General features: G+C 33.0%; 12 protein-coding genes, 1 long non-coding RNA gene and 1 pseudogene across 27 annotated transcripts; 11 read left to right on the top strand and 3 right to left on the bottom strand.

The window, feature by feature from the left end:
* Positions 1–682: 682 nt before the first annotated feature.
* On the bottom strand, positions 683–13,986 carry LOC118035171 (nuclear cap-binding protein subunit 1). The gene is made up of 19 exons (XM_035040686.2): positions 13,796–13,986; positions 13,626–13,685; positions 13,413–13,469; positions 12,335–12,406; positions 11,794–11,856; positions 11,323–11,499; positions 10,196–10,327; positions 9,876–9,942; positions 8,889–9,088; positions 8,125–8,195; positions 7,399–7,483; positions 6,586–6,654; positions 6,331–6,449; positions 5,342–5,480; positions 4,213–4,713; positions 2,752–3,051; positions 2,354–2,532; positions 2,133–2,244; positions 683–1,085 (listed from the first exon to the last, which is right to left on the bottom strand). The coding sequence occupies exons 1-19, from the start codon at positions 13,877–13,879 to the stop codon at positions 966–968; spliced, it is 2,607 nt and encodes an 868-aa protein (XP_034896577.1). The 5' UTR covers positions 13,880–13,986; the 3' UTR covers positions 683–965.
* Positions 13,987–22,647: 8,661 nt separating this feature from the next.
* LOC118035265 (non-specific lipid transfer protein GPI-anchored 9) lies at positions 22,648–23,143 on the top strand. The gene is made up of 2 exons (XM_035040803.1): positions 22,648–22,987; positions 23,115–23,143. Exons 1-2 carry the CDS (start codon positions 22,648–22,650, stop codon positions 23,141–23,143), a joined length of 369 nt encoding a protein of 122 aa, XP_034896694.1.
* Positions 23,144–26,295: 3,152 nt separating this feature from the next.
* LOC118035267 (non-specific lipid transfer protein GPI-anchored 20-like) lies at positions 26,296–26,778 on the top strand. Its single transcript, XM_035040804.1, has 2 exons — positions 26,296–26,632; positions 26,750–26,778. Exons 1-2 carry the CDS (start codon positions 26,296–26,298, stop codon positions 26,776–26,778), a joined length of 366 nt encoding a protein of 121 aa, XP_034896695.1.
* Positions 26,779–30,227: 3,449 nt separating this feature from the next.
* Positions 30,228–32,582, bottom strand: LOC118035172 (scarecrow-like protein 3). Its single transcript, XM_035040687.2, has one exon. The coding sequence runs from the start codon at positions 31,764–31,766 to the stop codon at positions 30,354–30,356; it is 1,413 nt and encodes a 470-aa protein (XP_034896578.1). The 5' UTR covers positions 31,767–32,582; the 3' UTR covers positions 30,228–30,353.
* Positions 32,583–49,066: 16,484 nt separating this feature from the next.
* Positions 49,067–50,110, top strand: LOC118035174 (heavy metal-associated isoprenylated plant protein 16). Its single transcript, XM_035040688.2, has 3 exons — positions 49,067–49,283; positions 49,387–49,465; positions 49,594–50,110. The coding sequence occupies exons 1-3, from the start codon at positions 49,092–49,094 to the stop codon at positions 49,851–49,853; spliced, it is 531 nt and encodes a 176-aa protein (XP_034896579.1). The 5' UTR covers positions 49,067–49,091; the 3' UTR covers positions 49,854–50,110.
* An 811-nt stretch (positions 50,111–50,921) lies between these two features.
* Positions 50,922–52,053, top strand: LOC118035175 (uncharacterized). Its single transcript, XR_004685141.2, has 2 exons — positions 50,922–51,359; positions 51,766–52,053. It is a non-coding gene; the product is annotated as an uncharacterized lncRNA (long non-coding RNA).
* A 4,186-nt stretch (positions 52,054–56,239) lies between these two features.
* On the top strand, positions 56,240–60,625 carry LOC118035177 (phytochromobilin:ferredoxin oxidoreductase, chloroplastic). Of its 3 annotated transcripts, none has more exons than XM_073411531.1 (8): positions 56,242–56,595; positions 57,570–57,686; positions 58,175–58,269; positions 58,667–58,760; positions 58,869–59,000; positions 59,182–59,286; positions 60,060–60,110; positions 60,265–60,625. In XM_073411531.1, the coding sequence occupies exons 1-8, from the start codon at positions 56,317–56,319 to the stop codon at positions 60,289–60,291; spliced, it is 900 nt and encodes a 299-aa protein (XP_073267632.1). In that variant the 5' UTR covers positions 56,242–56,316; the 3' UTR covers positions 60,292–60,625. The 3 variants fall into 3 exon arrangements, with proteins under 3 accessions (XP_034896581.1, XP_073267632.1, XP_034896580.1); XM_035040689.2 differs by having other exon boundaries at positions 56,245–56,595; positions 60,192–60,625; XM_035040690.2 differs by lacking the exons at positions 60,060–60,110; positions 60,265–60,625 and adding an exon at positions 59,371–60,047 and having other exon boundaries at positions 56,240–56,595.
* Positions 60,626–62,243: 1,618 nt separating this feature from the next.
* On the bottom strand, positions 62,244–64,296 carry LOC118035178 (signal recognition particle subunit SRP54 2-like; annotated as a pseudogene).
* A 3,846-nt stretch (positions 64,297–68,142) lies between these two features.
* LOC118035179 (protein CHROMATIN REMODELING 5-like) lies at positions 68,143–84,897 on the top strand. Of its 4 annotated transcripts, none has more exons than XM_035040692.2 (31): positions 68,143–68,465; positions 69,326–70,151; positions 70,299–70,369; positions 70,709–71,146; positions 72,181–72,405; positions 72,567–72,650; positions 73,416–73,475; positions 73,595–73,698; positions 73,935–73,986; positions 74,098–74,161; positions 74,576–74,669; positions 74,763–74,850; positions 75,036–75,170; positions 76,559–76,750; positions 76,855–76,922; positions 77,511–77,604; positions 77,701–77,825; positions 77,917–77,980; positions 78,177–78,389; positions 78,949–79,191; positions 79,328–79,438; positions 79,627–79,713; positions 79,909–80,091; positions 80,506–80,586; positions 80,729–80,974; positions 81,885–82,040; positions 82,159–82,336; positions 82,417–82,598; positions 83,312–83,665; positions 83,749–83,842; positions 83,946–84,897. In XM_035040692.2, exons 2-31 carry the CDS (start codon positions 69,443–69,445, stop codon positions 84,428–84,430), a joined length of 5,280 nt encoding a protein of 1,759 aa, XP_034896583.1. In that variant the 5' UTR covers positions 68,143–68,465; positions 69,326–69,442; the 3' UTR covers positions 84,431–84,897. The 4 variants fall into 4 exon arrangements, with proteins under 4 accessions (XP_034896583.1, XP_034896584.1, XP_034896582.1 ...); XM_035040693.2 differs by having other exon boundaries at positions 68,143–68,563; positions 70,302–70,369; XM_035040691.2 differs by having other exon boundaries at positions 68,143–68,563.
* A 1,444-nt stretch (positions 84,898–86,341) lies between these two features.
* Positions 86,342–91,322, top strand: LOC118035180 (serine--glyoxylate aminotransferase). Its single transcript, XM_035040694.2, has 6 exons — positions 86,342–86,591; positions 87,966–88,178; positions 88,406–88,690; positions 89,523–89,889; positions 90,003–90,213; positions 90,995–91,322. Exons 2-6 carry the CDS (start codon positions 87,974–87,976, stop codon positions 91,130–91,132), a joined length of 1,206 nt encoding a protein of 401 aa, XP_034896585.1. The 5' UTR covers positions 86,342–86,591; positions 87,966–87,973; the 3' UTR covers positions 91,133–91,322.
* Positions 91,194–93,374, top strand: LOC118035268 (F-box protein At4g18380-like). The gene is made up of 3 exons (XM_035040805.1): positions 91,194–91,245; positions 91,608–91,798; positions 92,238–93,374. Exons 1-3 carry the CDS (start codon positions 91,194–91,196, stop codon positions 93,372–93,374), a joined length of 1,380 nt encoding a protein of 459 aa, XP_034896696.1.
* Positions 93,375–96,882: 3,508 nt separating this feature from the next.
* LOC118035181 (exosome complex component RRP45A) lies at positions 96,883–103,171 on the top strand. 6 transcript variants are annotated; one of them, XM_035040696.2, is made up of 11 exons: positions 96,883–97,026; positions 97,246–97,405; positions 97,745–97,954; positions 98,329–98,424; positions 98,605–98,719; positions 99,913–99,993; positions 100,106–100,294; positions 100,489–100,781; positions 101,303–101,361; positions 102,036–102,285; positions 102,568–103,171. In XM_035040696.2, exons 2-10 carry the CDS (start codon positions 97,269–97,271, stop codon positions 102,248–102,250), a joined length of 1,395 nt encoding a protein of 464 aa, XP_034896587.1. In that variant the 5' UTR covers positions 96,883–97,026; positions 97,246–97,268; the 3' UTR covers positions 102,251–102,285; positions 102,568–103,171. The 6 variants fall into 6 exon arrangements, 4 of the variants coding, with proteins under 4 accessions (XP_034896587.1, XP_034896586.1, XP_073267624.1 ...); XM_035040695.2 differs by having other exon boundaries at positions 96,900–97,026; positions 97,236–97,405; XR_012170779.1 differs by adding an exon at positions 102,369–102,470 and having other exon boundaries at positions 96,927–97,405.
* A 3,823-nt stretch (positions 103,172–106,994) lies between these two features.
* LOC118035183 (probable magnesium transporter NIPA3) lies at positions 106,995–112,209 on the top strand. Of its 5 annotated transcripts, none has more exons than XR_012170650.1 (10): positions 107,004–107,272; positions 107,360–107,416; positions 107,835–107,925; positions 108,034–108,194; positions 108,275–108,402; positions 108,898–109,035; positions 110,415–110,507; positions 110,885–111,005; positions 111,131–111,414; positions 111,658–112,209. XR_012170650.1 is itself a non-coding variant. In XM_035040698.2 (9 exons), the coding sequence occupies exons 1-9, from the start codon at positions 107,143–107,145 to the stop codon at positions 111,259–111,261; spliced, it is 1,050 nt and encodes a 349-aa protein (XP_034896589.1). In that variant the 5' UTR covers positions 107,004–107,142; the 3' UTR covers positions 111,262–112,209. The 5 variants fall into 5 exon arrangements, 1 of the variants encoding a protein (XP_034896589.1); XR_004685142.2 differs by having other exon boundaries at positions 111,131–111,821; positions 111,927–112,209; XR_012170651.1 differs by lacking the exons at positions 111,131–111,414; positions 111,658–112,209 and adding an exon at positions 110,066–110,136 and having other exon boundaries at positions 106,995–107,272; positions 110,885–110,928.
* Positions 112,210–116,479: 4,270 nt separating this feature from the next.
* On the top strand, positions 116,480–118,538 carry LOC118035184 (mitochondrial fission 1 protein A). Its single transcript, XM_035040699.2, has 5 exons — positions 116,480–116,623; positions 117,426–117,564; positions 117,656–117,777; positions 118,069–118,132; positions 118,230–118,538. Exons 1-5 carry the CDS (start codon positions 116,531–116,533, stop codon positions 118,313–118,315), a joined length of 504 nt encoding a protein of 167 aa, XP_034896590.1. The 5' UTR covers positions 116,480–116,530; the 3' UTR covers positions 118,316–118,538.
* Positions 118,539–121,896: the final 3,358 nt, after the last annotated feature.

Genomic DNA, 121,896 nt, shown 5'->3' with positions numbered 1-121,896 from the left:
GCCACTATGGACACCCAACCACACGCATTGAGAGGCCAAATCTTTTCATGTGGGATCTTGTTGTGCTTCGACTATAGCATGCGTACAGGCACAACCCTCCTACTTTCCCGAATGATGTTATAATATCGTGACCTGATATCGTACATCTCAAGACCAGACAACGTGATCGATTGTTTCGCATCATTTGACAACTTATCATGCTTTCATTCATTTGCAATGCACTTCAGGTATATAAAAAAAAAGATAAAACCAAGGTTTATGCTTTCTGATACTACAACATTACATGGGACACGTTAGACAGGTCCCAAAAACTTATTGTCACGTCAACTGATGATAAAATGGTCCATGATGAATCTTTTAATGAGGAGACACCAATAACATATCTAAAAGCACAAAAACTGGCCTAAATCACGACCCGGTTAACAGCAATAAAATGCGTGCAATAATGGCGAAGAAGAGGCAGACAGAAAAGCATCAGCAAAAAGTGGGCATTTATTTGTCTACCGTTTCAGCAGAGTAACAATGACCATGCCTAAAATTAACACCTACCCGGTGATTGCTGAGCAAAAGGACAACATGAGATTATGAACTACCGATTGAACTGATTAATGATCAAAACCAAAAGCAAGACAGCTGTTACCCGGGGAGGTAGCATTTATCGTAAAAACGAGCTCAATGCAACTGTGTCAAAGCTGTACCAAAAACACCATTGAAGAAAACAAACAATATCAAAGATGTTACATGGTTAATATACAGAATACTCATAACCTAGGTTCCCAGATATGCGGCTTTGGTTAGCTTCTCCCTAATCTAACAGACTCGCAGGTGAGACCCGGGAAAAAAAAAACATAGTTAAAACAACTTAGCTTGCCCTGGATATGGAGGCTAAACTCAATTTTCTTTCAATAGCTTTAGTCATGAACACTAATCAATTTTGGATGCAGGATAAAATTTTGAGATAAATTTTAGCCAGATGACACATCATTGATTGGCCGACTTAAACCAGAATAAACTGCTTTCTTGAAAAGAGGATGCACATTTTCTGTGAATACATCTGCATCTAGCTTCTCGATGTGAGCCCATATCTGCAAACAAAGTAGTGCGTAGACATCAGAAACATAGACATCCATTGCGTTCTTTATCATCTTTAACGATACATTTAAACTGAAAAAATATGAATGACAGTTATGGCCATCATGAATTCATGATATGCACATAAAGAGCAGTGGCTAGTGCACCCAAACAATGAAATAGTATGAGATAGAGAAGTTTCATAGAAATACTTCGCTGGTATCAAACATGCTGTATGTAACATCAGTAATAGATATCAATGTTCCCAGGCTTCAATTGCCAAGAAGATCCAAATTTTCAGAAGTTAAATAGTTTATGGCAATGCTTCACAACAGGAAGTGCAGATGAAACAGAAGGGATGGAACATCAATGAATCAAGTAAAGTGTAGAGTGCAAAACAAAGATATATCTCTGTTCGACTTTTATAATGCTGTGACCACATCCAGCTATATTGCTTGTCCATATCACGTTCCCTCTGTAGGTGTGTGTGTGTGTGTTCCTTTTCATTTTATGGAGATACTGATCTGCATTTCTAAAAGAAAGTAGAGACTGCCTTGGCTACCATCTAATGATCTACCAAGTGCCAATTTCTAAAATAAGTTTAGGCAAATAAGCCCTAAGCTCCTCTGCAGACCATTTGGCAGTGCTCTATCACAGACTAATGCTGCATCAGTTGTCATGACATTCTCTTAGTAGGACTGAACAAAAGACAAATCATTCCAGTTGAGGACCCATTGCAGCGAAAAGAACAGCTTTTGATGAGCTAGATTTCTTACATCAGGGTAAACAAATTTAAATATAAAAAAGCACAGGATCTCTAAAACTAAGACCGGCATCAACGAGTTTGTCAAATTGAATACAAAATGTATGCTGCTTAGCAGCCAAAGGGGCATGGCTAAATTCTGAGTTGTTTCCCACCCATTACAGTAAAAATGTTCTGCAACAGCTGTACAAGATCAATCAAAGAGGGGAAAGAGAGAATATCTGAACATAAAACTCAGACAAATGCCAAAAAACCACGAAGTCAGAAAAAGAATAGAAGCTCATTACACCAAATTTACCTCAGAAGCATACTGCCTTGCAAAGGCCTTGACATAGCCGAGAGTTGATAAACACCATTGCTCTTTCTCTCCCACATTATAGATGTTGCTTTCCTTTCCTCCATTCGACTGACTGCCATAGTTGAGGGAAACAAAATAGCTCTTGAAATGAAAAGTAAATGCAGAGAAAAAAAAAGAAGCAAAGAAAAGAAAAGGGGAGGAGAAGAAAAAGGGCAAGTAACCTTTTGTTGGGTCTCCCGCTCTCATTATCCACTTCCATTACTGATGATTCATCGAGATCAACGGTCATTTCATCTGCTTGAATTGACTTTAATTCCCGCAATGTTCGAGCTCTAGATGGATCAGGTAGACGTTCCATCAACACATTTGAGAAGTTTTTGTACAAAGAGAGGAACAATGCCTGCACATGCAAATCATTGTTAGAAAAGAGAGCTTCCTATATTTTCTTTTTCCATACAAAAACTTTAACCAAGATTCCATTCCGAGGTGACAAGCCATGCTCAGGAAACCAAACTAGTTTGGCATAAATGAATCAGATAGTTTATGCAACATAAGAAAACTAACAAGAATTAAAAGCAGCCAAACAGAGGAAAATTACAGCTAATCTCACGCTGATTACCTCATTTTCATCAAGGGCGCGAGCAAGAAGAGCCTCCTTGGCCTCCAAAGACTCAAGCACAGACACCTCTTCTTCTTTTGCCTTTTCAGCATTTGCTTTCAAGCGCTTCAACCTTGCAGGGTTATCACCAAGAACAGGCTCACCATCCACAAGAGAGAGCTTTGACTCAGCAGCATCTAACTCTGTTTTTGCCTTTGTCGCTGCTTCTTCAGCTGATACAACACTCTTCTTAAGAGATGATATCTCGTTTCTTAGATCAGATATACGGTTATAAGTCTTGCTGATAGCATTTCTAAGAACCTGTGAATGAACAGTTGGGGATTAAAAAGGAGAAAAATCTAAAGAGATTGTTAATAAAAACACATGAAATCTTCTCAGTTCCAAAAATATTTAGCAAGAAAAAGCAAATCCAGAAGTGGGGAAAATGTTCTACTTAGAAAAGGAAAGAGCAGGGAAATGATAATGAAGCGCGGTGAAATCTTATATATGTCTGTTGAATTCCCACCATGAAACCTCAGAGATAAAAAGATCTTAAAAGGAAATGAAAGAATTACTAAAGGACTACAAGAAGCAGAGTTTTGGTCACCCTTAAGCTTATCAATGAAAACATAACAAAGCTGAATGACAAGTGTGATTCTATCATAAAAATAAAGAGTACACAAACATGTGAACACAAGCAGCGAGAGCTAGTTTTCAGTGACAAATAAAAATTGCCAATAAATAATTTTCACTTTGAATATAAGATACAGGCTTTCCCTAGGGAAACATTAACAGCCATACAGCTTCAAAAGAATACCAAGACAGTTTGCAGATTTATGAATATGCAGATGCCTTCAACTTTCAAGAGCTCTTGAAATGTTGCTTACTTGGAGAGATTTGGAGATCACTTCTCCTCCATCCTTTCCATACAAGGGAGCTTACTTGGAGAGATTATCTTTCCTTTGAAAACCATAAAAAACTTTCCCAAAATGGTTGGCAATGGAAGGGAGGACAATGAGTAAAGGTCCCCTTTTCTCTTCCCCTCCCCTCGCTTTCTCTCGACCAAATAGGTTTGAGATAAAAAGGGCTCACCTTTTTCCTTGTTTTCTACCACTCCTTTAACTTCCTCCTTCTTCCTCATACCAGAGGGTGAAACCTTACTTAAGGTATAAAGGCAAGTTCTGATACCTCCTTCATGCATTAATATTTCAAGCAGAAAGTATATCTTACAATCACTGGTATAAGTCTTTCATATTTACTTTCCATTTGCCTGAAGAATTCAGTTCTACAGTTTTCAAATTGGCACATCTAGTTTTCTAACGATTCAATGGAAGATCATCCCTTGCTAATTTTAAACTTAAAATCAATCGTCACATGGAAGATACAATGGCTCAAAGTTGGTACAGAACATAAATTATGGAGCATCCCAGCAGGGAAAAAAGCAAGAAAAAAAGAAACCAGCAAAAAGAACTGTTAACATACCTCCCATGGACGATCAGATGTATGAAATTGCTCAATGTTTGCGGGAGAAAATACCCATCTCACAATTGCCAAATTAGAAATTAGTCGATAACCCATCATTCTGTCAATTGCTATGGCAGTCATTTGAGCATTGTTCTTCCAATATGAACTAACTTCAGCTATCAGCATGACCTGCTTATCATGATCAGGACAAATTCGTGCAAATACTTGGCCATATCTCTCCAAAACAGTGATCAAATGAGTGAAACTTTTAGAACCGATATCAAGAAGGGTATGTACAACCACTTTAAGGGCGACGTCCCAAGCATGATTAGGAAATACACTTTCTTCTACCCATGAGATTATTTCTCGAGCAGTTTGCCTTCCCTTCACCTTGTTGTTGAGCTCTGCAGACAGAGCATGCTGCTCAGTTTTTTCTCTACCATCTTCGATGCTGTATATGAAGTTTGGACTACCCTTTGGTGGAAGCAACTCTTCTAAAGCAGGTGCATTCTCAATGCTCTATTCAGACAGATAATATGAAGGAAAAGTGTTAATCAACAGTAGCATCATGCCAACCAGAGGAAGAAATCTCAACCAGTAAAACTATGGGAAAGGTAACATGGGAACATGAGCGAGAGAGAGATTTAACTTTGTACCATTTATTGTAGGTTTTCCATTTCACCCACATGAAGAACATGATTTGAAGGGGAAAAATTGATGACATCTGTAATGAACCAATTTTTTTATCCAGAACATCTGTTGGCTTTTCAACAGTATGTCTGATAAGCCAAAAGAAAGTGTAACAGCATAATTGCTTTCTAAATGTTAATGTCTTACTCAGGACATAAGAAAAATGAAACCCTGTCAAAAGTTTAAGGTTAAGGGTAGGAGCACGTCATGATGTGCAAACATTGAAGAGGTGACAGCTTCTAAATGGTTGAAAATTATAGATGCTATAGTCTATACAAAAGATGCAACTGGAACATGTAATTTTAAAGTACTAAGAATTTGACAGTAAACAGTCTTGTGCTATAGTCTCAACCATGGCATGCACCTATTGTCCAAATTTTAACCTTTAGAGTGAAATACAAAGACCTTTGGGAAACTTGTGGTAAAAGAAATAACAGTCTTGAGAATAGCCTAATACCTGCTTAACTTTGTCCCAGTATGACAGACGGACTTCTCTTTCCAAGACCTCTTGAACAAACACACGCTGTGGGGCCCACTTAGGTAGGTCTAAAACAAAAGCCCACTCTTCCCATGGCCAGATGAATTGAAAGTTTGACCTGTGAAATCAGGACACCATCATAAAACACACTCAAACCGAGAAAAATCCAACTGGCATGGCAGAATTTATCTATGATGCAAGCCATTTCCAGATGCATCTAGGGGATTCAACTATATATTTAAGCAAGGGAAGATATGTAATTTCAGTGCATTTCCTGCAAAGGAGAATTTTCTAGCTATTTGGAAATATATAAAACATCTTCCAATAGAAAAGGTTTAGATTTCTTATTTAGGTTTCCCTTTCCTGGTCAAAGTAGGAGTATTTATGTTTCTTATTTAGGAGTCCAAGTCTAATTCAGATTAAGAATATTCCAAGCCAATAAATATGCTTCTAGACTTTACGTTGCAGAATTTAGGAATAAAAGTGCAGCCAGTTGGTTTGGTTTCTTGAAAGTGTGATGCTATTAATAAGGATCTTAACCCCTAAAGTGCGATGCATAAGTTTTAGCTGAAGATAATCCCTGCCATGTTTTTCTTTTACTTCATATAATATTCAAATCTGTGTTCAATTTTTATGTCCTAATTCTCTAAATCCTACCAGCTTAACCCTAATAACAATCAACTGAAACTTTCACTACATTGTCCTTGCAAGATATCCAAAACGTGATTGAAATATCAAAATCTTAGTCATGTCAAAATAGCTACAAATTACTATTTGAGACTTTCTATAACCAAGGTCTCCCTCTTAATAAGCATTAACTTATATAACGATACAATGCAAATCCAATAAAGAATCAAAAGCTGGCTTTCATTTGAAACCAATATTCCCCTTCCACCCTCCCCGCCCTCCAATAGAGAGTGCAAGAATACCTAACTCTCTTTCGCTAACTTTTCAAAGAGTAGACTTACAGATGGTGTGAAAACCAAAGGATGAGCCTTGTCTGACACTCCGTATCTAAATCAGCTATTTTCTCAAAAAGTGCACGAACTGCACCAGCTACAACTCCAGGGAAGGCTCCAGGAAGAGCCTAACAAGCATAATTCATTGTCAGAAGAATGAAGAATGAAATAAAATTTTACTTTCTAGAGAGCTTTCTCATAGAATCAACGTTGCATTCAAATGCAAAAGAAGAAAAAAGTGGAACTTAATAGCAACTGCCTTACCTTACAAAGGTCCATTATCACAAGTGTGTAATATATTGGCTTGAAAGGTGGTAATGGTAGCAAAAGTAACTGTAAGAACAATATAGAGATAGTGTTTCGTGAGAGAATTTAACAAACAAAATCGATGATAACAAACACAGAGGTTCATGTTGTATTAATTAGCCATTGGTAAAAGTAAATTTGACTGCACAACATTATAAGACCCCACAGTTAAACATCAGAACCATTGTTTCCCCTCCTTCCAAAACAGGGAATCTTTATAAAAAAAAATTAAAGCAGGAGAAGCATCCAGTGTTTCAAATTCAGAAAAGTACATCATGATAATAGCACTTCTTATATTTCATTTCAACTTATTTCCAAAGAACAGAATCTAATATGGTCAAATTAATTGGATGGCCAAGTTGGGTAGATTTAGATGTTTGTATTTTGTGGAAATTATTTTAGTTGGTTTCAAATTAGGGAAATGATATAAAGCATGCATTGGACAACGAAAAGAAGGAAAGGTAAGATTGGGAAATGAACATCTAAACTGGTGAATTCACCCTGTGGCACTCAGCTACTTTGGCATTGATGACTAAAGAGGGCTTTGAGCATCAGAAAACCAATTCTAGACTTCTGGGACTTCATATTCTTAACAATTAGCATCACCAACTAGACAGTATAGTAACCGATCTGCAAACACAGGTGCTTCACAGTTTCATTACACGCACAGGACTTGTGACAGGATCGTTGGGATTTCCATGTGACCAAAAGAAGATATAGCATAAAATTGTCAATGAACTTCATCAAAAACACAAACCAGAATTATCTTACCTGAGAGAAAATAGTCTCTGCCATGAGATAGTCGTAACGAAATGGTACAGGCAGGCCAACCATGAACGAAGCACATTCCTTTCGACTAGCTTTGCAAGAACCAAGAAAAAAAAATAACTAACACCGAACATACAAGAGATTCAAATAAAAAATCTGAGACTAGTCCAAATACAAGAGATAAGGAGTAAGGAACATGAAGATGACATCAAGCTGATCAACACCAGCTCAAATGAAAAAAATACAAAAGAGAGAGACAGGTGCCCATGTCCTGAAAAAATGGTTAAGGGAGAACCCCAGACCCAATTTTACCCCTGGAAAATGAATTAATTACTTTAAGACTTCATATAGGCACATGATGCACCAAGGATGTACGCTAGCAATCAAGGATAAGAGACCAGAAAAAAATTCTGCAGGAACAAAATTCCATATACAAACATGAAACATCCATGGCATGGTGATAGGCTAGCACATAGCTGGTTAGAGAATTTCATGCTACATATGAACTCATCTACGTAACATCAAAAATCAGATGATATCAATCTCCACAAGTTGAAAGAATTAGTCATTGGATTAGCCATATTTTATTACACCTTTTATTTTGTATAGATATTCAAATGAATCCAATAGATCCAGGAACAGCAGCCTACTCATTATAATATTAACGAAAAGTTTAAAACAGTGAGCAATAAATAATGTAGAAGGATGGGTGGATGGTATTATACAAACCATCCATTGAGGAACAAAAGTACATCCAGCAAGTACTCTTCCACAATGAAGCGATCTATGGGTTGCATATCCTGTTATTCAAATAAAGAAGGAAATGAATGTGAAAATGCAGTTTAAAAAAAAAATTACTAAAACAAGGGAAACTAAATGTAGCACAAAATGAAAAATCTAATTTCAAGTGCTTATTTTTGTTGAAATAGCATCAGTCAAACACTTTGGCATAGTACACAATGTAGCTGTGAAGCAGCAAACATATTACAAAGTAAAAAAAGAAAGAAAAAACAAGTTCCAACACTAAACAAACAGTTCACTCTCTTCAGTTACGGAGAGGAACAAAAAAGCCATCCGATTTCCAAAAGTAGATTACAATATTCAGGTTTCAATACTTGCAGTCCCATTGTCATTTTTTTATGTTATAATGGGAAACCTCAGCATACCAAACTCACATGAAATATAGGCAGGTTAAAAAAGAAACTCATACTGTTTCCTTCCACTACAATGTCCAAAGACAGGTTTGAAGGAAAAGATCATGTGCAAAGTGAGGTACCAACATAAAGAAGAGTTGTGGTGCTAGAGGGACACGTTCAATTACCATTGGAAGGTCATCTTTATAATTGAATGTCTACAAATGACCTTCTTATGTTTCAAAAGAAATCACTGAGTTATGAAAAAATCATGACAGCTATCTCCTTCCTGCTGTTTGATGTGTGCTTCTATATGCATCCTAACATGTACGAGCATCCGCAATATGAAAAGTAAGGTACCTCAATTTTACTCGCAGGAAATATATTAAGCCTGCGTATCCTTTGAGGATACTTTAACTCTGCATCATGCTTCTGTTTACCATAAAGTACCCCAGAGACTTCTGAAAGTGGCTCGGGTTGCTCAGGAGTGTTGATGGGCCCGAACTCATGAGACTTCCCAGCAACCAGCTGAGCTTCAAACGAGAGATGAGGTCTGGGTACTAGAAAGTGTAATGTGGCATAAATCAAACACGGAATCATAAGTGAGGAAGAAAAATAAGGGAAAGTATTGATACCATATGACTACAGAATTCAAAAAATTGTGTTAAATGCAAGAAAATAACAGAATAATAAAATCTCAAAATTTCACACTACATCAAGAAATAATAATCATAAATGAAATACAGCATTTAAATGTTATCAAGATTTCAAAGAGGGTAATCAGATGGGAACACTGCATACATTAATTTGTGTGAGAACATGAACCCAATAGTTACCTGTTGTGAATAAGGTTCTGTCCACAAGTAAATTTGTAATGAATAAAAAATTCTCATTTATAAGCAAAATTTGTTAGGATTGGGTAAGCTAATTTCATCCTCATGGATTTTTTCTGCAATTCTCAGGAGTTATTAAGCACTCTTTTTTCACATATTCCTCATGGCATAGCAAATGAGTAGAATGCAACCTCAACCTCCCCTCCCCTGGTTCCAATAAAAAAGAACAAGATTGTTCAATGTTTTCTAGATAAAGGTAAACACTAATATAATTTTATTAGACTAAGATTGTTCAATGTTCTCTAAATTTTTCTTCCAAGGAATTCATATTTTTCTTCCTATATTATCCTTTACAGTGTTAAATATTCAACATTATCTTGATCTGACCAACAATAACCTGAGGACAACTATATCATTACTACCACAATGAAATAGATAATACAGTTGATGATATCAAAAAAGACAAATTGCAAGAAAAGTATTGATATAGATGCAAATAATTCTGGGAGCTTACCACTGTCTACTTTCCATCCATTGCTAGATAGTACTTGAATCCGACCCCATAAATCTTCCAAGAAATCCTGAACAAAACATACAGAATGAATGTTGAGATAGAAAAGAAACAAGCACAACTCAGAAAATTAAAAAGATATTGCATTAATACATTGTGGAACATAAACTTTAATTCATAGTTTCAATAAAAACAGGATCTCTAGAAAGGAGCCAAACTTTGCCATAAATTCATTTGTTATTTCTGATTGGTTAAGATGCACCTGTTTGTACTTTTGCATATATGTGATAACAGCATAAAGTAACTACAAAAGAGAATGATACCTTCTCAACAACACCCCTCCCAGATTCATCATCATCCTCAAAAAAAGACAATCCGGTATCAGAATTATGCCTTCTAATGCTCAAATAAGCTTCTATACCAACCATGACGCTCTCAATCTCCTCAGGAACTTGCTGCACAGAGATGTGGTTGTTAGCAATGGGGAAGGAGAGGCAGGTATCACATATAATATTGAGTTCCCTTAACCCAAGACTGGATGGGTATATGCAAAATAAGGCAGGAAAAAAAAAAGATTACAACAGAGTAAAGGGAAATTCATTTTCTCTGTAACTTTAAAAGAAACAGAAATTAGATTAAGAAGAAGAAAAGAGGTACCAAAGACCTGTCAACAAGTCCCTGCTGAACAAAAAAGGTCACTTTGGTATTCTAAAGACCAAATTTTCTTAGAACTTTTATATAATACTGGCTTACATGATTCAGATTCACCAAACATAAGTCTAATTAACGATTTATCTAAGAAGCACAAGTCCGGTTAAAAACATATGAAAGTTTCATGCATTCATTACCACATGCACAAACATCTTCCACGTGATATGCTACAGTTAAATACAGCTTGATGAATCAAATGCTTACATTCAAAACTTTGCATTTTTATTTCATAGCTAACCTAACATAACATAACAGTCTGACATTCTAACTTGTGTCCATTCTGTGTAAGGATCCCAACAACCATAATACTTTTGAACACACCAAGAAGTCAGCATCTTTCAAGCAGTGCCTGATATTCATTTTGTGAAAAATATATGATGACCACGAATACAAGTACTTGGTCTGAGAACTTAATTTGACACAAATCAAATTAACAAAGATGCATGATAAAATAGAATTTATAACTTGAGCTAATTGAGTAAGGATCTCAATAACCATATTAGTTTTGAATACACCAACAAGTAAGCATCTTCCAATGAGCCCTTTATATTCATTTCAACGCAAATAAATAGTTATGGATTCAAGTACTTTTTTATGAGAACTTAAGATGATGGAATGTGAAATCTAATTGACACATGCTTGATGAAATAGACTCTATGGCATGAGAGATGCCTAAGCTAACCACCAATGATGTAACCGAGAGATGCCTAAGCTAACCACCAATGGTGAGGTGCATTACCTCAACGAGCTCTGATCCTCCCCATGGAAGACAGGATAAAATGCAGCTTACATAAAAGTCCCCACGGGCTTGCCAGGAAGGATTTCCTTTCTCTTCATCCAATGTTGTGGCAGCAGATGATAAGAGTGTTTCAAAGACAACTACCAGAGAAGAAGGTTGGAGAACTTTACTGCACATCTACAACAAAGAATACAATCATTTTGCCAAGTTTCTGATCAGAATTGAAAAGGAAAATAAAAACACAAGATGCCATGAACGCCATAACACATTTAGCTAAATCTAATTCACTGCCTAATTATTTTCTATCACCCAGTGTTACCAATAATCTGAAAGGCCAAGAAAAAATTCTCTGACTGCTTGATTTAAATGAACCCTAGCAAAACATTATGAACACTCCTGATCTTCTTTGCAAAAGCAATAACCTATAGATGTGCATTGAATGATTGAATAGGAAAAGCTAAATCAGCGTACCATAACAGTAAGAAAGCGCATCAAAATGCGAATCATGTCACAGTTTCCAAAATCTAGGGCATCCTGAAACGTTCACAGACATGGAGAGAAGAAATGTCATTTACAAGAATAGTACATCAGTGAGAACAGTGCAGGATAGAATTGAACAAGAACAAAACATGATGCAGCTAGCTTTTATAATTCCAACATAGCCTCTCGCAACATAATTGATGCATCAACAAGGTTTTGCTATAAATCCCACACTTGAGTCTCTCCTCACCTCTCACACACATGGACATAACCCATTAAATTAGTGCTAATAAGCAGTGACACCAGATAAAGGCCCTCTTCATAATTTTTTATAAAAATATCTGACAATTGAAGCTTTTATTTGAAGAAAGCACTACATGTGATGACTTTTACAGGCACAATTACCATATGCACAATGATAGGCATGTATGAACCCTAAAGAATATACAAGCATTTAGATCTCATCAGGCTACCAGGGGCATTTCAAACTGAACTGGTATAATCACAGCCTATTCGGGCCAGTTATGCTCACCTGAAAATTAGCTTGAGTTGTCTCCACCATTTGCTTCACGAAGTCCTCATTCTCCAAGTTCAATAGGCCAACCTGTGTGTGTTTGTAAGTGTGTGGGGAGGAGTGAGCGAGAGAGAACCAAGAGAATAAGCAGGTCATTCACTGTATTTGCAGTACAGCTTCATCTTAAGAAGCACGTAAATGACAGGGGTATCCAATTCAACAAAGCACAAAACCAGTCAAAATCAAAAGGAAATATGCAAAACAGAGAACGATGAGATGATTGGTATTCTATACAGGTAACATTGCAAGCTGTGCATGTTTTTTACATTTATTGGGGTGTTTAATGACCAAAGAGGCATCTCTACCACCAGGAAGAAAAAGAACTTAGCATGGGAAAAGACTCAGTAGTCTTCTTCAGTACTGATGCTCTTCTTCATCTACTTTTGGTCATTTGTAATAAGCTCATCAGTATCATGCTAAGTTTTATTCCCTCAAAGTGTATGCCCTGTTAAAGTGGGAGTTTTGTAGTCTTTTCTTATCATCTTTTTATTTTATATCATGTTAGATTAAATAGGTCAAGCCACCGGGCTTACAGGAGCCGAAATACATCCGTAAATGTTCTAACTATGAATAGACTTCATGATAGAAAAAGCATTGGAGTAATCTTTCAAAAGATCAAATGGATTTGGCAACCATGAGGTCCTCACTTTTCTATTCAAATTCCTTTCTTCAGTACTTTGTAGCTAACAAGGTCCACACCTAATTCTTCTAACTTGCTAGGTAACCCATTAAAAATCACCATGATCATCATCATGACACTTGCAGGTACATCCTTGGTTCCATTCATCTAGTCCCAGCATAAGACGAGCTAATGGAGCCCGTGTCCATAAAAGCAGACTCGAGAAACTGCGAAAGGAATATACCACGGGAAGGTGATAGACACTACTCTTAATGCATTTTTGGAAAAAAAACGAGACAACAAATAAAAAAACACAGCCCCGTTTCAAGATAATCAAGAATACATGCCACGATTTGACATACATGAAATATTCTAACATCCAAGTAAATTAAACGACAACATAATAGAGTACAATACCAAAGTTCCATATAAAGGAATCTTGTGAGGCAACTGTTCAGCACACTGGAGAAGGAACTGTCATTTGGAAAGAAAACACAGTAAATAAAACAGCATCCGCATGAAAGCAAAACAATCTTATTAATCAGCGTTTCCTTGTTCAAAATCAAACAAAAAAAAAATCAGCTAATTCGTAGTAGAATTTAAAGAAAAAAAAAAGGAATTGAACTTTACAGTTAAAATATCGTTAGAAGAGTGCTCCAACTCTCGCCGAATAACACCGAAGCAAGTTTCCTGCGAAGTTAAAAAATCATGAACAGAGAGAACGGTTTTTAAAAAAAATCTTGGAAACCTAGGGTTTTTTCAATAAATCGAAAAATTAGAATGAGTGTTTTAGTACTAACAATGTGTTCTTTGAAGTCGGAGCTGGTGCCATAGTCGGGGCAGTTGTCGCCGATTCGAAGAAGGAGACTTTTCCAGCTGCTCATTTTTTCGCTTTCTTTACCTCTCCTGAACTACAAGCTTGTTTTCTTTTCGGAGAGGAGGAAAGGAGTTTTTGAACGACAGGAGGGGATTTGCAGGGTTTAATGGTCTGGGTCGATGACCCAGCCCTAAATGAGTTTTTTGAAGTTTTTTTTTACCTTAAAATTATTTTTTAAAATATTTTTTATTTAAAAATATATTAAAATAATATTTTAATTTTACTTCAAATTTATTAAAAAAAAATCCAAATTTAAAATATTCATTTGTTCATATGAGATTTATTATGATAATTATATATATGAAAGATCTCCCGATCATATATATTTAAAGGGCGTGTTTGTTTTTAAAGTGTTTTTTGATAAGACTTTTAAAAAAAAAAATGATGTATTTTTAATTTTTTTTTAAATGTGATTTGTATTTTAAAAAACTTATATAAAAAGACTCAAACTCACCTTACCATACCTCAAAAATAAACACTTGTTCCAGACTAGAGATTTGAGATTAGTTCTAGAATTGTTCTATGACCAATAACTTATAGTTAAAAAAAATTAAAAGGAAAGGAAATTTATTGTTGAGCATAAAAAAAAAAACTATTCTTTATAATAGGAGCTTGTGATGATGAAATTACTCTTAAGTCATAAAATTTTTGAATTAGATATTAGAGGTAAGGTGGTTTTTCATCGTGCTATAATTGTTTATAACAATTTATATAGGGATAAATTCATAATTTTATTTTTTGTATATTTGTTTTCTCTCTATAGATATGAACTAAAAATACAAAGAAAATAAAGTTTAATATCAAAACTTGAATCTTTAAAACTAGAACTAGATGATAGAAAATCTAAATCAAATTAAAGATTTTTATATCAAAATCCAAACAAGACATATGTTTTTGTTCTTGGTCAAATATAATCATCGTTATTTTATTTTTTAAAAAAAATATTAAATTTTGACCACGCAAAATCAAAACCAAATTCTTCTTCAAACGTCCCTCGAGGCTCAATACACTAGAGAAAGTGCAAATTAAAGAAACACGAGCGAAAGAAACCATTAAATTGTAACATTGGAGGGTGAAACCTCAAATTAAAGTTCAATGACCAAAAAAAATTGCAATATTCATATGAATATACATTCAAATCCATGGTAATTGTGTTTGTGTGAACAGTACTCGGTGCTACTTCGAAGAGGATGAAATCTCAAATTAAAGTTTAATGGCCAAAATTAAAAAATACACAATTCACGTGAATAGTTAAATTCACGGTACCAATTGTGTTTGTGTAGATAGAGCTTGGTGTTGCAACGAATATCTCATCTATTTTATTTATTTCTATGATATAATTTAATATAATGCATTTTTTTAACTAGGATACGCTTTGATCAACCCTCGCACACCACGATCGCATTCATCTTTATACTATAATCACAAGCAAGTCATTTATATCGGAATTAAAGGATATATGAGAATTCAGCTCTTATGTTTTTATATATTTGTTTTTATGTTTTAAAAGTGTTTTTTTTGAAAAATTAAAATTTATTTTATTTTATTTTTTCCTTTACTTTAAATTAATATTTTTTTAGTGTTTTCAGATTATTTTTATGTGTTAATATCAAAAATATTTTTTTTAAAAAATAAATTTTATTTTAATATATTTTCAAATAAATATTACTTTAAAAAACAACAATTAGATTTTCAAACCCCTGATAGCTTATCACCTCTTAGACGTCGTTTTATATTGTGACTGCAGGTGAGGTTCACTCATAGCTACAAATATTATTGTTTGGCAATGCTCCTACAACAATTTTGCACTGGCGGGTCCCGCCATTAACTGTGGCACAACCACAAGTTTACAAGAAGCAGCTTGTTGCTTTTTCTTGTGATGAGAAAACCCATGAACAGTAATATGCTTGATGACGCCACAATTACAAAAATTGATCGCAATCTTAATTTTATTCCTGATTATATTTGACCTGATGTTGCCGCGCTCTTAAGAAATTTGTGAAAACCGTAGTCCTTGCCAGATGTATTTCGTACGTGATAGATTTGTAAATAGTTTAATGGAACAATAAAAAATATTTTATATAAAATATTATTTATTTCATAATGTAATAATAATAGTTAAATCTATAATATTTAAATTAAAAACCATCAATATTAATATATATATTTATATATATTTAAATTATTTTATAATCTTAATTTCAAAAGCATTATTAACCAAACACATTAAACTATTTTTTATTTAACCTCAATTTCAATCATAATTTTAATCAAACATTTATTTTTTTAAATTATTTTTTATAAAATAATTTTTTTCAAATCACAACCATAAAAATTACTATAATATCCAACACACTTGTTACATGGGATCAGCAAAGATCTGACAGGGTTCGGATCTACCTCTTCCCCTTTTCCGATAATTTTGTGGAATGCTCATAGTGAAAAAATGCTTTCAAGCAGTACACACCACGCGGTTTTATCAAACACATGTAAACGCACTTTTATAAAAATAGAAAAGAAGCGAGAGACAAGAAGCCACGGACGGTGCCGGGCCTCATTCCGGTGGCAGGGATCTTAACTGGGGTGAGCTGGTTACGGGGTGGTGATTGTGTTGGCAATATGGTAGCGGTTGTTTTTCAAATAGTTTTTCGTGTCGAAATATATGTCAATGATTTTTTTTATTTTTTAAAAATTATTTTTGATATCAGTACATCAAAACGATCTAAAAAATACAAATCACACTTAATTTTAGCAAAAAAAATTTAAAATTTAATAAAACACAGGTATAAACACAATGTCAAACGGTGTCTTAGCTGATAAAAGTGTCGCTGATCGGTGAATTGTCGTGGGCAGAATGCGCACCGCTAGGTGCTCAGCAACAGCCATACATGAAGCCATGCATTTTCTTCTGTCAAAAAATGCTGCACAAACTACTATAGTGGGCCCAATCTGGAAGACCAAGAGAGGAAGGCCCAAATGCCCTTCAAAATTCATGTTTCTACTTGATCTTTTCCTACCTGCTACTTAATTTGTCACTATCAGCACTTGATATACACATGTAACCACTCAGCTACTCATTTCCCTTTTTATCGTATGCTCTGTTAACATGCATTTTCCGGGATGACAAAGGTTTCCCAGATTGGATTTTTTTATATTTATATTTTATTGGATAAAAAATTTAAATATTTATAAATTATTCATTAGATTTTGATAATAGATGAGTATTTATTATCTATTGTTATTTATTAATTAATAAAAAATAAAATATTTGAAATATGTATAGGTATATTAAATGATGAAATTATAAATATTAATTAATAAAAATAAACATGAGCCAGTAAGAAAGTGATAGCTAAAAGACCTATCTCCTCCCAACCCTCCCTCCCCCTCTCTCTTCACACACACGAACTCAATCATGCATGCCGCAACAAGAATTCAAAATCAAACCTTGAGATATAGAGATTGCTTGCTTCTGCGTTTCAAAAGCGTTTTTAAAAAAATTAAATTTTTTTTTAATTTTTTTTATTAACTTTAAATTAATATGTTTTTAGTGTTTTCAAATCATTTTGATGTGCTGATATCAAAAATAATTTTTAAAAAATAAAAAAAATATCATTAACATGTATTTTAGCACGAAATATTATTTAAAAAACAACTGCAACCACACTGCCAAACAAGCTCTAGAAGATAGCGTCCAAGAGAAATGGCAAGCACTAAGGAAGTGTTTGGGAACGCGGTGCAAACCGCATTCCCACCAAATTTAATTTTTTTTTTGCTAAAATTTAATGCGGTTTGTATTTTTTAGATCGTTTTGATGTGCTGATGCCAAAAATAATTTTTAAAAAATGAAAAAATATTATTAACATATATTTCAGCAAGAAAAATTATTTGAAAAACAATCGTTGCCACATTATCAAACATGCTTTAAGACTCATGCACTGGCCTTGGCATGGTTGCGGGCTGTTGGAGCCCGATGTTTGGGTGACCACAAGGTCTCAGCCCAGTGTGGAGGTAGCTTAGTTGACATTGAAGCCCAGTGCTCTAAATTCGTTCATAAAACAGGGCCGAAAACACCTCCCTCTCTGGGGTGTTGTCAAGTGATCAAGACTTTGAACGTCAATTGTGTTTGCCTATTTGTGACACCACAAGTGGAAGCGATGATTAGCATGGAGAAAGTGGTCTCTGTTGCTCGAACTTGTGGAGTTACGGTCCGAGCTGGAACGCAATGTGGAAGTAAAGTCTACTATTATTTGTCAAGATGAAGAGTGTGTTTGGTATTGTGGTAGCTGTTGTGGTTGTGATTTAAAAAAAGTTGTTTTATAAAAAGTACTTTTAGTTGAGGTTGGTTTGAAAAAATAGGTGTTTGGTTAAAACTGTGGTTAAAATTGAAGTTGAAGAAAAAGCAGTTTAATGTGTTTGGTTAAAAATGCTTTTAAAATTGAGGTTATAAAATAATTTTAAAATATATATTAATATTAATGGTTTTAAATTTAAATATTGTAGAATTAATTACTCCTATTACATCATGAAATAAAAAATACTTTATAAAAAATATTTTTATTATTCCATTAAACTATTTATAATTTCATTATATACAAAATTCATCCGATAAGAACTACAGTTTTTATAATTTTTTGAGCGTAGATAAAATATTATCAGGTATAAAATTAATATTACAGTGCGATAAATTCACTTTATACTAATGTTTTTTTTCTAAATGTTAAAAAAATTAACACTGAAAAAAAAAAAGAATTTCACGTGAACAGTGCAATTTTTGCACTGTTTACATACTCCACTGTTCAGTGAACAGTGGAGTGCATGATACACTGTTCAGTGAACAGTGTATCATGGTTGGATTTCCCGAAAGCAGCATTTTCCTGCTTTTCATTTTCCTGCGTTTCTCACGCGATTTGGATGTGGGCCCATGCACAGTAAGCAACGTTTTTTGATTAACCAAACACTTGCTTCCTGCGTTTTTGAAAAAACGCAACTTCTAACGCATAGCCAAACGGGCTCTAAACAGTTTAAAAATATAGTACAATTCGCCCATTGTTTTTCTTTCGTGTTTTCCAGAGTTAAGTTTCTTGCAATGCCAATATTCCAAGGTCAAGATCGATGCTTGATTTTTTCTCTCTTTCGTTTTTCAGGTTACGTCGTTCCTCCTCTTGTTTGAGATGAAGAATATAAAGGAGATGCCATGCCTGAAATATAATAACTAAAACCCCCCTCAATAAAAGCCCAGATGTATGGCAGAAACATTTCCTATCTTTAATATTATACAGTTTCACATTAAAAACATCGAGTTTTCTGTTCCTCTTACCTGGAAGAAAGATCGCATAAATCTAGCTCACAATTAGTCTCGTTGAGTAAATTATGTGAAATTCTTTACGAGATGATTGTGGGATTTATCGCTTTATGACTGAAAGGAAATAGCTGGTTGAGTTGGCTAAAAAATTTCGCCATCGATGGTGCCTTCAACTAGGCATTACAAACAGGAGCACACCGCTTTGTACGACGGGAAGAAAATAAGGAGTTGAGATAATTTAAACAATTTATTCCTCATCGATGTTGCCTTCAATGACGCATTAGATTAAAAAAAAATGATTATCTCCCAGCAAATCCAATCAGAGTAATATATTAGATAATAGATTAATTTCTTAATTATAATATATTAATTCATTCTTTATGATAAAGATAATTGATATTTAATACTTGGTGCCTAGCAAGTTAAAGTGATTAGTGACAAGTATCTATAAAATATCTCATTTGATATATCAGAATCTTAGATGCTTAAATAAATACATGTTTTTTAAAAAATATAATAATATTTTAAAGATAGATGTTCTGAAAATATATATATATATATATATATATATATATATATATATATATAGTAAACAATAAAGATTGTGTACTTGAAATTTAAACGATTCATGAGATATTTATAACTCACAAGTTTTTTTTTTTTTTTGGAGAAAAAATGTTAAAATATAATCTTGTCCTAGTAATTTTAATGAAAAATAAATATATTCTGAACAAATATTAGTGAGAGAAAATATCTCTTATATATTATATATATATTATTGAAAAATAAATATCTCACTTATAATTATTAATATGATAGAAATATAAAAATATAATAAATTTATTAAAAGATTTTTTATACACCAAGAAAGATATAAAATTTAGTTGAATCTACGAGGGATGAGCTCTTTTCCTAGTCTTCTTCTCATTAAGCATATAAAGGTAAGCTCTTCTTCACGTTTGAGTTCATGAGTAGTTTTGCCTAGAAATTTGTTATTTGAGACTATGAATCTTAAACTTTTGAAATTTTTAAACATGTTAAATTTAAGTTTCTAAAAAATAAATTAAAGAAAGTTACTGTATGCCTTTTCTTTTTTTAACAAGGAAAAAGCTTAAAGATTATCACAAAATGGAAAGATGCCTCGCTATCCAACTCTAAATTCTAGCTATCTATTTAAGAAAAAAGCCTAGAATTTGACTAACATTATAGATTTTTTTTTTAAAAAAAAAAACTAAAGGAGGAGTTGTTTTTATTACAACTCTCCTCGTGTAACACTATTTACTCACTAAATATTTTATTTATATTTTTTTAATTTATTTTTTTTAATTTTAATTTTATTTAGATTTACTAGGAATTAAGATTTATATATTTTTTTAATTTTTTTTTAATGAGATTATCTTGAACTCATGACCTAAATCGCAAGTTAACTCAATCGACTTGATTTCTCTTTTTTTTTTTTTTCTAATTAGCTTTTTTTTTTCTTTTTAATTTTATGTTTCAATATTGGGTTGATTGTTGTAATTTGTTTTAATCTATTTTCTATGAGATTATCTCCATCTTATGAATCAAGTCACGAGTTTAGTGAATTAATCCTCGTCGACTCGAGTTATTTTTCATGTCATTTTTTTCTCAATCTCATCTTCCAACACCGAGTTAATTGATAATTGAATTTCTTGATTTATTTTAATTTGTTTTATATTAGATTATCCCGATTTTATAATCTAGGTTGCGGGTTTGACATGTTAACTTGAGTTGATCCAAATTATTTTTAATTGATTTTTTCCAGATTCATCATTCAATATTGAGTTTATTAAAAAATTAAATTTTGTAAATTGTTTTAATTTAACTTTTATAAAAATTAATATGATCTCATGACTTGATATGTAGAGTCGCAAGTTAACTTATATTAACCATGATCAATTCAAGATGCTTCTTTTTTAATGTTTATTAATAAAATTTTATTTTAAATATTTATATTAAGTTAAAATATATTTTTATTGTTGAACGAGAGTTACTCATCACTTGTTTTCCTGTTAACTTTTTACATGTGTGCTAAAATTCAACCTTATTTGCTTTCAATATTGATTATCAAAGAGACGTAATCCATTATATCATTTAACGTAATAGCATCATTAACTTGTTTAAAAATATAACTGTAATTATTTTTTTAAAATATTTTTTATTTAAAAATATTTCAAAATAATATATATTTTTTTAAAATTATTTTTAATGTTAACACATTAAAATAATCTGAAAATATTAAAAAAAAATAATTTTTAAAAAAATATTCTTAAAACATAAAAATAAATAGATTTCACAAACCGATTTCATGAAGATGGGACTCTACAAACTCTCCATTCGATGCTTCCGTTTACATCTTGAATATCGTCAAAATTTTGGCAATAGGCAGGCATTCCACCATATCGTCGGAATATAAAAAAAATGCATTTTTATCATAACTTGTTCTAAACAAGAAAAGGTGTTCATCGCCTCTAAATTAATTAATGAGATTTCATTCACAAAGACCCCATATATATATATATATATATATATATATATATATATATATATATATATAAGCACTTTATCGATAAATATCAAATATATTATATCATCTTAAAAAATTCTAAATGCCAAAATTAAAAATAATTTTATTATATATAAAATAAAAGGAATATTTAGTATTTTTAAAAACTTTATTGATAAATACCAATACATCATATTACCTTAAAAACTATATAGTACTTCTACTATATTTATAAAAAAAATATTTACTATTTTTTTAACATCTCAATACAAAAATATATGTCAGCATTAATGTGCAAATTCAACTCTATCTCTGATTAGGAAATGGACTCAACATTAATCTTGAACGGCCTTTGGCCAAGGCCAATATAGAAGATCCTTAATTATTTTCTTATATTATCTCTTGCTTCTATAAAAGAAAAATTATACTTTTTGGCAAACTTTACTAATATTTTTTGAAAAAAAAACTCCTTGGTCAAATTGTAGATTATATTTTTTATTCACTCCGAGGACAAATTGAAATTTATCTTAAGAAAATTAACATATATTCAAATGACATGTACAAGTGGTATAGTCCGTGTTGCTTAAAATACCCTATTATGGAAATAAAGATCTCAAACGACCATGTTTTGGAAAATAATCTTGGAAGATTTTATGCAAGATCCATTCTTTTTAAGAGAGAAAATTCTATCTCGTTAATTCCAGAATCCATAGTTAAATACTAAGTGGAAAACTACCCAGCTACCCCAGATTTAATTCCTTTTTTTCTTCGATTCCTGCATTAATACCTTAAACTGCAAAACAGAGGTAATTAAAGCGAGCACAGCCCCTTCATCTATATAACACCACCTTTTGGATCAGATATGTCACAACTCACAAGCAATATTCAAGATCAACCCTAGCCTCGAGCAGTCGGTGGCATATATACCTAAACTGTGAAAGAAATGGCAACCACTTCTACTCATCGTCGTCATGTATTGGCCCTGGCAATGTTGGTGATCGTCGGAATCCATATTCTGGGCAACCAAAAGGTGGCAGCGGCCTCATGCAACGAAACTCTTTCTTCTCTCGTATCCAAATGCTCCCGATTCGTTCAAATTCCAGGCCCAAGAGACCTACCCTCCGACGCCTGTTGTCAAGCGATGAAACAAGTCACAGTAGGAGAGCTTCCTTGTTTGTGCAAGTTTGTTACCCCAGCTGCGCTAAAGGTGATTAGCATGGAGAAGGCGGTCTTTGTTGCACGAACTTGTGGCGTTACTGTCCCAGCAGGAACTGTGTGTGGAAGTAAGTCTATCTGTCTATTACTGTCTAGATTTCACAGTTTTAATTAATTTTACATAATTATTTAATTTCCCCATTATTCATTGTTCTTGTATTGTCATAGATCAGTTAATAATTTTTTTTTTTGCAGGTTACACCGTTCCTCCTAATTTTGTTTGAGACAATTGATTATAAGAGAGGATAGCTCTGTGTGGTATATGAAATCGAATTAATATACAGTACACAACTGCATATATATGCGTGGCAGTGTAATCGTTTTCCATGTATATCAAAAGGGCTTGCTTTATCTGATTATTCCAAAAAGAAATAATAATAATAATAATAATTTCACATGAAAGATTGGGATTTCAAAATTCTTAGCATTCCAAACTACTAATTTTATTTTCGTTCAAATTTCTACCACCCCACATGAGTGGTAATAAGTACAGTTGCAAAGCATTAACATGCTGTTTTTAAATTGAGTGATTGTATCTAATAATTAAAATAATAGAAATCCAGATGGGATGGTTTGATTAACCATGATGTGAGCCAATGGATCGAGCACCTTTTTTTAAAAAATAAAATATCATTTAGCAAAATTACTAGTTTTGTGGACCTGTGCTACGCCGTGATCCAGATTTTTGTGTGTAAAAAATAATATTTAAACACTGCAAGTATGTTTTAAAGAAAAAGAGAAAAAGAAAAATTTGTGACTTGAGTCAAAGACCCGACTAGGACAAATAAATTAATTTTATTTAAATTAAATAATAAAAAAATTGTCAACAAAAATAAATAGACTAAAAAAAAAAGTATTCATGATTACTTGAAAAAAAAAACCTTTTTTTCAAAAATAAAATAAAATAATATAGCTCAATTTTTAGCCAATTAATATATAGAAGAACAAAATTAAATAAAATAATAACCAAACAAAAAGCAAATAGAAAAAAACATCACAAAGCCTAATTCTTATCAAACTAAATATCGAATGATAAAATTAAAAAAAATAAAAAGACCTAAAAGAAAATCAAAACTAGGTAAGATGACTAAACCTTGCAGCCCAAATTATGCTAATGGATAAACCAGTAAAAGTCAAAACAATAAAAATGAGGAAGATTAATTTCAAAAAGAACCAAATTTTAAAGTACGGAACTAAAAAGGATTAAAATTAAAAAAAACTGAGCCCATGAAAAGGTTGAGTCAACTCGGGTTAGCTTTTTAAAATTGTACTCCTGATCATCAGATCGGGATAACCCGATATATATAAAGGAAACAAAGAAAATCACAAAGTTTTTTTTTAAAAAAATAATATCGAATGATAAAATCAGAAAGGAAAATAAAAAAATATATATATCAACCTGCGTTAATTTTTTAAACTCCTAAGTCATTATACAAGAAGGACCTTATCTAAAAAACCACGAAGTCCAATTCCTAACCAATCAAATATTAAAGGATAAAATTGAAAAACAAAGTCTACTATACAAAATGATTCAAAATAAAAATAGCAACTAAAAGAATAAAGATCAAAATTAAAATAGAAATAAAATAGAAAATAACAAAAAAATGATTAAAGGGTGAAATTGAAAAGAAAAATCAATTTAACAAAAACAATGAGGACCAAATTGAAAAAAATAACATATCATAAATTAAGATTGAAGGATGAAATTGAAAATAAATTAAAATTTTACAAAAGAATCAAGAACAAAAATTAGAAAAAAAAAAAAAAACAAGGAACAAAGTTGAAATCTTAATAAATAAAAGAACAACTTTGAAATTGAAGGGCTAACATGAATTTTGAGGGGAGGAGAGAGAAAAGAAAGAAGAAAAAAAGAAAACATTGTCGGCGACAAACAATCCTAATATCGACATCATGCATTACCCCAACAAGAAGAAGATGCAGTGAAAATCCGGAATAGCTGGATGGAAGGAAATCTTTTATTGCCAGAAAATGCTGCACGAGCCGTCAAAAGACTGGGGGCATCTCCCACACGCTGACGCATATGTTGCACAAGCTAGCTATTTTTGTAATTTTTAATTATTGTTTGTATTTATTAAAATACCAAATTATCTCATCATAGCTTGACTAAAGAACCAAATCAACAAATATGAAAAGCCTCTGAATAGTGAATACTAGTTTTTTTTTTTTTTTTTGTGCTTTAGAAATATGAAAATATTAAGTTATTTTTAATTAATTTGATAATATATAAATAATGAATCTTGTGAAAAATCCACAATGCATCCAACAACTAGTTGAATAAATTTTTGTAATTTTTAATTATAGTTTGTATTTATTAAAATATTAAATTACCCCTTAACAACTAGATTATAACCAGAAAAACTAGGTTGAAAAATATGAAAAGCCTCTGAATAGTGAATATCAAATTTTTGTTTTTGTTTTTGTGCTTCAGAAATATGAAAATCCAGCCTCCCAACATCCTTCATCCGTTTATGGAAAGGTTGGTAATTATACTAAAAAAACACTACCGTTTTGGCAGAACAACTAATAATGCCAATAATGCAAGTGGTGCTAGTGATAAAATCTTAAATATCGTCAAAATTTTGGCAATAGGCAGGCATTCCACCTTAATTATTTTCTTATATTATCTCTTACTTAATTCTATAAAAGAAAAATTATACTTTTTGGCAACTTTACTAATATTAAAAAAAAAAACTCATTGGTCAAAAAGTAGATTACTTTTTTTATTCACTCCGAGTACAAATTGAAATTTATCTTAATAGAAAACACATATTCAAATAATATGAGTATAGCTGTAATTGTATTTTCAAAGTGCTTTTCACTTAGAAATATATTAAAATGATATATTTTTTTTATTTTAAAAAAATTATTTTTAATTTTAGTACATTAAAATGATATCATGAAAACACAAAAAATATTAAATTTAAAAATTTTAAAAATTTTAATTTTTTTTAAAAATATTTTTGAAATATAAAAACAAATAAGTCAATCCGTGTGGCCTAAAATACCCTATTATAGAAATAAAGATCTCAAACCACCATGTTTTTGAAAATAATCTTGGAAGATTATATGCAAGATCCAGTCTTTCTAAGAAAGAAAATTCTATCTAGTTAATTCCAAAATCCATACTTAAATATTAAGTGGAAAAATACCCAGCCACCCCAGATTTAATTCCTTTTTTTCTTCTATTCCTGCATTAATACCTTAAACTGCAAAACAGAGGTAATTAAAGCAAGCACAGCCCTTTCATCTATATAACACCATCTTTTGGATCAGATATGTCACAACTCACGAGCAATATTCAAGATCAACCCTAGCTTCGAGCAGTCAGTGGCATATATACCTAACTGTGAAAGAAATGGCAACCACCACTACTCATCGTCATGTATTGGCCCTGGCAATGTTGCTGATCGTCGGAATCCATATTCTGGGCAACCAAAAGGTGGCAGCCTCATGCCAAGAAACTCTTCCTCCTCTCATATCCAAATGCACCCAGTTCGTTCGAATTCCAGGCCCAAAAGTCCCACCATCTGACGCTTGTTGTCAAGCGGTGAAACAAGTCCCGTTAGGAGACCTTCCATGTTTGTGCAAGCTTGTTACCCCAGCTGTGGAAAAGGCGATTAGCATGGAGAAGGCCGTCTATGTTGCCCGGACCTGTGGCCTTCCTATCCCGCCAGGATTAACTGTCTGCGGAAGTAAGTCTATCAGTACTGTCTAGATTTCACAGTTTAATTAATTTTACATTATTTTTTCCCCGTTCTTCATTGTTCTTGTATTGTCATCGAGTTAATACAATTTTTTTTTTATTGCAGGTTACACCATTCCTCCTAAGTTTGTATGAGACAATTGAGTGAAAGAGAGGCTCTGTGTGGTATATGAGATTGAATAGATATATACACACACCTAGATATATGCTTGGCAGTATATATAATCGTTTTTCATGCATGTCAAAAGGGTATTCTTTGTCTGATTATTATCAAATAATAATAATAATAATAATAATAATAATAATAAATTTCCCGTGAAAGACTGTACTGAAATGTTAATATTTGTAGAGAGTGTTTGAAAATGCTTTTAAAAATATATTAAAATAATATTTTTTTATTTTTTTGAAAAATATTTTTAATATTAATATATCAAAGCGAAATGAATATATATATAAAATATTAAATAAATAAAAATATTTGTTAACAAATTTATGTTTGGACAGCAATCATAGACAGGTGCTTAGCATTCCAAACTACTAAGTTTATTTTCGCTCCAATTTCTACCACCCAACATGAGTGGTACCTTGAGTGATAAACCATAACTTGGAGCCCCAATAAATAAATAAATACAATTACAAAGCATTAAAACGCTGGTTGTATCTAATAATTAAATTAATAGAAATTTAGATGAGATGGTTTGAGAAAGCATGATGCGAGCCAATCGACCGAGCACTCCTTTTTCAAATAAAATATCATTTAGAAAGTCAAATTCACTGCCTTGTCAAGAACTCAACCTCCCATCATTCTTCAACTGTTTATGGACAGGTTGGAAATTACACTAAAAAAACATACCGATTTTGCAAAACATCTCCTCATGCCGATGATGCAGGAGGTGATAGTAATAATATATTGAATATCATCAAGATTTTGGCATTAGGCATTTCACCATATCGTTGGAATAAAAAAAATGTTTTTTATCATGACTTGTTCCTAACAACAGTGATAAATTAATGCGATTTCATTCGTAACTACACACACAGAGAGAGACTTAGCAAAATGATTTACACTCTGACACTGGTCGGATAAAAAATATCTGAGAAAAAAAAAAGATTCACTCGATGCAAACTGAGTTGAACATGGAAAAAATAGAAAGTTCGATCCTTAATAAATTAATCATTAAAGATGAAATAAAAAAAATCAACTATATAAAAAAATATGATAGAAAAAACAATAATTAAAAATAAAAATAAAATTAACTCGTTAAATTTATAAATCAAATTATAAAATCAAGATAATACTATAAAAAAAAATAAAGAAAACCATAAAGTATATTTTAAAAATAATAATTTAACATTGTGTAATGAGATAAAAAAATAAACAAAAAAAATTAAATTAATAAAAGATTTTATTAAATGATAAAATTGAAAACAAAATGAAGAAAAACCTAGATATATATATATATATATATATATATATATATATATTCTTCATACATTACACAAAACCTTAAATAATATACAAAAGGCTTGTTAAATAAATTCTAACATATATAGCACCTTATTATCACTTTATTTTGACCATTTAGATTCTGAACATCTCTAAAATACGTAAAAACAAAAACATAAAAAACAATTTTTTTTTATCATATTATTAAATTAGAACCTTGAATATGCATGCATGCATGAGATTCTTTGCTATTGTTTTGTGTTATCATTTATTATTTTAGATTAAAAGATTCATAATTATTTTTACAATCACTACTAATATTAAAAGAAGATTCATTCCAACAAAATAATTCATAAAAAAGTTTTGTTCATATTTACATTTTAACTTTTATGCACCCCACGAGTAATTAAAACCCAAAAATAATAAAAACAATTAATCAAAATTGAACAAATTATTAAATTCAAACTTCGTTGTTTTTTTTATAGAAGAATCTTAATTATTTTCTTATACTATCCCTGACTTCTTTAAAAGAAAAGATTTATAGTAGTTTTCAACAAACTTTTCTGATTTAAAAAAGGACTCCCTTGGTCAAGAAGTATATTAAAATATTTTATTTATATTTATATCTTTAATATTCATCTCACATACATATTAAATTTAATATGATACAAAAAAAGAGTGATGTTATGCAACTCATTATATAGCATGAAACTAAGAGTTTTTTTTTTTTTTATGTTCTCAAGTTTGAGTTACATTATTGTTAATATGATAGTTATTAAAAACTTATATAATTGTTAATTTAAAAACTCATAAAATTAATAAAAATAAACATAAGCTTATCTGAACATTCATATTAATAATAATAATAAAAAAAAAGTGATATTATGAAATATAAAATCTTAATTGATAGGTGGCCTTCTCTTTTGATTGGTATGAAACTGCAACACCCAAGCCAGTTTTTTTTATAATAATATTATTATTACTATAAAAACGTTTCAACTCGGTATTTATTGAAAGGATCAGGGAATGGACAATAATTTCTTTCAATACGAATTAAATAAAATTATTAATACAATTATTTTTTTTAATTTTATGAGTTTAAATCTCAGGACTAGCAATATAATTTATTAAATTTATTTAAATACATAATATAAGGGTGCACCTTTAAGATTGCTGGGGGAAAAAAATGACATGCCTCCCAATTGTATTTCTTTTTAAAATTTTCTTCTCTCTTTATATCTATTTCTTTTTTATATATATAGTAACTATTACAATGCGGGATTTCTCATGACATGCCTCCTAATTCTAAGACAACATTCATCCCCCCAGCTGACAGCTTAATATCTGCTTCATTACTCGGTTGCAGCTCTTCTTCATCGGTTCATTGCCGCCCAGTTGGAATGGTTCTTCGACACCTGTGATAACGTGCAACCAGCGCAGCAGTGACTGTCAAGAAACCAAAAGGCACGATTCCTAACCCAACAAGTGGACGCACACCTCGCCTCTGACCTCACACATGAAATGATATCGATGACTACTTGCTAGTGCCTTCCAAAGCTGTTTTAATTTCTCTGCTTTCATCGGTTCATAATCATCTGTCATCCCATCGATGTGAGGTGTATTGGTAAGAGTGCATGCCAACTTTCCATTTGACTAATCAACAAAGCAATGAATGTAAGACACCACCTGTCTTCTTTCGAGTGGACTCCCCTCCCTGTTCTTTATGTCTGTCTTTGCGAGAGGATTTCATTACTACCAGGTCTCCAGTTTTAAAGGGGGGAGGTGTTTTTTTAGTGCTCAGACACCATTAATCGAAAATTGGTGCGTGGCGTCAGTTTGCTCATACAGGAACAGTACATTTCTTGCAAGCATCGTTACTTTCATAATAAATTCAAAACAAAGACTGGAAAAATAGGGTGAAAATTGCACTCCCAATTGAAGTCATTTTTCTATCTCCCAATGCAGATATATAGATTAATCGTCAAATGTTAGTGAAGTAGGAAGAGATAGGTTACATTTTATGCCCAGGAATCATGGAAGTCTTTCGTATTTTGATAGGAAGGTTATCGAGTATACATGTTTGAGCCTTGATTTTGTGTTTTACTGATGCAAACTAGAAGGGAAAAAACAGAGAGAATATTGAGTATGGAAACAGCTTTCAAATCATTCCAGTCAGTATACATTTGCAGAAGAACAAAATTCTTCCATACAAAAGGGGGATAACAAGAAAAGCTCTCACTACCAACGGATGAACCTTGGGCTCTTACTTCCTACACCTCCAAGCTGAAACAGAAAACAGAGGCCGATCTTGCCAGCAAATTACTACACTTCCATTTTCTTCTTTCATTCTATACCCATCGCAACCATAACCTTGCAACAACCTTCTTGCCTGCAGCATACCGTAGTAGCTCAAAGACACGTTTCCAAACCCAGCCAGATCAAGCCTGTGGATCCACTTCTCGAGTTTTTCATGTCTTTCCTTCCTAGCAGCTCCCTCACAGGCTATAATGTTCTTTATTTCATCTCCGAAAAGCATCTTCTCCACCTTCAACCTTTCCATCGATGTTCTAGATACAGTAGATTCCAAACAATCAAATAATGCGGCATAAGTGTACAGTGCCTCCAGTAGCCTCTCCATAAGAGTTGATCCATTGTGGTTAGAATCCTGTTCAGTTACCACCACGAGTTTCGGTGACAAACCCCACAGGGAGTTAAGGAAGCAATCCATCTTCACTGAAGCAGTTGAGGATAGCGGTGATGACGAGGCGGAGTCAGGACTTGGGCTATATCCATTAGCCGTGTCTTTCTCGAGCAGCTCCCCTAATGTGCTTTGATTCATTTGAAGGACTCTTTGCATGTTAATTCCATTTGAATTCTTCAATGTCGATGGAGATTTCTTCCTCAATTCATCATCGGAGGCCAAAAAAGAATGCAATTGAAGAATTGAATTGATAGCTAGAGCCTCCCCAGTTTTAACACGCAATTTTTCAATATCAAGATTCTCTAATTTGCTAACAATGGGATTAAACTGAAATGGGATATCCAACTTTTCTGCTTCTTCAATTAGCTTATGAGCCATTTGATCTAATACCCCTTTCTGCGGATGAATCCCTGTGATTCTCAGATGGGGTGGTCCCTCAGGCCTCACGCTAAAGGCTTGAAGGAGCGCAATCCACTGAGCAGGTTCAGCTGCGTGAAGATCAATTACATGAACCATTTTCTCCCCTTCCATGGCTTCAATTATAGCTTGATTCGTCAGCACAAAAGCGACTTTCATGAATGGAAACATATCATAAAACAGTTTGCGAACTAAGATTTGCTCAGAAACCACAGTTATTTGAGTTGCGTTGAGGGCCTTGTCAATACCAGGCCAGGCTTTGACGATCCTACGAGCAAGCGCCTCAGCAAAGTAAGCAGCGATGCGCTGCATGGTATCCCCATCAGGAGAGGCTAGATGGGAGATTTGACTAAGGGCAATCTCTGCATTTTCAAGGCTACCAGAGGCAACGTGGTTTGCACAAGTGAGCAATAAATGGATCAAATACAAACCCCTCTCCTCGGATTTTAGCTCTCTAACCCAGGGATATGGTGATCCCATGCTAGGTGAAACTGGCATCGTGGAGAAAACTTGGAGAGGTGATGATGTTACAGAAGATGATCCATCATCTTGATACATTGACGGAGCCACTAAAATACTCAATGACAACGGCTATGGAATTAGGGAGCCAAGGAGGAATACAATTGACAGCAAAAGATGGGCTTAAGAAATTCACTTCACAAAGAAAGAAGAGCGAAATCAAGGATTCGCAAGCATGCGACACATGATTTCATGCAGAGAATCAAATTTGCATGATTACAAACTATGAGAAATGATTGTTTACCCTCGGATAGAACTTCAAAAAATGAATTCACCAATTGAACCAAGAGAATTGAAGATAGGAACAAATCCAATGGATCAATCAAACAGAGGATTTTGATGAAAGTAACTACTATCAATTTGTAGTCGGCCAAGGGAGATTGAACAAGAATACAGAAATCTCAAAAGAAAGCTAAACTGGGATTAAGAAACAAAGACCAATTAAGCTAAATTCCACAAAGAAAGAACCAGATTAAAACAGTAAAAAAAGCATAGAAAAAGAGCTACTTAAAAAACCTAGCCAAGAAAACAAAGAGCATGAAAATCCTTACTGGGTTTTGCAATTGATCAAAAACCCACATGAAAACTCCCAGGATTCCCTCCTCAAAACCTCTATATGAAATAAAAGACCTCGCTTTCTCTGTTTTTCTGTGGTTTTAATTTGTGACAAAGAGAGTCAATTGGTTCCAATTAAGAGATCACAGACTAGTACACGGCTACGTTGTCGACAATGCGTGAGGTCTGCTTTTTGTCGTTTAATGATTTGTTGTCGTTCTATCCACAGTGGAGCATGGAATATCTGAGAAGGCGAGCCTTTCTTTCTTACTTGGTAGTCGGTTACTTTCTCTCTCCCCCCCCCCCCTGTTAGGTTCTCCCTCTACAAGCTTGCCTGTCTTTCTCTCTTTCTAAAAACCTCCACTTTTATGGCTTTTTGTCTTAACGTTAGGTGGATAGGAAATCCTGGGTCACCTAAAGGACTGTAAGCCTATATAATATTCCTAAAGGTGATGAAAGTCCAAACACACCCTAACAAAGACAAACAATGCATGCTCTCGATTTTGTTTCCTAGTGGGGCAAGTGTGGTAATTGCAAGCAAGAAACAATGGATGCATCCAAAACCTGGTTTTGTTGTCTTGTTCAACGCCAATGACCATACAATTTGATACTATTATCTTTGTTGCATTAAAAGACAAAGAGACAAGGGGTTAAGGAAACATCCAAAAGTAGACTAGATACTACATTTATCTCTTCTTCTCCTCCTCCTCTTCTAGGTGGTTGGCGTTTGTGCAATCTCAAGAGCTAACCCTAACCTAACTACAATTCAAAATTTCCCGTCCCTATTTCTCACAATTATTATCATTTTGACCATTCGTTCCCCTGCCCTCCCTCAGGGTCATATCTGGTTTCATGCCATTTAAAAATCTATTTTTAAAAAATGGATTTCTTCAAACTAAAATATGTGTGCTAGAAATGGTCTAGATGCAAGGTTTGGTTGACACTAGATAAGGTATTTTAGAATTTCAATAAAATTAGATAAAAACTATATGAAAGTAACACGGCTAGAAAAATAACATGTTTGTACTAGAAATGGTCCGGATGCAAGGTTTGGTTCTTGCTATGTCAGGTATTTTAGAATTTTAATACATTTTGATAAAAGTTTTATAAAAGTAACATAGTGACAAAAATAACAGATAAATAAAATAGTTTGAACACAATTATTATTATTGAGAATAATAGTTAATTGAAAATATAGTTAAACACAACAGTTATTGTGAATAATAGTTATTTAAAAAATAATATCTTTCTGGATTTAATTAACATATATAAAAAGTCAATTTAAAATTTTATGAAGATCCAATAAATAAAAAATGAGATTCAAGATCCAATGATAAAAAAAAAAAAAGTCACATGAAACATACCAGAGCTTCATATTCGACATGTCTAACACCTTTAAAAAAATCTCAACAAGACGATTCTAACCACATTATGAAAGACAACTAAACATGATCATAATTTGTTAGGGTTTTTTATGTTAATTTAGGATTAATTACAACATCATTTAGTGTTTTTTGAAGATGTAATTAGAATTATCTCATTAAAATCTTTTTAATAATATTAAATGTGTTAAAAAAAAAAAGCCATTGTGTCTCTCCAATAACTTATTTTTTTTCTTTTCTTTTTCTTTCCCCCATCTCTCTCTCCTCACAAGTCAACTTATCTCTTTTTTTTGTTTGTTGATTGTCGGATTTTGAGTCCTATCTTTTAAGAATTGAATTTTTATGAAATTTTAGATTGGTTTAATTTGTAAAATAAACATGAGAAATATAACCAAACAATCACTATTTGAAATAACGATTGTGTATAAAAACATATTATTAAAGAAGATTGTTATTCCAAACAACGATTTTATATAAAAACAATATTCTACAATATAATTTTGTTCAAACTATATAATTTTCCAAATACCTTTGCAACTCTACCAAAACTTTTAGAAAACCACATTACTTTTCAAAAAGAATCCCACTAGATCAATGGTTTCAAGGCTCGTTATCAGCAAGAAGGTTCCACATGATCAAAGTTTGCACGCCATCTCTTGTGTGAATTATTTGGATTGAATGGAATATATCAATGCTCCATGAAAGAACAAAAGAAAACAAAAGAAATGTATGGAAAACATCTCTCTCTCTCTCTCTCTCTCTCTCTCTCTCATGCTAGAAACCCGACAACCTTGAAAATCAATTGCATTGAATTTGAGTGATTGGATTGGGACGTTATACAAAGTTTGTGACTTCCAAAACACAGCGCACTGTTTCTTCGAGCTACTGTCTCCCCCTTTTTAACGTTGCGATATCTCTCTCAATTTTATACCTCTGAGCTCAAAAGTTGGAGAAATCAAGAAAAAGGTATCATTAATATTAAAATGCTGTTAGAAAAGATCGCAATGTTGAAATGTTGCTAATCAGCCTTAATTAATTCCCATGATTAAAATATATTGCTTTCGTCTGAAAAGCCAGCAAGACATTTGGGCGGGGTGGGTGCTTGGCATAGCCTTTTCTTTTATTTTCAAGTGTTTTTTAAAATTATTTTTTTTTTTAAAAAAAATATTACATTAATATTTTTTTAGTTTTTTTATGATTAAAATATATTGATATAAAAAATAAAAACAAATATATATTTTTTAATTTTAATATATTTTAAGTGAAAAACTATTTTAAAAACACTATGCAACACCATTTTAAATATTACAAAAACTCTCGAATTTTTATAATCTAAAAATGATTGAACCTTCACAAATTAATTTAATACAGTTTTATTTAAGAGGTATTTGAGAGTGGTAGTGATTATTTTTTAAAGTGCTTTTTATTTGGAAATGCATTAAAATAATATTATTTTTTTTTTTAAAAAATTACTTTTAACATCACCACATCAAATAATCTGAAAATATAAAAATTAAATAATAAATACCTAATGTGAAACAAAACGTTTAAAACAACAAACAAACTCAATATAAAAAGAAACTTTAAAATACAAAAATAAACAAGCCAGCCTTTTATAATTAGCAGCCAGGTACCTTAATTTGATCTTTAAGGGGAAAAAAAAAGTGAGGAAGAATAAGATGGAGACCCACTGTGGTAATAAAATCCAAGTGCAGTAAGCTAGGGCACATGGATGACGACAAACTTAGGGTAAATGCAATTGTTGCCCTGAAGAACACGTTACTAGTGATTGATTTTTCCAAATGGACCGTTGTTTACATTATTAAACAATGGATAAGCCTATGCATAATGAAGCTTGCACCCCACAGTACATCGCCTGAGGGAGAGATTTAGAAGCTAGCTAGGGCTTAGTAGTTAGGAGGCGACATCATGTGCAGCACAGAACCTCTCTTCATATTCTACTTTAATCATGCCTGATCCTGACTCACAGCCAGCTTTGTTGTTGAGATCTGCAAGGAAAAGAATTATCAGAGAGACCCAATATATCAAATAATCTCCCCTTTTTAACTTTAAAGAATAAACAAGAATGGAGTCGTCTTCCACAGCTCTGATGGTCAAGGTAAGAGTGAGTGGTTGAATGGGTACAAATGAGTAAAAGGTTGAGGAGACTGGTCCAAACAGAGCTTGCTGGAGTTGTTCGCAAAGGATGAACGTTTTCTGGACATTTGTATTGCTTTCTTAGCTGTTTTTGTCTGGTGTTTGGAAGATCAATACATTTAAAATATCCCCGCATTGAGTGCCTTATACGTAATGAAGAGAAGGACCCATTAAGAAAACTCTTTTGTCTGTCTCTAGACTTTTTTTTTTTTTTTTTTTTAATTCACGTGAAGGATGTTCGAGTCAGCATACGCTTATCTCAATTAATTTTCACATATTTTAAAATTAATAACCAGATAAATCTCTAGTCACTATCAATATTTACAACTAGAATATAAAACCATAATAAAAACAAATTCATCCCAAGTTTTTATCACTAACTCACATTTGAATTATGTCTTTAGACTTTGGTAAGTCCTTATCTCCTCAAACCTACGGGAGGTGATTAACTTTCTTGTCGACCACATTTGGATTAAATCAGTAATCAAAGTAGAGATAAAAATCTTCACCACTTGACAGATTTCCCTTTTAATTTAGTTTGAAAGTAGAGAATTCCAATTTGGACTCATGTTTTAATAGTTCATGGGCTACGAGGAAGGGAAAAAAACAGAAGAAGTTGTTTGTCTGGACTAAAAAAACATTAATTTGAAGTTTTTTTAAAAAAACAACGTAAGATTATTGATAATGATGAAAACTTAGGTTAAGATGTTTTTTATTTTGAGTTTCTATCCCTTGAGATCACCTGTAAGAACATTGTAAAGGACAAAGGAGACGGAGAAGACAGATCCTCTTAAACTAGAAGCCAGTGTCTTAATCTAAGTAACGTGGATGGTAGATTGCTTATTAAAGTTCATAGAATGGGCTCTAGTCCGTTCACAGTGGGGCATTACAGTCTCCGACAACATCACAAGATGGGCATACATTTCTTGACTGGACTTTCTTTATGGGAATGCGCTCAATCCAAATCCAAAAACACTTAATCTTTAACCAATCAATCTATGATGACCATTGAAGCTCTTCCATGGTGAAGACTATTATTTTATTTGATCTCGATAACTTATGAAAGTTGAATAATATGAATATTATGAGTTAAAAAAATTTAATAAATAAATATCAAAAATCGAGTGTAAGGGCAGCTTCAAATGAAGAGGCATTTGTACTATGCTTTTTATTTCTTTACTTTCAGCATTCCAACGGCAGAGACAAAACAATAGCCAAAATGGCTTTTTAAAACTAGTTCATCCCAATCTAATTTATATAACCTAATATAAATAACCTGAGTCCCTAGTATAAATGATATTTTCACTTTTCTTTCTGATTTTTTTTTTATTTTTTGTCTTCACACTCATAGCCTCCTTTCACTCTTAATTTTTTTCTCCCCGTTTTGTTCTTCACTTTTACAAAAATTATAATTGTTTCTTTTAAAGTTTGATTTGATGAAGTGATATAAATTTTACGATTACAATCATTTTACAAATAAAATTTTAAGAATTCATATTGAAATAGTCAAAGCACAAAACTATAAATACTTTATAGTTTATTCATGCTAGTCTATCTTGTATCATATTGTAACTTAATTATTTGATAAAATGCTTAGTTGTGATCTTTATTTTGTTTTTATATGGAAATTATTATAATTTTTATGTTGTTACTAATATATACATTTTAAGGGACTTATTTAGTTCTAAACACCATATTTTTTTAAGATTATCAAAAAATAAGATAATATGTCTAACTCTCATATATCAATAATATTCACAAAAATCTTAGTCTAATTTGATATTTCTAACCCATTCAAGTCCAAACAAAATATCAAAAATTAAATCAGATAAAATAAATTAACGGTGAAAAGTCGATTCAATGTAATACAAACAACCCCAACAGAGGGCCCTGATTTGATTTCTTAGATGAATTCAGAGGGCATTTCTTACGAGACAGTACCTTAAAGAAGTCAAGAGAAACAGAACAGAACTTCAACTTATTGAATAGTCACTTTCTAACTATGGTTTCAACCAGCTTTCAACTCTGGCCACCTGATGAGAAGCACGCACATGTATCAGTGAGGAAGAGTCCTACAAGTTTCCAACTCGCAAGATTATTGGTTGCCACGTGAAGCCAGTTTTGAGAGCATGACGCCCACTCAGCATCACCTGCCAAAAATTAGACATCAATTTAATCAGAAATGACAGCCTAACTAGTAACTAGGGTCTGGAATGCATGATTAAGGTCCACCAAGGGAGATGGCGAAGGAAATGGAGCATAAAATGACATTCTATCTAGAGGAATCTGGGATTCTGGTAAGTTACAATCTTCTTAATTTCATGTGCCCGAGTCCTTGTCTCCAAGACTTTTCAGCATTCCATTTTCTTTTTCCACTTCATTGTTTTCAAAATGGTACAGGTACTGTTGCGGATACCTGCTGTTAAGAGACCATCGTAGCTAATAATCAGAGTCAGAGAATTATTTGTGAACAAAGCTCTATAAATCTTGCTACTTGATGAATTAAATGGCAGTCAAGCTGATCTAGAGCAACCCTAACAAGGTGATGGAGACCCAGAAAAGTTCTTGGTTGTTATTTTTCTTGTACTTGTTACTAAGAAATCAACGAAACACAAGGATTACCTCTATTAGGATGTTCCTTGAGCGGAGCAAGGCTACTGCAATCTTATCACCAGCAAGAGCATTGTTTTTCACAAGTGCAATGTCTAAGCTTGAGTTAAGATCAACTTCACAAAACCATGATAACAGCAAAATTATGAAAATGGATTGGAGCGCAAGATTACCTAGGTCAAGTTCATGGCCAGAAAATAAAACTTCCCAGATTTGAAAATCAGGCGTTAAGAGCAAGAGAAGGATACTAGATGCCAGTGAGTTCTTTCACTTCTGCAAGCAAGAATGGAGTTTCAGCAATGCCGGTTATATTCTTGTCCCAAAGGATCCATTTCCATTTATGTAAAACTTAAAGCCAAATATATAATAAATAGCAAAAAAAATTGAAAACAAAACACAAAGGATTAGCCAAAAAGTTCCAACCTAGCTTCTCTAAGGGCACTTTGTATATATAGCAGACTCAATTAAGCCTCCAGAAGCTGTGTGTTCTTTAGGGATTGGAACTGCAATCAGGATTCCAGATCCAAGCTTAAGTTTCAAGTTAGTTTCTGCAATTAAGAAAAAGAGGAAAACATAATCACTCACAATTCTTCTCATTCTCGTAGGGGTGGGGTTGGGGGTGGAATAAAGGTAAGATGAACACAGTCCTCTGGTGTGTCTACACGACAATGTACCTATATTATTTGTCATAAATAGAACAGAAATATTCATTAGATTCGATGAAATTACATGTTGAATTGAAGCCTTGCAGATGAGCATTAGTGCAGTGTAAAATCAACAATATTCTACCAGTTATTTTTAAGGTCACAGGCTTTTTCATGAATGAATCTTTTTTGGGTTTCTCTTGTATGCATGCTAAGATTGATCAGTCTTGCTTGGGTTCATCTTGTATACAACCTATGTCCTAGATTCTGCTCCTTGAAGATTTTGATAAATTTAGCTCTATGTAGGCTAAATGAGCCTGGAATATTTGTAGAGTGGACTCTGCTATTGTAGCTGGTAGGTGCAGCGAGCCTAACCGATATGATGGTCGATTTGGTCCAGGTTCCGGATTCTAGGAGGAGAACCGAGACACCTCACTCCACATAAACCAGTCAATGTACCTTTGTAAACACATTTTCTTTTTTCTTTTTTTTTTCTCAGGCAGAAAGTTGTCAAGTGATGCAATCCTAGAAAATGGGTATATATTGCAACGAACCAACAGATTTAACCATTGTCACATGTTGCAAATTGAAATCAGATGGAGCTTGAAAAGAGAATGCGAGCCATGAGAAAGGGTGTACCTCGTAACCACTTCTCTCCGTGAAAAATACAGGAAACTCATTGGTCTTATAAGCGGCAACACAAATGCCCTGAGTTTCCTGTATTTTAAAAACTGGTATGAACAGCTGAAGTTGAATTGCTTCTGATGATAAATGGAGTGAAAAAAGATGATATCTACCGAATATTATAGGGTTCTGGGAATATCTAATATGGATTTTACTCCAGCAGGTATCACTGCTACCGGAGTCCTGCCAAATTTGCAAGGTCGGAAGATATATCCATTGCTGCCGGGAAAACATGAGAAAAATTATATCAATTCTAGCAATCAAATACGGAAAGGTTCATGGGATTTATTACTCGTTTCATACCAGAAAAAAAGTTCACTCATATGATCAGGAATGGGTTAGCGGTGGATGAGTGTTCCTGACATCATATGATCACAAGTGATGAACAAGTCAAAAGCTTTGGGTATTCCCACTAAATGATTCTGCTATCAATGCATGGCTGACCACATCACGGGGCAGAAACATGTGAAGTCAGGCAGAAACAGTAGTAGCACCATCCCCCCTGGTAGCCACCTAAAAGAAAAGCAAAAACAAGCATGTGAAGTCAGGTGCAACACTTCACAAGCAATCAAATATTACAGTGCTTGTTTAAGGATTACACCTGTCAAACATATCAGGAGTGACAGAGCACATGCAAACAGCATCACCAAGTCATGAGACCTACCTTTGAGGCGCTATTGAAATAATTTGTAAGATCACTATTGAGCTATCTCACCCACTGGCCATTGAGGCACATGCTTTACATTCTGGTGAATAATATACCATCAGGAAAGGAGACTGGTGTCCCGTGTTATAGCTAAACGATCGGCAGAATGGGCAATGGATGTCTTATTAGTGTTCATTTGAGATGTGAAGAGTGCAGCTTGGAATTTAATACATCCTTTTCCAACAATGATTTTTTCATAAAACTACATTCCTTGGTTCAAACAAACATGATACAGAATTTTTTTTATACGAGCTTAAGGATAATGCTATTGGCTTATAATACGCATCAACACTATCTCGTTGGCTTATTTCTCTGGTGTTTTTTCTTGACCATTGCCCTCTGATATCCATTCTTTTTTGGAAAAAGTCTGGCGCTTTAGTTTTCTCAAGCTGATCATGAAATAGATAACATCAGAACTATTTCATAATTGATCTTTTGGACCCAATTCTGTCAATCTTTCCATAACACGTTGAAAGTGGCTAATTCTTATGTTCTGTATGCCCTTGTTTGCATGATTGCACCAACCTTTCTGATATCTCCTTCTCTTTCACATGTCTCTTCTTTTTATTGAATTTCTACTTGGATTCACAGGAGATAAGCTTGTTGGAGAGGTTAGCAGAATTGTAGCAGCCGAAGCTTGGCATTGGACATGGAGTTTACCAAGGGTCAAATTTATGAATTCAACTCAGTTGAGATATGTTTGTATTGAAAATTGAATAACAGTTTATCTTTACTATAAAACTACTAGTGCGCCAATGTTTTCTCATCGGAGTACCTATTGTAAAGGAAAGACTTGTTGAGAAATTGATGTCTTACTCCCCTGATTTCAATGGAACTATGGAAATTAGCTTGGCAAAAAATTCAGTCCAAATTATTTTCCCTTTTAGATGCCCAAAGAGCTTGGCATAGCATTTTTTTTATTTCTTTTTAACCATCAAAGACAGGCATCTGCACAAATCTTGTGAGCATAAAAGATTGCATCAACCTTGTTACATATGTTGATGAAAAGCTGGTGAATACTTTTTTACAACTGGGGAAATGTATAGTGTCTTTATAACGGTTATGGTCTTAGAAATAGGAATCCCTTCTGGACACAACAGAACTTTTAGAGATCTCTTCTTCCTTTCTCAAATTCGTTTCTCTGTCATTCTTTATGTGTGATGGATTTCGGTTCAAAAGTATTGAATACAAGCCTGCCTCATATTTTTCTATTTAATTTAAGGTGAGTTGTAAGATCCCCACAGATTCCGGTTTACATGTGAATTTGATCATACGAAAATTTCATTCTTAAAAAAACTTAATTCAAGAAAAGAAAAAAGTGGAAAACCTTTCCGGAAATGCTTGGCTAAAAAAATATTATTAGGACTTAATTTATATTTATCCATAGCAATGCCTAACCAAAGACGAGATTATCTACAGAATTGTAGTCTAGAGGGAAAAAAAATTAAACAATAAACTTGAAAAGGAGATGTTTTCCCCGATTTTGGAGATGTATTCTAAGTTGCTTGTCCCTTCTTTCCATCCAATTCATCATCATTGGTGCCATCTCCTACTATTTTCTTCTAGTAAAAATGGTTTTGAAAGAGAAGGTATACCTCCTCTATTGAGACTTGCTTTGTTTCTGGCAGGAGAAAGAAGATGAAGCTGCCCATGAAGGCACCCAAGGCAGCAAATAACAAGAAAATCCCATAACGAAGATGGCAGAGAGACACGAGAGAGCATTGTGCTATCAATGCTGTGAAGATCATGTTGAGACAGACCACAATACTTCGTCCAGCTGACCTTGTCTCCAATGGAAAGAGCTCGCATGGAACTAACCACCCTAGAGGACCCCAAGACCTTCCATAAGCAAAGCAAAACAAGCAAATGATAACGACTAGGAACACGCTGGTTGCTTTCGAGAGAGTTTCTCCTTGTCCGAACTCCAGGGCCAGAGTTACTGCCAAAGCCACCTGCAGATTAAACAATTGAGTTAGTATTCAAGCCCTAGAGATAAACTAAAGATTTAAACGAGCCTGAATTACCATGTAGCTGAACATTTCAATACTAGCTTCAATAAAAAAAAGTTCTTCTGCCAAATTTGTCGACCAGTCCCATTGACGAGAGCGCGCCAACAACAAGTGCCCCCCTAGTAATGATAGATGAATAAAGAGATGTTCCTGCCCCAAAACCCAAGCTTTGGAAGAAGACAGGATTACAGCTGAACCAAGAGATAACCTCCGACCTCATGGATGGATTTTTTCAGTTCCGTAATTTACAAGATTTGCTACTAGAGATGAGCCCTCTTTAGGGCTGCTCCATCTGCAAAAGCCCCCCCTGCCATCTCTTTCTCTCTACTGCTCTGTCTCCCCCTCTCTTCAAGTGTTTGCTATCAGCACATACAGGTCAAACTTCCATGAACTGTTGAGTGCTGACAACTTTTTTTATTTATTTATTTTTCATTGATATAAACACCTGATGATGTAATTAATTAAATATATCAACGAGGAGATTTTTTATACGACCTTGAAACAGATATGACAAGATTATTCCTAGATTATAGCAAAACATTAAAGATGAGATGAGTGGGAGTGAGTTGGAGGAATAAGATCTGGTCACCAAAATACGAACTTCAAACCATTTAACCGAATCTTCCCGGCTTGATGAACAGATTTTCCCTTTTAGACAAGGGATTCCTAATTGAAGAAAAAATAGCTGTAAAAGGGCTCAAATAACAGCTAGTTAAGCCTTGATCTCATACGAATGGCAGCAAGAAATAATTAAGCCCTCAGAAAGCAGGACATCAAGCCAGTGTATAAAGGCTCGCCGTTCCTTGCCTCGGGTGAATTAACACTGTAGTGCTCAAAGAAAATAGGATTTCTGAAATCAGACAAATAAACAAGAACCTGCAGTATTATAAATAGTCATTCAAGAATCTAATAAGGAGTTGAGATGCCAAAATCCGGTCGAGTCTAGTGGCTTCCTAATTAGATTTCCAAAAAGCGTAAACAGAAGAAATTGCATAACAGTTGGTTTATGTTTTGTTAGGATAATCATCTCCATGTGCATTCTATAGGAGTGTTATTTCAAGTTTAGCCGGTTAGCTCGTGTCATTTTAAATTTTTTAATGTTTTTTTATTTTTTATTATGTGATTATATATTTGACAAGTTAATTTATATTAATTTCATTTTTTTATTTGTTTTGATTTATTTTATATATAGTTATCATAGTTTTTTAATCCAGGTTACAGATTTGATAGATTAATTTAAATATCAATTTATATATTTTTTTTAATATTATTTTAAAAAACAAAATGTTTTGAATGTTTGTAAATAAATTTTATTTTTACTAGTTATTTAAATTATTTTTAAATTCATTGAGTTAACTATATCATATTGAATGAACCTTCCTTCACTGTTTTAAACTCATTTGTTTTATACACTGGTCTTCATGCTGTCTCTGATGGACTGATCTCCTTCTAGTTTATTGTTCCTGCGTGTCTGATCTTCTTCTAGGTTCGTCTTCTCCTCGTCGCCTGTTTGTCGATTCTTATGGGTTCTTGGAACATCTTTTATCCGTGGGATTATGGGTGTTTATTGATTGCTACTTTGAGGACAGTCACGACAGTGCATCCTTATCAGGATTTCTACAGTGTGCTTTTATTAGGGTTTGCTTGTTATTATCACGGTAAGTATTGTGGTTGTAATTTGAAAAAAAAAATTATAAAATGTATTTTTAATTGAGGATGGTTTGGAAAAATATATGTTTTGTTAAAATTGTGATTGAAATTAAAATCGAACAAAAAGTAGTTTAATGTATTTGGTTAAGAATGCTTTTGAAATTGAGGTTATAAAATAATTTTAAAAAATATATATTAATATTGATGGTTTTTAATTTAAATATTGTCGATCTAACTATTGTTATTACATCATGAATTAAATAATACTTTATATAAAATATTTTTTATTATTCCATTAAATTATTTACAATTCTATCACGTATGAAATACATCCGATAAAGACTGCAGTTTTAACAAAAAAGTTTAAGAATGCAACAACATCAGGTAAAATATAATCAGAAACAAAATTGGGATTGCGATCAAATTTTGCAAATGCTTCGTCATCAAGCGATCTCCATTTAATTTATATAGTGTCATTAAATAATAATTAAAAATATTTTTTATTATTTTGTTGGATCGGACCCGGTTCAATGCACTTTTAGCTTTGAACTAGACTGATCTGGGCAGAACAGTATATGCATGCTCCACTGTTCATCGAAGAAAACCCATGAACAATGGAGCATGGGTTTTCTCAGCACAATAAGCATCAACTAGCTGCTTCTTGTAAACATGTGGCATAGCCACAGTTGGTAGTGGCCCTACCAGTAAAAAATTACTTTTAAAGCATTATCAAACAACAATATTTGTAGCTGCGGGTAATCCTCACCCGCAACTATAATACCAAACGACACCTTAATCATAACTAGACCAGGTCAAGTTATAAATAATTTAATATTTTAATAAGTAAAAAAATATATTTTTAAAAAAATATTTAAAATGTATGTTTGTTGGGTGATTCTGTACGCTTCTAATAGCGCGTGCAGAATTGTACAGTATCCCAAATTAATAATATATTTATTGGAAAAACAATTTTGGTTGGCCCAAGTCTATTATGGGCTTTGAAAACATGATTTGAGCCCCAATGATAATTATGGGCCCAAACCGAGTGTCTTATAAGCTTAAGAGTGATGTCCAAAGTCGTCTACACCAAACACCTTTTGTGCTCGACAGGTGTTGAGTGTGTGTCCAACACCTCGTGGGCTCAGGCAACATATCACAAGCCTAGGTTCTAGACATGTGACAAATAACTCATGGGTCATAGTGTTATGGCCAAGCCTAATGGTTATGTATATATCCCATACAATGTGGGTCCTAGCCTCGTGTTTAAGCTAAAGAACACATTTAAATATTTTTGGGCTCGATGCATGTGCAATCCTTGTTGGCCCAAACTCTTAGGCCTAAGCTCAATCTTCATTGATGTTTATGTTATAAATATTTAATGATAAATGGTAATTATCTCTGTTTTTTAAAAATATTTTTTTAATTAATGTATTTTATATGTATTTTTTAAAATAATTTTAAAAGTTATATTTAAATTAATAATCCTCTCTTTTAATTTTTTTTAATATAGCCTCTTCTACAGAACGATTATTTTTTAATTATTCTGTATCCATTTAATATTTGGAGAGATGGCTCTAATTCTTTTATTTTCTTATGTTTTGTATAAATAAAATTTATTTGAAAAAAATTAAAATATTTATTTTCAGATTATATTTTTAAGATGTGTAACCTTGCATGATATTTTTTTTTACCTTTTTATTTTATTTAATAAAATACATGTGTCTCCAATTTTATTATCAGCTAAATAAAAAAAAATTTAATAAAGTTGTTAAACCCAACCGTGTCAAATATTTGAGTTGTGAAGTCAGATATCTTGGTCTATAACTGACTCTTAATTTTTATATTTATTTATTGTTAGAAACTTTTTATTTATATATTAACACACGTAGTTCTTAATTTATTTTATTAGATATATACATATTATTTTTTTGTTTTCTCTTTTGATTTTTTATATAAAAAACATATTGAAAAATCTTTCATATTCATTATTTTATATAAAAAAATTCAAATCACAGAGGAACATAGGTCAAATAGTTAGTAGTATAAACTAAAAGAGAATGTGTTTTTACCATGCACCACCTCACAAAATATTATTCATTTCAATAGTGTTTTTCTTTTTCTTTTCTAAGTCTATATTTATTTCTGTAATTTTATACTTCAATATTTAGTTTATACGAGATTGTAATTCATAATCTATTATGGTTTGCTTTATAAGTGGTTGGGTCGATCTTATAACCAGTATCATGAGTTTGCCAGGTTAACTTGAGTGTTTTTTGTCTTTTTTTAATTGATATTTTTTTACTTAAAACTTTCAACATTGAGTTTATTAAGAATCAAGCTTCATAATTTTATTTTAGTTTGTTTTTTATGAAGTTATTTTGGTATCATGACTTGTATTGCATGCATGGCAGGTTGACCCAGTTGACTTGGGGTTTTTTTTTTACTTTTTTTTTAATTGGTGTTTTTTTTAATTTAATCATTCAATGTGAAGTTGATTATGAATCAGGCTCCATGATTTATTTTGATTTGTTTTTATAAGGTTATTCTGATTTTATGACTTAAGTCGTTTTATTGTATCATGTTTTTTTATTGATTTTGAATTTTTAATTTTTTAACCTTTAACAATGAGTTTATTGAAAACTGGACTTTATAATTTGTTTTTAATTTGCTTTCAATAAGGTTGTTATGGTTTCATGATCTTGATCGAGAGTTTAGCAGGTTAACCCGTATTGATTGAAGTTTTTTTTTTATTTACTTTCCATTATGTGATCACATATTTGACAAGATAACTCAAATTATTTTTTTTTTACTTTATAATTTATTTTGATTTGTTTTATACATAGCTATCATGGTCTCTTAATCTATGTTGTAGATTTGATAGATTAATCTGGGTTGACCCAAATCAATTTAATATATTATTATTTTATATTATTTAAAAAAAAAATGTTTTGAATGTTTGTAAATCAAATAATATTTTTATTAGATATTCAAATTATCTTTAAACTCATTAAATTAATTATATCATATTGAATGAACCTTCCTTCACTGTTTTCATTTTTTTACTCTAGAAAAACGTAAACAATACCTTGATATTTTGTTTATATGTTAAAAGAAATATTCATTTGACCCGTAATGTATTGCATTACGATGATATAATAAAAAGACTAATAAGTCGTCTGTTCCAGAGGAGGGTTCGATATATTAAGTCAGCTGATATGTCCCTTACCCGCTCGTGTTTCTTTTCAGAAAAAGTCACTCGTACGCACAGCTTTTTATAAAATACGAAGTCCTTTATTCTTCTTCTCACACACACACACACACACACTGTGTGTGTGTGTATCACACATAACAGGCAAGAAACACGTTGATAATGATAGCCACCTAATCAATGTAACGATTGCTGCCCTCCGCTGTTCATTTTTCAAGAGTGTTTTTTTTTTCTTTATTTTTCTACATCTATATTTTTTTTTTCTGTAATTTTTTACTTCAATATTTACTTTAATAAAAATTAAATTTCATAATCCATTATGATTTGCTTTATAAGTAATTAGGTTGATCTAATAACTTGCATGTATCATGAATTTATCGGGTTAACTTGATTGATTAAAATTTTTTTTGTGTTTTTTTAATTGATATATTTTTTTACTTAAAACCTTCTCCATTAAGTTGATTAGAAATAAAATTTCATGATTTATTTTGGTTTACTCTTTATAAAGTTATTTTGGTATCATGACTCATGATATTGGTTTGATAGGTTGATCCAATTGACTCGAGTTTTTTTTACTTTTTTAATTGATATTTTTTTTAATTTCTTTACTCTAGAAAAATATTAAATTAACTTGGGTTAATCTAAATCAATCCAGTATATTATTATTTTGATATGATATATTTTTTTTAAAAAAATTTAAATTTATGAATTAAATAATATTTTTATCAATTCTTCAAATTATCTTTAAATTCATCAAATTAATTACATCATATTGAATGAACCTCCCCCACAGAAACTGGTTGATAATGATAGCCACCCTAATCAATGTAACTATTGCTGCACTCCATTTTCGAGCTCTGCCGTTGATTTTTCAGCGTTCACATTTTCCCTGGCCCCTTTTAGGGGCAATTAAAGTGTAATTAAAGTCTAATAATCGACTTGGTTTGCAGACTCTTTCCTCGGTATTGCTTGCAAGATGAACTGTGGATCCCTGTTATCCTTATCTTCAATCAACTAAAAGAATTGGACCCGAAAGCAACGCGGATTAGAACATGCCACAACTTTATTTTGAAAATATTTCGCAGGATTGTGTGTTTTACAAATTAAAAAAAAAAAAAACCAACTTGTTTTCAAGTGTGTATTTAAGATTATGATAGTGGTAGCTGTTCAAAGTGTTTTTTATTTAGAAATACATTAAAATAAATTTTTTTTTATTTTTTAAATATTATTTTTAATATCAATACATCAAAATGATTCAAAAACAAAAAAAATTTAAAATTTAAGAGAATGTGTTGTACCGCATTTTTAAATACTCCTAATTACAAACACAAATCTTGTGTAGAGATGAGAAGGGATAGTTTATTTTTGCGTTTTAAAAATATTTTTAAAAAATAATTTTTTTATTTCAAATTAGTTTTTTTAGTAATTTGAGACGTTGGTATAAAAAATAAATTTTAAAAAAAATATTATTTTAATTTATTTTTAAATAAAAAAACTTTAAAAAACTACTATCTCAGCGGTCTTTTTTAATATCCAATACAAATCTGGCCTACTTGTCTTGTTTCTTTCTTCTTTATTTTTTTTCATTTGGTGATTAAAATAGTTAGGTCTTCTAGCTAGGTCGTTGATAACTGACAAGCAGGACCCCAAACGAAATGCCGTGTGTTTACTCTGTCAACTGAAAGAAGAGCGACTCGGTATCAGAGACTCCTTGAGAACTTCCACAGAAGTCTTCCTCACGCATGCTCTAACCTAACCCATGCACTCCTATATAAACAGCAAGAAGTGCCTCCCAGATTTCCATCTTCAAACAACTAGAGCATTAATTTACTCCCTCCTCCGTTTCTTCAAAACCTGCCCAAAAGACCAAAACCATCACTTCTGGTGTCTCCTGGACTGTAAAGAGCTCCTTATTCATATCACCATCTTTCCAACAACCAAGACCATGAAGGTATGGATTTGTGATCAGAACACAAGTATATTACTAGCTTGTTCGTAAAGATATTACGTGTATTACTTTCATGTTATTGATTAATTGTGCTAAACTATTGCAGCAAAAGATAGTGATCAAGGTGACGGGGAAGGGGGCGAAGTCCCACTCCAAAGCCTTGCAGATTGCAGTTGGGCTTTCAGGTACTGAACAAAACCTTCCATGCACGCAAGTTTTAGAATCGGAATACCTAATAGAAACCATGCATCTGTGGGCAAATTCAGATGATCAAGTTGTTGACGGGTTTATATATCTTTTTGTGATTCTGTAGGTGTTGAATCTGCTGGTCTAGGAGGGGAAGATAAGAGCCAGATAGAGGTGGTAGGCGATGGAGTTGATGCAGTACAACTTACAAATTTGCTGAGAAAGAAAGTAGGCTACGCAGAGCTAGCAAGTGTAGAAGCTGTGGGAGAAAAGAAAGAAGAGCCAGCAGTGCAGCCGGTTGCTTGGTCCGTGTATGGTGGAAGCATGCCTCAGACCTATATTTATCCGATTCACCCCCATCAGGACCCTTCTTGCTCCATCATGTAGTTTACCAAACAGGCTAGCCAGAAGCAGAGAGAGAGAGAGAGAGAGAAGTGAAGACGAGTCTGTTTATTTATATATCTTGTAGAACATGTTGGGAAACTGGGATTACATATGCACTAATGCACGTACCAAGTGTAAACAAGCTTCTTTGCTTGTATCAACTTTTCATTTAACAGGAATCACAAATCTGGATGTTGGGTGAACAAAAAACATGGTGATTCAGTCGTTATTCAACACAATAATATCAACTTTTGAACCAACTCGAGCACCATATTGGCGCATCTTCTCCCTTTTTTCTTTTTGTATCAAAGGCACATCCTGTCCAGTGAACAATTAACAGTTATTAACAAAAACAAAACTCTGAACGGTATGGAAAAATACTACGTGGATACTGTAGATAAAGGGGTGTTTTAGAATATGTAAATAAATTGTTTTATTTTTTAAAAAAAATATATATTAAGATATTATTTTTATTTTAAAAAAATTATTTTAACATTAATATATCAAAATATTTTAAAAATAAAAAAAATTCATAACTTGTGAAATCACGGTTCTGAAAAGATAAACGATGCCTAAGACTCAGTTAACTGTAGAATATAGGGTACAATACAAGCATATTTGAGAGTGTGGTTGTGGTTGTTTTTTTAAAGTGTTTTTTACTTAAAATATATATCAAAATAATATTTTTTATTTTTAAAAAATTATTTTTTATATCAGCGCAGCAAAAAATAATCTAAAAATATCAAAAAATATTAATTTAAAATATAAAAATTAAAACTTTTTAAATTTTTTTAAAATACTTTAATACATAAAAACAAATAAGTTTATTTCTAGATACCTCATCTTTTCAAGGCTTTGAGATGATTCTGATTTTTGTAAGAACGTGATACAAATTGTGTTTTTTTAATTTTGTGTTTTTTATTTTTATTAAAAATTAATTTTTTTTATTATTTTAAAATGATGATATTAAAAATATTTTTTAAAATAAAATTTTAATATATTTTTTAAATAAAAATTACTTTAAACAAGAATAATTGATAACATTTCAATCAATCCAGCGTTCAGTGTGGTTCAGTCAATTTCTTGTTGGTGCGGCTTTCCATTGCTCTCATCGCGCTGTTGGCGCATCCTTTTGAGCCTTGGAGGGCTGGGTTTTTTGGGTGTTGTGTGCTCAGCTTCTTGTGCACTGGCTGTGATGGGATTCGGCGGCGGCTTGAGGTTGCAGGGCAGGCTTTGGCATGGTTGGGGGTGGGGTTATTTTATTCCGGTCGTGTCTGTTGCCTCAGAGAAAACGACCCGGGGTTATGATCATGCATTAAATGCAATGCCCACTTGGCTGGGCCCTTCGCTCTTTAACATTGGTGCTGATTATTGGGTTTGAGTGGACGTCTGCTTGATCTAGACTGTTGACTGGGGAATTCCAGTTCCAGGTCTCTTCTCTTGTTTTTTTGTGCTCACAAGCTGTTTGGTCGATGACAAGTTTGTGATTTTCAACACTCTTCTGGTTTGGTTAGTTTTTTTGCTCATTTTAGTTGGTCTTTACTTGCCCTTTTATCATTTCAGGTTCTGTTTGATTGTTTTTTTTTTTTTTTTTGTTATATCATGCTAGTGCTGTCCTAGGGCTTCCCGTGCTTTCACATCCTCTTTTTTTTTTTTTTTTTTTTGGGCTTGGGTCGCGTCGGTAGGTTCATTTGCTTCTCCTTTTTATCTTCTTTCATGCCTCCCTCTTAGGTCAGGCTCATTGGTTTTTCTGTTCATTCTATTTCTCTGTCATTGTTCCTGCTGGTGCTTCGTTTTGCCCATTTTTTGTTGCTTTCTTTTCGTTATCTTTTGTTTCCTTGTTCTTTTATGCTGGTTTCTTTGAGACCATCTTGCTGGTTTTTAAATGGATTTGATTGGATATATATATATGCAGGTTTGTGTGGTCTTCATGCTGTCTCTGACGGACTGATCTCCTTCTGGCTTGCTGTTCCTGCGTGTCTGATCTCCTTATAGGTTCGTCTTCTCCTCGTCGCCTTTGTCGGTTCTTATGAGTTCTTGGAACATCCTTTATCAATGGGATTATGGGGTGTTCATTGACTGCTGCTTTGAGTACAGTGCATTCTTATCAGGATTTTTACCGCTTGAGAAGTGTTTGGTATTATTGTAGTTATTATAGTTGTAATTTAAAAAAAATTATTTTATAAAAATTATTTTTAGTTAAGATTGGTTTTGAAAAATATATATTTGATCAAAATTTTAGTTAAAATTAAAATGATTAATTTATATGTTTATTAAGAATTTTTTGAAATAATAAAATATTTTAAAATATATATATTCTTTAATTTGTTAATTTAAATTAATTATATGAAATAAATAACACGTGAGTTTGTTTCAAGTTCTATAGGTTTTTAAATGGCGCATGCAGAAGTTGCACAATGTTCAAGAATTAATAATATTTTTCAACAATTTTAGCGTGCCACTTCTCCCACGTTTCTTATATTTCAAGTTAGTGGTTCAACAAATTATTATAAAGCAGAAAGTCAAGATTGCAATAAAATAACACATTTAAGGTTTAATATTATAATTGTTAAACTTTATGTGCCAAATTGGAAAATCTATAAATTAAATGACTAATTTTTTCTTATGTGATTTATTTTCTTAAAAAAAGTCTTGGATTTGTGAAGGCAATGAAACATTCAATACCTATATTTACACGACTTATAATGAAATCTTTAAATTTATTTTTTATTTTAATTTTCAGTTAAATGTTATTTTATTTTATTTTTATTTCAGATTTCATCTCTTTTTTATTTTTATTTTTTTTTTATACATTTTATTTTATAAGATTTATTTCAACTTTACTATTTCAACCCAACTAGAAAAAACTTGACTTCCAATTCCTAACAAATCCTGAGGGGAAAATTGAAAATAAAAATTAATTTAACAAAAAATTACAAGATAAAAAACAATAGGGGTGATCAAATTCGGCCTAGTTTGGTTTTTATAAAAAAAAATAATCAAACAAAATTTTTTTTAAAAAAAAACCGAAACCGGTTCAAACCGACTGGTTTCGTCCCGGTTTGGTTTTTTATGGAAAAAACTGGTTTGGCTTGGTTTTTTCGGTTTTGTCTCGGTTTTTGGCTTGGTTTTTTTTTTTAGTTTGGCTCGGTTTTTTTCGGTTCGTTTTTTGTTTTAGACTTATAAAACCGATACCAAACCGATCGATTTTTTAAAAATTTTAATCGATTTAATCGGGTTTTTTTCACAGTTTAATTTTTTTGAATTATTTATTTTTTGATTTCTCGGTTTTTTTACTCACCTCTAGTAAACAACATTCTAAAAGAACAAGTAACGCATATTAAACAAAAATAGAATAAGGATTATTTTAACAAAAATAGAATAAGGATTATTTTCTAATGTCAGGGGCACTGTAAATCCTTTGCTACAATTTGATCCTTCTCCCACAACCCTTCCCCTTCTGGATTATTTTCTTCTGGCTTTTTCCTCAGCCTGTGCTCTCGTCGAAAATGCAAACTGGCATTCTCAAGGTACGTATCTACAATGCAGTTCAGAGCAGCTTTTTCCGTCAACGCCTTTTTCACCCGAGGGGATCTGTTCTGCAAGTGCGAAAAAGATACTCTTTTTTGCTCCTGATACTGTATCAGTTATTCTCGAGTTACTGGCAGCGGCACTGATCTGAAATATCCACGGCGACTGTACCGGCACATTAATCCTGAAAAGGAAAAGAGCCTCCGGTGTTTAAATGTTTCCAAGGAAAGCTGCCGGCCCTCACAAAATAGATGAACAGTCCTTCAAGAGATTTACACGGATTTCTAGAACTGATACCTGAGTAGAAAGTTTTCAGGCACACCACACCAAAACAAAGCTTGCGGTGTGGATGTCAAAATCAATTCATGGCGAGGAAGATTTCAAGGATACACCTGAAACTCTGCTCCTAATTCTCCCTGGTAAGGCTGGAAAAAGGACAGATCAAGAAATTTGTTAATAATTGGGGGTGTTTAGTAACATGGTTATGATTATGTTTTAAAATGATTTTTATCCATAAATACATTAAAAAAAAAAAATTATTTTTTAACATCATTATATCAAAATAATTTAAAACACAAAAAAATATATTAATTTAAAAAAAAAATAAAAAATTAAAAATATCATTTAAAAAAAAAACTTTTAAAACGCATAAACAAACAGAGTCTTTAATAGTACAATCCCCATTATAGCTCAAAGTTATCAGATCCGAACCTGGAGATTGATCCGGTCAAGAATTCCAGGTCTTGGGTTACATGGGTTGATCCGAATCAACCTGAATCAACCCGAAAAATTTTTAAAAAAATATTTGAAATTTTAATATTTCATATGAAAAATTAAAAAACAATCAATGTGAATATAGACAATACATGTTATAAACAATGAAATTTAAAAATATTATTTTAAAAAAAAATTATCGCATGTTAAAAAAAATATTATGTTAGTATGTTATTCTTTTTAAGTTGAAGTATTTAAACCAAAAAGGTTTTTTATCCACATATTAAAAAAATATATATAACTTTTTTTCTTATGAACATAAAGTATATGTACTAAAGAATTTTAAATCTCACATTAAAAATTTATTTTTTTTTCTATAAACATAGAATATATATATACTAAATGATTTCAAATTTCATATTAAAAAAATAAAATATTCATTTAGTATTTATATAGTAAACTTTAAAAAGAATTAATATCTAACTATATATATATATATATATAAAAGATGGGTTTTTTATCGGAGAAAAAACACGTTTGCAAAATAAAATAAAAATAAAAAATAATTAGATTTTACTGGAACACTCAGATCACAATCAATTGATTTTTTACTTATCTCAATATTTTTTATTTCATTCAAACCGATTCAACCATTAAATTTTAACCCAATAAGTCTGTTCGATATAATAATTATAATTTAGCCATTGTACGGGGACTATTTCATATTTAACTTGATGCCCTGCGACCTATTGAATGATGCCTTCGAATAGCTAGCATGATTTAAAAAAAAAATTGTTAAATTAATAAATTATTTATATATAATTTTAATACATTAAAAGTAATAATAATCTAAAAACTATTTTAATATATTTTTAAATAAAAAATATTTTTTTTAATATATTTGTGTTTATAAATATTTAAAGTAGATAAATAATACTTGTTTAAATTTTTATTGTTATTGATCCAATAAGTACTTTAGCATACTATAAATATTTTGAATAAATATATTTTATTTATATTAAGTAATTTATAGCCCTTTTCACTGGAATTTATAGAAACAAAAGATGTGTTATCGCTAATTTTTTAAAGAAAAATAGGATGGGTCTTCCATGTATTTAAAAAAATGTTAACAAAAAACAAAATAAGCTTGGGTGTACGGGTTGGGCTAGAAGGCTCACGCGCCTAAACTATTTTTGTTTTAATGCTTGGGCCCAATCAACCTAGGTTATTGTTTTTTTTATTTTATATTTTTGTTTTTTCAAAAAAAATTATAAAATAAATCATTGAACCTGATTAATTTTATTATTTGATAACGACTCTTAACAAGTTAATCCATATTATTTGAGTTGCTATTTGTTTTTTTTTTTGTTTAATACCTTATTTGTCCATGATTTTTTTAAAAATATAATTTTATCATTTCATTAATAATCTATTTTTTTTTATTTAATTGAACCTAAAAGAATATAATTCCACTCTTTTGCTATCAATAATTAACCTTTGTTTATCTCAGCTCGAGGTGCATATTACCTTTTTTTTCACTTTTAAAAAATATGTTGTTTTCTTACAAAAAAAAAATATCATGTGTTTTACTATTATATTAGTAAATAAAAAATAATTTTTAAGGATAAAAATTTATAGAATCTAATAATGTACATGATTGGTATTCGTGAGTTTACTTAATTTTTTTTTATAATTAATTTTTTTTATTGATTTTGTTGTTTAATATTGAATTAATTAGTGATTGAGCTTTTTATTTAATTTTTTTTAATATTATTTTGTAAATTTCACAGGTCAGTCTATATTACCCTAAATAGATCCAAATGTTTTTTTTTCTTGATATTAAATAAAAATATTAGTTAAAATTTATATTTTTTAAAAGACACATCACTAATGTTTTTTTTTAACACTTATTTTTTCCTCACTTGTGCTTTATCACGCCAGTAGACTAGTAAATTCTATACAATCAATAAATTCAATAATCAATTTTTTTTAAAAAAAATAAAATATATTTTTGTTATTTTTAACATATATTATAAAATCATGCCTATTTATTTATAGATTTAGAGTAAAAAAAAATGACAGCAAGTAAGAGAAAGAAACATCGATTTCGATGCCTAAAAAAAGGTGCAGAATAAATAAATGGAGTAGAGTACTTGCCAAGGACAGCATGTGATGTTAGAATACAGTAAACATCAGAAACTAAGCACTTTTGTCGAAGAAAATGGTGAGCTCATGTGTGAAGAGTTTCAGTGAAAGCTTCACTTCAATGGACTGCTGTTCTTCTCTGCTAACTGCGCGCTTATCTTCTTCACTAATAAAACCTCAATTATTAACCAGCAGCTTAATCTCTGGTAGCATCATCACTAATTTCGCAAGCAAGAAGTGTAAACCTCATCGTGTCTTGAAAGTCTCTGCAGGTTCTTTTTCTTACCACAAGTTCATTCATTTTGCTCTAGACGAAACCAAACGACACGCCCTTTTGGTCCCTTCTCCTCTCCAGGTATTACTTCACTTTCTTGCTTGCTGTGTTTATGGATTCCATTGCCTGGAAGCAGAAATGGGTTGCCTTTGAATTGAGCCCTTCTCCTCAGTTTTTTTTTTTTTTTTAAATCCTCAGTTTTGGGTTTCAGAGGGTTGAAAATGAAGCTGGGTTTTGGCTTTTGAATTATATAGGAGCTTTTGGCAACTTTTTTGGTCTGTAACTTGGGAATTGAGGTGACTGATCCATGGAAATGTTTCTGTGATTTGTCATGGTTTGGGCCATTTGATCCTTCAAAGTCTATGTTAATCCTTTTTTATATGTATAATCTTCTTACCGTTCTTACGCCATACTTTTTAGTAAGATTGCGTTTTCGTCGTTTCGTTTGTGCGGTCTCCAAGGGCCTAGACACTCTTCCTTTTCTTTTCTTTTTTTGCTTTTAAACTTAATTCCTCTTTTATTTTATGCATCTGCGAATTTTGTTTAAAAAACGCGAGTTAAACTTGAGCAAGGGATGGAACGTCTTTCTTCAGCAACTTTTAGCAGAGTGGATGCTTCATATCTAAGCCAAAAGATTCCGTTTTGATTTGCTTGCATATTTTGGCTATTGTACTCGTTGTTGGTCGTTGTGCAAATATGGACTTTGATGGTTGTAAAGTTGAAAATAGTTTCTCATTCGCTCTCCAATTTGCCATCAAGGGTTATACAGCATCAGGACACCAGTACAGACTCGATTACCCTAGAGTCAAGAACCCTTTGTTATTTCAGTACTATGTTTGAGATGACTGTGCCTTCTAGCTTCTGCAGAAGGAAAAACATGTGGTTGTTCTGTTATTGATTGCTCATTGCAAACTGAATTTCAACAAAATAAAATAAAATAAATTCTTTGTGCTTCTATGAAACAGACTCTTTGGCAGCTGAAAAACAATCAATTATTTTAAATGTTATTTCATGATCACATACATGGATCACAAGAACAACTTTTTTGAGTCTAGGAAAAATATAGTTCCATGACTGCGATGGATGGAACAACAGAGCTTCAAATGCTTTCATTCCAAGCTCCCAAAATCAGACTCCTACGTAGTTTGAGCATTGAAAATGAAGCAATGCAGGTACCATTCTCTAGCAAGCTTGTTGCTTTTATGTACTTTTGCACCCTCAAGTGTTAGAGGGAAAAACTCATGAGTGCATCATGTTAATTTGAGTTCTTTGTTGCGATTATACATTTTACAGCTAAGTTACTGATTGCCATTATTTGGACTTTCTTTGTGTTCATTTGTCTGCCAGCATAAAAAGTATCTCCCGTACTTGGCATTAATTATCCTTGGCATGTGTGTTCTTATCATAGCTTAAGAAAATTATTGAGATTTTTTGGAATGCTACTCATATTTATTTAGCTTCATTCTTCACAAGGCTCATGGCAGCATGAGTGCAATATGCTCTTATCCTATTCATGTCAAATTCTTATCCTCCTATGCAAAAGGTATCCAGCACGGTTATATGCACGTTATCTAGCACCAGAAAAAGTTCTTTGGCTTGATAGAGGCGTAGAACGTTTTTGTTTCCCTCTGTAATAACTGACCTCTGAAAATTTATGCAGATTTTAGATTTTGCTGTTTTTGCAAGACCTGAATTTGATGTACCCATATTTTGTGCCAACTTTTTCTCCACTGCCACCATAAACATCATTGTGTTGTAAGCTCCCTCTTCCTTTCTCTGTGCTTTTCGAAGCCCTGTTTTATTCTTTATATGGAAAATTGTTTCTTCTTCTGTTTGGATTTTTGTTTCCCTGTTCAGCTTCCTATTTTCATTCTATTGCTTAGAATTTCTCTTGAAAATTTATTTGCGCAAATCTGATACGGAATAAGAAAAAGAAATGAAGCTCATCATTCGAGATTTAGTGCTCTCTGCTATTTCAGGGATGTTACCGCTTTCTGGTTTGATTCACATGCATGCCTTCTTTTGTTGGTTTCTTTCAACCAGGAACCATCTTTTGTCCTTTTTTTCTGGCATCGAACTTAAGATTTTATTCCTATAAGCTGGAATTGATTACTGATGTGCTAAGGTTTCTGGAACTTTTAACCCATTGTAGGGACCTCAACCCCTTGCACAATGTCATTGACCAAAGAGACTACAAGGAAAAGTACTTTAAAAGATTAATTCCTTTAGGCCTCAAGTATAGCAAGGTAACTTCAATGCCTCTCGTGGAACATTAAACACAATGGTATTTGTTATTTGTTTCTTGATCCAGTCTAAAATTAATGGTATGGTGACTGAACACAGATTTCATGCAGCTTTTTCCTTGGGGAGGAAAGCTCACGAGCGAGTCCTTGAAGTTTTTCTCGCCGATCGTGATATGGACCAAGTTTCCTCCAAGTCAGGACAGTTATGATGCTTTATATTCTGCTTTCACAGAGTACTACAAGGTTGCTTAACGGCTTTAGCTTCTGCTTTAAATTACATTTAAGCTAATATGCTAATGATGAGATATAAATTATAAACTGGAAATGGGATGATGATCCACATGGATTTAGCAGTTCATATGTCAAATAAAATGTTGAGTTCCAATTTTAGCTGCTCAATTATCATTCTCCTCTTCTCTTTTAGGCATGGCTTGAACTGATTGACCAAGCACCAGAGGAGATAGATGCATCTCATATTACATGCAATCGTGAAGCACAACTTAAGTATCTAACGTGGAGAGAAGAAAAGGTGATTGTTTAATGTCTTTTTCCCCTTTTGATCTCATCTTCATGTGGCCCATCATATCTGCCAGTCTCTTCTCATTGGCTGTAGGACTTAAAAAAGCTTAGATGCTTGGAAGTAATCATGGCATGTCTTCAATTTTCTACTTTCCTTCGTTTGAAAATGTTTCAAGTAAGTTCTGTGACTGTAATTGGAGTGCCAAACAGCTGGGCAGTGATAAGCTTTTTTAAGCCCTTGCATTTTAGCTTTAGAGATTAGAAATGGTCATTTGAATACTAAAAAATAAAAGGGTCGTAATTGAGTGAAATTGCCATCTCTAGACTAACTGTATGAGAAATTTGGTTCCTTGAAGTAAAATAAAGATAGAAAAATGCTTGTTTTCTATATTATTTTAATTAAGTTCGTCATTCTTTTGGAATAAAATGAATAAAAAAATGAAACAGATGCTTTCTGCCGCAAAAAGTTGTCCGGGCAACTAACATCTTGAAGAGGGATTTTAGCTTCAAGGCTGGATGAACTCCAATTGGTTACCCAGTTTTAGGAAAGAAAACGCCTGAAAAGTACCTAGACTTGTTAGCATTAAGGCCCTATCCAAACCCATGCTCTTTCTCGGACTCTCTGAACTGACTAGGCATATTGGTACCTTCAGATAGATGTATCATTTATGTAGTACTGTAATTCCATAATTACAGTATTTAAGCAGATGGATTCTTGGCACCGTTTCAAACTTCTCTCTTTTCTGGTCCAACATGTTTGGCTAATGCAAATTCTGGAAGCAGGATCCTGGCCATGGAATTCTTAAAAGGTTGATTGGAGAAAGGCTTGCAAAGGTATAACCACTCTCAACAAATCTTCTTACATTGTTCGCCACCAAGTACTGATGCAATTCTCACCTCACATCTAATCCGTAGGACTTGGTTAGAAACTTCCTCTTCAATGGACTTGATGAACCAGGCAGTAAAGGATTTTTGGATTACTTTCCAGAATATCGCTGCGAGGATGGTTCTATAAACAAGAAGCGCAGCATCATTGGAAAGTCTTTTGAAAATCGTCCCTGGGATGCAAGAGGAGAATTCATCGGTGGTAATGGTGTTGTACCGTCTTAACTATTATCCTTCTCTGGTTTTTCTCATCCCGTGTCTTTATGATTCACCAGTTCTCTAAATTTTTGAAATTTTGTTTCCTGAGAAAAATAGAAACCTCCCTTGGTATCATATTTTGTACTCAAGATACTGTATTTGTGTATTTACGAAGTTTGCTGTTTTGTCAGAAATTTTGCATGATGTCTGTAATCTTCCTAAGAAAAATAGAAACATCGCTTGATATCATCATATTTTGTACTCAAGGTGCTGTGTTTGTGTATTTGATCATTTCTAAGAGCAAAAATGTGCCATGTTGTTGCGACTTGTCCTCTAGTCATCCGCGAGACTATGCCGGCATGTTCAGGTGTCTCACTTTGAGCCATAAACAAGGGCCAACACTTTTGAAAACTGATTGCGCGTAGACAAGACAAGGTCAGATTTTTACTCGAACTGACTATAATGTTTGTAAAAATGCAAAATAAAAAATAAAAAATTGGGCTGGATCATTTATTTAAATGCATTTAATAAATTTAGATAATTTAATAATATGGATATTAAAAAACTGATAGTAATAAAATAAAATAAATAATGACTAATAAAAAAAGATGTTTATTAATATTATAAAAATATATCCTCTAAATATTCTTAAAAAGTATCAACAATATTATTTGATAAGATAGTGGAAATTAAATGAGAACAAGATTAATTTACAAAGAAAAAAAATTTGAAACTTAATTATTAGCAAATTAAACGATAAATTTAATTTAAAAAAAAAAAACAAAAAAATATAACTATGTTAAACTTATAATTAGTTTGTGAAGTCAGGAAAACCCTACATAAAAGAAGATGAATAAAACAATGGAGATTAACTCTCAAAGCAAACTAAACAATGAAAAGCCAAACTCAAAAAAATAAAAAACATAAAAAAAAACTCTAAGTTGACCCGGATTAACTCAACTAACTTGAGATCTAAAATAAGGATAACTGCATAGAAAAAAATAAAAAACTTGAAGACCCAATAACTTAATATTAAAAGATGAAATTAAAAAAAAATCTAGAAAAAAAAAACCCAAAGTCAATTTGGGCTAATTTTCAAAACTCATGACTTGGTTCATAAGATTAGTTACCCCATAAAAGATAAACCTGAAAAAATCACGAAGCAAAATTTTCAATTATCCAAAATTAAAAAACAAAAACAAATAGCAATTAAAAGAATAGAGATCAAATCTGATATAAAAATCAATGAAATGAAACAATGAGGGACAAAATAAAAAAATAAAATAAATCAAGAAAATAAAAAAAATAACAATCAAAATAATATGGATCAAATTGAGTATAAAAAATTAAATGAAATCAAATAACAAGGGACAAAATTGAAAATTAAAAAATTAAAAAAACGATTAAGATTAAAAAAATAAAAAATCAAAATAAAAAGAATAAGGATCAAATATGATAAATGAAAAAATTGAATGGGGATAAAATTGAAAAAAATCTAATTTTATAAATTATTTAAAATAAAATAAATAATAAAAAATCTTTAAAATAATTAAAGGGGAGGCATGATTATTTTCGGTTTGGTTTTTATAAAAAAAAATAATCAAACTGAAATTATTATTTTTTAAAAAAACTAAAACCTGTTCAAACCGATCGGTTTCAGTTCGGTTTGGTTTGTTAAGATAAAAACCAGTTTAAACCGGTTTGTCTTAATTTTTCTGGTTTGACATGGTTTTAACTCGGTTTTTTTTTATTTTTTTAATTTAACTCAATTTTTTTCTTCGGTTAGATACTCGTATCTAGCTGGGGTACAACTTCTATACTCTTGGAAGCCATATGTAACAGTACCAGCAGGTGTTAATGTACATTAACAAATAAAACGCCTCGTACTTTTGTTATGTATCAAATGCCAACAGCTTCAGTTTCTAATTCAAATGAAAAGAAAAAAAAGTTTTGCTCTACTAATAAGCTGACTACAAAGTCTTGCATAATAATTATCAACTATCTGCATGCTGAAGCATGAAAAAGCTAAAAAAAGAAGACAGAAAAACTGGGGTGAGGAATTAACAACAAATCACAAAAACTCTCCTAAGATGATTTTCTCTAAGCAAGTGCGGTGACCAAAAGTTATTCAACTGTCCATACACTAGCACACCTGCTATCACAGTCACAAGGGAGTTATGATATAAAAAGAAATTCCCTATACTCTCTTACGAAGATCCAACAAAACAGGATAGTTAGTAGAGAACCTGGCCAATGGGACCCATTTTTAGTAGATTCTGGAATTGCTCTTACATAATCCTTAAGGTAAAGCTCCCTTCTGACAGCTTTTGCAGAAGCTCGGGCTGTTGATCCATAGGAACAACCTCCTGAATTTTGTCCATGAATCCGGACCAGTCACCCTTACCTAGCTGGAAGATCATAACAATGCAAACACTATGAGAATCAAAAACATCCACATAAATTTCAGAGGTCAGAACAGCATCAAAGCAAAGGCGTCAAACTGAAAGAAAGCAGGAGAATACCTAGAAGGCGACTAACAAAAGGTTTAACATCAAAGACTTCAAACACATCCATATGCAACTTGACCGATACTGCTATCCGTAACAAATATAACAAGTTCGGGTTTCTGGAAGACACAAAACGAAAAAGGAATCAGATTTTACTGCAATAACAATCAACAATTAATAATAAAAACAACGAAGCATGAAACCAATAATAATTAAAGAATAACATACCGTTGCTTCAGAAACTTGACGGATTTCTTCAAAAAGTGCAGCTTCCTGTTTATGCTGTCCACTCGTATCAACAATTATAAGATCACGATTTTCCTTCTTAAATCTTTCCACGCCTTCCACAGCAATTTTCACAGGATCTGATTCCATATAACTGAATCAACAACAACAAGTAAATAATTGATTAATGGAAAACCCGTTATTTATTCTCCTCCGCTTAAAATCACTACCTTCCATAGAATGGAATTTTAGCTTTAGTTGCATTCTGCTTTAACTGATCAAACGCACCAGCTCTGAGCGTATCAGCGCAAACCAGCACAGGTTTCCACCCCTTTTCTCTGATGATAATAGGCATATTTTGTGCAGGTTGTCGTTTTTCCAGACCCTAAAAAATTAAGTTTTATGAGATACTTGTCCTGGATAAAGATCACCATCCAACAAACAAAAATTGAAATGCAAATTCTATGAGTAGAATTTAAAAAATTACCTTGTAAACCTACAAGCACAACAGCACTAGTTTTCCCTTTCTTCTGAGTGAAAGAGGGCTTTCCTGAACCAAAATCTTGCACAGCTGATTAAATATTGCCTAATAAAATAAAATCCAATTCAGTCAAGTTAAATTTAAAATAAAAGAAATAAATTTGTGTTTTTTTTCCAAAATAATAATGATAAATAGTTACTTGTTGGATGATTAAGTGCTTGTTGTGACCGACAACAAGACCGTTGAGATTAACGATTTTATTGATATTAATTTGTGTCAAATAACCAATTCAATCCAATAGCTTAAACTGTTAGATGAGATCTCAAGATATAATTTATATTATTCTCTAGCACACTTCCTCAAGTAAAACCCTTTGGGTTTGAAACTTGTACAGACCCACATTACCTTGTACTTGATTTTTATCAAATAAATGAGGATAATGAGATTCGAACTCGTGATTACTTGATCGTAAGACTCTAATATTATGTCAAAAAATTAATTTAATCTAATAATTTAAACTATTAAATAAAATTATAAAATATAATTTATATTATTTTTAAACAGTTTTCATATAGGGAACAAGTTTAAATGGAACATCAAATTGAAAAAGTGCGCGAGTGATCTCGTTGAAGCAATCGTTTAATGCTTTTTCGTCGATGATTGTTGCATTGCTGATTTGCTGGATTGCTCGGGATATGCTTCCTCCTGACTGTGCCAACACCATTTTGATCTTGGGGTTAGGATTTGTGTTTGGTGAATTTCAGAGAACGAAAGGGTGTGAAAAGAGTTTCTATTTTATCAAAAGACAAACTTGTACAACGGTGTCTTTACGGTTCGGAGTTAGTTAAAGTTATTTTTAAAATATTTTTTATTTATAAATATTTTAAAATAATATTTTTTGTATTTTTTAAAAAATATTTTTAATATCAATATATTAAAATAATTTTAAAACATCAAAAATATTAATTTAAAATAAAAAAATTTAAATTTTTTTCAAAATATTTTTAAAATACAAAATTAAACAAAACCATTATCTATATTCTATATCATCTACACAACAGTTTTTTAATTACAAGTGAGTGGGGGTGAAAATTGTGGAGTTTTACTATTTATTATTCGTGTTTTATCATGAATTTATTATTCATTTTTTTTTGTTATAAATCTTTTAAAAAATATATGAAAATAATAATATGTAATCATATTATTTATTATCTCATGTTTTACCATAAATAATATTATTCGTTGTCTTAGGTGTACTATAATTTTTTTTTTAAATAAAATATTAAATCCAATTGAGTTCATGTTCCAGATTCACTCTATAAACTAAAACATACGGGGTGAACTTTATGTAGACGCATTGTTCATCCCCTCACGTTTAACTATGAATGACATTGGTCATTATTTTTTTTTTAAAAAAGATTTTGCTATAAATTTAAGAGGAAATGGGTGAAATAAACACTATGCAACCGCGCTATTCATCCCTAGTATTTTACTGTGAATATTATTGTTTACTTTTTTTTTTAGATTTGCTGCAAATTTAAAGGGAAAAAATATTAAATTCAATTGAATTCATGGTCCAGGTTCATTCTATAAGTTTTACAATGTACAACATTGTTTATTTTATTTGTTTAAGAAAAATGTTTTTCTTTTTTTTGTTTCTATTTTTTAAAATTAATCATAATCTTATTTTTATTTGTATTTAAATTAATATATTTTCTATCTTTTATGTTATATAGAAAGCCTATTTAAAATAATGATTATTTTTATTTTTCTTTACTTGTTTTATCATTTGAATATGGTTAAGTTTCAATTTTTTATTTAAATATTTTTTTATAGTTAAATACATGAATATATAGGAATCGATGGATCCATATATGATAACAACTGAGGGGGGAAATGTGGAGACATAATTTATTTTGTACAGTTCCTTTTATAAAAATGAAAAGAAAATAAAAAAAAGACAAGACAAGATTGCAAAAAAAAAATATATGATAAAAAAAAAATTATTACTCTAGTCTAGATTTATGAGAGGTTGTGTAATGCAGCTGTAGGAAAAAAGCTAAAGGAAAAAGGCACACTTTTTGATATAGAAACACGTGCGGGAGAATACTTTAACCATGTACAGTGTAGCCCCTCTCTCATTTCACATTGACTCGGACGTTGATTTTTTTTAATTTTGATTGTCAGCTTTTTTATTTAGATGAATTTATCATTTTGTTGACGGATTAAAGGTCAATTGTTTTAGATTCGTAAACTGATGACAAGATTAAAGGAAAGGAGATCATGGTGAGAAAATCATAAAAACTAGGTTGCAATTTTGGGATTGGAGCAAAAGGTACTTTTTAAATGATTAACTTTCAGTGTCATATTTTAAAAATCCATCTAAAACTTTATTATTATTATTTTCAATCATATGTTTGAGATAGGAGAAAGGGGACGGAATTTTGTACAAGGAGAGAAAATCTAAGTTAACACTGATCATAATTATTAAAAATATTAATTTTAATGTTAACAATTTCAATTCAATAAAGAAAATCTTTTATTAAGTGTTATTTGTTTTTCTTATAGTGAGATGGTAGATTTGAGCTTAAAAGTTTATTTATTATTTTTAAGTTGATTTTGTATTGTTGGATTTTTTTTTATTATCATTTGAAGTCATTGATGGGTTTAGTAAAGTGTATTAGATGTTTTTATAGGTATTTTTTAAAAATTTAACAAAATTTTTTAATGTTTTTTAATAAAACATGATTCAATTCTTGCTTGGTTAACGTATAAGATTTCAAAAAAAAATATGATACTAGGAGGTATTATTTTTTTGTGTAGCACTGCTTATATTTTTTTAGTTTTATTTGATCTTTTTTCTACGCATATCTTTTTTTTTTAAAAAATAAAACATTAATTCCAATAAATAAGGTTATTAAATACATTTAAATTCATGACTTATGTTTTGATTACATCTCCATTCATATTTATTTCTTAGCTTTCTAATTTAGTATTTGGTTAAATATAATATTGTTTTTAATTGGTTTTCATGTAAAATGGTAACATTTATTTTATAATAAGTGTAATCTTGTATAATATTTTTTTTATGATTTTATTCAATTGTTTATATATATATATGTATGTATGTATGTATGTATATATTTCTATTACCATGTGACTAACTAAAAAATTGATTTTAATAAAATAAATTACCAAACACTAATGGGGTACATGGCTTGTGTTATGATATTAAGTATCTTAACTTATATTTATCTTTTTGTTTTTTAGTTTAATATTCAATTATCATTAACAAGTATTTTCTTGTATTTATTGGCATAAATAATTTTTAATTTATCGAATTAAATGAATATATAAACTTTTTTATTTACATTTATATTTTTTTATATAAGAAAGCATTAAGAAAACCTGTATATTTTATTTTTTTAAAATAATTAACCCAACCCCAAGTTGGGCATGGACGCTTTCAGACCCAAATTAAGGTTGGACGTGGACGCGTTCAGACATGAGCATTATAATTAAAAGTATCAATATAAAAAATAGTTTTATTTATGAATAGTATTTGCGTTAAAAAATATTATTATTGTTATTAAAATTTAAAATATTTGCATTAAAAATAGTATTATTTATGCTATAAATATTATTATTCTATTTATAATTAATAGTTTGAATACTAAAAATATTATAAGTTGTGGTATAAATAATACTATTTTTATTATAAGTAATAATATTATAATAACAATGGGAAGCATCACATGACACTTGGGCTGCTTGTGCGTCACTTGGCAACGGGGCTACCATAGACAGCAAGGCCTTTTGCCAAGATCTAGGCGACAGGTGGCACTCGAGTCTACCCTGCGCAAGGGCCAGGTAGCCCTAGCTCCAGGTGTCTTTACGTAGGTAACACCAGTGCTAAGTGCCCACTCCTCATGGTTTGCAATTGCTCCAAAACTTATGCTGATTATTTTCTTTTCAATCATTCCTTTAATGCTAAATGCATTCCAACAATAAGACAACCCTACCTCTTCCCCGTTGCCTTGCAACTGTTTGTGTTAAGAGCTGGTTTTGTTTTAATTCACAGTGTTTTATATCTACACAAACAATAACAGTGGGACTTGGTATTTTTATAATGTTGTTAACTTTGTTCTCACTTTTTATCCTGAATTCTTTATATTTTTAATACAAAAATTATTTTCTATAATATCAAGTTTAATAGTAACATTGATTCAATATCTACAAAATTAAATTTCTACATGTTTTTTTCAGCCTTTTGTCATCCACGTTCCGGAGGGCAAGAAAAACTCGGCAAGGGCATTTTCCTTCACTCAGCTCAAGTGCTCAACCCCCATTTTGCATTTATTTTTTCAACCCTTGAAATTGAAAGCAGCGGACACCACTCCTGAGAACCCGTCTCACGCTTACCGTTCGATCAATCGCCAGGTGGGCTCATGCCATTGGCTCCAAAATACACAAAACTAAGAGAGATTTTTTTTTTTTTATAATGTTTTTAACTATAAACACGTTTTTCCTCCAAAATAAATAAAAGCTCCAAAACCGTAATCAATTATTATTATTTTTTATTTCTGCACTCCCTCTACCAAAAAAAAAAAAAAAACACAAGAAACAAATCTCTAACTTTCTCTCTCTAGGAAAAAAAACGAACACCTTGTGGGTATCTCTCTCTCCTTTTTCTCACGGACACCAATCGACGATCAATACCAAAATCGATTCGTCGTCTTCCTTTCAATCGGGAACCGTTCTTAACCTCGGCGCATCTAAGCAACAACCGCCGGCTATACTAAAAAATCCATACCCGTTAACATTTAAACCGAAACATCCTAAACGACACCCTTTTTTTTTTGTCAAACTCATTGGTCGCCGGCGATTTGTAAGGTGCCCCGATATTAGACTGCGCACCCTCTCCTGTTTTTTTTTAAAAGTATCTTGACCTAATTAGCTAGATAAATCAGTTTGGTTCTTCATTTACTGAGGTTAGCTTCTTGTTTAATAATAGGCTGCAATTTTCGGCACGATTTTCTCTTTTCGATGTTTACTAACGTGAATTCAACGTTTCCGATTTCGAATTTAGGGTTTCTTGATCGTTTTAGGGTTTCTAAATTGGAGGTTTAAGTGTGTAGTCATTTGATTTTGCGGCTTCACTCATGGATCTATAGTTTGCTTTGTTTGACTTGTTTTCATCTTTTGTTTTGTTTGTTAGTGGGTTTAGTGATTATTTCGCTTCGGTTTCTGATTGTATTGAGCCTGCTCTGATAATTCTTTCATTTCTAGTATCATCTGAACTATTAGGAACTTGTTTCTGATTGTCTTTAGTCTTTTTCCATTGGTTTTGGTTTAAGTCAAGTGTTTTTTTTTTCGATTTTAGTTTATAGTTTTTGAATACCATCAATCGCCAGTTTAAATTGTGATCAGAATCTTCTTCAGTCCTAGTTAGTGAATGTATTGTGGAATGAACGAGGTTTTGTTATCAAGATTTGATTACTCAGATATCTGCTATCTGAAAAGAACCCGTTAATCTTCACTTCATAAAGAAATTTATTCTCTTACAATTTTGGGTTTTGTTTTTTGCTAGCTAATACAGTGAAGAGTACGGGGTTAAAAGTTGAACTCTTCTTTTTGAAGACAATTTTTTTTCTCATAGTGTGTTTTTTGCTAACACCTTTGTGAAGCGCAATTTTAGTTTTTATTATTTGTATGTTGATTTTAATTAATTATTGGTTTTCTATTGTTTCCAGGCCTTGAGGGAGATCGTAAGAGACAACAGAAAAGTTACCTGCAGCATTGAATTCACAGCAAGCATTTCAGATAGGGAAAGGCGGGAAATAATTACCTTTGAAATTCCATGTGAGAGGATGGCTTTTTGCAGGAACTATACAACTGAAGCAGTATCACAGAGTGTCCTAGAAGGAAAAGGGCAAGGTCAGGCTACAGGTAGAATGTTAGGCAATGAGGATGTAGATGTGAATTCCAGTGAAAGAGAACTGGATAGGAACATGGATGTGCAATATGAAAGCGAACCAGATGCTGCAGGTAGGTTGCAGAGTGATTTAGCTGCTGAAAATTGTGCTGGTGTGAGTAATTCAGAGTTGCAACCTTCTGGAAGGAGAAATGTGGCTGGAAAATGGGGTTCCAGTTTTTGGAAGGACTGTCAACCCATGGCTACTCCTGGGGCATCAGATTCCAGGCAGGATTCCAAGTCAGAGGATAGAAATGCAGAAGGGTCAGAAGATAATGTATCAAATGGAAGGGATGGTAGATTAGAATCAGAAGATGAAGAGGGACAAAAAGAAGTAGGTAGGGGTGGGAAAGGCCATTCTGATGTCCCTGCAGATGAGATGTTGTCTGATGAATACTATGAGCAGGACGGGGAGGATCAAAGTGACTTGATGCGTTGTAGGGGGTTTAGCCAACCCGTTGATTTGAGCTCCAGGTTGCAATCAAAGCCTGTACCAATCAAGAATAATGTGTCCAGGAGGAGGTCTAGAGGTTTGCACAATAGTGAAGGTTATGATGATGACAATAATGATGGTGATGGTGATAATGAGGAAGAAGACGAAGATGGTAATTTCTTTGTTACTGTTGCATTTTCTGTTAGGTTTCAATACCATTTTCACTAAAACAAGTTATGAGATGCTTGAATATTATTTAGTAGTTGGTAATTTCTTTTACTGTTTAATGTTGGAGCTGAAATTTTTGTGATATTGCTAGCAGAAGATGATCCTGATGATGCAGATTTTGACCCTGATTATGGCGCCTTGAGTGGTCACATGGGGGGCAAGGTTATTGTCGTTGCACTTTCATAGTTGTTATTTGAAGTATGGTTCATTGCCTTTGTATTTTGTACAGCACGTGGGTTTATCACTAGTCATGTCAGGGCAATTTTCATGATGTTTTATTTCAATCTGCTGTTCTTAAGTCCAATTTATTGTTCTTTGATTTGTATTAACCTTCCATTCTTCTATTAGTTTATTGCCTTATTTTTATAATGTGGCACTTACATTTTTGTGCATGCTGCAAGGCATGACAAGAAGAGCCTGTGGATTCAGATAATAAAGTTCATACCAATATTGCACATCTATTCTTTTTACCCTGACGAAGTGCCTTTTCACCAAAACCAGGATAAAGATGGGGAGAGTGAAGATTCAGATGAAGAAGTTAACAGTGATGATTGGGTTATCTCAGATGATGAAGATGATGATGATTCGTATTACACAAAAAAACCTAAGGGCAGGCAACAGGGTAAAGGTGGGTGTAATACAAAATCTGCCAGAGAGCACACATCATTACGTGCTTCCGGTCGACAAAAGAGAGGGAAAACATTGTTTGAAGAGGATGAGTATTCGGCAGAGGATTCTGACAGCGACAAAGATTTCAAGAACATGACTCAAAGAGGTGATCATCTCCGCAAATCTAATGCTCGGTCCACTATGTCAACAAACATTGGTGGAAGAAACAATGAGGTTCGCACTTCTAGTAGGTCAGTTCGTAAGGTGTCATATGTTGAAAGCGATGAAAGCGAAGAGACTGGTGAAGGGAAAAAGAAGAATGCCCAAAAGGTGCAGTTTATCATAATATAATTTACGATGTTACAATGCTTTGTTTTTTTTTTTACATGGATGAAAAAATCTTATGATATAGTTTTTTTGGTTAGAAATATCATCTTATAGATTAGGGCTTGCATAAATGAGTTTTTCTGCTTGTTTTGATCCATATATATACATATGTATATATGTTGTAAGTTTGCTTCTTATATTTCTTTTCATCAAGTTCTTAAAATTGAAGTTGCATGAGTTCTTGCAAGTTTTCCAGGAACTCCCTAGAAAGTGAAAGTATTTTTTTTTTAACTCAAAAAAACTTTGTTTTTACACGTGTGTTTGTTTGTTATTAGGCCTCTCTTTTTCCTGCCCTAGCCAGCAAGCTGGGTTTGCCGTGTCTGTGTGATTTTTAAGCTGGACAAACTCTTAAAATAATGTATGCTCTCTAGGGGACATTTGCACTAGGAGATTCTTGTAGAATCCATGCGTTTCTATGTTTAGCAAAATATTTTATATTTAATTGTTTTGGCCAAAATCAATGAGGTTAAATTGGTCCTAGTGCTATAGTTTGAGGATTCTAGTGCCTTGTTCAGCATTGTGGTCCAACCATGTTTTTGAAAAAAAAATTTTTTTTTTTTTTTTTCTTACCTTCAAATTTTTTTTTTTGGTGCTTTTAGATTGTTTTGATGTGCTGATGTCAAAAGTGAATTTTAAAAAATAAAAAAAAAAACATTATTTTGATGCATTTCCAAGCGAAAAACATTTTGAAAATCAACCTCTACCACAAGATAGGTCTGTCAAAAAATATTTTTTTGGGAAAGGTGAATGATGACCGGGAATCATTTGAACCAGAACTCTTGATCTTCTAGCTATAGTTTTATATGTACTTGTTTCTACTTTGGATATTTCTTCATGTTATTTTTATTGTTTTGGCAATTGTGGTTGTACTTTGGATTTGAATATTAAATTCAGTGCTTTAATGGATTCTCTCATTAGGTCAACTAGTTTTGGTATGCTATTGTTATTCTTTATTTTGTTTGCCTTCTCCAAAATAGGATGAAGTTGAAGAAGAAGATGGTGACTCCATTGAAAGGGTACTGTGGCATCAGCCAAGGGGCACAGCTGAAGATGCAATGAGGAACAATAGATCAACGGAGCCTGTTCTGTTAAGCTACCTGTTTGATTCTGTGCCTGATTGGAAAGAAATGGAGTTCTTGATAAAGTGGAAAGGCCAGTCACATATGCACTGCCAATGGAAACCATTTTCTGACTTACAAAATGTATAATTGCTATTATTTCTGTTTCTCATGCATGCAATTTAAGCTCTAATAATCAAATGCATTTTTTGGTTTAAGTTTAATTTATTCTGCTTTGAAAATTTTCCTTTCCCCCCCTTGGATCTGTTGTTTACACTTTACACTGTCTGCTGTTGTGTCACCAGCTAAGTGGATTTAAGAAGGTACTGAACTACACTAAAAAAGTGATGGAAGATGTGAGGTACAGGAGATCATTTACACGCGAGGAGGTATACCTTTTGCTTTACAAGTTAAAAAGGGTTTTGATATGATATGAAAACACTCAATAATAATTTACATCTGTTGCCTGATCTGAATGTGAGATACCTGTAATTACGAGAAATGCACATTTTTTTTTTTTATAACAATGAAATAGCTTCTGTGGCTCAGTAATTTCACATGCTGTTCTAGATCATTATTTCTAAGGATCCAGACTGAATAGGTTATACAGTTGGCATTTAGTTGCCTTGTTTCCTGAAAATCAGGTGATCATTTTGTCAAGATGGTTTAGCAAGTCCAACACTGGTGATGATATTTGAGGGGCACTTATAGCTGGAAGAAATATTTGATCCTTTTTTTATCTTTTCTTACATTATGAATAATCTGATTAGTTCTTACAGGATGACAAAATACTGAGTTCTAACCAAAATATACTGAATGGTAATTTATGTGCCTTTGTTTTTTGTCTTTCATACATTTGAATTCAGAAAGCATTTACCCTTTCCTTTAATTTTGGATCTAAGTTTTTCGAATTGGTTTGCCGTTGTTGAAGGTGCATTTTCTGTTTCTTAACTAGAAATTCTTGAATTTTTAATTTTGGGAAAACAGCATTTGCATTTTAATTCATGGAACTGTTCCTTCCATATTTTATTCCTTTATCAGAATTATTTTTCTGGTTTTACATATTTTACTTCAATACAAAAGAAACCTGCATGGCTAATTGGTTATTTGGGATGGTTTAGTTTATCCTCAAATGTTTGGTTTTTATCTATCAGATTGAGGTCAATGACGTGAGCAAGGAAATGGATTTGGATCTAATTAAGCAAAATAGTCAGGTTTGTCTTGCAGCATTGTTTTAGAAGTCTTTGACCAGTTTTTTTTTTTAATCTTACACTATTCCACAAATCTTCTTGTCACTCTCCAATTCTTGTTAGTTGCTCATATGTTTTTGTAGGTGGAGAGAATTATTGCTGATCGAATTACTAAAGATAGCTCTGGTAATGTCGTGCCGGAGTATTTTGTCAAGTGGCGAGGACTATCTTATGCTGAAGCAACCTGGTATTCTAAACTATACCAGTCTTGTGATTTTTTGGTGGTACTTCTGAAATTCTTATGTACCTTTTGTTATTGATAATCACATCCTAGACGTGGTCATATCTCCTGGCTTATGGGATTCAACAACATACATGTGAAATTAGCCTAGCCTCTAGATATCCACTGATGAAGTAGTGATGCATGCATAGGTGTTTGTGAGAGTTGCTATGCTACTTAATAGGCAATGATGTGTGGTGCAGGGAAAAGGATGTAGATATTGCTTTTGCACAAGATGCTATTGACGAGTACAAGGTCTGGCACAAATAATTTGTGTTTTTGGTCTACAATTTTCTTAGAAAATTATGGCCTTGCAATTGACATGAATGAAGCAGCACTCATTTGTAGCTACCATTTCTTTTGCAGACACGTGAGGCTGCAATTGCTGTACAGGGGAAAATGGTGGATCTACAGCGCAAGAAAGGAAAAGGTCTGTGACTTGGTGTAGCTATTGTTTTTTGGGACTGCATGTCAGATGAAAAGTTGGATAATTACGACCTGCAAAATGAGTGGCATTGTAATTTAAAAAGCTCAAGTTCTGCTCTGAAAACTGAGGATTGTTTTCGCTTTGCTGCTTTATGTTACTGTCCTACTAGCAAATTGTAGGCAGTTTTTTTTGTTCTAATAGTCAAATATCCTTTTGTTTTCTTCCAATTTCTAATTCCAATTTTTGCTAGCATAACTCTTTATTCAAATAAAAAAAAAACTTATGTGGGCAATTCTCTGTAAAAGAAAAAAACTAGCTATAGTCTTTGCTGCGCCAGAAATTCTCTGCATGATGTTTAGTGTGATATGGTGCAAATAAATTTAAATGCATGTGCGTTTTTTTTTCCTTTTCTCTTAGCAAGTTTAAGGAAACTTGATGAACAGCCTGAATGGTTGAGAGGAGGAAAGCTTCGTGATTACCAGCTTGAGGGTTTGAATTTTCTAGTTAACAGGTATGGTTATCTTTTGCTTGAAGGGAAAATTGTTGACTAACTTGAAACCTAATGTCATTGGTACATTTCCTAATTAGTCACTTGCATTCTTAGTTGGAGAAATGATACAAATGTCATTTTAGCTGATGAGATGGGTCTCGGAAAAACAGTTCAGTCAGTTTCCATGCTTGGTTTTCTTCAGGTAAAACCCTTTCTTTTCCTGAACAACCCAAGGAATTTGTTTAATTATTTTTTTAATCCTGTATATTTTTTCTAATTGTTTTATTCTTGGGACCCCTTCTAATTGCATTAAATAATTTTTTTAAAATATTTTTAAACATGCTAACTGATCATGTTATGAAACTTACATATTTTCTCACTCTGCAGAATGCTCAGCAGATCTCCGGACCATTTCTTGTTGTTGTACCCTTATCAACTTTGTCTAACTGGGCTAAAGAATTTAGAAAGTGGCTTCCTGATATGAATGTTATTGTATATGTTGGTACTCGTGCTAGTCGAGAGGTTAGTCATTTTTTCATGTCTTTGAGATAAATCTATTTATTTAATTCCTTCTTTATACCGGCATCTGGTCTTTAATTGTTTTATGCAATTCAAATTAGATTCTCGGATCTTAAAATCATAATGTTTGTCTAAGTTATAGTTATATTACTATCGATCATGTGAGATTCTGTCAATTATAACTGCAGGAAGGTGCAAATATTGCACAAAGTACTGGTTTTATTGTTGTCAGTGCCGGTAAATTAAAAACTAGAAGAATTTGACCAAAGAGTTCCAGAAGTCATCAAAGTCTTAAAACCTGAAAGTTAGTTTAATTTCTTGGCTTCTTTTCAATGTCAAGCAGCAAGTCCTTTTAGGCTCAATTCTCTAGGGAATGCTAAAAGAGATTGGAATATACTTTGATCTAGATTATATATGCTTTTTTCTTAGAGGGATGTCTTGTTCTCCAGCTCTGTACTTTACTTTTTTTTCTCTAGATACTTTCTTCTTTAAAAAACATTGCTACTTATCAAGCAGTCCATGTTATTAAAGCTCAGGCATCCAAAAAATCTTGATATGGGGAATGAGTGGGAAAGCTCAAAAGCCTTGATTTAGGGCCCGTTTGGAAATGCGGATTGGACTGCGTTTCCAAAAAAAATGTTTTTTTTGCTTAAAATTAATAGTTCTTAGTGTTTTTGGATTGTTTTGATGCATTGATATCAAAAATGATTTTTAAAAAAAATGAAAAGACATCATCTTGATGCATTTCTAGGCGAAAAACACTTTGAACCGCAATCGCTACCACAATCCCAAACAGGCCCAGCTGTGTATGCATGCCAGTAGCGATTTTCTTATCCTTGAGAAGCTTTGGAGGCAGGCCTTACCTCAGTGCAAGACAGAAAAGAGGGGGGGGGGGAGTTATTGAACTTGTCTTGGGGGGGAGTTATTGAACTTGTCTGTGAATAAAAGCGCTGTAATTAATGATGGCAGCTGTGCTTCATGATCTGGTTAATCAAACATTTTCTTTTCACGACCTAGAAAAATCATGCATCATGGTGGCATTCTCCAGCATCCATTGTAGATTAGTTTTGGTTGTTTGTGAAACACTTACATGATGAGATAGGGAGTTGGGATTCCTCTCCCTTGTTGCCTTTTGAGACAAGGTTTTTTGGGCTACACTGGCATGGTTAAAAATCAACCTGTTGTCTTAAAATAAGTCGAGTCTTTAAACAAATGGGACGGTGGGGAAAATGACCCAGATAGAAAAGGATTTTGGTTTTCACCCTGTCAATATTTGTTATGTTCTTTTGACTCATGTTGCAAGGTGTTACTTTCAATTGTAGGTTATCGTTTTTTGTGTTTCATTATAGCTTTTTTTGTTGTGTTTATTCATGTTCTAGCCTTGGTTTCAGGTTTGTCAGCAATACGAATTTTACAATGATAAGAGAGTTGGCCAGCCTATAAAATTCAGTGCTCTGTTGACCACATATGAAGTTGTTCTGAAGGACAAGGCTGTTCTGTCCAAGATTAAGTGGAATTATTTAATGGTTGATGAAGCTCATAGGTTAAAGAACAGTGAAGCGCAGTTGTACACAACTCTTTTGGTAATGGCACTTTACAATTAATTTTGGTGCTCAGTATTTTGTATGTATGCTGTGATTGGTTGATTTAGTTGTTATTTGGATAATTCATTCTCTTTTTCCTGCAGGAATTTAGCACCAAGAACAAATTGCTAATTACAGGCACTCCATTGCAGAACAGTGTAGAAGAGCTATGGTTTTTATTCATTTCCTCTAACTCACTGTTATTGTTCTTGCATTCAAACTTCAGGAATTATCCTGTGCCAAATTTGCCCCCCAGATACGATAACTATGAAGGCCTGTAAAGTTTAGGAAACTGTTTATAGCATAGACTGTGTTTTTTAAATACAGTTCTTATCTTACCAACTCTTCAGATAAGAGCTTCTGGTGCAATCACATGTTCTGTTCGCTTGTTTTGGTATTTTCTTTCATTTAACTATTTGTTTTGGCACATTATTAAACATGCGTGAAATAAGCACCCTTTGTCTGGGGAAAACTGCTGATACTAGTTATGATATTTTTATGTTGGTCAAATCTGTTTTTTGCACATATTTTGAAAATGGAATTCATTAGGAGGTCATTGGCATGTTGGTTCTGCTGATTGTTTATGATGGCTTGCAAGCCAGCCTTACATGAGAGCTGTCTTCATTGCTCTGTTTTGTTCAAAGAAAGTTCATTGTTGATTTTTTCCCTTTTTTGTTTAATTTTTCCTCTCTAGTGTTTTTGCCCTCAGTTGCTGTTTGCCTGGTTTAATTGATTTTTGTTTCTTCTCAAAATGTGCCAGGGCTCTGCTTCATTTTCTTGATCCTGACAAGTTCAGGAGTAAGGATGATTTTGTTCACAATTATAAGAATCTTAGCTCTTTTAATGAAAATGAGGTACATAACACTGTTGTATTTGCTTTTTCTTCACAGTTGGCACACACACACATTTTTCTACACTTAGTTAATTTAAGTTTCTATGGTTTTTTGTAGCTCGCTAATCTTCACATGGAATTGAGGCCTCACATTCTCAGAAGAGTTATCAAGGATGTGGAGAAATCCTTGCCTCCCAAAATAGAGCGCATTCTGAGGGTTGAAATGTCTCCTCTCCAGAAACAGTGAGCGATGTTTTCCATTTGTGATAAAGTGATGTTCTTCTGGATTATTTCTTGACAGCTTTTGTAATTTTTGATTTTTGCATATGTTTAGATACTATAAATGGATTTTGGAACGTAACTTCCATGACCTGAACAAAGGAGTTCGTGGCAATCAGGTTAGTGTCTTTGATGAAATCATGAATATTATTAGAACTTTATGCATGGAAAGTAATTCTAACAGCAATTGGTGACATCACTGAATTTTGAGTCAAACATTAGAGGTACTTCATTTATAGATTAGAAGTGACTGAAGCTGTACGTTGTTTTTTACTGTGTTGAAAACTGATAATATTAGTTGTTTAATGTTTCCAGGTTTCACTTCTGAATATTGTGGTAGAGTTGAAGAAATGCTGCAACCACCCCTTCCTATTTGAAAGTGCGGATCATGGTTATGGTGGGGACATCAGTACCAATGATAGCAGTAAACTGGAGAGGATTATCTTAAGCAGTGGAAAGCTGGTTATTCTTGACAAGCTACTTGTCAGATTACACGAGACAAAACATCGTGTCCTTATTTTCTCCCAGGTTTGTTTCATTAGCTTTTTTGTTGTTATTCTCCTTGCATAGATATGCTTTCTGACTGTAAATTACTTAGGTATCCCTTAGAAGCTATAAATAATATTATGATCTCTTCAAATCTGGGTCAGCATCGTAGTGAAATGTGGATAAGCTGATTAACTGTAATGAGGGTAAACGATGGTTTGTAGTGTGCATTTTCTTGGTATTCATGATTTATTGCCTATGTAGTCAAATTTGGACTGGATATGGAAACTCATCATTTGTTTAGTGGATGTACGCAATTGATTAGGTATTTTCCAAGTACCAGGGCTGTCTACTTGTGAACTGATGATGCTCAACTTCCTTAATGCATCTTCATTTCCACTTTCTAAAATTCCGTTATACCTCACAATTGAATCAAACACTGAGTACTAGCCTCAACTGACACCTTGCTGAGTTTTTAGCAGGGTGCCGTGACCATTTGAAAAACTTGGTCTTAGACATATTATATCAACTTATTTTACCTTAAAAGGTATACAAGCATATTAAATGACAAATGAATTGTGGCATTGGTCAACTGCTGCAGATGGTCAGAATGTTGGATATAATAGCTCAATACATGTCACTCAGAGGGTTCCAATTTCAAAGGCTTGATGGTAGCACAAAGGCTGAGTTGCGTCAGCAGGCAATGGAACATTTCAATGCACCTGGTAGTGATGATTTCTGCTTCCTTCTTTCAACTCGGGCTGGCGGCTTAGGCATCAATCTTGCAACTGCTGACACGGTTATAATATTTGATTCAGACTGGAATCCTCAAAATGACCTACAGGTTATAAGCAGAATGAAAACTTGTTTCACTCCATGTTTTTTTAGTCTCTACTACCATCATGGATCTTTGTTTCTATCAATTGAATTATTTAGTTTAGAGGAAACAGATGTTGCTTAATTGTTTGATGATTTATCAGGCAATGAGCAGAGCTCATAGAATTGGGCAGCAAGAAGTTGTTAACATCTATAGATTTGTGACAAGCAAAAGCGTTGAGGAAGATATCCTAGAGAGAGCTAAGAAGAAGATGGTAGATTCTTGGAGTCGATTTCTATCAGTGCACTTCATTTCTTTCATCCTAACAGTCATGTTCATTTGCATATAATAGTATCCACACATGATACTCACATCTAATATGTCGACTTTCTGTTATGTTGTATAATAGTATTTAACCCTATTAGTTTGCATAACTTTTTTTGTCAAATTTGCTCTTTATAGGTTCTCGACCATTTGGTGATCCAAAAACTAAATGCAGAGGGTAGATTGGAAAAGAAAGAAACAAAAAAAGGGAGTTATTTTGATAAAGTAAGAACATAATCAAACCATAATTCATGTTTTTTGTTGGTACTGTTCTATGTTTCTAATCCTAAATATGGATATTCAATTGTAGGCTGAATTCTTGTATGTATGATTATTGTGGCATTCTAACATTCTGTTAGTTGCTGTACTATTGTCCCTTAGAACTATTGCACTTACACTTTTTTTTCACTTTGATTGCAGAATGAGCTCTCATCAATTTTAAGATTCGGGGCTGAGGAACTCTTTAAAGAGGACAGAAACGATGAAGAAAGCAAGAAAAGACTCTTAAGTATGGATATTGATGAAATTCTTGAAAGAGCAGAGAAAGTGGAGGAGAAGGAAGTTGGGGGAGAGCAAGGGAATGAATTGTTAGGTGCTTTTAAGGCAAGTAAATAATTCATTATTTTCTATGTTGGAATTCCACTGCTTATTTCTGGACCTTTTCTGTTTTGATTATATCCAGGTTCTGCTGCTACATTTACATTAGGGTAGTTTTGAAGGTCTAAAATCTTAAATGAGTACGCTCTTTTATGTGTTTATAAAATTGTGTTAAGGTTTGCAACACCGTATCAATTTTGAATTAAATTGACTTAAAGTAAATAGTGTGTATTATTGGGTCTAATAACCAGGTGCTTGGGAAAAAGAAAATGATGGTTATAAGTTCGAGGAAGAGAGAAAATGCACAAAAGACAAATCTATTTCCCCTCTTGTGGTTGGCATAGGGGGGATGTGTTGTCATATTTATTGATTCTTTCACAATTAAGTTTGCTGATTATTTTATTTGTGGATTACATCTAGGTTGCAAATTTTTGTTGTGCCGAAGATGATGGGAGTTTCTGGAGTCGTTGGATAAAACCAGATGCTGTAGCTGAAGCTGAGGTATGCATCTCTTTTGTTGAATTTGATTTAAGATTTTATAGATGACAGCTTGACATGTTTTTTGAATGACTAGTGATGTTCATTTCATTTCTTTTGTAATTATCATATTTTTATTTGTGTGATATTTGTTTTCTCCCTTTAGGATGCTTTAGCTCCTCGTGCTGCAAGAAATACTAAGAGTTATGCAGAGGATAATCAACCTGGGAGAAGTAACAAACGGAAAAAGAAAGGTTCTGAGCCACCAGAACCACAGGAGAGAGTGCACAAGCGTCGAAAAGCAGATTATTCTGCCCCCTTAGCACCAATGATCGAGGGAGCATCCTTCCAAGTGAGAGAATGGTCTCATGGAAATCTGCCTAAGAGAGATGCTTTACGCTTTTCTCGTGTGGTATGCTTCAAATTTATCTTTCAATTTTCGAGATTGTTAAAAGTGAAAACAAATCCTTTTAAGACAGTCTAGAACTTTGTATATCTACATCTTTTCTCTTGTTTGAAATGTTGAGATAAAAAACACATGTTTTCAGATTCCTTAACTTCACGAGTTTTTTAATTTAATTCATATTATATAATCAGTGCATTCATCTTTTCTTAATGTGGGGATCGGTTCTTAACCTTTTCCTCGCTCTCATTCTGTGAATTTGTTGGTTGGATATTGTTTATTTTTTCCTATTTTTCTTTCTATACCTGCAAGACAAATTTAACTAGTCAAAATCAGTTTTCTTATGTATCTGTTCTGCCATTGTCATACACTCTTTTGCAAATTTTTACTTTCTGCGTGTAATCTAATTGAATGTAATAGCAACATTGTTAACCTGAAAATAGGATCTGAGAAATGTGGATTCTTTCAATTCCGTCAAATTTTGGAGAATCCAACTCCAGCTGCTTGATGACAGCAGGAAATATTCTTATTCCTGATAAGACTCCACCACAATTCGTTTTTAATTGATACTTTAGTGGGAACAAAAGTATTAATAAACAATTATTAGTTCAATGAAATTTTTATATTGGTACCTGGAAGGAAATATGAGCCCTGTAACTTCTTTCCCTTTTCTCACTACTTGGAAGATCTTTGATAACTCGTCCAATTTGTGCAATATGCGGAAGTGCCATGCAGATTAAACTGGTTAAATGTGAGAACTGGCCAAGCTTAGAGTGCTTCTGGCATTGTGGAAGTTTATAAGACAGCCTTTTTTCTTCCCTTTTTTTTGTTTTCATTTTAATTAGAAGATGTTTCTACTAGCCATGCTTGGCTAAAGTTTGGATTTTCTTTTTATTTTTTATTTATTTTTTTGAATTAGGTGATTAAGTTTGGGAACTTGAACCAAATAGACTTGATAGCTGAGGAGGTTGGTGGAACAGTTGCGGCAGCTCCACCTGATGCACAGATAGAGCTTTTTGATGCTTTGGTTGATGGTTGTAGAGAAGCAGTTGAAGTTGGAAATCTGGACCCAAAGGTTTGGTTATTCTTGCTATGCACACTTTTTGTAGGTGCTGCATCTCATAAATATGTTTGTGGTCGAATACCATAATTACCTTTTCTGATTCAACAATTTCAAATGGGATTTTCTTTAGGGTCCTTTGTTGGATTTTTTTGGTGTCCCTGTGAAGGCAAATGATCTATTGAGCCGTGTGCAAGAACTTCAGCTACTAGCAAAGCGAATTAGTCGTTATGAAAATCCCATAGCACAGTTTCGAGTGTTGATGTACCTGAAGCCTTCAAACTGGTCCAAGGGTTGTGGCTGGAATCAGAGTATGCATTTCCTATCTTTTGTATTATTATCTTAGAGGATAATAATCCCTTTAGCTGATTGATTATGGTGTTTTCCTTAGTTGATGATGCGAGATTGCTTCTGGGAATACACTACCATGGATTTGGCAATTGGGAGAAGATACGGTTAGATGAAAGGCTTGGCCTTTCGAAGAAGATTGCTCCAGCAGAACTCCAGCATCATGAGACCTTTTTACCACGTGCTCCAAATTTGAAGGATCGTGCTAATGCACTTCTGGAGATGGTAAGCTATCATTTGGAAAGCAGGAAATGCCAAAACTGGAAAACAGGGCTTTCTTTATGCTTTCATCCAGTCTCTTGCTGTAATCTTTGCAAAGCTTTGTCTCCATTATGCATGTATGCTATGTTTATATTGTTAAACTCCAGTTACCATTTAAACTATTGCTACAACAGACGGGAGTATATTAATTAAGTTAGCTTCCTAGTTTAACAGCCAAAATTTTGCAATCTTAAGTCTTGATATTTTCAGCTGCCCTTGCAAATTTTTGTTTTGTATTTTAGTTGTATGCTATTTGTATCGTTAAACTCCATGTTACCATTTAAACAATTGTCACAGAAGACACAAGTATATTAATTTGACAAGCTTCCAAGTTTGACTGTCAAAATTGTGCGAGATTAAAACTTGAAGTTTCATCATCCATTGCCTATGATATTCTTGTATCAGATGGCAGTAATTCTGTAAGTGCTTGCCTGTTTTTTAATTGTTAGTTACTGTTCTGTCGCATATCTAATTTGCATTGAAGTGAGGTGGGCTTTATGTACTGATAACGAGCACTTCTTTTTTCAATCAGGAACTTGCATGCTTGCCTTTTTTTAATTGTTCGTTATAGTTCTGTCGCATATCTAATTTGGAAGTGTGGTGAATTTTGTGTATTGATAATTTGCATTGAAGTGAGGTGGATTTTATGTGATGATAACTAGCACCTTTTCAATCAGGAACTTGCAGCTATTGGTGGAAAGAAAGCAAATGCTAAAGGAGGTCGGAAGGCCTCCAAGAAGGGGAGAGAGAATCTTCTGAACATCTCTGTTTTGCGGGACAGGGGCAAGAAAATGAAGCCTGGGTCTGTAATGGTTAGTGTACAAACGAGCAAGAATAGGCCTCAGAGACCACAGAGAGTTGAACAGTTAGTAAAAGAGGAGGGTGAGATGTCAGACAATGAGGAATTATGTGAGCAGTTTAAGGAAGTAAAATGGATGGAATGGTGTGAAGAAGTCATGTTTCATGAAATTAAAACCCTGAAACGTCTTAACAAGTTGCAGACTACCAGCGCTGACCTACCAAAGGAAAAGGTACAGCATCTTTTGTTCTGATAGGCTGTTGTGTAGTGATATTTTTTGGATGCTAGAAGTTTATGTTCAACCTTTTCTTGCAGGTGCTTTTGAAAATTCGGAACTATTTACAGCTTATTGGACGGAGAATAGACCAGATTGTCTTAGAATACGAGGAAGAGCGTTATAAACAGGATAGTATGTGTTTCTCCATCCTATACATGTTCAAGTTATTTCCCCTTTTTTATTTACTTTTGGTTTTCTCTGCCGCTTCTTTTCATTTAAATCAATGTTTTCCCAGGGATGACAATGCGATTATGGAATTATGTTTCTACTTTTTCAAATTTATCTGGCGAGAAACTTCGTCAGATTTATTCAAAACTTAAACAGGAGCAGGAGGAAGATGCAAGTGCTGGACCCTCTCATGCCAATGGTGCTGCATATGGTTCTCTTGACAAAGACAGCAATCCCAACAATTTCCCTCCCCTTTCTAGAAATTTTGAGCGGCAAATTGGATATAAAAATGAAAGTGCCTATGCAATGTCAGAACCAATAAACAGAGGTCATGGTTCTGGGAAATTTGTAGCGTGGAAACGACGCAGAAGAGCTGAAGCTGATATTCAACCCCAATTTCAATCCCCCTTACAAAGACCATCGGGCACCCGGTTATCCAACCCTAACTCATTGGGGATTCTTGGGGCAGGACCACCTGATAATAGGCCTTTTTTTGAGAGACCTCACCGAGTGCGGCAAACTGGTTTTACTCCAAAACAAAATTTGACGTAAGGTATAAAGTAGTCTTAGTGCTTGAGGGAAGGAGAGCAACTGATTAAAGGCATAAGCCCCATGGCTTTCCCATGGTCCATCACTGCTTCAGTCATTAGCTATACTGTGGAATTCTTTTCAACATCAGAGTAATAAGGTGCCAATTCCTACTTAGTTTCTTTCTGGCAGATCTGAAATATCCGTTGGATGGGGAATTTGCATAAATGTACAAAAGGTGCCTGGGGGGATGGCCAAAATTAATTAACATGAGAAGGATGGATGTGGTCTTGTAGCAATTTTTTGTTCAAGGAAATGAGTTGGGCAATTGGTTTTACGTATATAAAGTGGAGTTAGTGAAAGAAATATTAGAATTTCATTCAATTTAAAATATAAATAAATGAGCGGAACATATTACATGTATTATGCCTTGAGAGAAGTGTACATTATCAGACTATCAGTTTTGAATAATTTTGATTCCCTTTTACCAATACAGTTTCAGCTCTTCATTATTCTGAACCTTATTGTTCCTGTCGAGACACTAATAAAACTTGTCAATGTTATTAGTAGCTGTGTTCTGTCCGTGGCACACGATGATAAGCTGCTTCGGTCTACTGTATGTGGATTGTCCTGTATATTATTAGCCTGGGTTTCAGATGCTTTTAGGTTTTGAGTTTTCTCATGTCCCTGTATATTATCCCCTAGCCTGGGTCTGTATTTTTTGGATGTGTGTTGTATGTCCTGTGCAATGGCCTCGTATATTATGCAGATTGACTTTTTAGTTGAATGTGTGGATGCTAGGTTTTTCCCAAAGCTCCATGAATCTCCCATCAAAAGGGAGAAGTGGAGGAGGCTAATAACATGATTCCTGCTAGAGCAGGCTCTTTTTTTTTTTTTGGTTAGCTGCGATTTGACATGAATCCCTGTAGCTTGTCAAAGAAGAGCCCTCATGTTTGGAGGACAGTTGTAGTTATTTGTACTGATAATCACGAAGAGTATATAAAACTTCTGGGCATGTCTTTTTGTTTTTTGGCACTTCAAATAACATGATCCTACCTTTTGTGGTTAGAAATTCGTACAAGACGAGAGGCCAAAATAATACCCAACATCTTATATCGTTCATGGTAGATGTCAAAAAATTAAAGAAATAATTATATATATAAAAAAAGAGGGTAAGCAATGGCTTGTTTGTTTTTGTATTTTAAAAGTATTTTTTTTTTTGTTAAAAAAATTTAAATTTATTTTTTACTTTAAATTAATATTTTTTTAGTGTTTTTAAATTATTTTAATATGTTGATATTAAAAATAATTTTTTAAAAATTAAAAATATATTTTAAAATTAAAAATATTTTTAAAAATAACGATATTCACAAACAAACACCCCCTTGTATCTATATGAAAAAATCAAGCAAAAAAGGAGATAGAAACATAAGTTATGAGAAGGAAGTAAAGAGACAAGATTAAAAAGTGCTGTGTGGCCTTGATTCCCACAAGTGAAGCGTGGTTGATAGCACTTTATCACTTTATCTCTCACATTGCTTTCTCAACCTCATACTACCTGCTTCCAAAAACTATGCATGTCGTGCCAAAACAAGGGAGGTATTCTTCCTCTTCTCGTATTTTATTTTTGAAATGAAGAAGAAGAGAGTGGATAATCCATTAATTTTGTTCAGTCCCTGATGTCTTACAATTTGTTTTGTGTCCACCAAATAAAGAAATATATTTACCTCATGCCCTTGCCATAATAACACCAACAAAAACTACACCTATTTCTGAACGTTTAATTCCAACTATTTTACTCCACTTGAGCAAAAACCTTGACAGCTAGAATTGAAAGATAGCAAAATACAAGGACAAAGATGCAAATAAGAAAAAGAAAAACCCTCAACAAGAACATTGTAGCAGTCGTTAGTCGAAATCGGATGCAGGCCAAAAATGTTGGCCATGGCAGTCATTCTTAGCCGCAGGATTCCAATAGGCAGTCACTCTTATCTGCCACGCAAGTGAAAGGAGGACCGCACTTGGGACATTGATTGGCTCTCCCGCCCTCTTATTAAACTGAATTCTCCTCCTTAGCTTCTTTTTCACTACAGCCTATAGGCACTCATCCCCTAACACTGCCAAAGAACCAGGAAAAAGAAAAGGAGAGGCAGAGACACACTTTTGATCAAACTCACCACAACTGGTAATTTATACCTGACAACTCTTTCTCCTGCTACTCTCATCTTTTCTTTTTCTTTTTTTTGTGTGTACGTACTTGTTGTATATCTATCTATATATCTTAGTTCATCTTCTGCTCTTATCAGAGGTGTGGTCTTGTTTTGATGGTTTGCTAGACACTGACACGACCACACAAATACTGAAATACACCGACCTCGTTACTGCTTTCAATCTTGTTTTGGTTCTTCTACTTTAAGGAGTTGAAAAGGGTTGATTTACCAGGATTAACACACTGGCATGCTTTTCATAATTTCTTATAAGATGTGATGGCATGAATACATTGATATCAACTGTTTCTGATTTCCTTGATCATTACGTACGTAGCATGCTTTACTTTCCCATATACAAACTTCTTTTTTACCAGGGAGAAAAGGCATGGTGTTGATGTCCTTTCTATACGTTATTATAAGTGTATTATTCACTCCTTATAGAACTATAGTTGAAGAAGTTTTTAATTTTGTATTTGAAGCCGAGAAACTGAGGGTAGACAAAACATATAATTAAGGCCATATTATCTTTTAGATTTTATGTAGTGTCAGTTTTTAATTAATGATAGAAAATAAGCAACTGATAAAAATTCACGATGATGTCCCAAGGAGATATATAGCTGAGTGGTTTAAACTTTAAGATTTTACTCGGGTGTCTTAAGTTTAAATCATAGGATGAATGGTGGAGATTTAGGCAATTAGAAGACAGTTCCTGTATTAAGACCTAGCATGCCTTCAAATGAACCCTATGCAACAAGGATGACTAGGGCTGAGGTGACTATTGATGTCCAATAATTCTTGGAAAAAGCTTGAGTTTTGTTGTTGTTTTTTTTTTTTTAAGAAAAGGAAAGGAAGATAAAACAATAAAGACAGGAAAGGAAAAGGAGTTGTAAATCCTGAGTGAAGGGCAGAATTACAGCTTTCAACAAACTAACACAGATTCTTCCAATAAGCTATATATAGCTTCCAGCCTTCCTACATTTTTCTTTCTTTCATACCAAAGCACTTGCAACTGCAATTTAAGTTTTTGGCTCTTTTTCATTCCAAAATCTAATTGTATGTGGTATTTTGTATTGGGTTAAGCCTATTTTGAATACAACAGCACTGCATGAATTGTCCAAATGAAACTATGTAAAATGAAATTCAGCTTGATTTCTTAACTTTGTTTGCCGGCACAAAAATTCCTAGGAAGTGTAGTTGGACATATATAATGTTTTCCTGATTTAAGAATTTAGTAAAGTACATAAACCTACATGAATTGTTCCGAGGAGGGTTGTGAACACTGATTTCTGCACTGTGATTTTCTAGCTAAGGTGTTTTGATGGATATAGTTTGTTGGTGGTATTCTGCAGGGGGGAAGATGGACTACTTTTATGGACCAGGAAGGAATCATCTGTTTGTTCCAGGGCCGGTTAACATCCCGGAACCAGTCATTCGGGCAATGAATAGGAACAACGAGGATTACCGTTCACCAGCAATTCCAGCCATGACAAAAACTCTTCTTGAGGATGTGAAGAAGATTTTCAAGACCACCTCAGGAGTTCCATTTCTCATCCCAACCACAGGTACTGTTGCAGCAGTCACCTCACCGGGTCTTAAATTCTAAAATGTTTGTAATTCATCTGGAGCACAAATCCAAATACAGTGAAATGCTTTAGACTTCTTGGATGCCAGTGTGTCGTAAGGATTTTGGAAGTGTTTGATAACTTATGCCATCTTATTGGAGACATTTATTTTTTTATATTTCAGTTAATAGTAGTTTGTGTTAGTTGACGTTGCTATTTTGGTTCAGGCACTGGTGCATGGGAGAGTGCACTTACCAACACATTGTCTCCTGGAGATCGAACTGTGTCTTTCTTGATAGGCCAATTCAGTTTGCTCTGGATTGATCAGCAACAACGCCTTGGTTTCAATGTTGATGTTGTAGAAAGTGACTGGGGTCAAGGTGCCAACCTTGACATCCTGGCCTCAAAACTTGCGGAAGATACTGCACATACCATTAAGGCTGTTTGCATTGTTCACAATGAGACAGCAACTGGAGTTACCAACAACTTGGCTAAAGTTAGAAAAATACTTGGTAAGTGTATATGCTAGTGCTTGTCTGTGGCAAACCTTAGCAGCAATGATAAAGTGCCTATGTATGCTAATAGTCCTTAATCGGTTATATTACTTGCTTAGATGTTTCTCCAAAGAAAATGAAGGATCTTTTCCAGCATAAACTAGTTAAAATATGCGTTGTCTTCAGCATATGATCCTATTACAGTCGTTGACCTTTTATGTTTGTCTAACTTCTGGAACATGAAAGCTAGGCCTGCATGAGTTGCCTGGGGACCGACTGAGGCACCTAAATACAGAGAAAGATCCCTAACTACTCGAGAGTTTTGAGTTGAAACTCGAAAGCGGTGTCCGCTGATCTCCAAGCTTGATGTTGGTTCCCTGAAGGTTATTCAATGTGCAAAATAGTACCTCTTACAGAGGGTTGATTCTAAGTCTTATTTGCACATCTGCTCCAGTGATGTAGTGCTTCTTTTACCTATCCCTAATAAATACTTTAATAGAAGCTTTTCATGGCATTTATAAATCAATGGAGTTTAAAATGCTTGAGTGAAGCATACTGCAGTGTACTTTGTGGTGGATTTTTTAGGGTGGAAGTGGGACTTACGCGGTGCAAATTACGTGGAAAATATAGCGTTCCTCGCCCATTTATTGGAAATGATCAGTTCTAAGCTTCTAATTTTTTGGATTGTTAGATTAGCTTATATGTTTTATTTGACAAACAACATAGAGCTGCTCCAGCATTCAGCTTTTCTCTAATTCTGTGACTTTGGATATTGTAATTCAGTTCTTTCATCGTTTAATTTTAATCTTGATCACGTAAGATGGATCTCGTGTTTTTCAATGATTCTCAGATGACTACAGCCATCCAGCTCTCTTCCTTGTTGATGGAGTGTCCTCCATTTGTGCCCTTGATTTCCGTATGGATGAATGGGGAGTAGATGTGGCTTTAACTGGCTCTCAAAAGGCTCTTTCTCTTCCTACCGGGATGGGTATTGTGTGTGCAAGCCCTAAAGCTATCGAGGCATCTAAAACTGCAAAGTCGGTTAGAGTCTTCTTTGACTGGAAGGACTATTTGAAGTTCTACAACCTCGGAACATTTTGGCCATACACTCCTTCCATCCAATTGTTGTATGGACTTAGAGCAGCACTGGATCTCCTTTTTGAGGAAGGGCTTGAGAATGTGTTTGAAAGGCATGCTCGTCTGGGAAAAGCAACAAGGTTACTCCCTTTTCTTTTATGTTTTCCTTTTAATTATTTCAGAAAGTTATCTCTCAATCATTGAATTGTCTGACAGATGCACAATTCATGACTCCTTGAATTTTAAAATGTAGGCTTGCTGTGGAGGCATGGGGCTTGAAGAACTGTACTCAAAAGGAGGAATGGTTCAGTGACACAGTGACTGCAGTAGTTGTTCCCCCGTACATTGATAGTGCAGAAATTGTTAGGAGGGGATGGAAAAGATACAACTTAAGCTTAGGTTTGGGCCTTAACAAAGTAGCTGGCAAGGTTTTCAGAATAGGGCATCTCGGCAACCTGAACGAGGTAACCTTCATTTCTCAAATCCTTTTGACATGTGCATGTGATTCATTAAACATCATTCAGAAACACCATCTTAAGAATAAATCCAAGAAGGATACTTGAGTACATGAAGACATTGCTGACAGTAGCACACAAATAATCCACAAGAGTGTATATTAAAATAAAAACAATCCTTCAAATTGCATTAAAGAATCATGAAACAATTTGCCTGTGTGACTGTATTCGTTAGCCATGCATCGAGGAGAAAAATAATAAAATTAACGGTAAGAAGTCATTACAATTTGTTACCTATCAGCATTTTGACCTGGTAATTTTGGGCAGACAGACTGCTTTGGAATTGAATGTCCAAGGACTCGTATTCTTGAGTCATAATGTCTAAGGACCCAAACCGAGGATTTGAAAATCCTTCTACTGTCTAAACTTCAAAGCTTCTTTGGATAACTCTTAAACTCTGATCACAGTATAATGGATTAACTAGCTGTAGTTTCCAGCAAAAATGTTCAACTACTGCAACTTTAAGCTTTTATAACTAGGACAAGGTGATGGAGAAATTGAGTCTTAATTACCAGTCATGCTAGCCTGTTTGTGCTAAGACAGTCATAACTCTGCCAAATGGGTCCTGATTCCTTAATCAGACCCTCATTCTCTGTCAAACATTGTAATATTTCCTCTCCTTGTCATTTCCTTTCAAGTTAATGACTAGGAAAATATAAACTCACCATAACAGTCATATTTAATTGTAGCCCTGCCTCATTCTTTTTCTGCATGCAATTTATTTTCTCAGCTGCAATTGCTGGGCTGCCTTGCTGGAGTGGAGATGATACTCAAGGATGTGGGTTACCCAGTAAAGTTGGGAAGTGGAGTAGCAGCTGCTTGTGCTTATCTGCAGAATAATACCCCTCTGATCGCTTCCAGGGTTTGATTGAAATACCATCAATGTAATTATTCTTTTTCTGTCATTCGCTTCCAGAAACACTGAAATAATGTTCTCCTGCCTGTGCTCGTACTATTCTGAGGCTCCCGAGGTCTCGTTATGTAAATCTTTGCCTTTTACTACAAGATCATGTATTTGAAACACCTTCAAATCCAGTCTAGTTTTCTTTTTTGTAGCACATTTAACATTCAATGTCGTATCTGATAATTCATCAACAAGACAGGTGATTCCTAATGCAGATAAGAATTAGATAAGTACTCGTCGGAATTAAATTGTTCCGTGTATTGTGGTTATAAGAGCTATCACTGGATACCAAAGCATATGTATGCTAGGCCGAGTAATGCTAGCATTACTTGAAGTTTCATGGATGCTGATTGCTGAAGATGCTGCTTGGAGAAAAACTTATCTCACATGTCTATAGTTTCTTGATTGAGGCTGGTCTGCCAGTTTTCATTCTTCGCAGTCCCACTCGTTTTTGCTCTGGTATGTGCTCCTCGTATAACTCTCAATTCTCGCGGCATCAGATATACCTCATCGACCAAATCTTCGTCTGATATTTGGATCGATGAGAGTTCTGGTAAGGTCTTGTTTCCAAGAGACTTTCTGGTTTCCGGATTTCCAACATTGGCTTTTGGAATGGATAGTATTTCACAGGTGACGCCCGCTTTTGATTGGCTTTCTCCATCTAAGCCGTAAATACCTGGATTTTAATGGAATCAGATTCAGTTACAGCATGCTTAGAATTCTCTTAATTTAGAGGCTTTCGTATAACATAATGTTTGAAACCAAATATTATTTCAATAATTAGCACACGAACACACGGTACTCCTGTTCCGAGCAAGCATATGACATGATCTCTGCCTCCTTTCTGGCTATGGCCGAGAATAAATGTGTCATATCTCCTTTGGACAGTGGCCCAGGTTTCATTTGTGAATTGGGAATTTTTTTTATCAAGCTCTAGATCTAAACAACAAATTGAAACCCCAATTCAGTTATTCTTATTCTTGGTCAACTCTCGTGGCGTCAGCTGCTATAAAATGAAAGGCCAGTCAAAACCATCTTGGTTTTTTAACGTTATCTTTTATAAAGTCAGAAACTGGGGCTTACTGGGAAACATGTTCAAACCTTTGGTCAAAGAAGGACTTCCACTTCTTCAATCAATCTGTTTAAATGTCCTATCATTCTCCTCGCTTCAACATCTCGGAAAAGTTCCATGGACGAAGATTGCTTTGATCGCCTTCCTGATGCTCTTCTCCTCGTTATCTTCAACAAAGTAGGTGATGCTAAATCTCTCACTCGATGCATCTCAGTCTCCAAGCGCTTCGCTTCGCTTGTCTTCGAAGCCGACACAGTATTTCTCTCCATCCCTCCTCGCAAACACAACCCAAAAGCAGACAACAGATTAAGAAGAAATCTTTTCAAGATTCTTATTAGCAAGTTGATAGCCAAACCACTCCATTTCTTTCATCGTTTCATTGCTGACAGGTCAGATACAGACCGGAAAACTGTTTCTTTTTATTCACCTATAGAAGTCTTGAAGCACTTCCAACAAGCTAAAACTATGCACATGGAGCTTCCTTCTGATGGTGGCATGACAGGATTGGAGGGAAATGATTCATTGCTAAAATGGAAAGCCAGGTTTGGTAGCGAGATAAAGAATTTTGTTATTCTTAGTGCTACATCTTTCCAGAAAAGAATGCAACCTTCATCATCAGACGACTTTTCTGAAAACAACGGAGAAGTCTTAACTGACGGTCAAATGAAGTTACAAATTGTACGGACAATTTCTTGCCTGCTTGCTGCTTCAGCAAGGCATTATTTGATGAGGCAGGTTTTGGAAGAACATCACGCACTTGAAAATATCATAGCAAGTGATGTATGCAAGCAAGGGAGGGTTTGTATGGGAAAGGATGAGGTCGCCGAGATAAGAAATTCAATGAAATCAATGGTGGCAAGTACAGATTCATCTTTGGAGAGGACCCGAGTGCCTGATTTGAGCATGAAGTTGTGGTATGTGCCCGTGCTCGAGTTGCCAGAAAATGGGTACATAATAAGAGGAGCCACCCTAGCTGTGCTTAGGCCCAATGATGATGGGCAGATTGGAAATGGCAGCAAGTCTGATTTGTTTGGTTTTGATGGGGAAGAAAGTGAAAAGAAGGCATTTAATGAAGCTGTGAGAGAGATAGTGAAGATGAAGAAGAGCTATCTAATGACAATGGATTCCTTTTGATTTGTGAAGTTAAACCAATTTTATGTTCATTTTGACATGATTCATGTGTTTGAAATGTCTGAATCGCAATTTTCTTTGATTTGACGAGTTAATTATCAGCACACACGAGCGTGATTCTATAAAATAACACATAAATCTTGACAATATTAAATTAAAAATTTGAACTGGTAATGCCCAATTCTATCCCTTTTTATTGATTCAATTACAGAAAATACCCTTTCTTTTGTGTGAAAACTTTCTTGCAACGTGTCCTTTTCAAAATTGTACTTGCCAGCCCTCAAATCAACACCATGGTTGTTAAAAATGCGTTTTGACTCGTAAAATCAAACGATTTTACAAGTTAAAACACAGAAAACATGTAGAATCAGGGTTAAAACTCGAAAATCAGCAAAATCAGGTTAACTCGATCAAACTCGCAGAAAAATCGGTTGACTCGTAAAAAATGTTATGTTTTCCCGAGTTTAGCAAACTGTTCTGCGAATGGAAAATTAGAAATGCAACAAGCCAACAAATATTGACTTAGGGCAGTAATCTATTTTCTTTCCCAAATTCCCAATTCCCACCCGAGTGCCCGACCTCGTCCCTGTCTCGCGACTTCGTTCCTGTCTCAAGGTTACCCCCTGTGACTTCATCGTCCCTGTTTCACACGGTCACACTCACACCCTCCTTAACTCCAGAGTCCAGACTTCATCCCCTCTCTGTCTCACACTCTAGAGCGAGACGAAGGTAAGAATTGGGAACCCAAGCTTTGTTTTTTTTTTTTTTTTTTTCTGTCTAATGGTGGTGAATCCTGATTAAAGACAAAAAATGATCTGGGTTTGCTGTGAATTTATGTTCATCTTCTGGGTTTGCTTCTACAATCGGTGATTAGTCTTGGAACCGAATGCCCTGTTTGATCTTGCTTGCTTTGGTAGTCTTGGAACCGAATGCCTTTTGTTGTAAAACTGCATCTGTTTGGAATGCCTTTTGAGCTTGAATGTTCAATTGTATTATCAATCATGTGGATGCCAAGCTGTGATTCTGTGAATGTATTTTGCTGCAAGACGCAAGTAATATGTGATTCTGTGAATGTATTTTTCTATCAATTCTCCCTTTCTTTCGTTTTCCCATTGATCAGTTCTGGAACCTGTGATTCTGTGAATGTATTTTGCTGCAAGACGCAAGTAATATGTGATTATATAATCGTACCAGAAGAAAATCATTTTGATCGAAGACTGCGTAGATAGATTCAGAAAAATGGGAGGCTAATTAGAGGATGGACTATGAAGTGAGTAAATGGTTCCAGAATTGCTAATCAGAAAATTAGTGAAAGAAGGAAAAGAATATATTGCTGTTTATATTGAAAATTGAAGATTTATATTGTTTATTTTACTTTTATTTCAATTATGTAATTTAATATATTTGGATATTTGTATTGTTTAAAATATTTTACTTGCGATTTTAGTTCAAAAAATTTTACTTTCGATTTTATGATTTTTAGTTAAAAATTTTTACTTCCGATTTTACGATTCGAGTTTACGAGTCGAGTTTAAATTGTATGTTCTGTATCGTGTCAAAAAAACGTTTTTGACAACCTTGATCAACACCTTCGCTGATTTTATAATACCTTAACTACCCTCATTTCTAAGGCCATAGCCAAACACGATATTTGAGGTGATGTTTTTCCTCTCCATTTACTGTTTTTAAGGTGATGCCAGAATTAGCACCTATAGTCAACTCTTGGCACTAGTGGGGTTGAATTATTATTTTTTAAAAAAAAATTGATGTGTTAGGGGTTAAATAAGATTAAAAATATATATATAAAAAAATCATGATAAAAATATAATTCTAGTAGTAGTAAGGGTTGAATCAATTTAAGATATTATACTAAACCAGTGATTTAAATCAAAAGATTTGAATAACCCATAAAAAAATAAAAAAAAATAATCTTTTTTTATATAAAAAAAATATAACTCAATCAATCAAGTGATGGAAGATCATGAAGTTTAATTTTCAATCAATCAAGTATTAAAAGATAAAATTAAGAAAATAATTTTAAAAATAAAAATTATAATAATAAATATAAAATAAATTCTATATTTTATTAATGAGTGAAATTAAAAAAAAAATAGTAAAAGGAAAAGATTTGAAAAGAATGATGATCAAAATTAATATAATAAATAAAAATAATGTTGTAATTAAAGGGTGAAATTGAAAAAAATAATAACTTTTATAAAAGAGTCGAGAAAAAAAATTAGAAATCAAAACTACGAGAACCAGATTGAAAAATATAATATTGTCAATTTGAATTGAATGGTGAAATTAAAAATTACTAAAACTTCTACAAAAGAACTAAGGATAAAAATTAAAAATTATGAGAATGAGAACCATACTGGAGAATATAATATCTAGTAAATTGAAATTAAATGATGAAATTAAAAATAAATTAAATATCTATAAAAATATCAATACCAAAAACTAGAAATCAAAAGAATAAGAATTGAAGTTCAAATTTTAACAGCAAATAGGGTCGATTTATAATTGTTTTTTAAAGGAGAAAGAAAAGAAGGAAAATAAAAAAGGTCATCAATGTCAAAAACAAACCACCAATGAAAACATACGTCGCACCAATAAAAATAAGACATGATAACGCTTTTAATGACATGATGGGGATGATATGTTGGATGTTCGGAGGTGGTGAGGCCAATGACTTCCATGCATCTCTTGGTGTCATACACACACGTCCAGCCTTTTGTTTTGTTTTAGTAAAATACAAAATTGCTCATGGGTTAGCTTTATAATTACAAAAAAATCACTATGAAAAGCTGAAAATACAATTTTACCTCATGCTTAATTTTTCAAAAGGTATTTTTGTATTTTGACTATGCATTTTAATCATTCATTATTTTTTATATCTATGCAAATATCAAAGTACCTCCAACTTCAATTATAATAATAAAAAAATCATTGTGAAAATAAAAAAAATCCCTTGACTCCATGTTTATTTTTTTATAATGATATTTTAATTATTTTATTGTGTAATTAAGATGAGAAATATATATATATATATATATATATATATATATATCCATTGCCTCCATTCTATTTAATAAAAAATACCTCAATGCTCTTATAAGCCTATTTTAATTTTTTTTGGTGTAGGAAAAAAAAGTCACTTACATTGTTACAGTGAAAGATTACAATAAGTCTTGAGCTAGAGTACTCTCTCAGGAGATTTTAATTCTTTTTTATATTGATTAAAACTAAGTATTTTAAGGAATAATCTTAAAAACGACATCCTAGTATCAATCCAATGGAGTAATAAATCATTTTAATGTTAACCCCAAAATTTAACTGAAAAAGAAATCCTTACATTTTAATCCAACCATTTGAAGTTAATTTAATGTACCTAATAATTTGATCTTTTTTTTTATGATCACAAGTGGTCCGTCGATTGAATGGAACCAGTGTGAGCTGATAATCGGGTCAGTTTGTGTGAGCACCGAAACAGAGAAGGCCCAATGGACCATAAGCCTAGCCCCGCCTATTTGTAACTCGAGAGGACAGCAGACTTGAAAAAACGTTAGGGTTTTAGGGTGGTCGAAATTCAGCAAACTCCGAGCTCCAACTCTACGGAGCCCTTCGCTCTCTCAAGCAACAAAACAAACACCAAGTAACTTGTAGCAATTACTCTTTATTTTTTTTACAGCTTCAATTTTTTGTTCTTTATTTGCAAAACCCGTTTCTCTTAACTCTATAATAATTTCTTGATATCCCATTTCCTTAGCTTTGCTAGTTTTTTGTCTGCAAACTGTTTGTTATAGTGCTTGAGAGAAGCTAAAGCTTTTTCTTCCTTTTTTTTTTTCACCTTTTGGGTTTAAGTTGAAAGTAGAATTTGAGAAAGCATAGAAGACAATGGATGGAAGATTAGCGAATACATGGAGATTAACAGTGAACGAGAAGAAATTCATAGAGACTGCTTTGGCTTCAAACCTTAGAATTGATGGTCGTAATCCTCTTGAGTATCGCAAAATTACCATCAAGTTTGGAAGGCAAGTTGCTTTTTAGTACTTTTTCTTGTATTTCTTTTGTTTTCCAGTTATGTTTCATCTTTCAAGCTCTCCTTTTTGGTTTTACACATTTTCCCGTTTTGTTATACCTGTTTTTTGCTATATAAAAGTTGATTTACTTTTGGTTTAAATGATGCATAGGAGTTGCAAGAGGAAAAGAATAACGGGGTTCCTTTGATGAGTTGTTATTGTGTCATAATTGCTAGTGTCTTGCCATTGTTTGGTTTTGTTTTTGAAGATCGGAGAGCTTTATGGTTGATTGTTAATGTATATTGGGATTGGGGTTGATTGAATGGTATTTTGGTCATGGTAAATTTGCAGAGAAGATGGATCATCAGAGGTGCAGCTAGGACAGACTCATGTAATGGGTTTTGTGACAGGTCAATTAGTTCAGCCTTATCAAGACCGACAGAATGAAGGGACACTTTCTATTTTTACCGAGTTCTCTCCGATGGCTGATCCTTCATTCGAACCAGGCCGCCCTGGGGAATCTGCAGTGGAGTTGGGCCGTATAGTTGATCGTGGTCTAAGGTGATTAGTGTCTTTACTTATATTTTTTTAGCATAATTTCTTATGTCTACTGGCTCGATGTTTTTCTTTGCTGTTCAGTTTTAGCATGAAATGCTTCCCTAAGAATACTGTATTTGTACAAACATGTGTGTATATGTGTGTTCACATGAATGTTCACAATCATATGTGAATATGACATTGATGATGCCAAATTGTTTTGGATGGAGTAAATTTGGTTTTTCTTTTTTACACTTTTTTTCTCCCTTGAGGGATACCATGTCAGGGCCTTCTTAGAAAGTGTCAGCACTGCTTATGTAACTTATGTTAGTCCCTTCAAAAGAATACAGATTTATAATATAGTTCAACTTTGATTAAATATTTAAGTGACCTTTCAGGGAGAGCAGGGCTGTGGATACAGAATCGCTTTGTGTTCTTGCCGGGAAGTTAGTGTGGGCCATTCGTATTGACCTTCATATCCTAGACAATGGGGGGTAAGCTATGTTAAATTTGTTGTTTAGTTTTCTGCCTTTTATGTATGTTCTTAAGCTAATTATTTTAAGTAGAAATTTCTCTCATTAAGATCTCCTGAATATTTTTTTCTTTGTTTCTTCTTTTACTAATGCTACATAGTTATTATTTGACTAATACTCACTCATCAATTTTGCAAACAGAAATCTTGTTGATGCTGCCAATATTGCTGCCTTAGCCTCTCTCTTAACGTTTAGAAGACCAGAATGCACTTTAGGAGGTGAAGATGGTCAAGAAGTGATAGTACATCCACCAGAGGTTGGCTAATTAATGCTTTTAATTATTTACTTGTAATGGAAGCTTGGATTTCAACCAAGGAAGCATTTTCTTAGTTCTGTGTTTTTACCTTTAAGAACAACTTGGCTTGTAAAATTTACCCTTATTGGATTCGTGCTTAATATCAATTGATACCTCAAACAATCAGAAAATAAAAGTATTGAACTTATTTTGTTTATCATGTCACACTTGAGACCTTTTCAAGCTGACTATCCTTCTTTGTCTAGCCATCATTCTGGTTGCTGTTATACACAACTCAGATGATCGGTGCTTTCCAATCTCATATGCATTCTATAAGTCTGACAGTAGCGGTGAAAATTACTAATGTATCAGATTAATTGGATAACTGTTGTATGGGAGTGGAGAATGGTTTCATCATAATGTATGGGATAGAGTTTGTAAAGAATTTTTGCCTCTTTATATAAGTTCATTTGACTAATTGTACACCTAATAATTCAACTTGTTTAACTCATTGTGTTCCATGCAAGGTAATGTGGTATTAGGCCTTAACAAAATGATAATCCTAGAAACTGTGGTTCATGATGCCATGCTGGTCCAAAATTATTCTCTTAAAGTTGCTTAATGTCTATGAAGTTTCCTAAAATTTGAACTTGGAAGTAGCAATGAAGATTGAATTGTGTCTTGTTTAGAATAAGGGTAAAACAGGGTGTGCTTGCCAGAACTGTTTTCACCATCGTCGTGCATTACAGCTGTGTGTATTTACTTCATAGAAATAACGATATCATCGGCTTATTAGAAGTAGTTGAAAGCTTTCATCACTGGTGTTAAGAGCAATTGTTTGTGAGGAAGTTGTGCCCAGGCATTGTATTTTAAATAGACTGTTTACCTTCAGGATAAGATCCTAACACAACACTCTTTAATAAGGTCTCTAGAAAGTCACAGACAGAGGAAAACTTTATAACTTCAGAAGTAGCCATATTTCCATGATCTACATCTTGAATTTGTCCACATAAAAAAAATGGACCATTTACTCTGAACTGGAGATTCAGAGGTCCTTGTTAGAAACCTTCCCTGTTTCTTCTCCCATTAAATGTTATAGGCTGTGATGATATTGTTGTGGCAGTTACATGTCAGACTTTTTGATGTTTTATCAACTTTAGCCATTTGCATTTTTCATATTGTTAAGTTGATTGTTATCCATTGCATTGTGACAGGAAAGAGAGCCACTTCCTTTGATAGTCCACCATCTCCCTATAGCAATAACTTTTTCATTTTTCGGTGGTGAGGGCAAAATGGTGGGCAGATTTATACTACAATTCTTTTTGTGTGTCCACTCCTGATGCATATTGATGTTGAGCTTGAAAAGCTCATCACCTGGTTCTTTTAATCTGAACTTGTGCTATGTAGGTTGTTGATCCTACCCAAAGTGAGGAGGCTGTTATGGGTGGAAGAATGACTGTAACGGTTAATGCGAATGGTGACATTTGTGCAATTCAGAAACCTGGAGGGGAGGGTGTGCCACAGAGTGCTATTATGCATTGTTTGCAACTTGCTTCTTTGAGTGCTGAATCCATAACAAAGAAGATAAAAAATGCAGTGAGTTTCTTCTCCAGAAATTTTTTTGAATGTTGAGGTGCCATTTCTTTTCCAATGCCAAATATGCGTGCTCTTTTAATGCAATCTATTCTTTTCCTTTTCCTTTTCCTTTGTCAGTTTGCTGCTTCTAGAAAAACGTGGCCATGGGATTGTCTTTTGTTCCAAAACTAATTTTATTGTGTGATTTGATTTAGGTTGAAGCATACAACACAGAGAGAGCATTACGCAAGATCAAGCGCCACCCTACTTCTGGTGCTGGCAATGTTAGTGTAGCTGCTCTTGATGTAACAGAGCAAAATAAAACCGTTGAGCAGGTGGAAGTTAGTGAGTTGTCAAGGCATCATATGGAGAGATTAAAGTTGGTACCTGATGAAACCTGCAGCGGTAGAGGTAATGACAATGATGGTGATATCAAACCATCTAAACAAGGTGGAACAGGTCGAGGACAGGGCAATGCTATGAATTTTCTTGGGGGTCCATCAAGCTGGTATGGTGCTAGTACTCTCCAATGTTTTTTTGAAGTGCAAACCTGCTCTTCCAAAAGAAGATTTTGCATCCATCGTTAAAATCATAATCATGAACTTAGTTTGTTGAAGATAGAAGAAAGTTTTCTGAATTATGAATTTGATTACCTGAGAATGATCTCTTGACCCTAAAGCAATTTAATAACATTAGTTTCCAGACCATTTCTCTGCTATATACTTTAATGTTAGTTTATTGCTCTTTGTGATGGATTCAAGTCTGTATGATTATGACTAATGCAAAGAGAGAGTGAGAGCTGTGGAACTGGCATCTAATTAAATATCTCATAAGCTGGTTAGTTATTAACTCACCTGGATTTGCAGTAATTAGAAATTCTATAGAATTATAATAGGCCTTTCTTCTTGTTCTTGTGCTTTGGAAACTCTAATCTATTTGGTTTAATAAATTTTCAACTTGATTCTTTTCCTATTTTTTGCGTGATTGCTTTTAAAAAGTGATGCAAATCTTCTTTTTTCCTCTCCTCAGGGATCCTTATTCGAAGGTCGTTGATCCTGATTCCCTGAAAGCCTCTCTAGCCTCACGTGGTATGCAACTTGTACATTTTTCTTAGAAGTACAAGAAATTACCTTTGCTTCTCTCCTGCTTGTAAATGATTTCACTCATTTTGCACCTGCAAGGTTCTTAGTTCACTTGATAAGTAATACTGTATAAACTCTGAAGCAAAACTCCCCCCATCAAAGAGAATTTAACGCAGACTTCAAACTGTTCTTTTTTTATGGGAGGCAACTCTTAAATAAATTTCACAAAGAAACAAATCTTTTTTTTTTTCGAAAGGTACAGAATAGGTAGTTGGAGCTTCATGAGTAAGTTGACAAAGAGGCTGCAGATCTCCTGCTATGCTGTTGTTCCGTGGCAAGAAAGTTAACCTTCTTTATTCTGACTGGTAGCATTTTATGTGAATTAATAATATATTATGCCTGGGCATTGGCTGTGGGAGAGTAGAGTAGCAGTAGTATTCCATAAAACAGGGTGCAGTTACCATAGATTGATTTAATACATCTTATGGTGGCCACAGACCTTCTGTCTGTATACAAGGTGCTTTAATCATTATTTTGGTGAAATAATGGATAATGAACCCATATATGCATTCTATGTGTATATTTCTTTGAAAGGGCAACCTGATAGACTTTTTTCAAGTGTTTTTTGTGCCAATGCAACATAGCTTATTAGTAATTTGTGTCGTGTGTGAAATATGCAGGAGTATCAACACAGCATGTGAAACAAAAAGGAAGCGAGGAAAATAGTCCCAAAACTGATCCAGAGAAACCAACCGAAGATATTAAACAAGCAACTTTAGCTACAGATACATCTGGAACTGCACTGCAAACAAATGGAGAGAAAACATTGAAGGATGCTGTGAAGCCCAAGAACAAGAGGAGAAAGAGAGCTTCTCCCAGCATGAAAGGAAGTTAGATGAAATTCTGAGCAGAAAAACATCTACCTTGCAGGTATGCCGGTGCAGTCTTTTGGGAACATGATCCATTTGCTTATTGTTTTAATGAACTCCTTTTGGTTTCATTTGTCATGGAAGCTCCATGTCACCGCCCTGTATAACACTCAGATAGAGAGAGGCCTGCCCTCTTTCTTTTCTTACACCATCTTAAATGAGTGGAATATCAGTGCTATATCGTGTGTAGGTTTCTCCTGACAAATTGGGTCCATTCTGTCATTTAATGAAGTCGATTATCACCCTTGAAATTTTCATGGTACTGATTGTCGATCCTTTTCAGATCTTTGACACATGCTTCCTTCAAGTCCCCCTTTATTACAATTAAGGGTAACTGGTGTTGGAAAATTCAACTTCATATTCAACAGTGAAAGACAAGAATGAACCAGCAGTGGCCAGGATATACTGAAGTGGAGACCAGAAAGAGACTACTCTGAACTCTCTTAATGATTGTCTCTTGCTAATGGATTTACACGTGTTGGCTGCATGGGTATTGTCACCCCCTTTGCTTGTGCTGCTTAAAGTTGCCCTTTATCTTCCCCCCCCCCCCCTTTTTGAAGTTTAGATAGGTCAAACTTTTTAGAGATGCTATTTTCATGGCAGTGGTGCTTTGCTTTGACGACGTATGCTGTGTTTCTTACAATGTTCGAGGATATAGCTAGTGAGAGGGAGTGAATTCAAATTGTAATTCTCCTCTTCAGAGAAGTGTATTTTTTTTTGTATCAGGTAAGTCTTTGCTGTCGATCTCTTTTGTGGGGGGCCTGTTCTTTGTTTCAAGCAACACAAGAATAGGAAACGAAACATCTATTCAACCAAGCCTGGTGCAAAATCTGATATCAGGATTATGCAAGTCTCACTGCTATATATTTATCATTTCATTTCATTTCCTTGCGCATTTTCTTCACGTGTGATTGATTAATTCAAAATGCGTTGCATGCTAATAATCTCTTACGTCACTGCTGTTATTTTTCTTAATTCCGTGCACCGATGCATGGGGAAATGCTCTGCTGTTTCATGCAGATGAGACTCCTGGCTTTAGGACAAGCCGACGCACCCAACCTGTATGCAAAGATAATTTGTTTTCCACCACAAATTGCAGGGTTGGTATTTATATCAATTCAAGGCACTCCTATTGTGTGCACTTGTTTTATTGTCGTCTTTATTTTTTTCTAGTTTTACTTGTGAATGAACAAATATTTAGAAAGCTGAATTTTTTTATTAATAATTAATTTTTTATATATATATTTTGAATTGTTTTAAAGCGATATATCAAAAATAACTTTTTAAAAATAAAAAATATTATTTTAATATATTTCAATATAAAAAATATTTTAAAAAATATATATAATTATATTTCTAAACAAGCTTTTAATATACCTTTTAAATAATTAAAGCATAAGACAGACTTTTGATTAGTCTAAACAAAAAAACAAAAATATATTATAAGAATATGTTTTCAAGGTTTTTAGCTATTTGTTTTTATTGTTTTCTCTCTCCTCGAAGCGTCATCGATGTTTATTTATTTATTTTATGTTAATATTAATACAGGGCATAAGATACCCATCTCATTTTATATAATCTTTACATCTGGCATGTTTTGATTGACAAACAACAAGTCCTTTGCATCTGTGGCATGTCCACATGTCAAGATGAAAACTTCCATCCTAGCAAATTTTTTTTGTGAATTACTATCATTTAACACTGTATATATATATATATATTAAAATCTGGATTAATAAACACCATTTACAAACATCTGACTTGTTGTTTTCTTCATGTTTAAATATAACCAAATAAAAATAATTATATCAATCAGTATAATGTCTTGATATAATTAACTGCATAAAATAATATAGCCGAAAGAAATTTACAAAATCATGAGAAAATATATAAATATATAACTTTGTATTTTTAATGACTTTTACTTCAATAATAATTAAATTTAATCATGAAAGAAATCATAGATGTAATTTGAAAACTTATCATTAATAAATTAATTGTAATTTTTGGGGAAAAAATGATAATCCAATGCCCATTAAAGGGTAAATTGTACATTACAAGCAAAGGTGGTTTTGTGTTGTTTAATTTGACTACAGTCGGCAAACTTTTCTCATGAACCTTAATATCGATCTCTAGTGGATCATAAGTCACTATATATTTTATTTTTGAAGTTTTGTTTTTCTTGATATTTCTCTATTCTTTTCATATATAGATGTAAAAAAAAAAAAAAAATTTAATTAAAAAATATTTTGCACCATATTATCGCCCATAATTACATTAATTGCATTGTACGTGGATAAACTTGGAAATTGAAATATGAGCAGTTTTTATTAATAATTTTTGGAGGACAAAATGTTCCGACTAGTAAGCAAGGGATAAAACCCTCCATTTCCAATAAATTACTCCCTCTTGTTTGGAAGTAGTTTCCTACATGTATTCATAATTGAAGGGTTTGAAAAGGTAATTTAATCTTGATAAACAAGGATCCAAGCAGTGCAAGACAATAATTTCTTTTTTTATTTTATTTTTATTTTTTATGAATGGTGTTCTAGGTGGTTGATGTGTAAAACCTCGAGAAATTTTCAAGTGTTAAAGAAATAACTAATACCATTTTAATAGTTATTTTCTGATTTTACCTTAAAAAAATAGACAATATATAAAAAAGAAGAAATTCTAGTTAAAAATATTAGCACCGTAATTTTTTTCAAAAACCTCCTAATCAATCATTCACATACATGTACCTTGCAATGCTTATCTAACTATTTAGCGGTTAGATTATGTTTGTATTTTTATTTAAAAAATATTTTTGAAGATTTTTAAAAATTATTATTATTTTAATTAATTTTTTATAATTTTAGATTATTTTGATATGTTGATATAAAAAATAAATTTAAAAATATAAAAAATATTATTTTAATATATTTATAAACAAAAAAATATTTTAAAAAATAATCACTCCAAAAAAATCAGAAACACTACCTAAATCAAACATTTCCAACTGTGTTGATATGTAGCGGTTAGATTATGTTTGTATTTTTATTTAAAAAATATTTTTGAAGATTTTTAAAAATTATTATTATTTTAATTAATTTTTTATAATTTTAGATTATTTTGATATGTTGATATAAAAAATAAATTTAAAAATATAAAAAATATTATTTTAATATATTTATAAACAAAAAAATATTTTAAAAAATAATCACTCCAAAAAAATCAGAAACACTACCTAAATCAAACATTTCCAACTGTGTTGATATGTTTGTGTTATGCCTGCTGAGATATTCCATCCAAATATATCGATGTTGGAACACCCGGGTTCTTTACTTGATCTATAGAATCTTTTAGGATAATTAATTTAAAAAATATCTTTAAACAATTTTTTAAAAAAATCGAGCAACTCTCAAATCTCCTGAAACAACACTCTACATTTTTACCGGATATTTAAACATTTATATGACAAAAAACAACAAAAGCTTCTGAAGTGCCTTTGATATAGAGTGGGGAGTTTATGATTTTAAAAAACGCAGTCGTTTATTAGGATGTGTTCATGTGCTCTGATATAATATCACCATGATATCAAGGTTATTGAGCTAGGAATGATTGATTGGCAGATGAGGAGAAAGAAAAAGGAGAGGTTTTTTTAATACTTTGTTTTAAAAAATAAAGTTAAAAAGACGTTTTTTGAGGGTTTTTTTTTTATAAAAAAAATCAACTTTATTTTCACCGTCGACTAAAGTTACATGTCAGCTCTCATTTATTTATTTTAAATTCAATCTGGGCTATGTTTTATATTTTAAATTGACCTTTAAGGTAGGGCATATTTAATAAAAATTTGGGATAGGTAGATATTATTATCAATAGAGGTGTTAAAAAAATAGATAAATATATAATATTTATATTATTTGACCTATTTAATCTATAAAAAATAAATAATTTAGATATTATAAATAATAATGGGTTACAAGACCCAAGAAATGAATATCACAAGCACAAGTTGGATGATGGGTCATGATTTTTAAAATCTCATCAACCTAATCTAGTTTTTATTTTTTATACTTTTTTATTTGTATATTTAATAGTTTATTGATTGAATATTTGTTTTTATTATTACTTAAAAATGTTTTGATTTAAAAAATTTTGTTAGTAAGTTTTCGATTAGATTTCTTTAATGTAATAACAAAGGGTTAAAGGGTTTGTCTCTTTAAAAATAAGAACCTAACATTAGAGATATCATGTTACTTATATTCATAGATATGTTTTTAAATACAAACCCATAAAAATTAGTAACATAAGCTCATTTCATAAATATTTGTAAATTTATAAAAAAATATAACTTTAATTTGAATAAATAAATAAATAAATTATATTTATAATTTATAAAATATCATAAATTAAATTAAATGTAATCATGAATCCAAACTTGATTACACAAGTTAACATGTTACTTCGAACATATCAAAATCCTCTTTTCTTTTCTTTTCTTTTTTGTCTAATTTAGTATAGCAAAATTTAAGGAACCAGCAAAGATTGGAAAAAAAAAAAATAAATAAAGATAAAGACAATTTCTAAATTTGTTTTTTCTTTTACGAAAAAGGAAAGAGTGGAGATAAGGCAAAAACTAACGAAGTAAAATGCGGAGTCCAGTCACTCACATACAAATTATCTGTACAGAAAACAACACCGTAGCGTTTCTCATGTTTAGTAGCAAACAAAAAAAAAACAGAGCAGCATATTCCATTAACAAAAACGGGTAACGATACGAGGAAAGGCAACGCAATCAATGATTGATTGGCGGATGAAGAGAAGAAAACGAGCAGCAGCTTAAAAAACAAAGAAGAGAGAGAGATTCAGCCTTCAAATGGGTTTCTCCGAAGACAATCTAAAAGGGTTCATTCTGGCTTTGATGTCAAGTCTATTTATTGGTGCCAGTTTCATTATAAAAAAGAAAGGCCTTAGAAGAGCTGCAGCAGCTTCTGGTGTCAGAGCTGGTAAAAAACGTTTTCCTTTTTCGGTTTTTTGAAATGAGATTTTGGTTTTGTGAAATGGGTCTGGTTTGGATTGTGGGATTTTTGTAGGTATTGGTGGGTTCTCATATCTCTTAGAGCCACTATGGTGGTTGGGCATGATCACGAGTAAGTTGTCCTTTTTCTATGTCAATGATTCTTCTTTTGGTTTTGGGAAAATTTGATATATTTCTTGTGTCGGAATTTCCATTTGCTCTATTCTATGTAAATGAATGGATGTTTTACTTTTGTTATTTATAAGTTGGTTGTATCTTGTGATTCTTTTGATTTAATTGTGAAATTTAATGATTCATATTGTCTTTGAATTAAGGTTCTTACATTGGTCAGCTTAATGTTAATAAGATTTTTTTCTTTCAGTTGATATCTTTTTACGTTTGGTAACTTAAGCAATCAATTAAGTTTTCTTGTTCTAGTCAAATTGAGGAGTGGTAGTTGGTTAGAGTACGCGAATTATGATTAGTAATGACCATCTAATTATTCGCTGATTGTTTGTATAATATCTCTTGTTGTCTGGTTTCTCATATAGTGATTATTGGAGAGGTTGCAAACTTTGTTGCATACGCATTTGCTCCAGCAGTTCTCGTTACCCCTCTTGGTGCATTGAGTATCATTGTCAGGTATATCTTTTATTAAGTTCGTATTGCATGCTAAATTTTTGGAATTTTTATATTAAATCTCATCTTAACCACATTTCTTGTGTTAATTTCGTTTTTCATGGTGTGCAGTGCTGTGTTGGCTCAGTTTATCTTGAATGAGAAGCTGCACCAGCTAGGGATCTTGGGTTGTGTGATGTGCATTGCTGGTTCTGTTGTAATCGTAATCCATGCACCACAGGAGCACCCTATAACGTCTGTTCAGGAGATATGTAGTATGGCAACTCAACCAGGTTAGTTTGCACCTTCACATGCGCATCTTTCTTTTATTGAAATGGTTCCTTTTTATATACCATTTTACCATCTGCTGCAGCCTTTTTGCTTTACGTGGCCTCAGTGATTGTGTTGGTTTTCATTCTGATCTTCCATTTTGCTCCACAATGCGGGCACTCGAATGTGTTAGTGTTCACCGGCATCTGTTCATTGATGGGTTCACTCTCGGTAAATCATCTGAACCAGTGATGTTACTTTGAATTTTAATTGTAAGACCAAAGTTATGAATGTAGATATGATTTTTTTTTTCATTCAATCAGTTTTAAAAGATAAAATAACTTAATAAAAAACCATTCTGTATTGATGGGGATGAAGTTTCATGCATTTTGAAGTTAAAAAGTTCTACAATCCTTCAATGGTTGTGAAAATTCACTTTTTCAATGACTAAAATTTTAATTATGTGCAGTGAACTTTCCTGTGGTAATTGTTAACCAGATCTATCAAGAGAAGTGACCGATAAAAATGTTATCTATGCTTTTCTTGGCCAACATAAGGTAGAAAGAATTTCCCTTGGTGATGTTGCATGTTTATGTAATGGAGCTTGGGCCAATTCAATTGCTTTACTATTTCTCCTCTTCTACTGGGATGGAAGAAATGAGTAAACCCCACTTCCTTTTGTCATTTTTTTATTTTCATAAAATGTTTTGTCTTCATCATGGGCAGGTGATGAGTGTTAAGGCCCTTGGAACTGCACTTAAATTAACATTTGAAGGAAACAACCAATTGCTCTACCCAGAGACATGGTTCTTTGTGTTTATTGTGGCAACATGTGTCATCACGCAAATGAATTATCTAAACAAGGTTAGAAATGTAGAAATATTGCTTTTTGTTTATACGAATAAGCTCATCGTGCTTATATTTCCAACATTTTGCTTCTGCATAAATCATGTTCCCTCTTTCTTGCGCTGTTCTCCTTTTCTCCTTGATCTTCTATGTTCTGTATTGCTTACTTTTTGGTGTCTTTTCTCCATGTTCTGCATTGCTTGCTTTTCTGATATTGTGCTTAAATCCCTCCAGAAGGTTAAGCTGGCATGTGCGATGAATTCAACTTGCTGTTGGACATATGGCATGATCCAGTGCACATTTTGACTTCATTTTACGTGGCAGCAAGTTACTGTCTAGAATATTTGGCATTCTTCCAATTCTACACGTATAATTTAGTGAATTAGAGAAAAGTTCTCTGTCACAAGTGCAGTTTCATTTTTACACCTTTTCCTTTGAAAGAGTTAAAATGGAATTTAGATTGCTGCCATCAACATGTCCATTAAAATTTATGCAAATCCCTATACTGTCTATTATAAAAATGCTACCAATTCTATTCTTTCACTGCTCTATCATGATTTTCTCTTGTTTTGGTGATTGGTGATGAATTGACAAAGGTGAGACTTGAACTCTGAATCTCACTCCTCTTGCTTGTGAGAGTGCCATCGAACTACAAGCCCATTTGTTACATTCCATTTTTTCTCTCCTGATTCTCACTCTATTATGTCTTTCTCCAAAGTTATCCCAATCCAATCTATTTCAGCCTTATCTCCAAGTGGAATGCACAAGATTGTGGGCTAATCCGACCTCCTTTACCTTTATTTTCAACCAGGATACATGATAAGGTCAAATATAGCTGATTGGTAGTCATAGTTTCACTAACATTTCACAAACAGAAATGAGATGGGGGGGACACATACTCCAAAAATAGATTTTGCGTTTTAGGATTGCTAGAAAATGAGTTGTCAAGCCGAACCATGCATTTAGTATGATGTTTGGTGACCTGATATTAAATGCAATAAGTAATCAAGTTATAAAAAAGTTCTGAAATTGATCCAGTGTTTTGCAGGAAACTGAGTAATTTTGTCTCAAAGAGGGTGTCGCTATCAACATCCCATTGACCTAGAAAACACTGCTTAGGTGAAGTACTAGACAATGCCTTAGGCCATAGCTATTAAGGCACCTTCTGTTTATAGTTCTTTCAGAGGTATGGTGGTTGGGAAGGCATGATGCTACTGAAGCCAGAAAAAGAAACTATCAAATTGTTTTTTTTTCCCAAAACTGCAACTTTTCTTTTTATTTTTACGTTCATCTGTGCTGCATATATTTTTTGGTTCTTTAGAACCTAAAGATGGTTAAAATGTATCTTGTATCTATAATTCTTATTTGCTAAAAAACTGCAACCTTTGGTGTTTCAGGCGCTTGATACATTCAATACTGCAGTTGTATCCCCCATTTATTATGTCATGTTCACGTCACTTACGATTCTTGCGAGTGTAATCATGTTCAAGGTACTGCTACTCACTTTGTAGAAGCTTACATTGTGTAATTGCATGTATTTCATTACTTTGTGCATTTTTTGCTTGATGCTCTTTTCATTTTAATTGGATTTCACTGGAAGAACAATACTGTAGCTTCAGCCTGTTGAGGCATGGATTTGTAAGTAGATGCAAGATAGGATAAACAAAAAGTCTTGATTGCATTCTAACATGTGATTTTTTATGCCTCACTCACTATGGCAAGCCTAGTCATCAGGATGAGGATGCTGTCACTAGGCTTAGTTTGAGAACCATTCCTTTTTCCTCCTCCAGACCCTTATTTCAAACAGTAAAGTGTTTCATTTCTGATCCTGATTTGACTATCTATTGGTAAAAATACATTACAACAGGATTGGGATGGCCAAAGTGTGGGAAACATTATATCAGAAATATGTGGCTTCATTGTTGTTCTCTCAGGGACCATCCTACTACACACAACCAAAGACTTCGAAAGAAGTTCATCCTTTAGAGGTGCTTTGTTCAGACTCTTTCTCTTTGATTTCCACTAAATCAGTGTAATCAATCTTGAATTATGAGTAATATTCTTTAGTATATTTTACTAATTTCATGTGGCTATGGATGTTCAAATAAATCAGGCAGCTATGCATCTTTATCCCCTGCATTATCTGCCCGACTTTGCAGTGGAAATGGAGAATTTATGAAGCATGACGAGGAAAACCAGTTGCCTGCTGAAGCCCTTTGCTTACAGAGACAAGAAATGCACTAGATGTGCTCCATGAAAAAATCTCTTATGCTTCGTGTTATTTCATATGATGCATGATCCATATCTCGAGTTCTTTGGCAGCATTGCTGTGAGATGGTTTTGTTACCGCGGAGTTTCTGGTTACATCCAAACAGAAAGCGAACAAATTTACTTTGAGTAGGTTGTTTTGTGGCCCTCAGAAATCCTTGAGAATTCATCTTTTTCATTTTTTTTTCCTGCAAAGTTACGGAAGAAATCATTCGATAGCCTTGGAGTAGTACGTCTTCATTCTCATGTGTGATCTACAAGTGAATTACAAGTGGATGTGAGATGAGGAAACACTGAATCGGAGTGTTCTACACATGCATTTGTTGGGTTATGGAATGGTCGTTGATGCATAATTTGTTGATACTTGTACAGCGTGTTTGAGATTGCTGGTGTAAAGGGTGGCTCGTTCAACTTCTTTAGCTGTCAAAGGCAGTGCAAAGAGAGTGATCAGAAGACCCAGAAACCTATTTCTGTGAAGAAAGGTTTAAATGGAGTCCATGCCCTGCAATTGATTTACTGGAAACTTGAGCTCTGAGGTAGTTCCTTTTGTTATTTTACCTTGTCCCATAGGTTTCATTCTTTGAGAACACGCAGAATAATAAATTCTCGTAGTATAATATCTGTTCATCAATTACTTGTAGGCTTGTAGATTGATTGATTTTTTTAGAGAATTGAGCGAAGAGTGAGATGTGTATAGTTCACATTTCAGCAAGACAAGAATTTGTGAAAACGAAATGTTGAAGGTGATTCCATTTGCCCACGGTGTTTTTTATTTTTAACTTCAATTCCAGTATGCTGATGCAGACACGCATAGAGAAAAGGAAACATAATCAATTAATCTGATTCTTGTATCGATAAAATTTGCTCCATTTTGGATAATGGATCCTTACTAATTATTATTAGGAAACTAGTTTTTCTTTCCTCTCTTCTTTCGTATACTTTTTAATTGTTGGAACTAAGTGAATCAAATTGTCAGGAAAATAAATAAATTAAGTTCATGTAAGGCGAAAAAAAATTGTTTTCAAAGATTAAGGGAATTAGTTTAACACTTGATCTGCTGTGGGAGTGATTAATTTTTTTTTAATATAAAAAAAACTAAATCAAATGGGACCGAATCAACATCATCCTGTTAATTTGTCAAGTTTAAATGTAACTTGGACAACCAGTAAAAATATAGTTTGATTTAAAAAAATTTAAGGCGATATTTTTTTTTTTAATATTAAAATAGTAACATATTAGATTAACTCGGATTAAATTGAATTAGCTTATCAAATTCATAACCTGAAAAAAACACTATGTTAACTGCATAAAAAACAAATTAAAATAAATTATGAAACACAATTTTCAATCAACCCAATATTAAATGATAAAATTAAAAAATAAATTAAAAAATAACAAAAAAAGCTACTTAAAATTAACCGGAGTTAACTTGTCAATTCCACAACTCGAGTCATAAAACTATAATAACTCTTTGAAAAGTCATTCAAAACAAGTTATGAAACTATATTATCAATCAATTCAATTTGAAGTATGAAAATAAAATAAAAAAGAAAGACACAAAAAAATAACCAGAGTCAATATAAGTTAACCTCATAATCCGAGTCATGAGACTGAAATAATCTCATAGAAATTAAACTGAAAAAACAACTTAAATAAACTGTGGTTATCTTGTTAGAATTTTTAACTCATGTCATAAAACTAAGATAATCTCATATAAAATAAATTATGAAGCACAGTTCTCAATCAACTCATTATTCAAAAATGAAATTAGAAAAAAAAAATCAATCTAACAAAAGAACATAATAAAACGACTTAAGTTAACTTGGGCAAACCCATAAAACTCGTGATCCGAATCATTAGACCAAGATAACCTAATAAAAAATAAAACAAAATAAATTATAAAGTTTAATTCTTAATCAATTTAATATTGAAGTATATATATATATTTTTAAAAAAAACCAATTAAAAAAAAAAACTCGAGTCAATAAAGTTAACCTGCAATATAAAGTCATGATATTAAGATAGCCACTTAGAAAATAAATTATAACAAATCAAGAAGCTCAATTAATAATAAAATAAATGTTAAATAAATAAATAAATAACGTTTTGTGATATGAGATTAACCTAGAAGTTTAATTATTTTCAATTTGTCATTAAATATGGAATTGAATATCATGTCATTCTCTATATATACCATCATATATACCATCACGTGAGAAACTCAAATCTAACATAATTTATTTTAAAATATTATAATGAAAACAATGAATTTCATGTATGTTTTTAAATTTTTTTTTTTTAATAGATTAGGTGGTGTTTGAATTTCTAAAATGAGGGTGTTTTCGGTTTGCATGAAATTATCTACTAAAAAGATAGATTGGTTAATTTTTAATAAATTAGGTGATGATTGAATTTCTTGAATGAGGGTATTTTCTTCTGTTTGTATGAAATTATTTATTAAAAAGATAGAATAAGAACATATTGAAAGTAACTAGACTTATAGGAATAGATTGAACTTTGAATCATAGTTTTGAAACCCGACCCGGTCATTGACCCGGTCAAGTGATCGGGTCACGGGTCGGATGGGTTGACCCGGGTTAACCCGGGTCAACCCAAAAAAAAAAAAGGTTACAATGCAACAAAATTAACACCACATTTACACTTTTATTAAATCAACACATTTATTTCTTTTGCTCACATCACCACTAACTATTTTTAAAAACCCTAACAAACCTAAGCCCCAAATCTCTGCTTCCAAATCTTTAGTTGAGGTGGCTCCGCAACATAGCAATTTTGCTTGCTATTTGCCTTCTCTGCTCATCCAAACTCCTCTTTAATGCCATTAAACCCTCTAACACTGTCTCTTGATTAAAGTCCTCAACGATTCCTTCTATTCTACTCATGTTTTCACCAGTACGATCCTCCGCTGAGAAAGGAAAGAGAGAATGATAGGGACACCCAGGAATGGGGATGGGTTAAGTATTGGGACATCAGGGTTGGGAGTTGGTGCTAGTGGACAAATGACTGCGGCTCAGAAGATGATGGCGAAGATGGGGTGGAAGGAAGGGCAAGGATTGGGGAAACAGGAGCAAGGGATTACGACGCCATTGATGGCGAAGAAGACTGATAGGAGAGCTGGAGTTATAGTGAATGCTAGTGAGAAGAAGGTGAAGAGTGTGAATTTCAATGGAACTCCTCCAACTCGGGTTTTGCTCCTTAGGCAGCAGGTGCAATAGGCTGGGATGCGGAGGTCGAAGGAAGAGAAGAGGCAGCGGTAGCGGCAAGAAAAAAATTGATCGGGTCTCACCCGGGTCCTTCTGGGTCGATCGGGTTTTCCCGGGCCAATTCCCAAGCGGGTTTTTGCCTCCACTCGAACCGGTTCCAGGCCCGGGTCGACCCGCCGGGCCGGTCCGGGTTTTAAAACACTGCTTTGAATACTCTTGGCTGAAAATGTAGGGATAGGTTGAGCTAATTCCCTGAAAAATTATTCCACTAACCAATGATTTCATTTTTGTGTGCAATTAACCATTAGTTTAATTAAAAAAAACTTAATAGTGTTAAATAAACAATCTATATCTACATATAATAGCCATATTAATCTAAAAATTAAACAATCTATATCTACATATAATATTATGGTAATTTTTTTTAATTAACGTGGATATTCGGCTATCTTGTGCGCACCTCAACTAATCCCACAAATCCTAAAGTTAACAACTATATAAATCTCCAGTGACCCCGAGATTTGTGGGACTTAACTGGTGATTTCTAGGGAAGAAACTTAGAACATGATTAATTGAGCTATATTCTTTAGAATTATAAATTTTATTTTATTTTATATGTTGACAGATGATACGTGTAATGAATATATTATTTGTTAATCATATTATGACATATATAAATTATAAAGTGAGATAAGCCTCTTATTCTATGTTTTAATATATATAAAATAAAACTTTAAAGAAGCTTTGGAGAGAGACAAAAAAAGAAAAAAAACTTTAGATCAAGATCTCCTATAATATATCTGTTTTTTATTGTTTTTTATTTAAATTAACTAAGAATTCATATTATAAGCTCTGATTTAAAATGCATATTGAATATTTTTGTTAAGAAGCAAAACTAGAAAAAAGACAAGGAATTCGTATACATGCTTAATCAATTCTTATCAATTAAAAATTATAATAATATAATAGTAGAAGTATGTGTCGTTTGCATCTTCTTTTTTTAATTAAACCATTTACTAACAAAATGATGAAATCATGTAATACAATTTTAAATTATTTTTAAAAATTTAATATGTATAAAAATATAGAATATATTACATGCCAAATGATGTAACCAAAAAAATTTCATTAAGTTGTGAGAAAATATATAAATATACAACTTTGTATTTATAATGGTTTTGAATTTAATGATAAGTAAAATTAATTATGAAATAAATCACAGTTAATTTACTTATGTAATCCAGGAATCTATTATTAATATGTTAACTATAAATTAAAAAAAAAAAAAAAGACGACAATCGAATACCTACCTTTAATAGTTGAGTTGGGATTTTATTAAAAATCTAAATCTAAAAATGAGTATTTATTTCTCAACTCCATATTTTACTATTTTTTATTTATCTCACACGGGATATATTTAGTAATAGATTATAATCATTTCTTATTTAATAATTATTTAATTAAAAAAAACTCAATTTCTTTAATAATTATCACCGTGGTCTATAATATGGAAAGATAACATATTAACATATCAACATCAGATGGCCTGCTTGATCAATAAATCAACCTCACAATTAATAAGTTAATATATCAATATATTTGTTTACACGACAAACAATATATTAATTTATAACTTAATAATATAGAGTACGTAAAGTTAAACTAATTAAATATCTCTCTCTGTATAGATTACAAAAAAATCATAATCATTAAAGTGGTAAAAAATTAAATAACTTGCCGCTTTATTTGTTTTATTTAATTAATATTATATATTGTAAATAAAATTATAATTATAGTTTTTTTTAGAGTATTTTTATTTAAAATATATTAAAAAAATTTATGTCATAAGCTTATGATTTTTTTTTAAAAAAAATAATTTAAATTAAATTAAATTAATAAATAAATTAAATTTATTTTTAAAATATTTTTAAAACGCATGCATATCCCTCTTTTCACTTTCGTATTATAACTTGTTATCATAGTTAGGAGAAGCGTAGCAAAAATAGCGAGAGAGAGAGAGAATGGAAGCAAAGTTAGGGAAGGTGTTCGAGTCCATCACCAACTTCTTCACCGGCGCTGACCAGATCCCCTGGTGCGATCGCGACATCGTCGCTGTATGTCATTCCTCTTTTCTTTTTCTTTTTCTTTTTTTCCCTTTCCTCTCAATAAGTATCTTTGCAATATTGGGTTTTATCTTTTGGGTAGCAATTCATATATATTTTTTAAATAACACTTTTTAGCATCTACTTACTTAGATTTGGGAATTTTTAAGTTTCATGATTTATTAGAGTTTAGCTATGGTTGCAGAATAGCTATAGATTGGTTGATTATTACCAGTGCTGACCCATCGAGGTTTATTAAGTAGCAGTACTGTAATGTCTTGAAAAGGAATCATTTAAACCTAGTAATGATTCTCTTCTTATTTACACTTTATCTGTGACTGTTTCGGGTTTCCTTTTTTCGAGGTCGATTTTCTTCCTTCAACCTCTCAAGTTTCTAGATGATCTCAAAATTATAAAAGATTAAAAGATGCATGGAGTTTTCAATGTTTTAACTTGATCCATTCTTCATTTCGTGGCTTTATGAGGAAAAATGGAGGGAAAAAAGATAACTACTGATGTGGGATAAATAAGAAAGATTTGCAAACACAAACATCTGCGTGTTGCTAGCAATGTATGGCCAGTCATATATGGAAACCGCTTCTACTCCTTGCATGGTTTTAACCTTTGGATTCCGTAGGCGATTGTTTTGTAACTGCTATTTAGTTTTTGTGTCAAAAGTTAATGATATATCAGGGCTTTGGGCATGGTATTCTTTTTGCTCCAGACTTTTGTAACATTCATATGACATGGCATTCTTGATTTCATTATTGTTTGTTGTTCTCTTTTCTTATTCTTTTCACTGATGCATCCATAGGGATGTGAGCAAGAGGTTCATGAAGCTGAAAAAGGTCCTTCTGATGAGTTTAAGAATGAATGCATCATGCGTTTGTCGTGGGCTCTTGTTCACTCAAGACAGACAGAAGATGTACATAGAGGCATAGCTATGCTTGAGTGTAAGCAAAAATACAAAACCATCTCTCTTTCTCCCTCTACACACGCACACATCCATGGTTTTCCCTCTGTTACTAATACTCACTTTTGCAGCTTCACTGGACAGCACTACCAGCCCTTTGAAACTGAGAGAGAAGCTTTATCTTCTAGCTGTGGGTTATTATAGAAGTGGTGACTATTCAAGAAGTAGGGAGCTGGTGGAAGACTGTTTGAAGGTTTTGTATCCACATTTCTTATTCTTTGTTTCTTTTGAATTATTGTGGAAAGATTTTTCCTTCTACGTAATGTTGTTTCCTCATAATTCATAACCTCATTCCAGTATTATGAATGTATTGCCTTGTCATAGTGCATTTTGTAGATATGGTTCATCTAAAATGATGTTCTGCCCTGAAGCTGCATGGTCATTGAGAAGCCAAATGTGTGATTTAAGGGCATATGTTGTATGCTATTATATCTTAGTTTCTTATGCTTTGTGACTGAATCGCAAGGGCATGATCATTTTATAGATTGAGCCCGAATGGAGACAGGCACAATCCCTCAAGAAAGCAATTGAAGACCGGATCAAGAAAGGTAACAATTAATGTTGGTGATACTGCTTGTATTATTCATGTGAACTGAATGGATGAAGCTTCTGAATTATTGTCCTTTATTTTTGGTTTGTTTGTAGATGGCGTGATAGGCATAGGAATTGCTGCTACTGCTGTTGGACTGGTTGCTGGTGGGATTGCTGCAGCATTTGCACGTAGGAAATGATGCGACCTTGGATGATCACAGATATGCACGAGGAATACACTTGATGACGTACTTGTTGCAGAAACCAAAACTAAATTGTGGTTTAATACATGCTTACTTGTTCCTTTCGTTACATGAAAGAACTTAAGAGGTTGTCTTTTTTATAACACAATTTTCTTGTAAGATAGTTACCATCAAAGTGTATACTTTCTGATTTATCTGAGAATTGCTCCCTCGTTCTTCATTTTTACGGTTGTCTTTGGTCATCAGTCCTGCTCTTTCCAAGAGACATGGATATTGTGTTCATGACTTGCATTAACTTATTCTGCTTCTAGTTCAACTGTCTATCAAAGGTCATTTTTCCAGGGTAATGTCAGCTCCTTCTGCCCTGGAAATGCGGCAGCATGCTGGAACCTAATTCAAAAGAAGCATGAAGGTGACTAGTTGCTGTCGGAGAGGCCGTGCAGGTGGTATGTAATGTTACAGGCATTACCAATCTCAGTCACAATGCAACAAGCTCAGGGCAGCCGTTCATGTCTTCTCGAGCCCCTGAATACATCAATTTGTGCACTGTCAAAACCTCGAGAAGCAGAGCTTTTGCTGGATTACCAAAAATTATTTAATAGACAATAAAAATAAAATAAAATAACTCTTGATTGCTTCATCAAATTCAATAATTAATGTTTGTAATTTTTCTTTCTTTTTTAATGGTCTCAAGGCCAGGGACATTCTTGAGGCCTCCTTCCGAACACCGAAAGCAATTCTACTCTCCAGTTTGACTAAGCAGACTATCCACACGAGAATTTTACGTTGTGAAAGACAAGCACATCCTATTAACAAATATTCTAAAACGCGTGGAAAAAGTACTTAGTTTTTCCTTTATGTTTTTTTTTTTTTTTTCATTTTTTTTTTGTCTTTCCCCACATTTTTTTCCTTTTTTCTCTCTTTTTTTTTTGGGTTTTACATGTTTTTTTGTTTTTTATTTTTTTTTCGCAAGATTTTTTTTTATTATTATTATTATTCTTTTTTTTTGTGTGTGTTTTTTTTAAATTATCTGTCTTCTTTTTTGTTTTACTTCCATAATCAGCCAACGTTTTTTTTCTGTTTCTTTCTTATCCTCCAGCGTAACCTTGTTGCTGCAGTTGATTTGTTTCCATAATCAACCAATATCTCAACGTTTCTTTCTGTTTCTGTTCTGCTATACCATTAATACGTAGGGTTGAAGGGGATTCTTGGCTTCTTGCACCGAGTATTTTCCTACAAATAGTGTTCTCTTCTCTTCGACAGATCTCGTCAACAATAGTTTCAGCTTTCAGACAGAAGCAGGGATCATGAGGTTTGGAATTTGCCACATCGCTTACGTGTTCTTTGCCCTAATGATGATGATGAGCATTTCCGCAAACACCATTCGACTGATCTCAGGTAATTCAATAAAAACAATTGCTCTTTGAATCATTGAAGATGCAATGAGAATACTTAAGATTGATATGTGGTTTTGCAGGTGGAAATGAAAATAAGTTGGCTGTGGCTAGAAGGCTAGCAGTAAAGGTGGAAATCAATGATTATCAAGAGCCAGGGGCAAGCACTAAGCATCTTCCTCCACCCCCTGGTGATGAGTTTGGTGATAAAGCTCAAGATCATCAATAAAAACAATTTCCCTTTGAATCATTGAAGATGAAAATTAGAATACATAAGATTGATATGTGGTTTCGCAGGCGGGAATGAAAACGATTTCCCTTTTTTTTGCTTTGTGATGGAGCTAATGGCTGGATATCAAGATATTATGAATAAAACTCATTTTCTTTGAGAGGTTTATGTAATTCCAAATTGAAAAAAAAAAAAAAAAAAGCTGATTCATTGCATAATGCCATGGAAGGATCCAGAATGCTGCTTGACCATGAACCCCACAGCCCCACTGCAATCGTGTATTTAGTTATATCAAATGAAGGTTTAATTAAATTTGAGATGTTTTTGAAGAAGAGAGAACACTAATATTAATTAAATTATAATGTATTGCCTTGTTTCCTCTCTCTAGTTTACTGGTGATTATATTTTGAAACATAGCCCGTCAATGTCCGTATTCTCTTATCATGAGAGGCCTCCAAATCCAGCTATCATCCTCGTCAGCAAACTCTCAAGTCTCAAACCTAAACACCCTTGTTTTCAACAAGAAATGACTGCCATTATGGTTCCGAAAACACACAGAATGGTTCGACTCGGTGGTCTTTTGCCTGCTCACCTTCTCAGCGATTTGCTTTGCTGGGAACCTTGGTCCTCGTTCTATGTTCAGAGAGAATGGAGATGCATTGTCCGCAGTAAATCCGAGAAAATCTTTAACAACGGTTGTTAAGGATAATCAAGATCATGGACTTCATGCCCGTGTGAAGTATAAAGATGGTATGGAAGACAGTTTTGACGTAGATTATCCTTAACAACAGATTATAAGGCTAATTCATAGCTAATGGTCTGCCCAGCTCACAGTAAGGCAACCCAAGCGTCCAAGGCTGGGCAGACCGAGCACCAGCTGGCTAGAGCCTGGGCACGGCTAGTTGGCATAGCCTGCCCAGCGCCCAAGCTGGGCAGCCAAGTATCAAGTGTTCGCAGCTCCAATAAACACTCTTTCATCCTGACGTTCAAGAGAGTGTTTAGAAGTTTGGTAGCGGTTGCTTTTCAAATAGCTTTTCGTGCCGAAAAGCATGTCAATAATATTTTTTTATTTTTTAAAAATTATTTTTGATATCATCAAAACGATCCAAAAATACAAACCGCACTCAATTTTAGCAAAAAAAAATTGAAATTTTTTGAAAAGCAGGTTCAACCACAGTGCCAAACGAGCACTAAGTCATGTTGATCGCAGGCTCACATATACCCCAACTAAACAGTGCAGTCCATAATAAAAATACTTACAAGCTATAGTACCTGTATTATAATGTAATCCACAATGAATTCATTTATAATGCACAATAACCCGCATTATAGTGAAACACTAATAATTTTAGTTTTAGTTGATAATAATTAGTATTAACATTTTTAAAAAAATATATCAATTTATATATTTTGTAATCTATTTCATTTACAATATCTTTGTTTTCTCAATTAAAAATATATATATATATATATATAATAATATTTATATATTTATATTAAAAATGACTTAAAATCTTATCCTAACATAGCACGGATTAGAAAGCTAATTTATAGCTAATTGTCACGACTCATGAGAAGAGCTAAGATAAACCTTGTGCTAATAAGGGTGCCATTATCAGGATCTTCAAATCGGTCTGCTAACAGAGGATTCTTTCGGCCGAAAATAGGAAGGGTAGGGGTTTATTTAAGTAAATTTATTGTAGATGTATTAATTTGATAAAATGCACAAAATAAAGGAACATCTAATGATTTTGAGCTATAAATTAGTTTTTTTTTTTTGATAGATGACACGAGGCTGTTCTAAAAAGCCTATTTTTATTTAATTTTGCAGTTATTAAAATAAATATTTTTAAAAATTTAAACGATTAAAATTCTGGAGTAAAAAAAATAGTCAATTTTTTTCTTATCCATGCATTTTTCTTTATCTTGAAGAAAAATTGTTTTTTATTAACAAT

Source organism: Populus alba, chromosome 9, assembly GCF_005239225.2.
Source record: "Populus alba chromosome 9, ASM523922v2, whole genome shotgun sequence".
In the NCBI taxonomy this organism is placed as follows: Eukaryota; Viridiplantae; Streptophyta; class Magnoliopsida; order Malpighiales; family Salicaceae; genus Populus; species Populus alba.
Note: the sequence above shows the minus strand (reverse complement) of the source record. Positions and strands in the feature narration are given on the sequence as shown.

Bases quoted from the DNA above. Each gene is read 5' to 3' on its own strand.
- LOC118035171 (XM_035040686.2), bottom strand. From the start codon at position 13,879: ATGAGCAGCTGGAAAAGTCTCCTTCTTCGAATCGGCGACAACTGCCCC. The intron at 13,686-13,795 runs GTTAGTACTAAA...TTAACTTCGCAG, and splicing joins CCGACTTCAAAGAACACATT to GAAACTTGCTTCGGTGTTAT. The intron at 3,052-4,212 runs GTATGTTAACAG...GTTCATTCACAG, and splicing joins CATCTGATCGTCCATGGGAG to GTTCTTAGAAATGCTATCAG.
- LOC118035172 (XM_035040687.2), bottom strand. From the start codon at position 31,766: ATGTATCAAGATGATGGATCATCTTCTGTAACATCATCACCTCTCCAA.
- LOC118035267 (XM_035040804.1), top strand. From the start codon at position 26,296: ATGGCAACCACCACTACTCATCGTCATGTATTGGCCCTGGCAATGTTG. The intron at 26,633-26,749 runs GTAAGTCTATCA...TTTTTATTGCAG, and splicing joins AGGATTAACTGTCTGCGGAA to GTTACACCATTCCTCCTAAG.
- LOC118035174 (XM_035040688.2), top strand. From the start codon at position 49,092: ATGCACTCCTATATAAACAGCAAGAAGTGCCTCCCAGATTTCCATCTT. The intron at 49,284-49,386 runs GTATGGATTTGT...AAACTATTGCAG, and splicing joins CAACAACCAAGACCATGAAG to CAAAAGATAGTGATCAAGGT. The intron at 49,466-49,593 runs GTACTGAACAAA...GTGATTCTGTAG, and splicing joins GATTGCAGTTGGGCTTTCAG to GTGTTGAATCTGCTGGTCTA.
- LOC118035180 (XM_035040694.2), top strand. From the start codon at position 87,974: ATGGACTACTTTTATGGACCAGGAAGGAATCATCTGTTTGTTCCAGGG. The intron at 88,691-89,522 runs GTAAGTGTATAT...AATGATTCTCAG, and splicing joins TAAAGTTAGAAAAATACTTG to ATGACTACAGCCATCCAGCT. The intron at 89,890-90,002 runs GTTACTCCCTTT...TTTAAAATGTAG, and splicing joins CGTCTGGGAAAAGCAACAAG to GCTTGCTGTGGAGGCATGGG.
- LOC118035183 (XM_035040698.2), top strand. From the start codon at position 107,143: ATGGGTTTCTCCGAAGACAATCTAAAAGGGTTCATTCTGGCTTTGATG. The intron at 107,273-107,359 runs GTAAAAAACGTT...GGATTTTTGTAG, and splicing joins AGCTTCTGGTGTCAGAGCTG to GTATTGGTGGGTTCTCATAT. The intron at 108,403-108,897 runs GTAAATCATCTG...CATCATGGGCAG, and splicing joins CATTGATGGGTTCACTCTCG to GTGATGAGTGTTAAGGCCCT.
- LOC118035184 (XM_035040699.2), top strand. From the start codon at position 116,531: ATGGAAGCAAAGTTAGGGAAGGTGTTCGAGTCCATCACCAACTTCTTC. The intron at 117,565-117,655 runs GTAAGCAAAAAT...TCACTTTTGCAG, and splicing joins AGGCATAGCTATGCTTGAGT to CTTCACTGGACAGCACTACC. The intron at 118,133-118,229 runs GTAACAATTAAT...GTTTGTTTGTAG, and splicing joins TGAAGACCGGATCAAGAAAG to ATGGCGTGATAGGCATAGGA.
- LOC118035265 (XM_035040803.1), top strand. From the start codon at position 22,648: ATGGCAACCACTTCTACTCATCGTCGTCATGTATTGGCCCTGGCAATG. The intron at 22,988-23,114 runs GTAAGTCTATCT...TTTTTTTTGCAG, and splicing joins AGCAGGAACTGTGTGTGGAA to GTTACACCGTTCCTCCTAAT.
- LOC118035181 (XM_035040696.2), top strand. From the start codon at position 97,269: ATGGATGGAAGATTAGCGAATACATGGAGATTAACAGTGAACGAGAAG. The intron at 99,994-100,105 runs GTGGGCAGATTT...TGTGCTATGTAG, and splicing joins TCGGTGGTGAGGGCAAAATG to GTTGTTGATCCTACCCAAAG. The intron at 101,362-102,035 runs GTATGCAACTTG...TGAAATATGCAG, and splicing joins AGCCTCTCTAGCCTCACGTG to GAGTATCAACACAGCATGTG.
- LOC118035179 (XM_035040692.2), top strand. From the start codon at position 69,443: ATGGCTTTTTGCAGGAACTATACAACTGAAGCAGTATCACAGAGTGTC. The intron at 74,162-74,575 runs GTCTGTGACTTG...CTTTTCTCTTAG, and splicing joins ACAGCGCAAGAAAGGAAAAG to CAAGTTTAAGGAAACTTGAT. The intron at 78,390-78,948 runs GTTTGTTTCATT...CAACTGCTGCAG, and splicing joins GTGTCCTTATTTTCTCCCAG to ATGGTCAGAATGTTGGATAT.
- LOC118035177 (XM_035040689.2), top strand. From the start codon at position 56,317: ATGGTGAGCTCATGTGTGAAGAGTTTCAGTGAAAGCTTCACTTCAATG. The intron at 59,001-59,181 runs GTTGCTTAACGG...CTTCTCTTTTAG, and splicing joins CTTTCACAGAGTACTACAAG to GCATGGCTTGAACTGATTGA. The intron at 60,111-60,191 runs GTATAACCACTC...TCTAATCCGTAG, and splicing joins TTGGAGAAAGGCTTGCAAAG to GACTTGGTTAGAAACTTCCT.
- LOC118035268 (XM_035040805.1), top strand. From the start codon at position 91,194: ATGTTCTCCTGCCTGTGCTCGTACTATTCTGAGGCTCCCGAGGTCTCG. The intron at 91,246-91,607 runs GTAAATCTTTGC...CATTCTTCGCAG, and splicing joins GGCTCCCGAGGTCTCGTTAT to TCCCACTCGTTTTTGCTCTG. The intron at 91,799-92,237 runs GTGACGCCCGCT...TTATAAAGTCAG, and splicing joins GAATGGATAGTATTTCACAG to AAACTGGGGCTTACTGGGAA.